Source organism: Gallinula chloropus (genome assembly GCF_964237585.1).
Source record: "Gallinula chloropus genome assembly, chromosome: 2".
In the NCBI taxonomy this organism is placed as follows: domain Eukaryota; kingdom Metazoa; phylum Chordata; class Aves; order Gruiformes; family Rallidae; genus Gallinula; species Gallinula chloropus.
Window position 1 is genome coordinate 53,740,153 of NC_140086.1, and position 144,179 is coordinate 53,884,331.

Consider the following 144,179-nt stretch of genomic DNA (forward strand, 5'->3'; position numbering starts at 1 on the left):
AATCACCCTGCGCCCAGCCAACACAGATTAACATTCGGGCTTTGAAGTAGTTTTGCTGTTTTCCTATCCGATGAGCCAGATACTGTGGAACTGTTGAGCTAACAGACTGTTTCCAGACTGTTTGCATTGCAGGGATATCTGTGGGGAAAAAGAAACCCTTTGTAGGGTGCTCTTGTTTGTTTAGAAAATTGTGTAACAGGAGCGAAGAATGACAAGTGTCACTTTCTGCAGCTGTACGTGAGGCGTGTGGGAAAGGCTGAAGGTTTGCATTGAGCATGTTCGAAGTGACAACTGGTTTTAAAGCCTGTAGTAAGTGTCAGTGGGTTTGTGTGTGTGTGTGTGTGCTGGAGGTAGGTTTGTAAGGTCATTAGGAGTTACAAGCAGTGATACGAACATTGCAATATTACGGCCAGTTTTCGTGTGCTCAGGTTGTGTCTTGGTCTTGCAGAGACTGTCATCAGACAAGGACACAGATCTTCCATGTTCACTTTTCATAGGTCAGATTTCTCATCAGGCCGAGCGGGCAAAAGAAAGCGGATATACAAATTGTCCAGTATTTATGAAAGGGAATTGCAGGGCGTGTTATCCCATTCCCACGTGCCAGCAAGGACAGTGTGTGTAAGCCTCCCGCGTGTGTAGGTGAGTGCACTAGGACAGAGGAGGACAGTCAGGGAGCAGATGCTCCTTGCAGTGTGTGTTTCCCATAGCAACCTGGCAAATCTCCCAGCAGAAATTTGCGTGAGAGTTAGTCATGTTTTTTTGCATCGCTCACTCCTGTATTTTCAAGCATCCCCATAAAGAGGGAATAATGGAGACAAATGAGGAGGAGCAGAGCACGGATGATGGAGGTTGGTGGCACAACCCCTGGCTATGCAGTACGAACAGGAGATGGTGAGAGGCCATCTCACCCCCCAAATGGACGAACAGCACTCAGTTTGTGCCTGTGCCAGAAGGGACATGAGTCCTTTCTAGAGAGCCTGATCTCTAAAATCTTATTTATTAGTATTGTAGTCTAAGAAGAGAATTTTGGTCATATACTTTTATTACCAATAAATTCTAGTATACCTTGTGATGTGTTTGTAATACATGATGACACACGTTTGTCAAAATTTGTGGGTGGTAAAAGATGTGTGCACGTGCACACAGCAGTTCATGCTCTGTGCATGCACAAAACAGTCCATATTGTTTGTCTTTCTAAGCAAATTAATCAGGTCTACCTGCGACTTACATAATTTTACACAACTTATCACTGTCCCTGTTGGATTGTCCCTGTGTCACTGTCTTCCGCCCCACCCCAACCCTGCCCCTTACTGCCCCACTTCCTTTTTTGGGGGGTATAATTCATTCTCTGGGATGCTTAATGCCACTTTTAATACAGCCAAAGGGTTTGTCAGTTGAGGGAAGAGAAGCAGAGACAGAAATTACTCATTCTTTCTCTGTACTTCCAATGTCTGGTTATGAAGGTTGCGTGGTTGTACATGGGACTGAGAAAGTTAAAAAGCCAAACTCTGTAATGTTGTTTGACATCAGGGCAACTCTTTTCACTTTCTAGGCCCATTTTTTCACTCCAAATGATTCAAACTCCCACTATCTAAATCTTTCTTATTCCCAAACAGGTTACAATCAGTGATATTTAACAGTTCTGACAGAACACTGAGCTTTTATTGCCTCTAACCTGAATCCTGCTTAGTTCAAATGTTTTTCTGTGGATATGTTTTTTTTCGGTGATGTGTCTTCCAGTGATCTTTAACGACTTTGCTGCTAGATGAGCTCTGAGTTCTACTTTCATTATCATAAAATTGTTTCCATGCTTTCTACAACTATTCAAGTTCAGTAGTGAGATCAAAAATTCAGGTGCTAATAGGCTAAAATGTTTCTGATCTCCCTGGGGGAAAGTGTGGCTGGAGACTTGAAACGTGAAAAAAGAACAGTTAGTGAAAGTGCTCTCTGTTGTAAAATGTGCACTTTTTAAAGTGTGAAAATTGATGGTTATTAGCAAATACACAGAAAAAAACCATTAACTTAAAAAAGAAGTCACGCAGGGTGGTGCACAACTGGTTTGTTTTATGAATCTCTCTGCCTCTCTTTAAGCATATGAATGCCAAAATGTGCTCAACTGCTTGGAAAACCATCCGCAGACAGACCTGCAAACATCTAGTGAAGAAGGCAGCTGTATCACCTAGAAGCAGGCAAGCTGTCTGCTGGGGGGTTGGATTCCTCTCTACTGATGACATCAATGCAGGAATCCTGGTAGAATCCTGGTCATTCACTCTCAGCTACAGAATTTCAAGAATTTTGTGAAGCATGGACAGGGCTCCATTTCCTTCTGCTGCTGTGCCCTGTGGAGCTGACTGATGTGAGAACATCGAATTAGATACTGCTTTCAGTTTATTTATAGAGCATCAAATAACCAAAGTAGCAGCGGCAAATGTAACAAGTTGTTCTTGCTGTAAACTATAAACATCTAACTGCTGTGATTCTGTGAACTTTCAGGAATAACAAAGTATGAGGTTGACAAAGACTAGAGGGCTGACGACAGCAGCTGTGAGCCAACTGATTTTTCGTTTATAGCCTACAGGTAAGGACAGGTTGGCCATGAGCCAGCAGTGTGCCCTGGTGGCTAAGAGAGCCAATGGGATCCTGGGGTACATCAAAGGGAGTGTTGCCAGCAGGTCACAGGAGGTGATCCTCTCCCTCTACTCTGCCCTGGTCAGGCCCCACCTGGAACATTGTGTCCAGTCCTGGGCTCCCTGCTATAAAAAAGACAGGGATCTCCTGGAGAGACTCCAGCGGAGGGCTACGAAGATCGTTAAGGGCCTGGAGCATCTCCCCTGTGAGGAAAGGCTGAGTGAGCTGGGACTGTTCAGCCTTGAGAAAAGAAAACTGAGGGGGGATCTTATTAATGTTTATAAATATCTTAAGTATGGGATGCAGGGAGAATTAGCCAGCCCCTTTTCAGTGGTCTGTGGGGACAGGACAAGGGGCAATGGCTGCAAGTTGGAGCACAGGAAGTTCCACACCAACATGGGGAAGAACTTTTTCACAGTGAGGGTGACAGAGCCCTGGGACAGGCTGCCCAGGGGTGTTGTGGAGTCTCCTTCTCTGGAGATGTTAAAGACCTGTCTGAATGTCTACCTGTGCGACCTGTCCTAGGAAACCTGCTTTGGCAGGGGGGTTGGACTCATGATCTCTGGAGGTCCCTTCCAACCCCTGAAATTTGGAGGGGGGGGGGAGGGGGGAGGTTTTTTTTTTGGTTTTTTTCTGTGTAATAATGAGGGACAGTTTCCAATAAACAAACACAAGGAAAAGGCTTTGGGACTTTTGGTTTTTTTTTTTCCAAAACAGATACATTGTAGTAAACAGTACTGGTTTACTTATGGCAAGGTTGGTTTCTTTCAGAAAATGCCATGTCCAAATTTTCACATGTGGATAAAAATTAATTTTGTTTAGCCATGACAAGATCTACAGTATCTTGGTAACCACAGCTCCACCTCAAAGAAGAGTTAAATCGCTCCACTCTGCCCGTTCTCACACCAGCAGATCATGCATCCAAAATAATTTGTTTGCCCTACTTGTACAAACTGGCCACCATCACATAAATAGTTTGCAGTCTCTTGTATTAACTGCATACTGAAAGGCTCTGCCTCGAACACGAAGCATGGCTGAAACTGAAATCGCTGTGCTAGTGTTACAGGACCAGATGGTCAACGTGCTCTGCAAATCAAAAATGCACCTGACCTGTGAATGACAGACCTGTTCTTTTTGATAGACCAGGCATGAGGAAACTGTTGTGCCTTCCCGGAGCAGTTGTTTCTTAGCAGCGTGTTCGTAGTGTCAGCAGGTCTGCAGTGCAACCTGGAATCGAGCACAGAAACAGCTCTTGCTTCCTGAGAGTTAATAATTCAGCAAAGTGCCTTCTGTTCCTCATATATTACACACCCAAAAGTCCAGAAACATCCAGGTTAAGATTGAATGTGTAACTTTAGACTTTTGATAATTTGATACCATCCTTACCTAGGATGAAAGACCCAAATACCTGTAGCATCTCCTCTGGGGCCCCTCACATCTGCTCTTTGCCCTCTTTCCATCGGGTGCTGTGGATGGCAGTATGCATTGCTGCTCTGTAAAGCCTCTACCTGGGCCACTTGCTAGCCTCAGCAGGAGCACAAAGATCACAGCTGAACAAAGCAGGAAGATGATGACACCAGAGTAAGGAAACAAGAAGTGAAAGTGAAGCTTCACATGATACTCCTCTGGCACTTGACATTGGAAAGTGGCATCCGTCTTTCTTCACTCACTGTCTAGATAGCTCCAGTCAAATAAGGATGTCAGGCAAAGTCAAGAATTGACTCTAGAGTAAGGTAATTGACAGTGAAAGAGGAAAGAAGAGGGAAAATGAGAGGATGGTGGGGGTATAGGGAAGAAATAGGGAAAATGAAATGGGGTGCAAATCCCAAAGCATATGGTGACAGGCATACAGAAAACACTAGCAAACACAGGAATAGAAATTTAAGTTCTTCTGGTGTTTGCTCTTGCTTACAACCTTGCCTTTTCAGAAGAGGAAGCCTCACACATTGCCATTAAACAACTCTGAGATGAGACTCATTTGCACTGACAATGACGCTGTTTGAGATACTGGTTTCTGCTGATGATTTTTGCCACATGGTTATAGGAATGCTGCAGAAGGTGGAGTCTCATCTGGCAGCACAAATGCTTCTCAAGCAGAGGAGAAACAGGGTGAGAAATGAAAAGGGAAAAACTAAGGTATGGCAGGGAAATAATATGTAAGTGAGAAGGTGAAATCTAAGATGGGACTGGCACAGGCCTGGTAAAGGCAGCAGTATCATCAGGGTGCCCCCTTGCCACCCTGTTCCTCCTGGCTTAGGCCGGTCAGAGCATCCTTGGAGCATGTTCTGAAAAAGATGCAAGGAAAAAAAAAAGCAGAAAAGAGCTTCAAAATCATTTAGAGGGCTGCACTGGTTTCACAGTGCAAGCCTTTAAAAGAACAAGCCATTTAGCTTCCTCAACAAGAATGCATTACGATGATTTGATTACAGCGACTAAGACACTTACTTAACTTAATGGAGAGAAAATACTGAGTGAATAAAGGGATCTTCAGTCCAAAGACAAAAGACCTGAATTGCCCATAGCTGGAAGCTGAGACCATGAAACCAGGCAGATAGGCAATGAAGCATACATTTTTTTAAACAGAGGGAGTGATAAACTGTTGGAACAAACCAGTAACAAGACTAATGGCTTCTCCATCACTTGAAATCCTCAAGGGAAAAAAATGAATGCCTTTGAAAGTTATGCCTAGTCACACGCTGGTTAATTGGCTCAAAGTAATATCAGCAAGTGACATTGTGTCCTGTTCTATATCGCAGTTCAAAGTAGATCATTTTAATAGTACTCTCTGACTTTTGAGCCTGTGAAATACTGCACCTGCCAAAGGCCTACATGGAAAGAAAAAATAATGCTTAGAAGTGAAGTATTCCAAGGGCAAAGAAGGCAGAATTAAGGTTACTTTGGTAATCTTTGCCATGATCCTTTCTGCATTTGCATTATGATGCACTCTTAACTGATCAGTCACTTAGATTTTCCTCTCCAAATGGACCATTACCAAAGTTACAATCCTAAATTCTTAGAAATCAGATTCTCTATTGCTTGATCTACAGAAATAACGCCTTTTGTTTTCTTTTCTTTATGTAAGGCAGCCCTTATTGAGGGGTGCAGTCAACAAGTACTTGTTTAAAGGTCTAGCAGAATCAAAGGCACTTTGTGTCAAGGTCGAGTTAACAGAAGTGCAGGACCTCTGGATCTTCAAGGAGAGGATCGAAGTTGTCCTGCCTATTCTGAAAGAGGGCATGGGTATGGAGAGTGATCCAGTTATATTAAAACCAAATATTCTGCTCATAAATGCAGATACAGGACATTGGTTGCAGCCCAGTTGCAGAAAATGATGTATTTTTGCAGGGAGGATTTTCTTTCTCGGGTTCATGTGTATTACGTGAGATGCAGACAAGCATCCTGAGACTACCATTTGCCTATTAGGAAAAGGAATGAGACTTGGAAAATTTGCTGCCCAGCAATTCTCCTTGCAGGCAGTGAGAATGTTGCCACTCATAAGGGAAGTAGATGTGAACCCATAATTTATACTCCAGTGTGTAGGAAAAACTGGCTTATCAGCTAACATGAATTTTTGAACACATCATATTTAGAAAACAATATCAGATTGTGATTGAGAAGAAGGTAGAAAGCTATGTAAGTATCTTTTAAACCCATTATAAAGAGAACCCTTTCTATGGCTCTGTATATAATAGAGTATTTAGGAACTAGATTTGCTAATTTAAGGTAAAGTAACAGTGTAAATACATTTTTAGGGGAGTAGGGATAAAAGGGTTTGAATTTATAATATCACCAGCCTTTGTCTCTGCAGCCTCAACATTATATTAAAAAGATGTATGTTAAAGTATGAAAGAAAAAACTAAACCTGCTATTTATTTATTTTTTATTTCTAGTGCACCCCTTTATTTTTTAGGCCCTTCCCAAATGTCATAATGTTCAGAGATCTCATCCCACAACCACTAAAGTAACTAGTATGGCTCCCACTGATTTCCGTGGGAGACAGCATCAAGCTGTGGGAAGGATAGGACTGAACATATCCTAGCTTCTTCGGATATAGTAGAGTTTTATTCTGATAAATCTGAAGCTAATGCTGTAAATTATCAATCTATTCTTACAAGATGAAAAAAACCCACACCACCCTATGTATTTGTCTTGTGTGGTGAGACTTTGGGAAAATACAAATCCTCTATTGGAATCAATATAACTATTGCCATCCTCTGCCTGCTTTCTCAGGACTGGATTTTGCAAACATTGTATTTAAGTGATTACTTCTATTAAATGTATTGCAGCTCGTTACATCCTCAACGTGAACAAAGTTTGTAGAATGATACAGTGACTACGCTGAATGCTATGACCTTTACTGTTTAAAACTGAAGCAGTCCCCTCTGAACTAATCTGGATCTCCTCCAGTGTTCAGTATTAGTATATGCTTCATCTCTGTGTTGTTTGGCTACTTCTCTTGCCAAAAAGAAACAATGCATTAATTGCTTGGTGGTTTTGGCTCCATCCTTCTATTAGAGTTTAGAGACCCCAGGAATTCCTAAATGCTTTTTTTTTTAAATCACTACCACATCAGAATACTGGAGCTTACTTTTAGTAGCATAGGATTACATAGTTAATACAAGCTAGTATTTCTTTGCTTTTCTAATGAGAAATAAAACCATAGTAAGACTATTAGCTTCTTACATGAAATTAAAATACTGAATTATTAAAAAACAAGAAAAAGTAACAGAGAAGAAAAAATATTTACTACAGTTATGGATTGGGATATTGGCTGGGAATCAGAAAGCTGCATTCTGTCCTTGATTCTTCTCTAAGAGGTCACTCACCTCTGTTTCTTTCTCTTTTCTTCCCTTAAGCTGTGCTCATTTTGATGCTTGAGTTGTAAGGGTTACCAGAAGAGGCACTGGCTCCACTTACATTGGTTTCTATATAGAAAAGAACAAAATAAAATAAACTCCTGTAGTAATTTTTAGACCTTGTTGTGATATTTCAATATGGAGAGAGACTAACTGTTGGTTATGGGATTTGATGGGTACAAAGGACCCCTTACTAACACATAAATATAGATATAAGAATGTGTGTGTGTGTATATATAAAAATGTATATTTGTGTAAAAATCATATATGTATAAAGAATGACTCTCAACATCTCAGAAACACCCAAAAAATCTTTACATAAGATCAAAATTTATTGTCATATTAAGTGAAATCTGATGGTAGGATAGCTGAAGGGAAATAGTTGCCAACCACTTTGTGTGTACCAGCCATTCCCCTATAAACACTTTGAATAATCTCCCTAGAGTATGTCCAAATTAATAGTTCTGACTTTTAATTCAAAAACATATCCAGAAGGAAGAGTGCTGTCTGATAAGAGATAATAGATTTGAACCATGATCAATATTTCTTTTGCTGTGCAATCTTCAACAAATTGCTTTGTCCTAGTTTTCTAAATTGTTAAGAGATCCAAAGATAAGTACATGAAAATGAGGATGTGCAGAAAATACTAACTTAAGGTGACACAACTTAAGCAGCTCTTCCCTTTGCTCCCCCTTCGGTTGTTTCTTGGCTGCTCAGCAACTTCCAGAGGCTTGTTAAAGAGTGGTCAGTATTTGCTGGGCTGCAAAAAACATGCAGTTACGAGCAAATAAGGTGTTGTGATCAACACAGGGGCAGGTGTGACAGGTGGCCACAAGTGATTTCAAGGGGTCATGCTATTCCACAGTTGAAATTCTCCTCACTTTGAGAGACCTGCTTATTTTGCCTTTATGCGACTGCATCATCTGTGTCAATTCACTCAAAGAATTACCAGAGTAGAATAGTCCTAGCAAAGTGACTAGGGCCTGGGGGGAGGATGGGGGAAGTGGTGCTGGGGTTTTTTGTTGATTGGTTTTCTAACTTGATCTTATCAGAGCTAGATCTGGAGCATACACCATCGACTCCTTTTTTCAACTAGCATCCTGTGAAGTCCAATGTCAAAAAACCTCTAATGCTGTGGTTTCTGAAGCTCAGGTCTGCCTGCGTCTTGCTGTTGACTTTAAACACAGCACTCTTCAGCAGTGTTTCAGGGCACCCTAACAGCTGTAGTTTGGCTTTACAGCCATTGGAGAAGCTTGAGAATATCCCAGTATATTGTAGCTGGTAGTGTTTAACCTATGGCAAAATAATCTGACTTTGACCTCTGAGAGAACCGTTTAGATGCATTCAGCTGATGTACAAGAATCCCCCGGGGATAACATATGTCCTGATGTATCCTGGTAAACACAGTTCCCAAAACAAGAACTGCAATGGCTGCAGCATAAATAAGGGTTGTCAAAATTCCCATCCAAACTGGCTTTCTTTTGCAGCCTGTCTGACCACAGCCCTTTCAGTGGTGTGTACCTCCAAGTCTATGTGGGTGTACTTTTTGAACTGATACAAAACCTCGATCGAGAGCATGTGGGCTTTGCAGTCACAATCGGACCATGTGCTTCTGCACTGGCTACTCAGGTTGCATGAAATACAGGGAACACAACTTGCAATAAGCCATAGATTAATGTGAATTACTAATCCTGTGGGAATAAGTGGAAGTTACCTTTCCTTGGCTTTAACAATTTACATTTTACAGCCACAGCCCATTAGAGGCTTTTCCACAGAACACAGACAAATATTTCCAGCTGCCATGACTGCCAAATTACTAGGAGCAAGTGAACATCCCTCAGTCTCTGTAAATACAGAGAGACTTAATAGCAATCATGCCTTATGGTCATCCCAAACATTATTCATTCTGCTCTACCCAGTGTGTACTTTGGATTTAAGTGCTCACCAACACCTCAGCCAGAGCCGTCGGTGATGTAACTACAGCCTGTGATGGCAATAAAACAAGCCGTTTTGCTCGATATGTGCATTGATTTCAAAACGAGGTAGGGTTATATTAATCATTTATGGTACATCTACTACAGGCTTTGAGAGCTTAAAGATGGATTATTTTATGCATTGGCAGCTAAACTAATCCAAATGCAGTGTTCGATCCTGACTTCTTATTCATGGAATTCAAGGTGGATGGCTAAGCATCCTTCTTTGCCTTCGAGCTTCTGCAGTTTTTCTTCCTGTTTTATTTTGACATGAATGCAGGGAGATGGTCTCAGAAATGTGGGAAGAGGAAGATGCTAAAAAAAGCTCTTTTTGGAAAAGACTAGAGGAGCTTCAGAACTAAGATACCCATCTGACACTGGAAAAGACAAAGCAGCTTCTCAAAGACCTTGCATGACTAGCACAATATACAGTTCAGTGATGAGCATTACAGCCCTTCTCGGTCACAGTGTCTGTATGGAACGTAAGTCCAAAGAGGAAGGGAGGAGGAGGATAAAGGAGAACAGTTTTCATTGAATCAGCATAATAGCTCTAGCTGCTGCCTGCCAAGTACTGCAATTTACAGAATGGGATACTTACGGTCTGGATCATCCTCAGGTGATGGGTCTCATGCAAGTGAAGTCAGTGGGAAATCTAGAAAGGTTCTGCCCCTTCACAGGCTTTTCCATCTCAGTACCATCTCTCCCTAAATCAAACGCGACTGTCCATTGCTGATGTTCGTACCCACTAGGTGGAGATGCACACAAACAAAGCAGGTGTGTGGCAGGCTGCTGTTGCACTGGAACTCTGGTTCTCTGAGCTTACCATCATCAAACCAGAATTTTCCATATGTCCATAATGGTGGTGTGCACTGAAACAATAGTCAGGGTTCTTTACGCACTTTTTTTTAGTTAGAGCTATTTTCCAACTAGATCAATTTCCAGATTTGCTCTTGTACTAATAAGGTATTTGGTTACTAATGGAAGTAAACAAAATTTCTTTGTGTCAGCCTTATGTGCATGCAACTACACACTGTAATAGCTGATGGAATGGTAAGAAGCAAATTTCCATACACATTTAGGCAAATAAAAGTGCTAGGATGATTCTGGCTTCAAATACGTTCATACGAGGGAACGTGGCTGTTTTTCTGTCAGGCCATCCAGTTAATTTCTCTCATCAGTGCCTTTGGGACTAGTCCTCACATGCACTGGAAGCAGCTTAGGCCATATGATTGGTACCCTACCATTAAAAGCCGTGATTGCAGACAATCATTCAGACAGACTGATGCTTGGCAGAAGCAACAGTGAAATGACAGCAGCTATAAACATCACCTCTTACATTGATATAGTTTCTGTAGAAATCATTAATTTCAGTAGCAGAAGCTCTGCTCTATGATGTCCACAAAGCATTTCAGTAACCACCATCATTTCATTTCTATCCTGAGTGGTACCTCACATCCTGTCACAGCCTTTGGCACTTAGGAGGGCAAGCGTTTGCGAGGTGATGTTCCAAATACAATCCACACTTGGTTTTGTTGTATCTCTTTTCCAAGCCCAAATTAGAGGAATTTAGCAGGTTTTCTTTCTTTCTTTCTTTTTTTTTGTTTTAAGATCACCAAATATAAGTGTGCATTCTCCAAGACTGTCATTTGTGTTTCTGGAGTATTTGAGACAGCCCTCATTAGCTGACTAGTTTTAAAAGCTCAGGTGCAGCTGAATTAACAAAAGTAAATCTACTGGCTTAAGACTATACAGCTTGGCAAGTTAATGCCACTTTTTAGGTTGGTTTTCTTTTTTTAAATTTAATTAGTGACTTTATGGTCACAATATTTACTCATTTCATGCACCACACCTGTTAGAGCTTTGGATCAATATCCTGTCTATTAGCCTACTACACTAAGTGTTAACGTTATTATATATGTTTGCATGGTTTGATGTAATAGTTACAAGACCAACAGGATTATGTATGATCAGCTCAGAGGCTAAATATATCTTAACAGCTTTAGGCATTGCAGGCTGCTTTGGTTAAGCAATATCCTCTTGCAGTCCTTTAACATGCTATTAAAACGTCTTGCTTGCTTGTTTTGCAGGAGCAATTTAACCATGAACTCTGCTCAGCCAGTTGCATTGCTTTTTGTGACACGTGCTCTATGTTGCTCACAGGAGTTCCACATAAGCAGTAGCTCAAGTAAGACTTGAGTGCTGTTTCGCCCTCATAAGATCACTTGTGCAGAAATGCCAGAACAAGGATGTGACAGCTTTCCCTCTCCATGCTTATTTTCAAATGCTCTTGTCTCCTCTGACTTTCAGAGCATTTGATCTCACCTGACTCTTCTCTTACTGTCTCCTGGGTACGTAGGCTCTGTAGGTCAGTGTCTCTAATTTAGACTTACAGTTCTCTGTTGAATGTCTCTCCTCTTGTTAAAGCCCCCTTATGCTCAGATGTCAGTGACTTCCTGGTTGATGATCCACCTTAGCTGCTCATTTCCTCATCCTCACTGCTATTCAAATTATAAGCTTAGCTCAAAACTCTCCACAAGGTTTATTACCCAATTTGGCTCTTCACCGAATCTGTGATTTTTGGCCCCATTTGACTTTGGAATGGTTCAATCTCTTGCATCATTGCTCTTGGACCCCATTATTACGTTCTGCACTAGTCTATCTTATCAAAATTTGTATTTTAGTTCCTCTTAGTTTACCTGGAACTTAAATTGAGATGATCTTTTGTTTATTAATTTTTAATTCATGTCTATGTTTGCAGAGAGGACTCCCCCTCCACTCTGAGGTCTGCCTGGCCTTGGCTGAAGTTTACTCTTCTTGTTGCTTCCTCTGCTCTTGCTCTTTTTCTACAGAATGTCTTTGGTGGGATGTGTTTCCTCTCTAAATTAATTTCTGTCTTTTGCTTTTGCCACCTTTCTGGCTAAAAAACCCCTCATGTTGTCAGTCTTGGCATTTTTTCTCTCCTTTGTGGAATTCTTCTGGGTTTGTTCTGGGAATTCTCTATAAACATGCATAAAGTATTTCTTGAGCACTGCTTAAAACTCCCCTTTCAACACCCTTGATAGGTAAGCCATGTGCACCAGGATCCTTTATCATTAATATCCCTTGATCTAGCAGAGAGTGTCCCTGCCCATGGCTGGGGGTTTGGAACAAGATGATCTTTGAGGTCCCTTTGCAACCCAAACCCTTCTGTGATCCTTTGTGTTCACCTGTGTGTCTTTATCCAGTCACCTCTTGTATTATTGCTTGACTGTAAGTTGTTTGGTGGAAGAATCCATATTGCTCTTCTGTATTTGTGTTGTATCTTGCACAATGAAGTCCTGGCCCTTGACTGCAGCTCCAAGACAGTATGGTACAACACACTAAAATAACAATGAACTTAATCCACTATTAGTTCCTCACTTTTTACTATGTTTCACTATTAAATGAGTTGGCAAACATCACGCTAGATGTACAACTTGTGTTCAATACACTGGCTTAAACCTATCAGCACGGCTAGGACGTTCTAGATTGTGTATCTCCACTGTTTCCCATGGGAGAAAATATTCACACAGGTCAAAGCGTGAGCCTTTTGAATCACCTTTTTATGATAAAATTCAGGCCCTCAAATTTCTATAGTCTTCAGACCATGCCCGGTTTTGTTTTCATTTGAAACCTCTACTGTAATTATGAGCCTGTTCTGGTGCAGTAGTTTTAGGGATTTGTTTTGGGTTACTGCCAGGTATTGGGTGGAAAAATCTCTTTTCAAGGAATATTGGTCTGCTGAAGTAAATTTCTGAGGCAAGCTCATATGTCAAAGAAATACTACACAAACAGTTTCACAAAACATTTGTAGAGCTATGGTTTCAAAGGGCAAGAAGGATTTAAGAGATATAATTGTAGTACCTGCTAACAGTGGACTGTATATATTCTATATAAAGTTTACCAAATACCCAAATACCCAAGAGTGTATATAGAAATGGGAAGATTTTATGGAATTAGGTTTTCTGCTCTCCCCTTCCCCCGCTTGCTACAGCTTCTTCTTTTCTCCTTTGGTTTCAAGTCATGCTCCAACTGTTTTTCAATAACACAAATAAGGTCTCCTGCAAGTTCTGTTCACAAGTTTGGTTCTTACAGTGCAAACACACAGTAAAACTTCAGTTCCAAATTACTTTTCCTGCTTTCAGTACAACTCAGTATATCTGCTATACATCTGCTATATATCTGCTATACATCTGCTATACACTTGCTGTGTGCTGCAGCCTTCTTTTATGGCTATGTTCTTCAGACCTGTTCATTTGGGCTAGTTCAAATCCCAGACCTCAAGGTCTGCAGACTGTCTTTCCCAAATTAAACCTGGTTTTAGAGACAAATATTTCTGTGTGATACAGGCAGATGCTGTATTTTCTTCTATACCTATCATAACTCCCTGCCTGGCATTTTGGAAAGGAATATGCATTCTTTAATACTCACATTGCACATTTCCATGTCTTGAAGCAACATCTCCCTAGTGAGATTTCGCCCCCCATATTTGAAGCTGTGACTCCCAACTCCCACTGTGTTGTCTAATCCATTTGTACTTGCAGTGGGACAAAGACAGAGAAAATAATACCAAGTCAGAATGACAGTTTCCCACTCAGCTGATACCTCTTTGTCACAGGGTACGTCTGTCTGCCTGTGATGAGACCATGGAGAACATATTGTACAGCCTGTAAAGCAAATATATCCACACTCTAATCTCCTATATTTCCCTGTCCCAGTCACAGATAACTTTCTCTGGGTGAAGCATGGCTTTTTAAAGCTGTATCCCCAGAATTTACCACTTCTTTTACAAACACCAAATCCATCCTCACTGCTGAACCCACTGTGTTTGTACAGGACAGTGACACAGTTGTCCTTCAAAGTGCAAATTTCATCAGCTAAGTTCTCACACTGATTTGCCTGCATACCAGATGAAAATGGTAATTAACCAAGAAAATTGTCATCTAAAGTTCACTGCTGAGCTTCCAGCAGTGCTGCACTGCTCTGTTATTAGCAGCCGTTTGAGTGCTGTAGAGCAATTAAGACAGAGTCACCAAAAGCAAGATCTAGAAAGAGAAATTACTGCAGAGGAAGTTGTCTGGAAGACCTGATGGCTGCTGTATTTTAAGTCTGGAATAAGGTTTTGGTAAGTTTGATTTGATAAGCTGGGATTTTATTTAAATTGTGATGTGTAACAGTAAAGACAAGGGAGAAGTAAAGGAGTTTCTCTTGATGTTCTGGTAGGATCTACAAAAGCAGAATCTTGCTGTTGAAGTCACCTATATGTAAATTTGAGAGGCCGCTGTTTCTGTACACCAAATCACAGAATCACAGAATGCTTTGGGTTGGAAGGGACTTTAAAGATCATCAAGTTCCAACCCCCTGTCATGGGCAGGGACACCTCTCACTAGACCAGGCTGCTCAAGGCCACATCCAACCCAGCCTTGAACACTGCCAGGGAGGGGGAAGCCACTGCCTCTCTAAGCCACCTGTTCCAGTGTCTCACCACCCTGACTGAGCTTAGTTTCAAACAAGTTCCTATTAAATGCATTGCAGGAAATACTAAACTTGTTCTCCATCAACCATGAGATTAATCATTTATACCTTAGTATTTGCAATGAGATATGTTTAATTCAGGCTGATGGCAGTTTTCTGATTGTCTCTAGCTGATGATGATAGCAAGGCACACTATGATTTGTGAGCTCCTGCTCATCAGCCATATCAGCAGGGTATGAATAACTACGAATGGTGGTTGAATAGTTGGGAATAGTTGTTGATCAGTGGATATAGATAGGGGTTTTTTTGGAAAAAAAAAAAAATTGTGGAGGAGGGTGTTACATTAGTTAGGTTTGAGTTTCTCTTTGGTGGCTCTCATATGCACTTCTGTTCATCTCCAAGGGGAGTGAGACTCAGTATGTGGGCATTTATAACATGTAGAGGCCGCAGCCCTGCTTGCCATTGCGGCAGGCCCTGAACAGGCCGCGGTATTGGCTGACAAGTAAGTAGGCGTGAGGAAAGCTTCTCTGTCACTTTGCATGGGTATGGATGCCTATGGAAGTTTCTGCCATCAGGGTTGAGTCCAGCAGACTAGTAAGGTCAGGCCTTCAGGTCTTGTGATTTGTGTCACTTTTTTCCTTTAGCAGGGAAACAATGGTAAAGCTCAGCTTAAGTGTGGCCATGGCTCCATTCCAGAGAGGAAAGACAGACGCAGGTGAAAGCTGTGTTAGGAGAAAGGTGATGGTGGGTGATGAATGCCAGGGGGCCTCTGAAGCATACAGAGAACCACTGAAGAATAGCTGGGGGGCATATAGAAAACAGAATAAGGACAGGCAGGTTTCTCCCCACTGCAGTTGTAGGTTAAAGCGTAACAGGAGGGAAAGCTGGTGAGGCAACTGCTGCAGACCACATCGAAAAGACATCAACATATTCAAGGCTCTCAAATACCACAGATACCTCTGAGAACAGAGGCTTGCCTTGTCAGATGCAAAGCCCGTATGGGGTTATGACTTCTACCCATCAGTATGTTCCCATGAGAATCCAGAGAGAAATCCTGCTGTCTTTGTTAATTGCTACTCTCCTAGGGGAGAAATAGATGCAGAGGATGAGACATCCAATTAGAAAGTCTTAGACATAACTGTTGTCTCAAAAGATCATTCGTTCTCTCTCCAGCAGCAAAACATTGCTGAGGGCAGGAAGGATATGGAAGAGTTTCAACTGTTGGTGCCAACACAGAGCATGTGAATCTTGACAAACAATGCTTACTTTACCAATTGACATGCCACACATCTACTTGCTAGCATAGCCAAGTGCATAGAGGTCTGCTTTGACCAAGCAGAGATTTTTAGATCGACATCATTAGCTAGAGATGTACAGCTGGGATCCAATCACTTTGGAGTTTCAGCAAGAGCTGCTTTGCATAATTTCATGTAGGTATGGAGATACTACTCGTTTAGTGTAGAAATACATATGAAGACAGGCTGAGAGACCTGGGCTTTCTCAGCCTGGAGAAGGCTCCAGGGAGACCTAATAGCAGCCTGCCTGTACCCAAGGGTACTGGAAAGCTAGACATACTTTTTAGTAGGCCACATAGCAATAGGACAAGTGGCTTTAAATTGAAGGGGGTAGATTTAGATTAGCATCTTTATTGTGAGAGTGGTGAGGCACTGGAATAGGTTGCCCAAACAGATTGTCAATGCCCCCTCCCTGGAAATGGTCAAGGCCAAGTTAGATGGGGCTTTGGGCAACCTGATCTAGTGGCAGACAGGTTAAAACTACATTGTCATAAAGGTCTCTTCAACCCAAACCATTCAGTGATTCTGTGTTTCATTACTCCTGCAGTACAACATTTTGGCTGATTTTGTATTTTACCAAGTGTCACTTAGACAAATAGTTTGTGTTTTGTTTACATAAATTCTCAGTTAGCGAAGTGTTCTGATTTCAGCCAGGATAGAGTTAATTTTCTTACTAACAACTGGTATAGCGCTGTGTTTTGGATTTAAGATGAGAATAGTCACCTAAGCAGTCAAGGACTTCTCAGCTTCTTATACTGGCCTGCCTATGAGAAAGCAGGGGATGCCCAAAGAGTTGGGTGAGGAGACAGCCAGGACAGCTGACGCAAACTGGCCAAAGGGATATTGCACATCATATGATGTCATACTTCACATATAACTGGGGGAACTGGCCATGAGACAGCATGGCTCAGGATCTAGCTGAGCATTGCTTCCAGGTGGTGAGCAATTCTGGATCTGTGCATCACTTGTTTTGTATATTCTTTTATCACTATTATTATCACCTTCACTTTCTGTCCTATTTGAAATGTCTTAATCTTAACCCATGAGTTTCAGCTGTTTATTTTTGATTCTCTCCCTCCCCTCCCACTGAGGTGAGGGAGTGAGCAAACAGCTGTATGGTTATTTTAGCTGCCTGCTGGGTTAAACCATGACATGCTGTACCCCTTAACTCATTGTCCTACCAAACCAACCCCCAAATGCAGGAAGTTTTATAACCCCACTTAGGTATTGATTGTTCTGTGCCACCTTGGAGTACCCAGTACCACAACATTACCCCTTATTTGAATTGCATATACCTGGAGGTTTTCTTGTTTCTACAATAGTTCTCTTATGAATAACCACAAGAATTTCCTAAGCCTCCACCATCATTTTTAATCTTAAAGAAGCACAACATTAATGCTGCAGATAAAGCACAAAATTTTGACTTCCTTTTACTGACACTTAGTGATAAGAAGCTGCTTCCTTGATCCTGAACTATTGCCACCTACCTTATCTGTCAGTGACATCATCTTCCCCGAGCTCACAAATAAATTCCACAATGAAGACAACTCTTTTTATTTCTTCTCTAAATTAATCTCATGTAGATCATTCTTCTTTTCTCTATCCTTGGAGGGAGAGCCAGCCATCAGCCTCAGGTGAAGCTGATGATCCTTTAGTAACTGCCTCAGGTGAGGGAGGACATCTGGTCAGCCCCAAGCAGACACAGGAATTGATTTTCCCACCACAACATGTGAAGAGTACTGCTACTATCAGAGGAATTTGGCTAATGCAGCTGGTAGGGTGTTTGTGTGGGGTTTTTTCCCCATCACCAGCATTTTTTAAAAAATGTTTTGTTTCAGCCAAAATAGGCTTCCTACAAGAAAAAAAAATTGTTCCAAATCAGTAGAGCAATGGGTTTTGGCCTGACATTGCACCAGGTGGCTCTTCTGAGGCTGCGGGGTTAATTGTCAATAGGAAATTAACCTACTTCTCTGGAGAAACTGGAATCAGCTCCCCACGATGTACTTACATTTCTGGCCAGACAAGGGCATGCGATGATACGATTTGGGTAGGGAGCCAACTTGTGCTACTGTTGTTCCAACATCCATTAGCTGTAATTGCTGGAGTGATTGATGTACTTGACAACACAGATGGAAGAAGCGGGGTGTCAGCCAAGGTTTCGGTCATCCACAAAGCTATGGCAGAACTTTTGCTCTGCCTGCCTCTCTTCTGCTGTGCTTTCCTCCTCCTAAAACCCACTCAGACATTTATGTGAGCCCAGCATTAAATGCACTGAAGGACAGCTGAGGAAGTAAAGCTGGTGCATCATTTCAGTACAAATACTCCAACACGTACAATCAGGGAGTGTTTCATTGGTAGAGGACTGTTGTTTAACATTGTTAGAGAAAAGAATGTCTGTTCTACTGAGGGAAACTGTCTACAACATTTCCATCCTGAATGGCAAGTGATGGGTCAGAAAGAGGAGCAGAAAAACTGGGGCTGGGGTTTGAAAGGTCTCAAAGCTGATGACAGCCCATCAAAACTAATGGATCAGAAAATACAAAAGGGCCAAATGTCATTGTGAGAGACAATGGGCCGATGCTGAAAGAGATCAGATGATGGCTGAAGAGGCAGAAAGTGGCTATTAAAAAAATAATCAGAGTACCGCTTGATAAACAGCATCATGGGGAAGTCACCAGTGGAAAGAAGAATGAGCCAGGGCTGAATTTGAAGAAAGGTATGGAAGTAAAGAAATAGGCACCTAAGGGTTGGATGTATAAATCATTGTAGGAGTTGAAGTTGTCGAGTGGGGAAGACATAGGACAGAGAGAATTAGTGAGACTGTGAAGAAGGTGGATAGGTAGGATAAGGTGAAGCAGAAGGAGAGAAGCAGCAGTTGCAGTCTGCTCAAAAGCCCAGAGGAAAGTTGGATGGGAGAGAAGCTGCAGAAGACAGGAGCCCTATAGATCAAACACAAATGGGTTAAGGTGGAGGACAGGAAAGAAATCAAGAAGGGACAAAGAGAATTTAAAATTACTGGTAAGTGGTAGGATAAGCTGCTATTGCAGGCTGTCTTCCCAGAGTTTGCAGAAGCTTCCTTGTCGTGGGACCATCTCACAGAGACTCAAGGCAGAGCTTTATTTCCGTGACAGCAGGCCACACGTTGCAGTGCCTTCATGCTACACAGTCGCTCTTATAGATGTGTTTGACAAAAAGTATTTGTACTGACATATTGCATCTGATTGCAGAGGAAAAAATGTTGTCACATGTCAATCCCAGATGGCATTTTGAATGGAAAAACAAAATGAAATAAATTCCATTGTTTAATGCATACTGAAGGATGATTTAATTGAAATACTGTTAGAACAAGTAATGTTCTGTGGGAACATGTGTGTGTGTGTATGGATATATGTGTATTTATCTGTCATGTATGTGTGTGTGTATTTATCTATCCAGTACCTTGGGATTTAGGAGCTCTAAGGATGAGTGGTGAAACTGTCAATGCTTTCGTGACAATATAAAAAGATTCCCATTCATCTAAGTTGTAGATGGATTGGAGATTAGTCTGAAGGAATATAAATGTCTTTAGAAGCTTTCATATGCCAAATCCATCAACTGAGTTTGGCCAGAAAACCAATACATCCGAGAAACCACCTCATAAATCCTTAGAGGAAGGGTATCTGTGCTAGTAGCACTTTTGATTTAAGGAAAGAGCGAGCATCATATTAGCTGGGCTCTTCCTACTTGAAGAGGCTTTGAAGGTTTCTTTTCTATTTCTTCTCTTTGAGATACATTGTTTTGCTTTTTCTCTGTTGTACACTCTATGATATGCCTTTCCCTGAGACATTTAATGTGTTTTGTCTAATATTCTACCTTGTACACTACAGTCACCCAGGTTTATCCACTAAAGAACGTGTGCCCAGTACTTAAAAACAACGTGTGCTGTAAGGTAGGACCAGCGTGAAGACATGTTGCTCTGGGTTGCCATTCAGGCAGCTCCAAAGCTCCACACCTTCTGGGATCTCTGTTTTGCAGTTCAGACAAGCTGACTTCATTGCCTGAGCTTTGGTTGTGTACAGATGTTAAGAGCTGTGGTACACCTCACCATGGATGCAGATAGCAAGGAGACTTCTAGAAAATTAAAAATAAATGTCCAGTAAACTCTGGACGATAAAGAAATAAGAATAAAAGGTGCTTATTTAAGTTCTGTACTGGAGAAAAGAATGCTGACAGACTGTACAGATAGAAGTCAAATGTGTTAAAATGAAAATAATCTCTAGTGTCAGTACTGCTTGGGGTTTTTTTCTTTCTCCCTCTATGTCATTCTCTGTAGTCATTCTCAAAGACAGGCAATTAATCCTATTTAAAGTGACTGATGGTCATTTCAGCTGCAAGAGTGAGGTCATTGATTTATGGAGGTTACAGCTCCATTTGGGAGCTTGTGATGAAGGAAGAGACTCGACTGAGATTTTAAAAATTCTGCTGCTAACAGGCTTCACAGCAGCCATTAGTTCTAGCCAAGAAGCAGGACTGCTACTGAATGGGAGACACAGAAGTAGAGTGGAGGGCATCAAATGTCAAAGCAGAGTGATTTAGGATATGAGCAAGGGCTAACTGTATTTCCAAGATAATAGAAGAATCTGGTTTCAGTTAATAAATGCAGTAATTTTTTATATCCAAGCGATCAGCAGTATGCCTCAATTTTTGTTTAAACCCCCATTTGACATGGAACTAAATAAAGCAGAACTGAGTCTTTCTAAGTGCATGGAAAGTTTTTATTAGGAAACCTGGCATTCTGTGTTGCCTCAAGGAAGGAACCCCGGCCAACCTCTGCGCTGATGTGGCATAACACTAATGACAAATGATACAGAAAACCATCATTTGCAGTGTAAGACTGACATCACCTTTGGAATCTACAGAGTTAAGAAAAATGCTTCATTTCCCCTTTCTTCAAAAAAAAAAAAAAGTGTGCAGTGAGTGTTTCTCATATTAATTCATTAAGTCCATCCATCATCATCTTGTTGTCCAGCCACAGTACCTCAAACCACCACTATACCGTGGAAACTATACAGGACTTCAGGAAATCAAGTTCATCTCCTGAAGTGTTTCTTCATGTTCACCAAGCCCCAGATCCTGTTTAAGAGGACTTTGGTCTTACCTCCACTCGATGGAGAGTTTGATTAGTGTCCTTTCATTAGCACATGGACATAGAAAACATCAACACTGGAGGCCTGTAACTAGAGACAGTGCTTCAGGAGCAGAAGAAATTGCAAAGGCATCTTGAGAGAGATGTTCAGTACCAACAGAAAATACTTGAAAACAAGTATCTGCTGCTTTGTGTAGTGGAGGGGAAGAGGAAGACAAGAATCCAGTAATTGTCTCCTGCTCTCATTAGCCAGGTGTACTTCAGAAGAAAGTGGATCTCAAATTTGGGAATGGCAACGTGTTCGGTTAAGGAATTTCCTTACAGTTAACAACACAGAAGAGACGAGTTCAATTTTCAAACCAGTGAGCTGTAGCCTGAGACACACGTACCTTGAAAAATGCCACTTTCATTCTTCATGTTTTGAAATAGCTACAGGTCCAATGAGATTTAAGTTTCCTTTGTTCATTGGGGGTAGATTTTCTGTGCACGGTCTCCAGCTGTATGGCAATTAATGACACAAAAATGGCAGCCAGTTTGACCAAATATGAGGCTGACCGGATTTTTTTGGGGGGGCAGTACAGTGAAGGGTATATATTATGTGTTGCTGATGTGACCAACAAATGGTAAAAAATAAATCATGCAATGAGTCTCAGCATTGCCTCAGGCACATCACAAACTCTTAGTAGACTGGACTAGGAAAAATTATTAAAAATTAAGGTTAAATACCTAGCTCTGCAGAACCTGGATCAGTATTGCTCCTGTGTAAAAAAGGGCAACGCTTTTCTTCACCTCACCTTTTTTCCTTGTGGGGAGGTAAGATGTAAGGTGAAGCTTGTAAAACAGGCCTTGTGATCTTAACTGACAGAGCTACTTTGGGTTAAGGCAAGAAATCTGCAGCCAGGTTTGCCAGGGTGTTTGCCAGGGTATTTGCCAAGCTAAAGCCTGGGCTCAATGTCCAGTTTATTTGCCATGAAGAACTATTTATAAGGGATTGCAATTTTAGCAGATGCTAATTGTTGTACAGATGAGCCACATCATCCTGCCAGCTGCCTAAATCTGCTCTGGGAAGAAATATGACTGATCTGTTGAGCCCTCGCTTTGACTCAGTATCTGGATTTAGAGGCCTATTCTCTTTTTTAAATACACTTGAGCACAGACTGCCGTTACCTGCCACCTGTGACAAGACAGCCTTAAAATGCTTCAGAGGGACAAGAGTTAAGTGATTCCGAACAGCCTTAAACATGCCAAGGCCACGTATTCGTACCTCCTGTACTGTAATGGTCACAACTGCTGCGATGACCTGCTGTGCCCCTTCTTGCCCAGTGTGCAAATCCCTGCCTGGCGTTCCTGGTCCCTCACCTGAGCAGTGCAAAGCAGACAGTTCTCAGGGGCCTGAGGGTGTGATGCCAGCTGTAGCAAGGAAGGCTGTCTCCTGTACTGGTGGTGCCTGTGTGGCTTAATGGTGCTTTCGAGTAACGCAGCATCTGTGACGTGTTGTTTTCTAAGCTGCTTTACATTGAGAAGCCGGACAAAGACCAACAATAAATGAGAAGAGACAGAGACAAAAGATGGTTGTAGAAACAGGCAGGTGTTCTTTATTTCATGTGGCACAGCATTAGGCAGACAACCCAAGAAACAATTTCTAACAAAAACCAAAACTATCACTCCCGGGAACCATCCCCCAAACAAGGGTCTACTGCCAACAGCGGCACTGAGATGCCCTTGCCTGTCCACTCTCATCTCCTCAGAGTCTGCATACTCTTAGGCTGTATCTGAGCTGTGAGTGTCCTTTCCAAGGAGACTAACTTCTCAAGATACAGTACCTTTAGACAGCATACATACTGCGTGGTATCACCAAAGTACAATCTCCTCAAGCCATGCTAAAATACAACGCTAACTCTGGAGAGAAGGCTGTGCAACCGCCTCGTGTCTCTCTGAGGTAATACAAATGCTGTTTCTGAGCTGACAACATAAGGGGCACCTGAGGGAAGATCAATATGGCTTCAGAGTCTATTTTTAAACTCCTGATGCAGTAGCGAGAACCTGGTATGTCGTCTGCTGAGACACAGGGCGAGTACCTCCTCCACCCCCAGCCGCCGCCGCGCGCTGGCAGCGCCAGCCAGGGAGCTGAGCCTACTGTCACCGAAAGGGCCGAGGACATAGATGCTCTTCTATACATCTGAGGGACTAGGAGGAGGAGAGGTCAATCAAAGATCACAACAGACCGTAATCTTTGGGTTGGTCGTTAGGCGAGGGGTAAGCGATGATGGTGGGGGTTACACAGTTAGCACTCTGCATTAAAGGCATGAAGAATGGCTGGTGGAAGGATGAGATTTTAGAGACTAAGGGCAAAGCCTTAAAAGCCTTGGGATATTACTTTTTATTATTATCTACAGGTTATTCTCTCTATATATACTATTTTTCTCTCTAACTTAAGAAAATAAACATTTATTAACAAGTCACTGGGTCAAATCCTGCTCTCCACTGAAGCCAAGTCCATTGACTTCAATGTGAGGGAGCCCTGTGTAAACAGCAATGGGCAAATTTGGCCCTTTATATGTCCTGAAAAGTCTGCTTGTAGCCATTTCTTTCAATCCTGTGAGGAAATACAGATTGGAGGGTGCATAAATTGTTACGAATTTCTCTTGATCTACCTACCAAGGGAACATCAACGAGATGTGGCAAAGGAGCAAGAAAAAGGAACATGTTAAGTACTGCTTTTAAGAGGGAATTTCATCTGTGTTTCAGAGCAAAAGTACAAAAAGAGAGTGGATCTGGATCAAGCGCTACTGGCCTTTCCTTTCAAAGCAACCACAAAATCCTCCACTTGGCCTGGGCCAAACAGTACAAAGCCAGACAAAAGCGAGGAGCCAAGTACTCCTGTTCCTTTGCAAACATCACCTGCCCAAAGGCAAACACTGTCACCCCTTCAGGTGCTCCGCTGTCTGCACAGCGCAGCGTCAGCGTCTGAAGACAAAACGTGTCTACTGTGCAGATGAGCAAAAGCCTGTGGTGTAACACAAGCGTTAACTTAACGTTTTGCATATTAAAGAAAAAAACAACACCAAACCCACTAGGTGCTTTTAGACACAGAACAATACGATATTGGATGCATTTACCACTTTTATTTCACTATGCAGAAACATACATTCACCATGTGTTGTGATGCAGCTGACAGTGTAATGGACGCTATCCCTTCAGTGGGTATTATAGCTGGACACTAACGAGTTTTCAGTGGACGTTCTGTACAGGTTAAGGCTTGACTCTGAACTAGATAGTAAATGCTGACCAGATTCTCAAATAGATTTTTTTTTTCCTTTTTTTTTTCTTTTTTTTTTCCTCTGAGAACAAAAGGGAAATCAATAGAAAACCATCACGGTTATTTCAGATTAATAATTTTCTAATGTTGCAAACTAAGTAAAATACAGATTTTTTTTTTTTCTTCTCTTCTCCTCCAAAATAACTACATATAATTTACAAGGTTAGGATCTGTGAAGGGTGACTGGAAGCTGACTCTGAACAATGTTGACAAAAATCGTTAAAGTTAATATACTAAAATCATTACTACCTCGTAAGGTATTCAGTCAGGTATACAAAGCACACTTTGTAAGCATTTAAATATTTCTGATGAGAGTAAAGATTCGGTCATCATTTCTCGGGCAGTAATAAAACCAGATGAAACAAACGTAAGATTCAAGTTGTTTACTGAATAAACTGTGTTATTGGCACATCTAATGTGTGGTAAAACATTACACACAGTACCTATACAGCTTCTAGCGTTTGGGGGGGTAATCTTCATTTACAGTATCCGTAAACAAAAGGCTTGCCACCTAACAAATTTTAATTTGTTTAGACTTTCAGAAACTGTGAAAGGCATGAACTGTTTATGTGTTACATGAGATCACTTGTTTATATTGTTGATGAACGTGCAGGTATAGCGGAAAACTTAGACATTTTAAGAAAATTAAAAATGCTGCTTTTCTGTAATTTTTATCGTTGCTTCATGCAATATTGTTTAACTGCTGCTGATTCGGATTGCTTTCTATGGGAAGGTGTCTCTGCCAGTTTCTTTATTAACGGTCAAGATCAATTCTTCTGTACTGAGTTTTTTTCCATAGACAGGTACAAGTCAGTCAGGGTGGAACTCAGACTCCGTATAGGCTCTCGTACTCCTATCCGTGTGCATGTCTGGATTCATATGCAACCTAGGTTATTCCTGCGGGAAAGAGAACCGAATTAGCTGTTTGAAGCAACTGCTCTCTTGCAAAAGAGATTTCATCGAGTTGTTCCTCAGGTAACAGAAGCTATTTGTAAACCACATCATCCCAGAACAAGCAACTTGGCCCACATCCAAAGTCCACTGACGCCAACGGGAAGAATTAATGACATCAACAGACTTTTAAGCAAGCCACACTGTGTTGTTTCTGAAACAGTTAGCAGAGTACTAGGTGAATCACAGCTACTCACTCCTCAGTGACTGGTTCCATCTTCCAAATAAATGACAGATTCTGAAATTTGTTTTTTTATTTTTTTTTCTTTAGGGTCTGCATATCCAACCTCAGGAGAGCAGAGCAGCTTCCAAAGGTGCTGCACATCGTGCTCCCTCACACAAAAGCACTAGAGAACATATAGGGTTTTTAAAGAATAAATTGCTGCTATCAACTTAAACCAATCAGACAAGCAGCTTCTTTTCCCCCCTTCTGCATAGAGCATTCAAAGCAGCTTGTGCAGTGGTGCTGGCATTAATGGCTTTTGCGTAGCGGGTTAGTATGCATGACGTGTTCTCTGCACACAGGATAGATAGGGTAATATGAAGGCGTTTGATGAGCCAGCCACGACTGGAGAGCATGCCTTCACCGGAGCAAAGCTCCACACCAGAAAAGCTGCATCATCATCTCATCCCGACAAACAATGCTGCTTCAAAACACGAAATGTTCCTTCAAATCCAGGAAAGCCAAGGCACCCAAATACTGACACACTAATTCACAGGGTTCCAAAGGGAAAAAAAAAAAAAAAAATCCCAAGCCAGTTGGACCACGTTTCTCTCCACGAGTTAGGGATTGAAGCTTGACTTGTAACACATCTGCATGGGACACTTAAACAGCAGCTGTCATTTTTTTCCTTGGCATTTTTTTTTAAAAAATGCATATCTTTAAGAACAAATTGCTTTTGTTCTTAAATGACATAAAAGCAGACAACAGGATTTTTATTTATTTTTTTACTTCATAATTAGAAAATCAGACTGTATCAAAGCATGGACAATGAGGACTTTCCAGAGAGCCAACAAAAGCAAATGAGCAGTTTCTCTTTCTCCAGCTGGCATCATGAAGTGAAAGACAGACATTCAGAGCTGAATTTGGTTACACTGGAATACCAGAAATGATAACCAGCTCAAGTTGCTCAAATGCAACTTGCAAATGCCAGTGAGAGAAAGCAAAGAGTTAGAGGTGAATTATGGTAGGAAAACAACCTTTGCAACATGCCAGCCCAGTAAATGCCTAGGAAAATCATCTAGTCCTCTTACCTGGGGTCAATCCTCTCCATCTTCTGGTGTGATTTCTGTCTCTTTATGTACCACTACTTTGGTCACTGACATGTCAGGGTGCTGCTCTTTGGCTTCTTTAATTGCCTGAGCCAGCGCCTATCCCAAGGAAACCACAGAAGGGCAAAAACAAAAAGGAGGTGGAACATGCATGGTCAGTAGCAAGGTGGAGAGAATCATGATATTACACAATTTACAAATGACAAAAATGATTATAATATGAACTATACCATCACTGACTTAACTACCAACCCAGCTTAATTTAAGGCATGCCAGTATGAGTACTATCTTTTAAGGCAGTGCTTAGAAACATTCTCTTTGGCAATCTTCAGGGCCACCTTTAGCAGTGTAGAGATTTTTTTACCTGATCGTGATCAATATCTGCGTCTCCTGTGATGACTATTCGCTTTTCAATTCTTGTCTCTGAGATGCCTCCTTTCACAGTCTAGATGGGAGGGACAGACGCACATCAATAACTTACTTTGGAGTGCTGCCACTCAACCAGAAAATGATCAGTGCAGGAGCTGAATTATCTTAAACTGTTACACACAGAGGGGACAACCCTGAACGGCAACCAGAGCAGCTCAGAAGTTGGCCTGCTCTGAGTAGACCAATGACCTACAGAGCTCCTTCCAACACAGGTAATTTTGGGATCCTGGCCAATCTGCACACTTGTCAGGAGAGAAATGGCAGTTATTCATGGTAAATTCACCCCATGAAGAACAGAATGTCCATACGGACAGTTCATATTAAGACCCAGGCAAGTCCAGCCGCAGGCTTCAGAGGGACTGGCATGGCCTTGGCACAGCTCATCTGCTGAAGGGGGCATTTCAGCACAGAGTAACGAAATCCTGCCCTCAGTGCGTATCGGTAGGAGAGCTGACACTGCCCCAAGAAGGTTTTTGCTTAGGGAGGAACCCTTATTTATGTGTTGGAACTTGGAGACCCAACATCATTTGCCTGGGGAGCCATGAGCTTTCGGTCTGGCTGAGGACAGGTTCCTCAGGGTACCAGCCAGCAATGCAAAGGTGGAGTCTGAACTTACTGTCATGACTACATGATACAGACTTACTATGACCTTTCAACACTGTGCAGGGATAACAGCTCAGGGCTCAAAGACAGAACAGTCATCTCAGTGGAATTTTATGCTTAGGAAAATTGTTCCTTCCTTCCTGGCTACCATATGATGTCAGCATGGCTACACTGGCTTCCAGTTCTAAGCTGGTATTTGCAGTTAACTGAAATGTCTGTGCAGCAAGGTTTTGTGCTTGCACAGACTTACCCCAAGGGTATATGACTCTCAGGACTCTTGTCAAGTTCTTGAAAGATGCTTTAATGAAGCCAGTATAGCCAAAGACAGGTGAGTGATGACAGGTCCCCTACATAGACAGGATTTTGTGCAGAGAGGATAAGCATGTGTCCTCGTTTTAAAATGAGTAAGAGAATTAAAGGAAACATTCACCCTTGTGGGGAGTAAAAAAACCAAAGCTCCCTGTTTTCTGAGGACTCACTTTGGTGATATGTGTAGTGGTTGTAGTGCTGGTGGTTTCAGATGTGATAGTCTGTGCACTCATCAATACGCCCGGTTCTGAGTCAGCACTGCAATCCACCTAAGGAACCAGAAGAGAAATCCAGTCACCAAAACCGGCAAGAACAGGATTGGCTGAACCTCCCTATTTCTACAACTCTTCATAAAGCGAGTAACCAACAGTAGGGGAAATAACTGCTATTAGGATGGTCATGTGTCAGTATTTCCCTCTGCATCTGGAGACTCCGTTTGCTTCTGGAAGGATGGATGAGAAGCTGGAGTTTTGAAATCTATAGTTTCATCAAAGATCTCAAAAGGCCCTACACCAGGACATGAGAGTCACCCTCAGGCAAGCTATTCTTAATGTCAGGACATGGGGGACGGATTGAAGCTAAAGGAGGGAAGGTTTAGATTAGATATGAGGAGAAAGTTCTTTACAGGGAGAGTGGTGAGATGCTGGAACAGGCTGCCCAGAGAGGTGGTGGATACCCTGTCCCTGGAGGTGTTCAAGGCCAGGTAGGATGGGGCCCTGGGCAACCTTGTGTAGATCCAGGCCTCGAGGTTGGTGACTCTGACTATGGCAGGGGGGTTGGAACTCTATGATCCTTGGGGTGCCTTCCAACCCAGACCATTCTGTGATTCTATGATTCTTATGTATACCCTCCTCGTGCTAATTTAATAGTTCAACAACTTAACACACACTTAAAAGTTGGGTGAAGAAATGTGGATTCCTTAAGGGCATGTGAAATCAGACCCTGTTTTTTTGCAAAATCTCTTACCTGAGAAGACTCATATGTAATGGTTTTTGTTTCTGTGTGGACTACTGGCACTTCCTTTGTTGAAATTTCAAGGTTTTCCCCACCAGCAGAAACACTACTGAAACTGATAGTCTCAGTCTTCACAACTGGCGACTGTGTGAACAAGAACCGAATTGGAACATTTAGCAAAGCTTATGGATTTCTCAGAGCATTTTTTTTCCTAGGGAAAAGGGGGATTTCTCAGAGCATTTTTTTTTCTAGGGAAGAACTAAAAGGTGCTCTGCATTTAACAAAAAAAAAAAAAAGAAAAAACAAAAAAAAAAGAAAAGAAGAGAAAATTCTCTTCATTACAGTGGTACATACACGTCTCTAATGCTGCCAATACTTAGCACCATCCTGGATTTTAGGAAAACAAACCAGAAAAGATCTCATCACTACAAGAGGCAATGGGCAGAACCTGAAACACAGGAGGTTCCCTCTGAACATCAGGAGACATTTTTTTCACCATGAGGGCGACTAAGCACTGGCATAGGTTGCCCAGGAAGGTTGTGGAGTCTCCATTCTTGGAGATACTCAACTGTTGTCTGGACACGATTCTGGGCAACTGGCTCTGGCTGGCCCTGCTTGAGCAGGGTAGTCGGATATGACCTCCGGACATCTCTTCTAGCCTCAGCTATGCTGTAATTCTACGTTTTCATAAAATGTCAAGAGAATGAATCTGGTTCGAGCTTTATCTTCCATTCAGCCCTCAGAAAAAAGAACAAGAACAAATGGGGGTTTTTTTAACCTCTCTGCAAAATGGTTCTTGAAATTCTGCTAGTGGGGCTAAGATAAGGGACAAACATATTTTCTGTCTTTGAGGACACATGAACATATTGCCAATCTTGATGGACTTTCCAAAAAAAAAAAAAGAGAATGCCAGCCCAATTCTTCTTGCCCACTGCAAAAATGCCACCAAATCTGGTATTTCTCTGTAGCATGAAAAGCACTTTTAGGTAAAACATGCCATGCATTTTGCCAGGGATGGAAACTAGCAACAAGCCTTGCAGGTGCCGTCAAGGAGGACGTAAGAGGAGAAACAAAACTGCCTGCTGTAAAGAGGCAATGGTACAAACTTGGTACACTTCCCTTTCCATGACAGGAATTAACTTAATCCTACATTCACAACTGACGACAGACATGTCTGATTTACTAACGAGTTACCTCAAAATGAGATTTTCTTTCCAAAGACTCTGACAGGTGGGCTGTTGTACTGTGTTCCTCCGCTTGCTCACACGAGGCAGCAGCACCGGCGACTCCTTGTTTGGTGAGGGCTTTCCCAGCCTCTTCCCTTTTTTCCTCCTTCACCCCCTCAGTCCCAGCAGAACCCTCCTTCCCTTTCACGCCAGCAGCCACCGCGGCCTCAGCCTGGGCATCCACTGCCAGTCCAGCCACTTTGGCAGGATCCCCACTCGCATGCGCATCCATCCCGTGTCTCTCCTCGATTACTACAGTCTCCTGTACAACCTTCGTCACAGTTTCCTGATGTGGCTGAACCGCTTGCTTCATTTCACTGGAAGTTATCTCCTGAGATGTTGTCGTGTCTATTCTCTGTAAGGAAGGGGGGGGGGGGGGGAAACAAGGCCACAGAACCTCAGCGTCAGAAGCCGGCACCACTACTTGCAACCCCTCCTCAGATTAACGTACTGCCAACGTAAATCCAAAAACGGGTATTAGATTTTGCCAGTTTATTTCTCTCACGTTGCATGGGTTTTTTTGCTCTCAGGACATTATCAGAACAGGAGAAGGAGAAAACAAAGTAAGAGCCACATTTCTTAAAACAAAAGTGCCAGCGCTGTTCTCATCGGTATTTTTACGTGAGTTTTATAAAGGCAAAATACAGCACCCTGCAAACTGAACAAAAGAAAGTGAAATGAGAGAAAAACCATGAGGCTTTGTTTGGGTTCTGTGGGTTGGTTTTTTTTTTCCCTTTTCGATGCAGTGCCAAGTGTGGTCTTATCATAAGAAAAGAAAAGTCACAGAGAAACATGCATCAGTGCTACAGGTGCTGGGTAGGGAAACGAAAGCAAAACGGGAAGTAATTGGCGTGCAGTTATCAGGCTGATGGAGGGAATCAAACAGCCACCTGCGCCCAGCTATGTGATGTAGAGGTGACCCCTCCTATGAACTCGGTCGGTTTCCTGGCGGACTCTATTAAACTGAAGATATCGGAACCGTCCAAGGTTTTTTCGCTGCCGGACTGCTTAGTCTAAACAGACAGAGAAATGCAGAGTCACACACAGGAGAAAGGCCAGGCCCACACGCATGGACATATTAATTGCCAAAACTGGAGGCAGAGACAGAGGAAAGGGAGAGAAGGTTGCAGGGGTTGGGGGGGTGGGGGGGGCACGGAGAGGTTGGAAACAGGGAAAGAATGGGAAAATAAACCAGAGCAAATTCACAAAGGCTGTAGTAAGCAACAGTTAGGAAGCATAGTTGTTAGCGCTGGCGTTTTGCTGGTTCGAGCAAACCTCTTTTTATCTCCTTTTATGAACAAGCTGCAGCAGCAGTACTACGTGTCAGTAACACGGGGCTTTAAAACAAACTGGAGAGGCTGGAAGCCTTATGTAACGCCCGCTTCGGACCGTGGGACGGATTCAAAGTATGAAGGGGAGGGTGGAAAAAATAAAAGTAAGCTGGGTTTGGCTGCTGTCAACATAAAGCCAGGCAGCAAGAGAACCGAAAGGTAGGGCGGCGTGAAGGGATCGCCTACAAGAAGTCATGCTTTAATCTTTCAAACCGTGGCCCAAAGTGGAAGCCACTTGTTACCACTACTTGTGATGCAGACGACTCGGTAACATAGTGAGCAGTAGCAATGGTAAATGGCTGTTCTCTGGAATATCTCCACTCAGACAGGGTCTTATCTCTCCGGGCAAATGCCCCTGCTTTTACAGCTTCACTGCCAAGGTGTTTCTCTGCTTTGCCAAGCTGCAAGCTTCCCAGTGTACCATGTAACTGCAAATCCTGGTCCATCTTTAGTGTCTTTTTCAAACTCTCTTCTTCAGGACTTTGCAACTGAGATTCTGCTTCTTTTATAGGTGTCAGAGAGTCGGACAGCTTTCTTTTCGTGCTCTGCACGTCGGATCCCCGCCTGGCTTTCTCATCAGTGAGAGGCTCGAGGATTTCATACTCGGCCGCTACCGGAATGACTTTCACAGATTCTTGCACTTCCCTTGCCATTTTTTGCAAGGCTTCTACTGAAGGCTGTACTGCTTTCTCGCCCTCTTTAGCTTTACTTGTCATGGTTACAATTTTCCCAGATACGGTATCATAGGACTTTCCTAGGGTGAACATTTTCTGCTTATTCTCCTCTTTGGATTGTATTTCACTTTCCAAGTCCTCAAAGCTCTGCGTTAGAACGGTACTGGATTTTAATATCTCGGGTGGAAAGGCAGTTTTACTGCTCACAGTCACTACTTTGTACGTCACATTTCGATTTTTTTCGAATTCACCATCAACTACCTCAGAAGGTATTTTGTCTATAATAACCCAATCCTCAGTGCCCTATATTTGAGATATAAAAGCTAAATTAGAATGGCTGAAGGTTTCTCTGTACTTCAGGAACACTAAAGCATCAAGACTTTTAAGAAATCAATGCTGCCTCTTCTGAAAGCATGTAACAACTTGGACCATTGCACCTCTTAGAGCAGTTAGCAAACATGACACAACAGAATCACCTTAGGCAAAGTTTGATTTCTTTGCATATTCCCTCCCCTTTACAGACCCTTAGAACGTGGACACAGTAAGTTACTCTTGCCACACCACCTCTGTGTTTGAAGTGAAACAGCGTTTCAGTGCACCGTTTGAAGTGACGATTGGAGGTTAAAAATCATGTATTACAACGATTTGTAATGCTAGCAGTCAAAAGTTAATTATAAAAACAGGGCAAAAGGGCTCATTCAGCTGTTCCCCCATTGCCACAGACACCGCATGCATGAGGTTTCAGCGCAGTACAGTACGCACTGGCACACAGCTGCATTTCCTCATTTCCATTACAGTAACATCGACCCCCTTCAGGGACTGTTTAAAACTGAGCCATACAACGCAGTATATGCCACAGTACTAAAGATTCTGGAAGGGACCTAATGCGGCATCTTTTTCCCCCTCCTTACAGCAAACAAGCGACGTGATTGCTTTGGCTACGCAATCAGCATCCGGTTATTTGTCTTTAAGACAGCACCTTCTGCATTTAACCTTAGCAAGTGTGGTAGGTTTAAAATCAAATGAATTAAAAATAACCTCTAGGGACGATGGGATACTTTTCTGGATAATGATTTGATGAGAAGTAACCAAAGTGCCAGCGGACTCTCCTTCCTGCAGCTTCTTCTCTATCACACTTGGCTAATAGAAAAACCAATAAGAATACAGAGTTCACCATCACTCAGCATTATCTAAATTCACTTGACAGTATAAAGGAAATTAATTCTAATGACAAAAGTGCCCAATCACTGTAACGTTCTCAGTGAGGCTTATGCTGGAAATGCATGCACAACTGCAAACAGCATCCACAAACAGCACATTGCAAGTAGATTTCTAACTAGCAGAGAAACCAGTCTCTATTAGGAAAGCTGTAAGCTCTGGAGGGGGGCTCCTTCCTCAGAATTTGCAGCCCCAGATTACATCTCTCTCTAGAACTTGGGAAATAATAATTAAAAAGAAAGTTGGGGCCTCAAAAGGAAAAAAAAAAAGAAAAAGATTGCCAGCCTATCTGACTGCATTGCAAGAAAGTATTATTTGTTTTTACCTGCAATTCAAGGAATGTTGTACCTCCCTTCTGCAAAATTATGAGTTTTTCTGATTTTTCTGTTTCTTCTTTGGTCTAATGTCAGGGGAATAAATGGTTTTAGTAAATGGAGGGAATAAAGTCCACTATACAACAGCTCATCATATTTCTCTACTCACCAAATTATTAATTGCACGGTAAATTAGGAAACAGAATTACACAGAATTTTTACAGCAAAGAGGTTTCCAATAATAAGTGTTGCTCTGTGATGAGTGCAAACTGCACTCTAGTGTATCCTTTGCATAGCAGGAAAACCAGCAAACTAACAGTGGGTGCAGAGGCACTACGCTCATTTCATCTTCCATTATTCATTCAACTGCATCCGTTGCCAACTTCTATGGCTTCCACCAACAGCCTGGAGCAGGCACCTCCACCTTCACCCTGGGCTCGGCTCTTTCTGGACTTTGCAGCCTCCCCTGTTGAAGCAGGCAGCAGGCATTCCCTGTAAGGATTTTGGCTCTCCTTTTCTCCTTACAGGTATAAGAACTCTCAAAATCTTGTCCCCAAACAGGAAAGTGACCGCTGCTGTGCCGTCCTCTACAGCATGACACTAAAATCCTCCTGTATCCCACCTGGTACTCTCCAATGCTGGTTAAGCTCGATTTCCTAAGGTACCCTTCCCAGGATACCACTTCAAATATGTGTATTCCACGTACTCAACAAGAAAGGTACGTGTTTAACGATACAAAACTTCTACAAGCTCAAGAAAGGAAGAAACAGCTCGTCTGCCTGCCTGTGGTGAGATGTGTAACACCTCTATTTCTTAAGTGCCATTTTAACCCAACCCGGGTCAGAGTAAACATTATCAAGGAGTCTGTTAATGAGATAGCTGCAGAACATGAATGCTCTCTGGCCACCCCTGTGGTTGATACTTAAAACTTTTTATTTTTCATAACTAGAAGTGTTGCCCATATTATCACAGAAAACCAGCGGGTGACTAGACAGGCCCAAAGTCAGACTGACCCACCACACACAGGTGCCACATGCTCAGAGTGTGCGGTTTGAAAGGGTGTGTCTTTCCTTCTGTTCTTGTTTTATGACAGAGCTACAAATGACAGCACTGAAAATACTTCTAAAGGGGACATGCGAAGTTAAACCTGTAACTTCTTTGACTAGGAGAAACCACTGCATGACCTAGTTCTAGGTGCTCTCTATTCTGACTACCTCCACATTTCTTAGTAGATATTGAGGTGCTGATTTTCACAAGGGTGTGTTACCATCCACAGCAGGGGTCCTCTAGTGCCAGAAGACACCTCAGAGTTAGGCTCTGATAGCACAAACAACTTGTGTTTTTCCACAGGAACACCTTCATTTGGGTGAGACGCTGTGGAACCGCTGCACTTAACTTACCTGTGTGTAAGATATAGTAACTGGCCATTGCTTTTGGGCAAGTCTTTTTCTACAAGCTAGGTAAGGGTATCTCTTGCCCTTTTCCTTTCCAAAGGGATGGTAAATTCAGATGTGTTTCCTCAGTGTGATGCCTGTGTAGCTGCGTGATGCTTTGCTACCACTTGTATGTTTTAATAAGAAAGTGTTATAAATTTTCTGAAGTAATAAAGACATGAAATTAAGAGGGGGAGGGTTATGAATTTGCTTCACCTGCATTTTTCTGATTCAGGCTCAGCTAGACAACCACTCCCTTTTCAACAATTCCTTACACTTTTTATATGTCAAATGCCTGCAGTTTATTACACTATTTTAAGAAAGAAAACCTGTATTTTTCAGCTACAACCAAACACGGCTGTAGGATCAATCACGATTCCTGAACAAGGCAGTAGAACCTACAGTAAGACTCCTCAGCACCCTTTCCAAAAGGTAAGCTTTAGGCACTGAATCTGCTTGTTATTTTAGGTATTTTAATCCAATTTAGGTCTAACGTGGAGGAGCTGGGGCCTTTTTCTTGGCAATACCCCTTTTCCCTAAGAGGGGAAGTTGTGCACCTGCGTGCCTCCAGTGATTTCCTTCCCTAGAGAGCTGCAGGTCTGCAATGCCAACCTCTAAGGTGGGAAAGCAGAAGACCCATTCAAGTTAGTTATACTTTCTGGCCAATTTTTGCTGACTTCCTTTCAACATTACATCAGTGCTGGGGAGAGGGGGGACACGACAACACAGAAGCAAATTTTATGACCATTTATTGGTCTGCAATGCTAAGAATAAGTGGTAACTGTAAAGATGGTTCCTGTGAGACAGAAACCAGGTACTCATCCACTGTAGAATAGGAAGATTAATCTTCCTGCAGACCACACGAGTGTATTCCTTTTTGCTCCACTGGATTTATAGCAAGATTCTCTGCTTTTTTTGAAAATCTTTGTATTTCAAGGCAACACTAACGTTACACTGTTACCTCTACATCTCACTGTTTACCCACAAACTAAATAAAAGGCAGCTTTTTAATGGCAGGTTTCTGGCATAAAAAACTTCAAGGCTGCACAGTGAGTAAGATTTTTCTCAGGCGTGCCCAGCGCATGAAGAAGCACACGCTCAGCAATCTGCGTTGGGTCTTCGACAGAACGGTACTCAGCAGACTGCAGCAGCTATCAGCTCCCTTATGGAACTGGTCAAGCAGGTCTAATTATCATCACTATTTTTTCCCCACCTTCAAAGAGAGAGAGAGTGTTCTGCCCTTTGCTCTGTATTTTCTTGTCAAACTTTGTACCCCTGTCTGTCCTCCTACACCGGCTGCTCCCAACCAGTCACCATTACTTAAATTCTCTCTCCATCACCTTCGTGGTTTCTTTCACGCACGGCTGGGCTTCCTCAAGCTCACTGAACCTGTGAAGGAAGCCTGTGTTTTGCACTCTTAGAGAGACCCAATTCTGCCATGCGGCTTACAGCGAATTTCATATTCTAACTATATATAGTTGGATATATTCTAACTATGTACATATATATGTGCACGGGGTATTTGCTCTTCCTTGCGTGTTTGCTGGTAGAGCCCGAGCCCTGAGAAAAAGGGAGCACCTGCAAGCAGGGGATGGCCTCTAGCTACCCCTTTCTAAATCTACTGAGAGCTATTATAAGTAAAAAGGAATAGACAAATACATAATGGAAGCCTTTCAGCTCACGCTGACCTCTTCAGGCACTAGCGGTTCAATCATAGGAGCTTCCTCCTGCCTTGCGGCAAGCCGAACGGGAGATGTGGAAAGCCTCTTCTCCCACTCGTTAGACACAGCCGTTTCTGTGGAGGTTTCCAAGAAGGTGCGTTTCAGCTCACTTATATTGGTCTGATGTTTCATCAGATCTTCCTGGGTTTTGTCTAGGTCCTGGACAGTTTTAAAAGAACAGAGCAGTTTGTAATACATCCTCAGCCAACCAGATTTCAGAGCCAAAACACACAACTTGGGTTAGTAAAGAGGGAAGTAACATCTCAGGGAGCCGGGGAGCACAGCACTAACACAAGACTCTGTGAAAATGTGGCATTTTGAAAGATAACAGCATAGCATCTCTCGTACAAGTGAGTATAAGTATACTCTTAATACAGCTTCAACTGCGCCGCTATAATTTACACCTGATAGAGAGGCTTCTTAACAAACATCCATATGCGCGTGGACGCACACACACATAGGCGCACGCATATATATATATATGTTTATAGCACAAGTTAGAGGAGTCATCATAATCTGAGAAAAAAATATCCATTGAATTATTAGCAGGTGGGAATACACAGTTCATGCATCATAGTGCAGATCCACAGTTTGTCACTAAAACTAACACACATGTACGTACATGCACTGGTATATACCAATACCAACCTCTAACATAAGATTACTATGTTTGACATACACATTTTCACCCTGTATTCGCTTAATCAGACTATTCTGAAAGAAGTGAAAAAGAAAGGGAAAGGTAAGGGACACAGTATTGAAAGGATACAAAATGCTGTTTCTACACATTTCTTCACAGAGAACCAACAATAGCATGCTGAGAGAGGTGAACACCTCCAACTTGAGCAACACCTGGGCCTTTCGTTTCTGTACCTGTGCCTTTAGATCTCCGTCCTCCTCTTGATCCGACTGCCAGCATGAGAAAGATTGGAAAACAACACTTTACCCGCCGGTACGAGTGAAGGCTTTACAAACATTGCGGAGAGCAACACACTGGGTTAAGGTCCCATTTTCTCTATGTTAAGGGCTTAAGGAGAGCGAGTAGACACACCGGTTGACTTTGGACGGTTCTCCTAACTCAGAACAAGCCCCTGCTCTTCAAACTTGTTTTGTGAATGAGGAAACAGTCAACATTTCCCTTCTATAAATATCATTGGTGCGCTCCATCTTCACACATCTCCACTTAGGGAGCCGCAACTGGGCCTCCTCACTGAGACTGCAACTGGTTTAGGACTGAACTGCAACAGCAAGTTCTTTGGAAGTCTGTAATCCCAGAGTTTAAACATCTCCTGGGCCACAGGCAAAGCTTTGTATTAACTCACCGGGGGTAAGCAACCTGCAACACTTCCCATTTTATTTGCTAAAAATGCTATTTCCCTAACTTCAGTCCCTTTCTGTATCTATACAATCGTATTTCATGCTCAGTCTGTATATATATTCTTTCAGGATCTCTCTGCAGTGGTGATCTTCTGCACTCACACACATTTCAGCTCAAATTGACTCCAGCTCCCATTTTCAAAAGCAATGGCAGTACGGACTGCCAAAGCAGCCCCGATTCCGAGGGCTCAATCCTCTGGTGGTGAGGACATCCCACTTTTTGCAAAGCGGGTATCCGTAAGGGAAACTGAAGTTCAAGTTATCTTCTCCCCTAAAGTGAAGATGGCGACTAGGGAGATTACTGTGCATTTCTGATGAATAAACTGAACATTTTAAACATCATGGTTTCAGCATCGTGTTGTAGTGTTTTAATTTCTACATGGCTCAAGGCCTGCAGCCATACAGGGCAAGAGGCACTTCAGAGCACTCTGTGTTCTCTGTTCAACAGACAAAATGTTGTTGCTCCGTTTTGATTCTGTTAATGGTGGTGCCACTATTTTATCGTTAATTTTTCATACAGTCCCAATTAGTCAAATGGCCCATGGGAAAATCTTTATCTGTCGACTGCTTGATAACTCAGCTCAAATCTATTCTACATACAGCTGAGCCGAATTGCCCCGACACGTCATACACAGGATTCTTCCACGATGATAATTTTAACGGTCTGAAATATTAATGAGATCCTACTGAAAACCTTCAGTAGTGTTCGGGGGTAAGACTCTGCCTTCTACCAGATGTCAGACCAAATTCAGCTCATGTTTGCAGCTGCAGCTGTATTAATTATGAAAGCATTATCTGCACTTCACTGGAGTCACGGAGCACCAAATTTGTCTGCGCAGCCTGTACACCGAGTTGTGGATGTGAGGCTGCTCAGCACAGAGATAATAACAGTGCCTCCTCTGAAGACAATGCCCAGACTACTGGTGTCAATACGTGACAGTGACACATGGAATTACATCCAAGGGAAACCTCAGATGTTTATAACCTGGAAATACCTTCATTCAGAAAATTTGGAAATGGCTTTTTACCATCTCTCCCCACCCCTCCCACCTCCCTCTTTCTCACACAGGCTGCAGGTTCTAAGAGCAAACAAGCAAACCGGACATCCCAGGGCACAGCCTGGCCAGCAAGACCGTCCCAGGTTGACGCCTCCACCACCCCGCTTGTCTGCGCGTTTCCAAACCAAACCCCAGAAAGGAGAGGAACCCGTCAGGGAGCCCTGAAAACTCAACTCCCCCAAGCAAAGCCCTCGCACCCCCGCGCATGCACACGCGGGCGTGGAGGGGGATGCTCAGCTGCCGGAGGAAGACATGCACGGTGGCACTCGGGGTTTGGAAGAGACGAAGCGAAACGCTCTCCCCTCCCCATTAACTGGGTGCCGGCAACTGTACAAACCTCGGTGGCAGTGGTCTCACCATCAGCTGCAGTATCCGTCTGCTCACTGTCAGTCTATTTGGTTAGACAAGTAACCGGGTCCCGAGAGGAAGGCAGGAATAAAGAATAAACCCAGCTCATCAGTACACGCAGCTCACACGGGCAACTGTTAAATTCAACATCCCTGCGAACTGCATTAGCATTGCTTTCCAAACCACGCACAAGTCAAAGAAGCAAAATAAAAGTGCTATATTAGTAAACAGAACAGACTCAGAGGAAGACTCGAGGCGTACTGTACACAGTATATGGCTTTACTGGAACAAATTTATAAGCCAAACAAAACATTACTGGAAAAGTATTATTATTAGAATAGCAAATTTCTTTCCTTAAGAAAGCCAGGTGGCTTTAAAAAAAACTGGAGGTAAAAAAAAATAGGTGCTAATATTTTCTAAAACTTTTTCTCCCATAATTTTTCTTTTTTAAAGAAAATTATTCTTTTTTTTTTCTTCTAGCCAATAGAGATTGATGTAGTCTTTGACTTTTTTCTCTCAAGAGGGAAAAAAAAAAAAAGGAAGAAGGCTACTTAAACAGTCACCTGACTTTCAGCCCCTCATTTGTACAGAAGTTGTTCTTGTCTCCACATTTATACACCATGAGGCTGTCTGCATTACCAAGGAGTTCAAATAACCATACCCCCAGCCCATCTACTGTCTGTCTGTGGAGTAATGAATGGTAAGGCTCAGATCCCGCTCGGTTCCAATAAAGAGTAGCTGATGTTGTTAACAACAGTAAAAAGAAGGAAAACTGCCATTAAAAGAACCAAAAATACTTGTCATTCCATTTAAGGATATGGATGAAAGCAGGAGAAAAATGAAAATAACTCCCCCCCCAACCCCAGAAACACTTACTAGGTACAAGTGGTAAAAATGAAACAAAGCACAGCATTGCACAGGCTGATCTATCCCTGTTTCGCTCGACACCGCGAAGAACATTTTAGCGGTGCCTGGAAGTGTCGAGATTGAATAAACAGTTGAGCATAGCGTGCCACGGGCTGTGAAGAGAGTTCAAACGCCTACTTTTCACGTTATGCAAGCTCATGGAAAAGTAGTAAGCTAGGAAAGTGCTCCCTACTGCCCCAGACTGGCACATCCGAGTTGTCTGCACATCAGTGAAAGCTCTGGTTTTTGATTAATGACCTTCTGTGCTCCTTAGATAATCTAAAGTAACCCCGGCAGGTAATTTAAAGCTGGGACAATACATCTCATCCTCACGTCACATCGCCATGAAACAAGAGGAAAAAGAAAGCAACCTACTGGCGGATGGAGTATCAGTCTTAACTTTGAATTTCCTATCTTCTTTTTTCTGACAACTGCAATGTTTCATAAAGCTGCTTTTTGGGTATTTTTTTTTTTCATTGCTTTCTCTGCTATCGTTCCTTTCCTTTGAATAATTTGTACTGCTTGCACGACAGGTGGAATAACAAGGGGGCATTCTGGACTGCTAGCTAAGTGCATGAATGCAAGTTACATGTGACTTTTCAAGCGATAACCACTCACTAGACAGACTGCTTTTTATTGTTAAATGTAACTGTAATGCCAAAAAAGGTTTGCTTGGCTGGTCAAATTGCTTTCACTGAAGTGTTAGGAAATCGTTTCCTCGCATCTTTATGACATTATAAGCACTTGAAAAGGTATGGCAATATAAAAAGTTATAATCTATGTATTGTCACTCCTATTTACCAAAAGAAAAAAAAAAGAGAGAAAAAAGAGAGAAAAAAGAGGAATTAATGAATCTAGGCATTTAGTCAGTAGAAACACTGGCTGGTAATGTATGAGCACAGAAGCTGGGCTGAGAGAGTTGGGCTTGTTCAGCCTGGAGAACAGAAGGCTCCAGGGGGACCTTATACTGGCCTTCCAGTACCTGAAAGGTGCCTATAAGGAAGCTGGGGAAGAACTGTTCATGGGGGCACGTAGCAATAGGACTGGGGGTAATGGTTTTAAACTAGAAAAGGGGAGATTTAGGTTGGGTATTAGGAAAAAAATCTTCACTATGAGGGTGGTAGGTCACTGGAACAGGCTGCCTGGAGAGCTAGTGGAGGCCCCATCCCTGGAGATATTCAAGATCAGACTGGATGGGGCTCTGAGTGTCCTGATCTAGTGAAGATGTCGCTGCTTACTGCAGAGGGATTGGACTAGATGGCCTCTAAAGGTCCCTTCTAACCTTACACATTCTATGATTCTATAAAATCTAAGGGGTGAAATTGTGTCTCTGACTGCACTGACTGCCTCCAGATGTACTGCTCAAAGGAGAATGGAGCTCAGCAAGGTATGCCGTTGGTTTGCAGACTGGTCACACACTTCTGCATCACTGTGTGCAGGTTTTTATGAAGTGGAGGGGGAAAAAAAGGTTTCCATGTCTATTACCAGTACAGCAATGAGATCTTAAATAAGGCACAAAATTTGCTTTGTTGCAACATACATGTCTGCTAATAAAGCCGATCAACAGCCAAGGAGTCAAAGTCAGCATTGCTGAGTTACTTGAAATAAAGATCTGGGGTTACTGCAGAGCAGGGAATGGCAAATTAAAGCTCAGCGAGGCGGGTTTCCTCTGGAGTGGAGCGAAAGAAAAGTTGGGCTCAACTCTGAGATGGGCAGTAGTGCACTGGATGATAGGCAGCTGCTGGTGGGGCTCGTAGACGGGCAAGGAATGGAGCAGAAAAGGCAGGCAGCTATCTCCTGAGATGCTGCAGCTGCACCTCCTCTAATTTGAGATCATAATTGCTGTGATTTGTTTTGCCAATGTAATGCAGACATGCCCAAGTTTAAAACATAGTCACTTTCATGCAATATTTTGAACAAGAAATACCCCCTGGATTAGGCACAAGTCTGTGTTGTCTGCCAGGAAGCACTGCCAGAGTAATCACCCTCATAAAAGAGTGACACTAAAAAGCCTATTTTATGTGGTTTTATGCTCAACACTTCCTAACTTCACTAACAAAAAGAAGTGCTCATTTCTGAGAGAGGAACAGAGCAATGTATTACATAAACACTGCCTCGTTATTGCCTCTGGAGCTGGCACTGTATTAATGCTGTTATTGCTATTAGATTAATCCAAGTGCAGAGCTAATGCAAATTGAGACCTAAATGCTATCTCAAAATGAGGACACGAAATGAGACAGCAACATTCTGGATGCCTTTTATCAGAAATTGCACATTATTATTTAGTTGTTAGGCATCACAGAGCCAAAAGCGTCCAAAGACAATGTTTTTACAAGATAAATTGACGAGACTTTTGGTTTTCCATAGAAAGGAAATTAAATCCTGTACCAAGTCTTACAAAACCCACAGTAGCAGTTTGCACAAATGTTTAGATGCACAAGCTGGTTCATTGAGGACAACCACTGCAACGGCATCGACAAGTGGCCAAGGCAGCTTTTTACAGACAGCCAACTGGCCTGCGATTCTCTCATCTGGGTCTGCTGGGGAAGGGGGCGGGGGGTGTTCATACAAAGCAAAACTGTATTTTTGCATCTAAAGATGAAGGGTGAAAAGGAAAAACAAGGGAAAAATTAACTCATCATTTTATTCTGTCAACAGAGAGTAACCAGGCACCGGCCAAAACTTAGGACGCCGGTTACTCAGTTACTTAAACAAGTGGATTTCTTCCTTGCTTCTAGATATATCACCGCACGTCCACAGGTCCCAGAACCACTGTGGACTCCTCTTCTCCTGCAGCTGGTTTACCTGTCTGTGAAATGCTGGGTGGCTCAAGGCATCAGTTTTGGCAGTGCTAACTGAACGCTGTAAATGGCAAGGTGGCCCACATGGCATGCTCCCCCAACAGCTGCGCAACAGCTGTCCCAGGCTGACCTCTCAATGATACACTGGATTTAAGTACAGGAAAGTGACCTCATCTGCAGCAGAGATGGGATCAAGGCTGAAAATCCAGATCCAGGTTTCACTGGAGCAGAAAGCCTCTTTCTGCTTTATAGCTGACAGGCTCTTGCAAAAAAAAGTTGAGTTCACCTGAATTTTGAACATGCTGAAGTTGGTAAGGGTGCCCATTATTCTTAGGTAGCTAGTTATACAAATATAATGTATATGCTTATGCATATATATCCATGCATACGTAACTATGCAGGACATTGTACTTATTACCCAATATTTAGATAACTATTCTAACCCCTAGCATAAACTGATAAAGGGAAGAAAAAAAACTCTTGGCCAGTTGAGACACGATATTTGAGAGCTGATCAGCGGCAATTTGTTTAGTGTGAGTCGCTTTGCATATCAGCTGATACAGTTCAAACCAAGCCACTTCCACACAGTGTTGTGCCTAACCCTGGGCCCAAAGCTGCACTCCCAACACAAAAAAAAAAAAAAAATTAAAAAAAGGGAAAAAAAAAACCCAACCCCAAACAAACCCCAGCCCCCAAACCAAAAACCCCCAAAACACCCCTTCTAACATATCAGCACAGACAGAAATGAGGCTCTGAAAGTAGGACCACTATTGCAGCAATCTAACACTGGTTAGGACTGAAGCACTGAACACGAAAAAAGAGTGTGTTCGATGCCGAGGTACACACCTCTTCCTCTGAACTGTCACTCAGGTCATTGGCAAGTGAGGCACTCAAGGAGGCCGCCTTGGGCTCCAGGTAGCAGAGGCACATAGCCAGAGGAAAGGAGAGAGTGAGGGCGTATGGCACTGAGAAAGAGGCAGAGAGCAGAAAGAAAAAAATGAAGAGGAAGCAAGGCACCAGGGAGGGGGAGCGGATGGGAAGGTAGTGCTGCACGCTGGCAGGCAGGAGGTTGGTTTCGGAGAGGTTAGGGAGCGACAGGTAGCCGTCATCATCCAGGAGGGAAGGAAATGACTCTGGAAGTTGCAAGGAGAAGGAAAACAGCGTTCCACCTGTGCGAGCTTTTTGCTTATAGCCAAAAGCCACGTCTTGCTCAGGGGAGCAAACTCGCCCCTTTCTGTCAGGGTCCGGCTCGGACTCGCTGTGCTTTAGAGGGCTCTCTTTGGGCCCCTCACAACCTAAGGACTTTGCTCGAGCGCTCTCCTTGCATCTCCTCCGAAGCTTTGCTGAAGATGCATGGGGGCCAGGCTGCGAGGATGGTGAGGGATGGTGGGAGTCAGTGCCAAGCAAAGGTGGCTGGTGACAGAGAAAGAGCAGCAAACAAGGCGCAAAAGCAAAAGGACAAAAAGAAAACTGTAATTAGTTAATTTTCTTCCGTGATGATAAATTTTATATATATATATATATAAAAATTATAAACAGTATTTCAACACCATAGGTTTCCACTGAGTTAAACAGTGTGTGTCCCCATGCTGCACACCATGAGTATTAGTGAGTCAGGGTTACAGCTTACAAAAGGCAACTTCTTGGTTCAGCATTTCTCTGGTAATCGGCAGCATGGGATTTACATAAAAACCTTCAGGGCCATGTCTGGGGATTCAGGTGCTGCCGATTTCCACTTACTGTTAAGACTGGCTTCAGATCTTAGGGAGCTTTCAAATATGAAGCACGCACAGAGCAACAAAGTAGTGAGGGAATATAACAAAAAATTAGGTCCCAAACCTAAATAAAACACATTCTGGTTTGGGGGGGGACATGAACATTAGTCTCTATGTCAGCTGTTACCAACTAGCTCGACACCTACCCCAGCAGCCTGCTCCTCAACGTGGCTCCCATCACCTCCCGGGCTGATCTCTGCTGGGCATCCCCACAGCCCTGCCCTCACCTCTGTCTGCTGGGAGTCGCAGCAGGCAGCGCAGGAGAGCTGGGCCCTCCCAGCCTTGTGCCTTGCCGCCGCCCATCTACGCTGCACCCCTCCAATTTGTCAGCATATGGAAAGAAGGGAATGGATGGTTTTGGCTAGGGCAGACCTTGTGCTCTCTCACTAAGAATCTGAAGGGGGGTTGACCAGAAAAAGGTCCATGCCCCAGACAGCCACATCTTATCATAATGAAAAAGTGACTCTTTACCTATAGTGATGAGGTAAAAATGCACCTTTACACTTTTGCTATAAATTTTACCACAATGCGAAGAATACTGCCTCCTCACAAGCAGCATTTGTTTTGATAAACTGCTTGTAGGGCCTTCCGCCAGCCTTTAAGGTTATTCATGGACAAGAAATTGGCAGGAGGAGGGAGGTGATTCAGCAGAAGCAGTGACTATCACCTAACATGCTCCCTGCAGGCAGGCACAACTGCTCTTTAGAAGGACAACCACCAAAATACCCCAGAACAACAGAGCTGCCATGATGCTAATGGATCAGAGGCATTTTGGCCAAAGTCAATGAGGTGCACTTAGCTGAAGTGGCACGCTGGCTCCATGACCAAATCCTAAGTGCCTGAGCTGCTCTATGCACCCCACATCTCCCTGGGGAGCTATAAAAGGTATTTCAACCCCACTGCCACTCCCAGCTCCCAAGAGCAAAATGACTTCAAAACCAGAACAGGATTTGCCTGTAAAAGCTGGTGCCAAATCTGAGGCAACCAACAGGATCCAGGTTTTAGACACCAGCTGCATCAATGCGAGCACCTAAGCCTAATCTTTACCAGGTATATTAATGCTAAGAATGGGATTTAAGCCAAATATTTACAAAGAAGAGCTCCTTCCCCTCTTGTTAACATTTTCTTCTCTCTACTCAGAATAGTTAAAAACCCCATCTATCTGTTCAGGCAATCACTATTCCTGAATTAAGCAATCAAAACTAAGCCTGACTTCAAATCACTTTGAAGTATCTTCTTTATGGGCTAAACTCTGCAAGCTCAAGCCAAAATTTAATGCTGATGGACTCACAAGACTTTATGTGAGCTAAATACACAGAGCTTCTCTTTACATTGCCAAGGCAAAAAGGCCAAAGTAAATATATTCTTTGCTAATACAGACTATTCACTTAGTGACATCTTTGCAGTGTTAATATTTAGAGTAACTTCTGGTGCTTAGACAGATACAGGTACAACAAAGGAAAAATGTCCTTGAGGAGAAGTTGAAAAGCTATAGATAAAATTTATATACAATTTAATAGGAATTTGATTTCAAATTTGCCCAGTGTTTCTGAGATCCTATTCTCTTTATGATGAAAGACAAAGCTGTCAGCAGTTCTGGTGAAACTCTCAGGACTGAGATCTCTACAGGCTTCATAGAACCTGAAGCTCTTTTAACGGATGGTTTAAGCAGAACTCATCTCTTCAGTGGGGGCTAAAATTCATTTGTGTATGCCTAAGTGTCATTGAAATACTCTCCTAAAAATAACTTTGACTGTTTCTAGCCATATATAACGAACAGATGATCTTCAAAATGCAGCTGATCTCTTCATTGACCTAAATTAACAAACACTTGGAACAGAATTAGTTTCCATTGGATGTTTTCTGCATATTTGATTTGCATCCATGTTTCTCCATGCAGAAACCAAAGGAGTTCCAAGAAGACCCCCGTTAAATTTTTCAGAGAGCATTTTTAACACTACAATTACAGAGCACACTTTGAAATGAAAATCATCTCTCATCTGCAAGTTTTTTGGTATCTTGATGGCAACTCTTTTGGAGGACTTGACCATTTGGCTATTGTGGCCTTACACGTATAAGGCTAGAAGTTCAGGTTCCAACAATTGCATGTGTGAAGGGTTTTTTGCATGTAAAGATATACATCAAGGTTTGTCATGGTAAATGAAGAAGGTAAGTCTTACTTGTTTAGCAAGTGCACTCCATAGTATGCTTTTTGACCTCTATCAATATCTCATATTCTGTTTTCTTCTCCTCAATGTTTTCTGATTCTACCTTCTCAAAAACCTTCTCTGTCCCCCATTTGATTTACCCCATCCTAACACCTCAGTAGATAAAATGCACAAGATGAGTGTACATGTATGTGGAGATGGTGAGGGATGAATCAAATTTAACAACTGAGCAGAGAATCATCATTAAAACTATTTTTCTTCAATGCAAAGACTCAAACAAGGGAAGCATACGGTTTTGTAAGCCGGAAAAATAAAAAGCTTATAATAGTGTATTAATCCCCAAAAGTTATTAGAGGAAAATGCTCAGTGGAATACATCTCAGAAAACAGAGCCTTATGAGAAGGAAATGAGAAAAATACAAGTATTTGGAGCACAAAGCTACACACAAGAACCCAGAACTATTTCGCTGCCTTGTCAGAAAATAAGAAACACAATCCCTTTACTAAAGTCAAAATACAACCAAAGGCCAAAGGAGAAAAATGTGCACTGCCAGGCTACTTTGTTTAGGTTATTTCCTAAAGAGCTCTATACCAAAACCACCCCCTGTGCTGACTGCTGAATGGATTTTGAATAACAAACAGTCTGAGGCAGGACCTAACTGTCACGTTGTCATATGAAATGGGAGAGGGCTATATATAAATATTCAATAGAAACACGTATATATACATACATACCACTGTGTATATTCTAGTTTCTTTTCATGGAGCTGGGTATCTCCTCCCTCCCTCTCTCCCTTCCTCCCTCCCCAATGATTCTGCATTTCTCTGAGCGCTCTCCAGGCAGGTCAGTTTAATACAAAACCCCTCAAAACTGTACCTTGGTGTCATGGCGTATTGCCGAGACCGGGGTGACTTCCTCTGCTCTTTTCTTTTTGCCCTCTTCATCATCTTTCTCTTCTTCTGCCTTTTTCTCTGGAGTCACAGTGGTTATCAAGTTGGTCTGAGAGATGCCCTTTGTTGTGGCGTACTGGCCAGTACCAACCTCTGCAGCAGACACAGAATCCTTCATGTACATTTCATGGTTTTCATTCACTGATGCTAAAAGCAAATATTTAAAGAGGGAAAGTCTGAAATAGCTTTTGCTGAGAAGCTGCGTAAAATTAAAAAGCTGGGTTAGTAAAACATTTGAGATATCACTGAAAACACAACTATATCACGTTCCAGGAAACCAGAAGCATGTGCATACATTTAAATAAACTGTTTACTTGAAACAAAGCTTGAGGCTTTTATATGCATAAACATACATTACGGATGTGTATGCACACATTACTGTAGCTAATGTGTGCATTACACAGTTGTTGGATGTTAGCAAGCCATTAGAAGTGCTACTGCAGTAAAACAAAAAAAATCAACGCATTGCCACAGTTATCAGGCAGGAAACATAAGGAAAAAACAGCTATGACATCAGCTGTGGGGGTGGAAGAGAGGTTTGGTTTGGTTTTTTTTTTTGGAAAGCTGGCAGAATACAACAATGCAGATCAACTGCACGTGAAGTAATGTGCTCCACTGCAGGGAACGACAATATTGATGTAGCACAGCCATAATATCTGGGAAGCAAGAAATAGGATCTTTGTATTATTGAGTATTACAGTCTGCCAGATAAGTCAGCTCATCATCCTAAAAGACTCTGGGATGTGACGGCATTCAATTCAGTGGACCAACACAGAATATTTTAGGATGCAAATGTTTGATAATTCAGCAAACTTTAACACATATATATGTATATGACTTTGAAATAAATAGTAATTTTATAGGTAGAATTCAATCAAAACATGAACATATACCCAGACCCTGCTCTTGACTGTTGTGGAACTAATTTCTAATTCACCAGGACTATTCAAATTTATAAAAGTTACTTGCAGCTGTAACAAATCACAGGGCCGGGATCACTGCGTGATCATGATGCAGAACATTGAGAGCCACATTTTGTGTTACAGTACCAACATTAGGGAAGAAATCCTGCACATTGATTAATAAAAACCTCTTTGCCCCACTTGCACTTATGCAAATCAACATCATAGAAATCTTGCAGAGTCTATAACAAATGCTGGGCAAAAGCGTTTCAGGTATCTTGTCTCTTGGGAGAGGGAGGCAGGAGAAAGCAGAGGGAGCAGAGGGAGTCATCTTGCTTAGATGTCACAAACAAAATAATGCAGAGGGATAATTTCTGCTTTGAGACACATGCACAGCAATCAGGTCACCAGTTGCTTGGTAACGAGCAAGAAGCACACCAGAATTAGAAGATTCCAAAATAATTAATGACAAGCAGCACCTTTAGGGGAAGAAAAGGCGGCTTGTCACTGGGACTCTTAAACCAAAGCTTCTCCTCCCCCTCCCCACCATCAGCTATACTCATGGCAATTTGATTGTGATGTTCTGTGGGAGAATTCACCTTTTTTTAAAAAAAATCCCAAACAACCCAACCTGTAGCAATTCTGAATTCAGGCTCAGTCTTTTTTTCTAGAACAATAAACTACAACCTCTTTTTCTTTACTCAACAGCTGACAACAGCAACAGTTGAGGAAGTAGCTGAGGCTCTGAATCACACACTGGTTCAACCTAACAGAGCAGAAACACCGTGACCCCCACAAACCATGTAGAAAGAGAGGGGGAGGAAGGACATACTATAAGCCTGCGTATGTTACTCTCCGTCTCACACCTTCAAAAGTAATGTATGGAAAACTCCTGTTAGCGCTTATCCAACTAAGATGTGAGGTAACTGCAATCAAGTGTTAATAGAAATCATTCATTTATGAATTGTAATATGTACTTAAATGAAAAACCTACATAAGGAAAAAAAAGCCAAGTTAAACCCAAACCCAAACACTCACTCATGCAAACCCTGAGAAAGCACTGAAGTCTGACTTGTTCAGGCAGGCACAGGCGCCCCTGTCCTTCCCCAAAGTGGGGAAGTGCTTTGCAGGTGTGAGGCCAAGGAGGGGGGTTCCACAAAGAGCGGGCTCCCAGGGACCTCCTCCAGGCCAACATTTTGCCAGGACCGCAGCAGAACATTTAGCACAGTATTTCTCTGCACCCTCCCCTAGCCCTGCAGTGAACTCAGGTATACTCACAGCCTCCACGCGGCCGAAGCTCAAGGAGATGAGGTGACAGGAGGCTTTTATACCTAAATCTAAAGCAGTGACGATAACTTTTGACAGAGCCGATTAAGAGGACCTTACCCCCATCTAAGCTGCGAGACATAGTGTAACGTTTACTAGAAGACCGCTCAAAATAAGGTGCGGGACGGTCTATGAGGGCGCTGGCTCTTCTCGTCTGGGCCTGCGTCCGGCCGCTGTAGCGAAACTTGGAGCCCAGCGTGAGGAACTTCTTTGGAGGTGCTTCTGGCAGCAGGAGCCTAAAACACACCAAGCAGTGCACCTGTTACTCCCCCTCCTCCAGAAATCCACCCACTATTTCTGCAGAAGAACGAAGACAACCGTTGGGCATCCCTCTCCATCGTAACCTGTGGCTCACGGGTCTGTGACCAGAAGGCAAACAGAGGATGACCTGCACACAGCATGACAAAACTGCTGAGCTAAGGCATTTGAAGAGCTGAACTGGGCAAGAATCACTCAGTACCTTCCTGTTTGAAAACCAGATCTATAATTTTCTAATTACCCAAGCTGAAAGTAAGGTGCTTCTTGTATCAGGGACTTAAATATGGATATATCTCTAATGCTTTCAATTTACCATGGTGCTGTTGTGCTGAGGACAGGGACAGAACAGATTTCCAGTGAATGCAGGGCAGCTTTCATTCACTGGGATGCAGACATTTTTCAGGTTAGAGCCTTCCCACCCTTTGTATTTTGGCTATGGGAGTTTGCTGAAGAAACTATTCTCTGCTACATAGAGTTAAATGCTTTAGACATTTATTTTCCATTAGAAAAATCAGAGAAAGCCCCCAAAAAGGCACACTCAATTTCTTTCCTGCACAGACTACATTCATATGAACATGCAGCCAGCCCAAATCAATAGTTTTAAGAATGGAGAGAAATTCCTTCAGTCCTCCCAAATATCTTGAGAGGGTTTTTTTAGGCACTGGATGCCCTTTTGCACCACTGAGAACCTCAGTGTTTTGGGTTCCCGTTGTTAAGTATCTCCTTGCAGACTTATTTCAGCACAAGCTAATGTCAGTTGCACTATTCCAAACTTGTCTCAGGTCTTCTTAGATGTCAAAACCACAGCTGCAAAATTCCCCAGGAATATTAAAAACACGGCTATGGATTGAGCATTCTCTGACTAGCATCTCTGTTTTCATATGTAATTAAATAAAAATCTTCCCTTTTTTTTATCCCCCAAAACTCTTACCAACATCTCCCAGTAATTCCCATACAAGTTGTTCTCCCTATGTGCAGCAGTGCAGCAGAGTCCTTTGTCTCTTCAATTATAGCAGCTGATAATATCATGGCACAGATAAAGCAAAACAATTAATTGGGACCATATGGTGATTTTAAACATTTGGTATCTGTCTGGATTAGTATGAGTAATTTGGATGAGAACTTTCCCATTTTAAAGAAGCAATAACCTTCCCTCGTCTGCTCAGAGATACCTCATGATCAAAAAGACAGTTTGATTGGAAGGGTTTTGTCTCTGCTGACAGAATTGTTCTTTTCTGTGGCATTTTATAGCACACCTTTAGGAAAAGAAATCCACATACCTGAAAAATGTATGGTGCTCAACACACACTTTCCATAAGCGCTTTGCAGCACGATGATTTGGCAACTTAAACCCAATAGTGCTTTCAAACTGCTCAAACTAGGCAGGAAAAAAGAAAAAGGATGCATTTGATGCTGTGCATCTATTTTTTAGACAGTGTACACAGGTTCATCTTCACTTCCTCCATCTATATCATCTCATTGCAAGGCTGAATGTATATTACCACATCTCTAAATATTCTACAGTCTGCTGCCTGGGAAGGAAGCTGTGAGAGATAATCAAAGGAGACCTCTGAGGATCATTTTTTGGGGGGGAACCCAGATAACGAGCAAGGGGTTTTTGATGGTGACAGTGATGTTTTATGCCCTATAGTAGCAAAGAGATCAGTTAAGACTTGGGGGGCTTCTGAGAAAAAACATCATTTAAGCGTTTTAACCCTGTTGTTTTAACTTCGTTCATTTAAACAACAGTGGGAAGCCTGATAACAGCCTGGAGGGATGCAACAGTCCCCAGGGACTGATCACACAGCCTTAGATTAAGGAGATTTACAGTGAAAGAACTAGAGTTAGTAAATCACAGTGTTTTTAGCTAATTTATCTCCTGGGGAGGATGAGGGGAAGACAGGTAATTGAACGAGTCAGCTGGGGATAACAGAGAGACCTCTTCTAGGTTGTGCTGCAGGATCACGTGTTCCAGATGCAAAAGCTGTGCCAGCTACAACCGCTCTAAGGTGTTGATGGCTACATACAGATAGAGCTGGGTAGGTGAAATAGTGTTGCTGTGACTGGGGAAAAGGTAGGCAGAAGGGCACTGGTAAGGAAGCCTGGATCCCTATGGGGCCCTCACAGAGAGAAACAAGGCAGGAAACAGCAAAACAAAAAAGATGACAAGTGACATGTGGGATGATAAATCACATCACCATCAAATGTGATTTGGTATGAGGCTGCATTGATTATTTTGTGTGAAGAGTTATGACCTGGTCACGGGATGCTATGTATCAAGACCAGCAGAGCTCAACAGGACTTTGGTGGTGTAGAGCTTGCGTGCAGGCATTGGACACATCAGGGGCTAGTTGTTTGTTTGGATCTTTTTTAAAATCCAACTGAAGACTGGGAGGTTGGTGAATTAAAGCTGTCTGGTGAGAGGCAGGAGATGTACGCTTGTGGATTTTGGTTTAGGATTCTCAAAAAGGCTCAGGACCTGGGGGCGGTGGGGGACCCTAGCAGGCTTCCCAGGTCACTTATGTACTTGGAGACATTGGCTTGGGACTCTCAACCACTGTGCTGCATTAAGAAGGAAATCCCAGTCCTCATCCAGGTGACTGCTGTCCTGTCACACAGCTCCACCCTGTAAAATGGACATGGTTTTTTTATCTATCACAGCCTGGTTGTTGTACTGGCACTTAAAATGGAGATGCTCCTTCGCCACTGATGACATAGAGGTTTTTTCCCTCAGATTTACCACTTGATTTCTGGGTGAGTGCGCGCTCAACCCATGAGGTAAGTGTCTGCGATACAGCTGGCTGAGCCACGAGAGGGCACTCACTGTACGAGAGATTTCACATCACCTTCTCCAGAGTCAGAACATGAGCTCCTGTGGGTCTGGGAGGGCTAATGCATGCATGTAGCCACCAACTCCGAACATACCAGTCCGACATGCGTGTAAAATTGGGTACAGCCTGTCTATGTCTCTTAGCGGGGAGGATGAAGAGACACTAATTTAGTACAGAACATGATGGTGGATGATGGGCACTCCATGAATAAGCAGTATGTTACTTAAATTCCTCCAGTATTCATGGTATGGATGAGCTTTTTATATGCAGATGGCCATAACTGTTCTTTACATTAGTTCATGGATGTAAACGTAAAAACACCAAAAGTAGCTTTCACCTGTATTTTAAATATAGTATTTACCTAATCTTCCCTAAGAAAATCAGCACAAATTAAAAAAAAATAATAAATGGAGAGGAATGTTAAAGGTTTTCAAGACATGACAAATCAACAAATCAAATGAGAACACAGGGGTTTTTTTGAAATGGTTCATTCACTAAGGAGTCTTGGGATGCCCTTACCTCCCCTGGTCGGATTTTGATGTAGAAGTTGTTCCTCTTGTAGGAAATTTTCAGAACCTTTGGCCAGGCGAATCTATTTATTCTAAGCCTGTCTCGATATATTAAGAGACCACTTGCACAAACCCCCAGCATGATTTCCACTCCTTCCGAATCCTGGAAAAGCAAGCAAGGCACTTGGTTGAACATTTCTCTCCTTCCATCCCATAGTACTACTGATTCCTGTATACCACCAGCCTTTCTATCAGAGCTACGTCTTTTTAATGCATCAGCTGTAGTGACCTGGTTTCTGAGCGCTACCCGACTCACTGACTGCATTCATGCAAGTAATAGTAAGGTTGGGCAGGGTGTGAGAAACCCAGTCTTGTGAATGCTTCCTCGTATTTTAGAAAGACTCCAAAAGGAGAGGGGAACTTTTATACGTTGTTAAAAGAACATAAGCTGTATAGCAAAATTTTATTAGCATAATAAAAAAAAAGAAGTATTATTAGCACGAATTCTAGCTTGAAAGCAGGCAGACAAACGTCACTTCTCCATCACTCAGCTCCATGACTAAGCCTTGTGAATCAATCCTCAGACAGATTTTTCTTCTGTAGTTTGTCTGTCTTGGTGCTAGTTTGTTTAATGCTGGTCTGCCTATGCTCAGTACTTTGACTTCGAAGTGGCCAGCAGGCAGAAAGCTGGGCATTTGGACTAGAAAGATGTGCAACTGTGCCTGTGCCATAACCCATTCTTGACAGAGAAGATGTAGGTCAGGCATATTAGCACTCTGAAATATTTGACCACAAGCTTATCAGAATATACCCATAAACCCATATTTTTTAAGGAAGAAGTATACCCTTTCTTTCCTTTCAAAACTTTCAAACAGACTAAAACCAGTCTTCAGCGGTGCTACCACCATTAGCTTGTATTTTCATTTAACTAAGTATTAATACTGCCGGAGAAAATAAGGATCTACCTTAAAGCACAGAGTTCTTTGGTAATTATTTTAAAATAACAGGTTAAAATAACAAAAGTTTGTTAAGACAGACCATGAAGTGGTCATCCTATGATAACCATGAACCAAATTCCTTGTTCTCCTCTGGTTTTCCCAACATGACATCTTTTATATTTTAAGGTGAACACAAAGGCAGGCATGGTCATTGTTAAGGGAAAGGCTATAGCACAGCTTGAAATTAAAAAAAAACAAACCCAAACTTTTGAAATCAGAGACATGACACAGAATTAGTGTCACAAGTCACTTCAGTGTTAGAAAACAGAGTAATAGAGGGTGTATGTTCCAGCAACAATGGTATCACCCCTTAAAGGTAGTGTTTTTCCCTAAATAAAGCTGTCAGGTGGTATCATTGGCAAGTACTACAGAAGACAGAAATGTGATTTTTTTCAGTGAACTTCAATTTCACCATTTTCTAAGCAAGGAACAACATCTAAATACAGCGAATACATCCTAAAAAAAGGAAAATTCATTGCTGGTAATACCCCGGCCTGGCAAACGCCTGAAACACACATGTGCTCAGGTACAGCACACAGCTGCAGGTGCAAGGGGCTCCTTCTTTTGATATATCTTCTCAAAAACCTGTTGGGAAATGCCTTCTCCCCCCACATCTCCACCTTTGCAGCAGATCTAAGTCCATTCACAGCTTCTGTTACTTGTCAGTGCCAGGCTCTGCTTTCCAATGGGATGCTACTGGCATAAAACGAAACCTGAATAAAAGGATTTGGCTTTCTTTCAGGAGCAACGTAGCTGCACGCAACGGAAAGCCGTTAGCTGTAACATCCAAGGCACAAGGCGCTGAGCTGCACATCCCTGCAGCTCTGCATACGAATGGGGAGCTTCATCAAGGCAGTGAGAGCCCAGAGGACAGATCTGCCTATCTGAAGACATTTTTTTTATCACAGCCTTGTGTGGATAATTGAAAACTAGTTTTAACAGCAGCTGGTGAATCCAGCATCTGTTGAATACCTAAGATACTGGCACAGCCTTAATGAATTGACATTTACATAGAGACATCTGCCACAGGCGTGACTTCAAAAAGGCATCCATGGAGATACTTATGCCCTACCTAGCCCTGATACCATCAGATCTCACTCTAATTACACCTAAACGTTACTTCTCAAGCAGAGGCTGCTTTTCCCACCTTCAGCTCAGTTTCCAAGATTACTGTTGGGCTTGTTAACCGACAGACAGACCCAATTCAGCTTGTGCTGCAGCTCTTTTAATTAAGAGCATCGCTTTAGAGATAAATTGGCTTGCCTACCAACTTCTCTTGCTCTGAGTCTTTCCATATGAAAAACGAAACAGTAAAACTGGATACTAGCATTTTTTAGGGAAAAAAAATAAAGGTTATCTCAGGATACTCTATCTTAAATTCACAGCCTCTCTCCAATATTCTGAAAAAAACCCCTTACACCACAACCCTATGCAATGTTAAACTTTCAGCAATGAGGCCTGTAAGGTATTCAGAAGAAGGAACTCGCTTCATTGCTGCTTTGCTGATTTCTTTGCACTGGACAAAGGATGTAGAAAAAAAAGCTACTAGGTGACACCAGCCAGTCCGTTTCTGTCTTTGCTCCAAACGAGCCTCAAGATTTTGTGCCTATCTGCAAGGCACAGGGAAGGCAGTGACATGCCTCCTGGTAGAGTGCTGCCCACTGAGCCATACCCAGATTTTTTCATTTTCAGTGAAGGCAATTAACAGGACACAAAAGGTTGCCTTGAATTCTGTAGCACACATGTACAGCTCCTACGAAATGCTCCAGGGACACAGTTGCAGGCCCCTTCAAGATTCAAGCTGCAAATTTATCTCGGTTCTTGAAAGGATCTGCTGCAGCAGAAAAACAGGCTCACAATAATTTGACCTTTACAGAAAACGCAGCACTCTCTGCAGCTCAGGATTCTTTGTTCAGCATTCATTTGCAGTGGATACTTGCTAACCTCAAAGATGTTAAAATCCATTAGCCCTACTTTGAAGAGTGAAGGAAGAAAAAAGGAAAAAGAAAAAAAGAGTAATTATTTATTTGGAAAAAATCCTACCAAAAAACAGACAACCAACACGAGGCTGGTGGGTGGCTCTCCCAAGCTGCAATAAGAATGACCATGTTTTATTCATAACCGAACCTGCTGATGATTACAGAAACTACTTCATCGAGGGAGAATGTTTCCAGCAGAATTACTGCCCTTCCAGTCAACTGCAACGACCATGCTTGGGAAGACAGACAAGCCGCCGTCTCCCCCTAACTATCAATTTGATTAGGATTTCAGCACGGCTACATAATTGCTTGGAAGTTCTCTGCGGTGTTAGAAATTATCTGCTTATCTAGTTAAGATACCATAGTTGGCCTTATTAAATCTGAAAATGTAGCTGAATGAAATGACGATCACTCTCTGGACAGCTTCTAATATCCTTCCTCATTACTCCATCCATTCAGTATTTTCCCAAAGGATTTGGTCGTTTAATACACACTAAAGGTTGATGTGTAACATCTGCAAATCTATAAGCTAAGGTCTGTTACAAGATATATTTATCCTGTAACAGGCTTCCCAGGGAAGTGCTTGAGGTATTTAAGAGACACATCCCTGGAGGTACTTAAAAGACACAGAGAGGTGTTGCTTGGGGACATGGCTTGGTGGTGGAGTTGCCAGTGCTAGGTTAACAGTTGGACTTGACGGTCTTAAAGATCTTTTCCAACCAACACGGTTCTATGGTTCTATCCCATGAGACACTTTTCCACATGTTGACAGATGATTTATCCCACAAAATGCCTGCCTCAAACCAAGAAAAAAATAAACTGGGGAGTCCAAGCAGCTTCAAGTTCTATGCTACAGGGGACAGACATTCAACCGATGAAAGAACTAGAGTCTATACCTTGGCATGATGGAGGTCTACTCCATACATAGATAGTTTTTTGGCATTCTCCAGGAAATGCATCTCAGCCTCTGCAGGTGTCATTCCCCTGAGGAAAAGCAACCAAATGTAACATCAGTGTTAAGGAAACAGAATCTGAGTAAAATCCAGCAGCTGGAAAACATTTTCAACCTGTCAGAACTACAGCCATACCAATTAGGTAGCTGGGTACTTGCCAGACCCAAGACTCTGGCACAGACCCTGTTACCTTTCATGCTGCAAAAACTCTTCTCAAACCAGAGACACAGAGAGGAGTCTTGTTCCAAAAATGATCTTATTGCATATACTGCAGCAGATTTTAACATTTCCTGATGCACCTGAGGTCAGGCTACAGCCCACAGCCAAAGTGTGATGGATGCTCTCTGCCTACCTGTGGCTCTTGTGCAGCTCGATCACTTTGTCCTCCAGCTCCTTAGTGTGATTTGGTGCAAAGCGAAATTCGCTGACGTAGTCGCTGCCGTACTCGTCGGGGTCGTAGTCTCCAAGCTCCGACTGCACGGTGTAGGAGCCCAGCAGGGCCAGGGTGACGAACGAGCAAGGCAGCCGACCCGACACGATGTCATCTCTCAGCTGCAAGCAGAGGTAGTACCTGCAACGGAGCACCGAGGCAGCTCAGGAAGTGCTCCTCCACTGCTGCCCCAAAGGACTGCCGCCCAAGGATGGGGAAAAGCCGCAGCTCCTCTACTAATTTGCAGACAACTCTCCAGCCCAAGGTTTATCAGCAGTTAACAAGGATTAAACAAGTTTAAAAACTGCAACCCTTGCCTAACTTACAGGTAGCGATGCTTAATTTATCTTTATAAAGCAGCATCAAAATTTCTTAATAAAGCAGGTTATGACTTCGTTTAGTGACCTAGATGGAGAAGTACCCAATAAACATAACAGGTTTCTGTCATAAGGCAAGACACATAACGAGCTGATAATTCTTTTTTTTAAGGAGAAAATAGTTCACTAGTGGGTAGGTGAACTCCAAGACATTCAAAAAACTTGTCTCTTCAGCAAGCTGTCAAGCTTTCTCAAAAGTACATTTAAACAGTAAATGCTGTTAAAAACACACTCATGAGCAGTGCAAGGCATCACTGGATAGAAGAAATGAGAAAAAAAATGTGTGGAGCGCTGCCTTTGTGGTGAAGGCATGGAGTTCCCAGGGGAGATTTGAGGACGACGAGGAAAAAAGCAATCCTTTCTTTTGGGAGACCTCTCTTTGTGAGCTCTTGGCACACTGCCTTTCTGCACAGTGGCTAGCACAGGGGATGTCTGACCTAAGCCAAAGGCTTCGTGTTACCTTAAAAGCAAAGAAGGAGGTTAAAAATACCCACAGGTTGCAAAACGCTAGAACAGGGTAGGGAACAGCTTGCTGACAGCGTAAAACACTCCACGGTTCCAAAGTTTTCCTGCCTTCTACCAGAGAGCAGAGGTGCAGGCTGCAGAGCCAAGTGGCTTGGATAGCAAAGGACAGCCATGAGTTGCCAGCATATTCCCTGTACCATGCACATCACCTGCTTACTTTGTCAAATGCAATACAAAATTTACAAGCATGGTTATTCTCATCCCAGTTCTTTCATGGTCATGATTTTAATGACAACAATAAATTGTCACTGCTGGCAAAACCGGGCATCTGGCACCTTTGTGAAACTTAAAATCAACTCTAAGGAGTTGGAAAAGCTTGGGTTTATGCTTACATTATAGAAAAGAAAAAGACACCTTAGCTCAGAGGAGAGGCAATGTTCACAGAGCCTTTTCTGCCAAAGCATCACATATTTTCCATAAGCTCATGAGAGAAAGGAAGCCAACAGGAATACAAAGCATTGCTTTTCTTGAGTAATTATAGCGTAAGCGCTATCAAAACAAGCTTTTAAGCCCCTTCTAGAAAGGTATTTAATGTTTTAAACACCTGGTAATATCTTCAGATAGCTGGGCAGGGTCTGGAGGGTAGAATTTCACATTAAATGCAAACTGCCAAGCACCACCTGGAAAAGAACACAGGTTGGCTGAAAGTACATTGTAAGTGCAAACGGAGATGTTAGTGCTGTTCAACTACCAGCAGACGTAAAAATACCACAGCCAAGCAATTCATAAGAACAGGATATTGTTACCTTTTCCCCATACATCATTCTGAAGGTAGTACTTCTCCCTCTCACAAATACAGTATTAGATCAGATTTTGCAACTCTTCCTGTATTCGTAAGATTTCCACTGAAGCGAGGACACAAAGGGATCAGTAATTTATTGCTAACACTAAAAAATCCCCCTCAGTCCAAAACCAATGTTTACTGGAATTAACCATCTGAAAAAGACAGACTACACAGGCTTTAAAAAACAAGAACCCAAAACACAGAGGCACTGGAAGCACCACAGGGTATGAATGGGCTCCAGAGCGGGGTGATGTGCAAGTTCTGGCTGCCCAAACCAGCTCACAGCATCCTCTCAGAGTGCTGCTGCCTCAGCACATAGCTCCTGTCTCCAGCAGTCGTAAATTATTCTGCAGACAAAACTGCAAGGACAAACACAAGAGAGCATGACTGAAAAGCAGTACATAGCACTGGGGAATTCTTATTTAGTTATTTCACTAAGTTTAGGTGGCCCATGGGATGTATACTAGCTAGCACCACCCTTTTTTTTTTTTCAGAGCATTAGCTTAAAACATCGTAAAGAGAGTATCAAGATTGAAAAAGAGTTGAACATTATATGTAAATATAGAAGCTATTCTGAAAACAGGGCCAGGTTATGCCAGTGCATGTCTCAGATGCAAACAGAAAGCAGTAACAAATTCCCAAACCACAGCGTGCTAACAAAAGCAGCATGGTGGTTCTTCAGTAACAGAACTTTTCACTGAAGCCTCTGTGATGGGATAAACCCCTTACAAGTATTTCTACCACATAAATTACAGCATTTTTCTAGTCAAGTAACCAAAGCAATGGAATTGCCATTTTCCGAAAGCACTGATGTCAAACTACAAATAAATAAATAAATTCCTCTTGAAAAGTTGGTATTTTCTGTGTAATGACAAAGTTCTCATGAACACTGTGAAACACAGGGCTCTTCCTTATAAACCCTCTGGGATACAGCTTTCCTATGATTTTCAATGTAGGGGCACCTTCAGCCTATATACCTGCTAAAGGGTACACGATTTGAAGGTTTATCTGGTACAGCCTCTGGTAAGAAAGCTAATATACTGGACAGAGTGAACGTCTACTTGCCTGGAAATACAGCATGGTTGTCTTAATTAAGTGTTTGGGAGTATTTATTTAGAGACAACAAAGAAATGCCACGCCATGCAAAGCCCCATCCACTTTGGTCACCATACACTCCAGAAAACAGGCTCAATGAATGAGAAGACTTTGACATTTACTATCAGGGCTCTGGCTCTTGGCAACACATTTGGGTTCCTCATTTCAGGAACTTTTCCACTCTCTTGTGCTAGAAAGGCCAGTGGAAAGAAGATTTAGTTGGCAATGAGGATGGAGCATGGTCCCACCGGGCGGCAGGTGGGACCCCGCATGATACGTAGACTCATGATGGAAATCTGTGCCTCCGGCACACACAATACATATCAAACCGATCATAAACCTCCTGGGAGCATGGCTGGTGAAGATGCCAGGGTAAGAGGCCTTCTCCTCTCACTTACAGGGGCTTAAATAAAATGTAATGCAAGTTAGCAGGTTATAACTGATGGGGTATGAACCGGAGACCGCACACATGGCAACAGCTGGGATGAAATCGGAATCATGTATATCTGACCTTTGCACAGCTCGACCAGCACTTAGGAGGATTTTGTATACATGTATTTACTTTTTTTATTAATTCAAGGAAAGTGTCATGGGTAAAAGCTCTACTTTTCCACTGTTGCCCTATTTCAAATTTCTAGAGTGAATTGTACAGAGGCAAATTATCGTTGTCATCTCCTGCAAACACAACGGTACCCCGTGTCAAGGGGGGTAATGAGACTCTTCTGCACCCACTGCTTTCTCTGTGCCACACCCTCACATTGTCAATCTCATGGCTTGGTCAGCTTGGGCACGTATCAAATGCCTTTCAAATCAGCAGTTGGCGCTGAGCTGCTTCACTTGCATTGAATATCAGCATAATCTGACTTACTGAGGTCTACAGCACCATCCTCTCCAGATCCATCTTCTCAAGAGATAAAAAAAATAGGTGGGTTTTCATTCATTTTTTTATTGCAGATCACTTACTTTCAATGAAAACACAACTGGTGGAAAAGGTGTGGCTGCTCGCGGTGAGTGAGGAAGTTTTCCAGCCAGAGTAAATTAACCCTTTGAATCTTGGAGAGGGAAGTGATTCATCTGCCAGGCATGAGCCACCAAATGTGAACTACCAGATGTATTTGCTTGTGAAAGTTCAACTGCTAGAAGAGGTTATTTACAAAACATTCAGAGAGAAGAAACTACTGAGGTTTTCCTGCCAAGAAGTCACACACACAAACATTTGATCACTTCTAAAAAGTGAAAGGGAAAAAAAAGGCAGGTCAAATTTTGAGCCTAGCAGCCTTGACACGGTTTTCCTTTGAGAGGCTTTTTGAATTTCTAATGTAGCAGACAGCTAAATTTAACGACCAAGCTTTAAGTATTCATGTGAAGCAGAAAATTGACTGGTTCTCTGTGAATTGAATGGTCATTTTAGGAGCAAAGTTCAAGCTTTTGAAATGCAGGAAAGAAAGGTATTTCAGATAGAGCGAAGTATTTCAGTATGGGGCATGTGCACTCCTGGATATGATATAAATATCAGTAACACAAGGAAATAATTTATATACATGGCCTAGTCCCTAAGGTTATGTTGCTTAATGTCAAACTTCAGCTTTTTGCATTTCTGCAAATGTCAAGTTGTTTTCAGCGATGCAAGTTCACGTGTTACCAGCCTCAGTAACCGCCTGCACTCATTATGGGGTAAAATACCTAAAAGATGAAGGTAATTCCTGTGCCGGAGACTCAGGACAGGATGCGAAAGTAGACTGTGAAATAGGTTTTGTCGCCCCGGGGTGAGTGTGCTCTCCTGGGGAAAAGTGGCAAGAAGGGGGCTGTGCCCCAGTCCTGCCTGTCCCCTTCCCACTTGCAGACAGCAGGGATGGGGAGAGGGGTTAGGGAGAGGGGGGTGCTGAGCCCCTGGTGCTGGGGGCACCCCCCTGGCAAGACAGACCATTCGAGACAAAAGCAGTGAGTGGCTTAGCAACAAGCAGAGGACCAGAGGGGGTGGGTGGCGGTGGGCAGAGACAGGGACCAGAATGAAAGTTTTCCAAACCCCCTGAAGCAAACACGTGATGATAGCAAACTTACTTCGGATCTGCTTCTTGATTTCCTTGGCAGGGTCCAACCAATTCTGCAAAGAAAATGTTTCCTTTTTCAATTTGAATCAGAAAACACAATAAACATTTTTGTTTTAAACCAGTGCCATGAGCCAGAGCTAGAACACGTGAAGGTCTGCCAGCCCCCTCTCCTTGGAGCAACATTAGGCAGGAATAACACTGACTTCCAAGATGTGGCCCTGGGTAGAAGCAGGACTTTTATTAACCTACCCAAATGTTGAAGGGCTGAATGGTTTGAATTAAAAAGAGAAAATAGAAATTAGTAAAATAAATCCACAGAAACCTTCTTACAGACTATCTTCTGGGAAAATTAAATGCCAGCAAGCTTGTTAAGAAGGCACTTGGCTTGTTTGGCCCTATGGTTGCTATTATGCTCTAATTGTGGAAGAGCTAAAAAGCCTTGCTACAGGATAAGCAGTCACAGAGTAGGGCACTGTCCTATTTCAACCCAACATAAACACCAGGGGTTCCCCAGGGTAGAGGGACCCAGAGGCAGAACTGCAGAGTTTGGGCTGCCCCCATCCATGCCACGCAGAGCCCTGTGACTACACAAGACACACTCCCTGACAAGGAAGTGGGGAATTATCAGGGTGACGTGTCACTTCTCCATGCATGCCAAGAAGCAAGGACATTCCTCTGGAGGAGCTGTGCAGCAGTTTGGGGTCTCTTGGTGCCACTGCAGCAAACAGGGTGTACAATTAATAGAGCAGAGGGCTCTGTACCTGCCTCTTGGGCATTGGGAGGCAAAGGCTTGTCCTCCAGTGGAGTCAAATTAATATTTAAAATGCGTCACACAGCCCAGAACACAAAGTTCATTTCCCCTAGGAAAGTTCCACTTTCTCCAAAGAAAGATAAACAAATGTATCAGAGAAAAAAACAATAGTAAAGAAACATCAAACATGGAGAACACAACAATCCTTCCCCAACAAAAACAACCTGTTCACAGCTGTCCAAACCCTGTCTGTGGTGCAAAACATGAGCCTGAAGACCTCTGGCTATTACTAGGCATAACAGCATGCTATGCACCAAGGAATTAAAGATGCAGCAGGATTTGTTTTTGAAGGTGACATGTGATGTGGGCACACATATTGCCTGGCTGGAAGTCACCTGGCAGAGGATGGAGGGGAATTGCTCAATACTCTGACATTAAAAATATGGATGTTGTTGATCAACAAATGAGGTGGCAGGTAGGCAGTATTCTTTTAGCTGCTCAGCTCTGTAAAGTAAAAGTGGATCTCTAAATCTTTAGTGCTTCAAAACCACCTGTTAGTAATAAAAAACATTCTTCTCTTTCCAGTACAAGAATGCACACCTAACTATAAATGCACTTAAACATCCGCCTAACTTTTACTATAACTCAAAACTAAGCATATGCTGAAGTGTTATCTTGCACTGGCACAGACCAAATGTCTGCTTAAGTGATTTTCTGAATCAGAAAAAAAAAAATGGTCACATTTAGAAGTCTTTAAAGAAAGGGGAGGGGGAAAAGAGGCAAAAATACTGATTTATTCTGTACTTTATATGACTGAAACAAAAGGAAGCCTAGAAAATAAAACTGTTGTTCTCAAAAAACAGCTAAAACAACAGTAACAGCTCCAGCTTCATCAGGGAAGACCTTTCAGGCCACACAAAGCACGAAGTACCTTCACCCGATGAGCTGTGGGGCTATTGCAGGTATTGCTAAAAGTCTTTGTTATTGGTTTCTTTCAAAATATTTATCTCAAAATGTAAAAGAAAAAAAAAATCACATGGCACATTTTAAGTTATCCTTTGATACTCTCATTGTAGCGTGTCGAGAATAAGCTATCTATCTACCTATCTATGTATCTCACCTGAACATTACATCATCTTGGGCTCTAGTAATACACAGCTTATTTAATCCTGAAGCTGAGGTGCAGACAAGCAGAACATGATTCACTGCCCACTGCCTCTGAGGACTTCTGTCTTCAGCCAAACCAGCAGTAACGCTAAGATAAGGCAGGTCAGGACTTAAAGCCTTACTTTATCTCAGCAGCCAGCAGGAGCAGTGAATCAGTTCCTGCTTACCTATGTCCCAACCATTTTATTAAATAAGCGATATTTTAGTATTATATCTTTAGTAGTGTATCTGTGAGTGTAGAGCTGACTTTCATCTGTGGTGGTAATGAAATAAATCATACTAGAAAGAGAACCAGCTACATGATTAACTTTTTTCATGTCATAAACAGCTGACACAGAGCAAAGCCAGGGAAGCACAGGGGATGTTGTCAAGAGGGACAGAGTTATGAAAAAATAATAGCTTAAGCTGCATCTATGGAATTTGGCAAGGAAGATAAAAACAGCTTCTGGACTGTTTACAACTGTATGGAGGGTGTCTCTAGGAGCTCTGAGATCTACATGTCAAAGGCAAGCTTGCAGCTCTGTGGGTTACCTTTTGGTTTTCCGTGTCTCTGTACGTTAGCCCGAAGTAGTCTTTTTCCAAAAGGTTCAGATGCTCACACACTTTGTCAAAGAGCACTTGGCCTCTGGAACGCTTCTGAGGGAAATGAACAGAGCAAAAAATAAGTCATGTTTGTAAAATAAAGTAACATCAGTAATAAAGAAACACCTTTTCCATTTAATCCTCAAAACAATAACCCCAAAATGCTTTAATTCAAACTCATCCATCTTTCAAACCTATTGACCTGAAGCTTCATCAGAATCTGTTGAATGGGGCAAATCCGCCCCACAGGAGTCCAGGTCTTCTTGCGGAGTCAGTACACACCATGTTTCAAGTTTCAATTAGAATCTCTCTCCTGTCTTTCAAAACTGCAACTTCAAACACATGTTGAGGCCATCTCTCTGCAGAGCACAGCATTCTTTGTGTGCAGCAGTAGCAGCAAACAAAGGTACAAGATATTCCAAGCCATGGACTATCAGATTTGTGACCCAGGGATGATCTGGAGGAAAAATCAAATGTGGAGATATTTCTTGTTTCGGCAACAATGTGGACCAATTCCAGAATCCCTTTTTTGGTCTAAACCACAAGGAAATGTGCTAACATCATTTACTGAGATCACTGAAAGAGCCTATCATCTCATTGAGAAGGCAGATGGGTGAGAAGTCTGCTTTCCAGTGTTCCACTAACCTTCTTTAATGCTAACACGAGAAGATGTCTCACTGTCAACAGCCAGAGCCCTTAGCAGAAGCTTTGTAGTACATCTTGTATCGGACAGTATAAACTCAGGTCACCCTAGCTCTCACAGCACTGTACGTGACATTGAGAAGAACTCTCAAAAAACCCCAGAAACATCCTCTTTATAAGCTACCTGTGCCAACTTTGATATGCATTAATAACAATAACCAATTAAAAATTATTCAGGCCACTGTTTCAGGCCTGCCTGCTTGCTGAAGTGCTGCTTGGCTAAAGTCTCCCCACTTTCTATCAAACACGCTCATACATAAATATTGTAACTGATGCCAGCACCACAGTCCCTTTCTCTGCAGCATACAGGACTTGCAGCAGACTGGAGATACGCTACTTGCTCCAAACGCAGCGCAGGAGGCTGACACAAGAGAGAAGGGAACGCCCCCACCCCCCCAGGTTTACGTGCCTCCGCTGATAGAGCTGTGCCCGGACCACGCTGCCAGCCCAGCAGCCTTGGCCGTGGGATGGATGCTTCACAATCCAAGCTGACACAGCTATGCCAACAAACCCTTGGAGCCCAGTGCTGGCCTCCAACTATTTTGGAAGCAGTAAGCAAGCCAAGAGACAAAGAAAAGAGAACTGGGGGTTGGTGCCGTACACCCTACGCAAAAAATTACTAGCGATGGTGGGGGGTGGGTGGGGGGGAGTCGTGCAGCTTAACCTCATTAATGTCGAATTTGGTATTTCTACTGAGGCTCCGGTGGCACATTAGACAGGCAGCAGGGGAATATCCTCTATATTTTTTGTTGATGGGGAAGCTGAAGAGTGTGGGTGATAGAGCCAAACAAGTGTCCTACAGCTGAGGAAACAAGCAGGCACAGAAGCGCATTGCAACCGTATTGCTCTAACTCTGTCTTCCAGCACCACTCGAGTAAACAGCTGTAGAACCTTGTTCGGCTTGTCACACGCTTTCCACCCTGTAGTAGGAAGCACAACTACTTCCCCAGCTTCTCTGTAATTTTAAACAGATGTCTTTAATCCTTCACACCCCTAACTCGGAAGTGGGTAAGAGGTTGGTGGCTTTATACTTGATGCTCCATGGAGATGACCAGACAAATAAAATGATTTGACTACTGGTGTGCAGAAGGGAACCATGTCAGAGCCTTCCAGCCAAAACAGCCACATTTCTACTGTGAGCCAGCAATGCCACATTTTGCCACATTTCTGGCCTGTCAACACGATAACAAACCAAGCGGCTACACCGGATGGGGAGAAGTTGGTTCACTCTATGGGATTCCCCCTCTGAGAAACGCTCCATCTGCAGCATTTACGTGTGTAAATAGTGACACTTCAACGTCCTCTTAATTTTACGAGTCACACAAGGCCAACGCAGGCCCTGGTTTATGTAGCCGATCCACGCAGCTCGCAGACGTCAGCTTTGAGAAACAGCAGCTGCAACGTATGGTGCTGTGACAGGTGACTGCAGGCAACAGTTGTGTGGGGATTTGCTGTCATAAAAAGCAACTGACCACAAAAGCCCCAAAGCTCAGGATTTCTTGTTTGGCTACACACCGCAGGCAAGTGAGAATAAGCATGGCAAGCCTGGGAGAACCTGCACAGAGCAGTTTTTGTCCATGAAACAATGAATCATCCTCCTCATCCTTCCGTACAAAGATGCCCAAGTTTTAACTCAGCCACTTTCCACAAAACTCCTGCATTGTCAGGATACAGGAAAGCCTTGCTGGTGCTGCAAGAGGACATCAGAGACAACATCTATAACTGACAGCCCATCCTGGATGGGGTCATCTCTTCACCAGACACCAGATGTGAACTGGTGAGCATTGAAGGGATGCCTTACCAGTACCGCTTTCCTTCTCACTCTCTGCAGAAAACACCCCACCAGCACCCAGATAAACGAACCTCATGTTGCAGCCTCGCTGCTCCCAGCGTGCCTCTGCCTAGGTCAAAGCTCATTGGTGGGAGCAGGATTTAGAGGATTCAATTGTCATCCGGGGAGTGGGGGCTGCTTGGCAATGTAGCCATCACTGGTGCCCCCCAAATCCTCAAGTACCTGCATAAATGCAGCCCTGATGATGCATACCCATGTAGCATTAGCGTACATGCTCTCAAAACAATGGTAGACAAAAACACAGTGCAGGGAGGCCACTGGATTCATCCATGGAAAATTAAGAGGTTCAGTTAGGAATATATGTAACTGAACAGACCTCCCACGCTCTTGTTAATTGTTTCTGTTTTACTGTGTGCCCAGAAAAGCATGCCAGAAAAGGCACGGGTATCATAGAATCACAGAATGCTTTGGGTTGGAAGGGACCTCAAAGACCACCTAGTTCCATCCCGCTGCCATGGGCAGGGGCAGCCTCCACTAGACCATGTTGCCCCATCGTAAGCCTTTGCTTTCTACCATTTTGGGGTGACAGACAATGAAAAACTGACAGTCTGCCAGTTACTGGGGACCACAGCTTAATGCCAAAATGCCAACCAGCTCTCAGCAGTCCAAAAATATGGATTACAAAATTTGAAAAAAAAAAATAATTACTGTCAGATGATGCTATAAATAACTGGCCCTGTAAATGAAGAGTTTTTCTGAAACATAAATACAGCAAGATTCTCCCCCAGAAATACCCCTCACTCTTCAGGCACGAAATAGGATGAAATTAAAGGTGCAGATAAGGAAAAGGAGACACTTTGCTTCAACTTTCAGAAATCAAGACAACAGAAATGCTGCAAAACAAAGACTGAATGCTAGAAATGAGTACAAAAGTCTGGGAACAAAAGCTTTACACTTTCCACAGCCTGCTCCCTGCAGCTCTGTAAAGGCCAGGGCTCTCGCTTGAAGCTGGAATGGGAATAAACAGCCTCCTGGTCAAGCTCCCAGTGACAGGAGCCAGCAGCAGTGAACCTGGCAAGCCTGCGGCCACCAGCAATTCCCACACACGATGGAGAGGAGAAGCAGCCTCTCTCCTCACCATCTCCTCGTTTTGGAGCTGAGCCTCTCCCACCTCAGGGGGGCTGAGGGCTACAAAAGGCTCTCCCATCCCCTAAGTGGCTTTCCCATACACAGTCCATGCTCAAGCCCCTGCTTCTTCAGCCCACAGCTTCCATCCCACCCTCCTCCACTTATAAGACCCCCAGACCAAGAGAAAATGTTGTTCATCACAGGGTGAGGAGCTGAAAAGTTAAGTACTTCCTTTTTAGCTCTGGATGGATAACAAGATTATTATAAAGTCAATTATTTTCATTGGTGGCCATTTGGGTACAACGTCTGGCATTTCTTAATGCATAAAAATAATGAGAAAGTTTATTATGATTAAGCCCATAAGCTGTAATGTTCTTATAAACATTATTAAAGCAAAAAACACACAAGCCTTCATTATAGGTCATGTCCTCTCAGTCACAAAGTATCTGCACGCTAATGTAATCACAGAACCACAGATGGGATGAGGTTGGTGGGCACCTCTGGAGATTGCCTAGTCCAACCCCCTGCTCAAGCAGGGTCACCTAGAGCAGCCTGCTCAGGATCGTGCCCACCTGAGTTGTGAGTATCTCCAAGGATGGAGACTCCAATAGCTTGCCTGGGCAACCTGTGCCAGTGTTTGACCACACTCACAGTAATATTTTTTTTTCATATTTTTAAATGGAATTTCTTGTATTTCTCTTTGATCACGTCACCTCTTGTCCTGGCACCAGGTACTGCTGAACTCAGTCTGGCTCAGACTTCTTTACAACTTTCATCAGGTATTTGCATGCATTGATTGGATCCTCCTGAGCCTTCTCTACTCCAGGCTGAGCAGCCCCAGCTCTCCCAGCCTTTCCTCACAGGAGAGATGATCCTGCATCATCCTTGTGGCCCTTTATTGTACTCTCTCCAGTATGCCTGTCTCTCTGGTACTAGGAAGCCCAGAAATGGGCCCAGAACTGCAGGAGTGTCTCCCCAGTACTGAGCAGAGGGGAAGGATCACCTCCTTTGACCTGGAAACATTGTCTAACGATGGCCCAGGATGCCCTAGGCCTTCATTGCTGCTAGGGCACATCATTACCTCCTGTTCACCTTGACATCCATCAGGACCCTCAGGTAATAAGCAGCCCCATGTTGCAGTGATCAATCTACCAAAACTGTGTATTACTGTAATGTGATAAGCAATGAGGCAAATTATATGGGAAATGAGCAACCAAAACTTCATACAAAGACATGACACCAACTTCCTTGTCATGCAAGTGCTAATAAGACCCCAAGAACCCTTTTCATAGGGAAGAGATTAGGAAGCTTCAAATGCTGTGTGCCAGATGGTGCTTCCCAGACTGGAAACTAGTTGTGTCAGAGGAAAATTATCAGGATCCAAAACTGACACCTCCATGAGGCAAATTTTGCTTCTTTGCAAGGGCACAAGCTTGGCTAATCCACACCAGGAGGCACCATCTCTCAGACACACATCTTTCAAGCTGCTGTGGCTGCTGGTTTGGCAGTCCCATGCCGTCCCTGAAATACAACCACTTACAACTGTTCGAAGGGCATTTTGGCACACACCCTAATGATGCAGCCTGAACCTTTCTTCTGATGAAGTCTCTCCTTGTAAAAAACATCTTTGCTTGCCAGGTAACCTCCAACCTACCAGACCAGCCATCTTTCCTAGCTTTATGCTACAGGAGAGTTGTCCATGCTGAGGACCTGTCACCACTCGGGCTTCTTCCTGAATCCAACTCTCTGACTAATTTCTCAGTGCAGTGCTGCACTAGGACTGATACCTCAACGAGGCCAAAGAACCTCCAGTTCTCAGAGGGTTTCAAAGCATTTGCCAGGCAATGACACAGATGGCCTGATCCAGTGCTGCCCATGGCCCTGCTCAAACCAGGGGCATCCCCAGTTCCTTCCAACCAGTACAGGGCTCCCTGTACACCACGATAGGTGCTATAGGGTAAACTGTCACATACCAGCTTACAGTAGAGCATTAGTCTACTCTCACATTCTATTTTTACCTACAAGCAGATTACCTTCCTCTCGCTGATAGGGAAATTGGATGAGGAGGTGAAGGGCAGAAAACAGCCCTCTCAGCTTCCTAGAAATGAAAGCTATTGCAACCTCCGAGGTGTCGCATTTTGGAGAGGTTCTATTTTTGCATCTGATGCTGCAGTCTCATGTGGATGCAAAACGCTGAGCAAGGGCTGGGGGAGGAAGCTGTCTGCAGCATGCAGGTATGCCCCTCCCGTCTGAAAGCAATTACAAGGCACCACAGCCGGACTGAGTTTTACAGAGAAGGGAAAACCCAAGGACAGGAGGAGTTCCCACAGCCGAACGGCTGTAAAAGGGGTTCATTTTTTTTCCTACCAATAACCCTCGTTTCCACTGCATGGTACCTAGACGGTCAGGGCACCCCAATGAACTTGAAATTCACCCCCCCCACCCCCCTTTCTGTTCAGTGAAGGAGCAAGTATCACAGCTGTGGACCTGGATTTTAAACTGCTAGAGTCTGCACGTATCTTTCAGCACGAATACATATGCCAACGTGACATCGCCACTCTCCTGCCCAGCAGCCAGCGAACAAGGCAGCGCTAGCACCAGCCTGGCGCTGAACTCCCTACAACGACTGTAATAACTCCAGTCGGGCACCATCGCTGGAAGAAGGACAAACAGATTAGTATCATGAAATCCCGGTAGGAATAATTGGGCTTTAACTGACGTGGAGGTTATCTGGTTCACGTCCCTAATTAGCATTTGCATTTTCCAGTGGATCGGAACAACACACAGCATAAAACGTGTGGGCTGGCTCTAGCCTTGCATGCTGTGATGTATTTTGGCATGTGGCTGTACTAACTTCTTCCTTTCCCCCCACCCCGTTCTTCTTTCTTGTGGGGAAGTATTACCAAATTTTTTCATTTACAATGTGCAGGATGAAAAAAAGATTCTGATTGTGTCCAGACCACGGGTTAGATTTCTTTTTACTGTTTCAATTTAACTTGCATTTTACAAGTTATTGTGACTGACACTTTGGTTTCTACACCACAGACCTCCTCTAGGAGATTTTCTGCTAAGGAAAAGTTAAAAGGGATATGGCAACAACTAACTAGCATAGGCATGGAGAAGTTCCTTCCTCCCTCCCTCTGTCTCAGCTTCTGCAATTATTCTGGCAACACAAACAAGTGCAAGTGGTTATCTGGTTGTCAGGAATACTTTGTACTTGCCGCAGTAAGCACTCTCTTCCCACAAATGCCCCCAGCTGAGTTCCCGAGTCACCAAATTCCAGCCTCCTGACAACATACTTTCTCATTCCTTCTTCGTGAATTACCCAATTTACACAAAAATATGCCCAATCCCAGAAAAAAACCCCAAAAAACAGCCCACAGTACTTGCGCAAAGAGCCATTACTCACAAGCTCAAGCACATGCAAGCTTCCAAAATCACTTCTGCACTGAGGACCCCATTTCTCAGGGAGGAATTTGACCATCAGAAATACATCATAAATTAATATGCATTGGCAAATATGTGCCCTATTTAATGCACATAATACTTACATACCGAAACAAACACAAATATATGAGTAAATGCACATTCCAAATGCAGAGGACCTGGTAACCACATCAGCGCTTCTCCATCCACAGAGAATCAATCAGAGGCCCTAAACTCACACAGTCATTCTGGTAAGGAGCGCATTTTTTCAATCTGCAAATGAAATTTTAAAACCTAAATGCTATGTGATGCTCAGATTTTTTCTGGAAGAGTTTCAGCTGGCCAGGATACCGAACAATTCTATAAGCTAATCACTGCACATTAGGCCAGAAAACTTCCAAACAGGAAGAACACATTTTTTTGAACATATCTTGATTAGAAGATGAAAAAAATAGCAGAAAGTTTATTTTACCTAAGGAAGATAAATGGAAGAAGCAATTAAAAAAAAGTTTAACTTCACTTGTGCACATTTGTATCTTGCATTTCACAAAACAACCTTTTGTGTTGATTACACTTCTCCACATTTTCTCTCCATGGGGAAAAGAAGATGAAGGAGAAAAGTGATAGAGAAGAAAAGAAACCTTAAATTTCTGGAGTATCTATCTTCTCTCCATGAAGTCCCTAGCAGGAAGCAAATTGGGGAACATCCAGGAAGAAAAATAGGATGTAGAATCTATTTTGAGGTATCAGCTAGCAGAAAATCAGCAAGTTTTCCTCTGGTTTACTGAAGTACATCTTACAGATGACACGTAGAACTTGAAAGATGAGAGCTTTTAAACGTGTAACATGACTGAGCCACTGGAATTCAGGCCCCCACATCTGCTGCTGTGCCTGCTGAACATGGCACTGACAGTTCCAGAAAAATCAAGGTTTATCTGAAAAGTTCAGTGCAAGCCATGTTCTGGGGGTTACATGAAGTATTTAAGTCACTCCTGCTACTGAACAAAAACTTCGCTGAAGTTGGAAACTTTGTACACCAAAGACTGCAGAAAGATCTACAAAGTGACAAAGGAAACAACAAATTCCCTAGAGAGACAGAAAAGCTTAAAGTAATTAACTCATCCCGTCTTCTTATGCCAACTGTTTTATGTTTCTTAAGGAAAAATGGGGGGTTTGACATATACAGAGTGTTATAAATGAATGTCTGTGAGGATACACATATCCCTTAAATGGACATAATACTCTGGACCAGTTTGTAAGCAGTTCACCAGCATGTGTAGGAGATACTGAACAAGACCTTTCTGCCAGCCCTTCAGGTGGGTTCAGTTGGAAAAGAAAATAAAGGCAATAAGATAGAAGTTTCAAAGCAAAATACGTTTGTTTTTCAGTTGTCAAAAGGAAATACCATTCAATCTTTTATGTATGTGATTATAGCTACTAATGAAAAGGCATTTGGAAAAGTCGCAGGTCACACTCCAAAATACAGTCTACTGAAGAAACAATTTAGGCAGATGTGAGAAGAAATAAGAGCTAGGCACTATCAGTAAGATATAGTTGAATAAAAGCTGTGTTAAAAAGCCTTTTTCTTTTTTTTTCCCCAATATGAATATTCAGGACACCAAAAAAAAGCCTGTCCTGAAAGCTGCATACCGATACAAGCTCTACAAATGCAAAATGTTATTTCACTGACCATTTTATGTGTCTATATGCACCCCAGTAGGTGATCAACATATTCTAATACTCTGAAATAAAAACTGCAGTATTGTTTTGCCTATCTCTGCTTCTTAATTTAGAGCTCTGTCCCATACTGCCCTCCAAGTGAGGAGTTATCACTGAGTTATCACCTACGAAAACTTAGGGTACACTAGAAGGCATTTTGTCAGAGTGACAACTGAGCATTGCCCCTCCCCACCTCCCCAAGTAAGAGTAGCACTATAATTTATCAGCTTATTGATACTTATTGCAGTATAGCACAGTGAAATGCATTACTATTCCTCAAAATAAACGTCTCTGATGCCTATTTTCCCAAGTATTTAATACAAGCGTTTAGTTGCATGTGTAATGCTGCCTATGCTACAGTTACATACCTGCACCGAGTGTCAATGACATTGTATAACATGACATAGTTTTTATCAGAGGCAACCTTTGCTAATGCTGTTTTGAGCCTGCAATCCTACACAGCCAGCACTAATCTAAAAAAAAAAAAAATAAAATAAAATAACAAAACCAAACACAGGGGACTGCTAAATCCCAGTAAGAAGATTGGTGACCTAGTCCTGATTCTGGCACCAAACCAAATTAGGGCTTTTTAGCCTTCCAGATCAGCAGCAGAGATCACACCAGCACTGGCATCACAGGAGCTCTCAGCGTACTGACTGAGGGATAAAACAGGCACTCGGTTTATGGGAGCACAGAGTGGTAAAAGAGGGCACCTGAGACATAATAAATACTCCGGAGCAAACCTTCATACATGGAGGTGCTAACAGCTATGGCTATAGAACAGCGGCTACAGAAATACCCATCAAGTGTGATGATTATCAAATGCTTGGGCATCCCCAGTGCATCAAGAGAATTCACACTGTAAAGATTGAGACCTGTTAACAGCTCATAAGCACTGCTCTTCAGTCAAACCTAAAACCCAGTGGAGGCTCCTCCTCAAACATCCTCAGTTCCTTTCTCAGCACACAGATTAGTCTCGGACATTGTTAAATCTCTAACACAAAACAATAAACTGTGTTCCATGATTTTGGAGGCTTTTCAACAGAGGAAAGTCTTCATGTCGCTGTTGCATCGTGTGTCCCCATCCACCCCCCGCTCAGTTTTTCTTAAGAACACAGATTGTTTGGGCTTGGATTTTAACCAGACATGCAGCTGATCCACTGGCTTAATGCCTCCTGACTGCCTTTCTACCTCCCCCAAGACACCCCATGGAAATGCAAGCTGGTCCCTCAGGATTCCACACAGCAGTTGAAGCTTTCCAGTGGGGGTTATAAATATAAATATTTTCCTTATTTTACCTACACTTGGATGAGCTCAGCAAACACTCAGCTCTCCTGTGTAACTGCTGGAAATACACAAGCAGCCTAGCAGCGACATGGCAAAGGGAACCGACCACTATCCATACTGTAAATAGTTACTGGCATCTATCAGTACAAAAATCATCTGTAAACATTCTGTTTATTTTCAGCAGAGGAAAAAAAAAAGCTCTACCATCAACATAGTCCGATTTACAGAGAGTAATCTTGCCATCTGAATTTAAAAGCCACAGAGCTCTCCCTGACCTACATTGCCAGGCTGGAGTAGAAAAAAAACAACAAACCACCAACCAAACAACATCACACAGAAACCACAGCACAGAAAGATGCTCTTGAGAAAGAAGAGGTAGCATGATGATAGGGCTTTTAGGTTTGGGGTACAGTATCACACCATCAATGCTGGGGTTGTCTAGAAAAACATTATAGCCTATTCTCATGCTATACCCAAGCTTCATCCACTTCAGATGAAAGCGTTTGTGTCAGAGCAAGATAAACTGTGAGAGACAGACCTCGCTGCCTATCAAAGCTTTGCTTTACAAGCAGGTTATTTCCTTACCACCTAGACCCATCTCTGGCATTTTGCTCACCCTGTCAACACACAGGGATAAGAAAACACAAGAGCAGCCCAGCAAACACCACGTGGGGCTCAGCTGGAAAAAAAAATCACCCATGCAAAGTGTTAGGATCTTGTATGACAACTAATATTTTTAGGAGATTATCATAAAGTGAACATTTATTTAGTTTTGGTCTGGAAATCAGGCACCCCAGTAAGAAGCAGCAGGCTCTCTGGGGTGAGGACCACCCTGGGCAATATACCTGGAGAAGACATGGAGGGACTGCCACAGTCTTGCCCCGATGAGGCCATCAGCAAGGACAGAGATAAGGACAGGACCCTTGGAGCCAACGGAGCTCTATCTGTCTGGGTTAGAAAGTGGGTAAAAGATCATCCTCTCCTGGGCTCTTGCAAACAGGTTAACCAGCCATGAGCCCCACAGTACCTGGGTGGGAGTGTGCACGACCCAAACATTGTTATAAACTTCTCCAGATGGAGAACAAGCTCCTGCTGCCTGGCTTGTGTCCAACTGGTACACCAAGTTGGGGGAACCAGAGGCAACATGTCACTGGGAAGTTTTCAGCTAATCATTTATTCCCAAGAAAACGCCAGTTCAGGGCATCTGAAAGTATTTGTTGATGTAGGTCAACCTCTCTCAATAGCTTCCACCAATATGAAAAATGGCTGGTGCCTCCAAAGTATCAAAATGAAGACTTTTGTCTGCTAAACTCATCATTTCACTGCCCACACTTTCAGAAACTATTTACTAAGTATGAAATATAAGACTAGATGCAGAAAACAGGTGCAAATCATTATTTTTCCTGTTTTGAACTTCTGGCATTTCTTTTGGTTGTGACCATGTCCTCTGCTGGGCCAAAAGGTGGAATGTTAAGCCCAACCTGCTGTTTACTTGGTGTGACATTCAGAAGAGTGACTCAGGTTTAATTCTTGGTTCTCTTTCGGTCTCTGTAAGATACGTCGTGTATATCAACTGGAAGGAATGCAAGAGACCCCAGCTGTCTAACTGCTTAGATGTGCTTTCTTATCAAGGTTATGAGAGACCTTTTCCTTGAACACCACATAGCCCAGATGTTCCCAGCTGCAAGGAGCTGTGGGGAAGCTGAGGCTCTCCTGGCTAGGTTGAAATGCTCCAGCCCCAGAAATGCTACACTGGCATCCTCCCTCCGCCTTGGGGCATTTCCAAAAATTACTTTTATTTTTCATTTAGATTTCTTCAGGTTCCGTGAAAAACCTTAACAATTTAGAATAATAATAAAAAACACTGAAAATGTAGCCCTATCATGTTTATTTTTGTTTCAATTACCAAACTGAAGCAAAAAGCCTTTTCCTGCTCAGCCTCTCAGTTGATTATTATGAGCTGGACAACATCAGTATCGATTTCCAGAACATTATGCTTCCTGAATTGAGAAGTACCTTAACTCCTAAAAAGCTGCACACAGTCTTTGGAAGAAGCAAGGCAGGAAGCGCTATGTATTAACTCTATTCAGCTGGAACACATGCAGGCAACACCGAGACTCCTACTGACATGTGTCAGGTAACATAGATCTTAACTGAATCCCCTGGCTAATCTAAGTCAGCCCTAATTAGCGGGTCTGGGGACAGAAAACATTCTGTATAACGACGATGATGCATCTCAGCCCAGTCACATTGACTGAAACACGTCCTGGGGAAGGAACAAAAACCTAACCAAAAGCTCTTCATATTAAATTAACTGAAATGTAAGCAACGGGTAGGTCAAAAGGAAAAGACTTATTAAAAACAAAAAACCAGATAAATTCCCTCTTGCGCTCAGTAATCAGTTTCACATGTAAAGCCATTTGCAAGAGACTGTGTGGAATTCATTAAACAATTAAAATGTGCAGGGGGTAACTGAAACTGTACCCTTCAGAAAGCAGAGAGCATCTTATTACAGAGGCTTCCTTCCTGACCTTAAAGCCTACCTCAAAATGGATGAGAAATTCAGTGTTATTAAACTTCCTGTGCGAAAGCCGCACGCAGGTCTGTGCCGAGGCAGCTCCTGGGGATGGGTTCGCCCTGACACTGCGCGGGGAGGGGGGCAACGGGGCTGTGCAATCCCCCACTGCCACACAGAAAGACAGAATGGTTTCTCCTCTGGAGGTAATCTCACAAGCCAGATTTGGAAAGCCAGGAAAAGAAACACATCCAGCTTTGAAGTCAGCCAGCACTGCCTTTTGTTTCTGGCAGTGCTGGCTGAGCAGAAGTCAGCCTGATTGCTCTTCAGACCTCTCCTAAGGTCATCTTTAACAACTTATTTTTTAAGGAAGCATCCATGCACTCTCACTTTTTAACAGGAAAAAGAAACATTAATGTGAAACACAACACTCCATCCTATTTGAGGATAATCCATTTATTTCATGTCTGCTTTGTTTCCAGAAAGGGGTTTTGGCACATTCTTATGCAGGGCAGAGAGGGAGCTGCTCACTCCAGCCTGCCTCTGTCCACGTTACAAACCCTGCTTTCAGATGTATGGAAATGAAACTTCTTACTGTATCTCCTCAAGGATGCTATTGCAAAGTCACTCCAGGATGCAGGAAACCCATTAAGAAACTGGGGCCTCCATCAGGGAGGAAGCCACCAGAGGTTCTTTACCAAGGTGTAGCAGCAGTCACAGCACGGGACACCCAACTACTGCCCAAGTCCCAGCAGCAGCACAACTGAGAAAACTAGATGACAAAGCTAAAACCCAAACTGTGTATTTTTACTAGTCCCATCCTACCTCCTCTGACCCTCACCCACCAGTAAAGCCTTGCTGAGATGTCAGCTTTCTCTTGATGCTACGGCATCTCTGTTCAATGTGGGGCTGCAGAGATGCCACAGACAGGCTGCGACGGAAACATTTGTTTTCATTTACTGGTGTTCTGCACAATAAGAAAGTCAGAGCGGCAGAGGAATGAAGAAAGAGCATAAATTACCAATGGGCTCAGACAGCTGAGCCTTTGAAAACTAAATCTAATTATTTTACCACTTATATAGATTACGTGATAGTTTTCTGATCTCACTTTGCAATTAATAACATGTATATGTTTAGAGCAGAAACGATGAAGGCAAATTCCAGCTTGTTTTAGGAAGATACTTCCAATTAGGCTGCATGTAAAGGAGAGGATGACAGCTGGTTCCGCTTGCAGCTTCTAATTAAAACACAGTAGTCTAGATGACAGAAAATTGAGATGGGGCAGAGAGGGAAGAGGAGGCAAATAAATCCTAGAAATAGCGTAATCGTACCACAGCACTTGAAAACCCCTACTTAAAGTGCGAGGAACTCGGAAAGGTGTTATTTCTCCTTGCTTTCTTGTATCCTAGGAAAAGCCTGAACTAGTGTATTTACTGTCTTTAAGATTATCTGAGATATTTCCAGTCTTTCATCTTGGTTTCTCTACCTTTGGATCTTCAAAACAAGAAATGCAAAGTACAAGTCTGTCTTCCTTCAGCACCCTCACTGCTGCACAGGTTTGGCCCCAGCTGTGGATGTGGCTGAGTTTGACAAAAAGTGCTTCTGATCCTCACGCTGGCTGGGAGAGCGCAGTGAAGAGCCCAAGGAGAACCACTTCCAGCATGGTGGAAACCACCACTCAGCATCCCCCTGAACAAACTGTTGACTCCTGTGACTGAGAGCCCATTAGAAACCTCCAACGTCTTCATCATGTGAAAGAACCACTTACAAACCATCAGGCTGTTTTCCTTTGATAGAGAATCAGGGACAATGTCAACATACAGCCAACACTTCTGCTTCAAAAGCCAACATGGACAGGAAAGGCACTGTTATAGGTGGCCATCCTACCCCTGAAAGGAAACACCCCTCCTAAATAAAGCTCCCAGACAACAGCGACAGTTGGGGAGTACAGACGGTAACACTCCTGGCTTACGTTATTGGAGGGAGATGAATGAACAGGTTGGGTTACCTACTTAACCTGGTCTGGGCTTGTAATGTCTTACTGCATGAATGACTTTCTGGGTCAGGACAGATGCAGCACACTGGCAGTAACACCGTGGGGCCTCAAGAGAAAGCTTTTCCCTGGCATTTGCTTAAGATCCTTTCACCAAAAGGGTACCACATTAGATAAACCACTGCTAACCTCAGCTTTGAGGTTACCTTTGAGGTTACTTTCCCCTGTAGATGCATCTCATACAATATGAAAATTCCTGGCGTCACAAACACGAAGTACTGAACAGGAGAGAGACTGCAAGGCACCGCAGAAGGCAGTGAAGACACTCAGCATTAAATATGGAGGAAGAAAGAGGGGCTCCTGAAACAAAGGACACTGAGGGGATAATGGATTAACCTAACATGTCTCAGAAGCATCTCAATCTGTGAGTACGTGCAATTTCGTCTGTCAGGTCATTAACTCTATGAACACATAATTGATAAGCTGTAGGTTGTGCTCTACTTGAGAGCAATGAGCTCCTTTAAATGATATTAATATTTAACATACATAAAAGCATTTGCCATTTGCAAAGCATTCTATAGAGTAACTGATGGATTCTATAATGATCTTCAACTCCCAGACTAGGGAATGCAATTCCGGAGGGATAAATATCTGGCCCACGTCCAAATCAAGATTCCCTGACAGAGCTATTATTGTAGCTCAAAATCAGGTTTCTAAGTTTCTGGTACTTCCAGATTACATTGCTTTGTAGCCTTCAGTGGGTAGAGGCATGATACAGAGACAGAGCTAGAAGACAGGCACTGACAACATGGGATGACATTTCTGACTCACATCCACCGATCATCTCATCCCCACCCTGGGCTACCAAAAGATACAGTGAAGTGGGTGAAACACAAGGAAGGAAAATACCAAGTATCTGATTGCAATGTAGTGTCCACTCCTCTTCCCTTTATTTAAGGGATTAACCTTGGGGAACTTACTTTAATCTTGGGGAATTTACCAACCTCTCTAATTTGTTAGGTCTTTCAGCACACTTTCAGATATTTTATTTTTTTAGTTTCCTGCCCCCCAGTTCAAAGGGGTACAGTAAGTCTGTCTGTAGGGGATCCTTAAAACACACATATAGAGCATTTTTCCTGAAACGTGACAGATTGTTTCTCACCCTGCAGCAATGAGCTTCTGTGAAGCAGCTACAGAACTCTGTTATTACACAAAATCACTGTAGGAGAACTTCACCTTCAGCCACCTACATGGTTTCCTGAGGTGTCTCCTGAGACAGAGCCTCAGCCTCCCTGCCCTACCAACTCCCTTTGTGTATACTTTTTCTCCCTGGAAGAAAAAGCAGAGGGAATGTCACATCATTTCCCTTGGCTGGACACAGCATCCTTTTGCTGTAGCTGAACTTTATGCACATGGAGCATGGATTCCCATGGGGATCTACGAAGTGTTCCCATGGGCCAGCCAGGGTTGTGCCAGAGAAGATACCTGCAGTTGCATCCTCAATACCCACAGCATGCTGACACCACCACCTAGGAAGGATGCCAAGTCTGGATCATCCATTTAAGGTATATAAATGTACGTGCCACTCCAGTTGCACTTGTTCCCTGAAATATTTATGCCTTCTAAACTGCTCCCTGAAACATTTCTGCCTCCTAACTAACTTCTTCACGCCCTTCCAGGCACCCAATGGTCTCTTCATCACCACACCTCTGTCATTTGAGGATTCATCCTTCTAAGTGCTCTGTTCTCATCAATATTACATTCTACCTAGGAGGTCCAACCATTTTAGAAGGACATGAAGTGATTATTGATGATGGTCAATACAACTTCAAAATATTTCAGCAGTACAAGTAGAAAAAATGCATTAAAAATTTATATTGGACATTATTCAAGAGCTATTGAGAACTTGCAAAGCAGAAAAATCTGACAAGAGCTAAAGCATGATGACTTCTATATGCTAGCACTTTGACACTTCAACAGAGTCCAAGATTTAGTGAAGAAGTGAAATGTCCTAAAATGAAGTATTATTCACGGGATTTTTTTTGGAAGTCCAACATAACAAATCTTCCTTTCTGCTCCATCTTATATTCCCATAAAGCTCAGCCTGCTAGACAAGATTTCCACAGAAATCCTATTTGGTAAAATTTGCTTGACTGTATTCCAAAAAAGTGACTCACGTTTTAAAACTAAGTGGCAAAAGCTTAAACGAGTTTGAGTCTTTCCATCAAAGCCAGTATTAGTCATTATTCCAGCTTAATGGTTCACACACTATTCCTGACAGACAAAACTGGGACTGCAGGGGAAGAAATGACAATTTTAAAGTCACAAAGTACGTGGCCAGATAGCTATTGCTAGCCTGAAGAAAACAACATGGGACTTGGCCAGCGAAACTAAAAGATACTCGACAGTGTGAGTGCTAAGTTGCTCTAAGAGTAATAAAATCACAGGTCTTACATTAGCATAGAAAAAATTTGGCCCAAACTGTAAAGCCCCAGTTAAATAAAACCCATGAAGTTCTTCCTCCTCTGCTGCTCTTAAAACAAGCGCGGCTGGAGGATGTGAGGGCTGAGTGCAATCTGACTGTAAAGACATCGGGAACTGGCTCCCAGTCAGATGCTCCTTTCCTCCACCCTCTCTCCTTCATGTTCCTGAGGGTTCCCCCTTCCAGCCTGCAGACTACCCTCTCTCTGCTTTTATACTGTTCTGTTCTCCCCAGGTGCCTTTTCTTCCCTGCCACACCCTGGGGTTGCCCAAAGGCGGATGGCTTGGCCGAGCTCTCCAACACACATCGTTCCCCTCCTGGCTGCTGCTGCCTGTGGCCTCCTGACCTAAAAAACAGGCTCAGGACAGGCTGGTCCACTGCCCAAAGACAACCTAGGTGTCATGGTTGGAAAGACTAAATGGAGAAATGGGTCCTTTTTGAGATGCTGGTGCTCTGCTTCTCTGGTCTTCAGGAGTCACAGGCAAGGCATCCTCTTTAACACAGGTTTGCACAGACCACTTCTTAAGCGACAGTGCGGCAAAGACCATCCCTCCTCCCAAAAGTAGTCTTCTGGCAAAGTCCCAGCAGAGAAGGCGAGTTTCCTTACAGGAAACCACCAGCAACTTTCTGACAGTAACATTCAGACACAGTTATGATTTGCAGACATCGTGGAGAAGCCCATAAAACTCACCACTCTCACTATTTGCTACTGACACCTCCCCTGCCTCCCCTGGGTGCCTCTTGTGCCCCCGCTAACCTCATGATGGTCAGAATTGCTGTTTGGACCAGTGGCTCAATGTGAGACTGGACTCAGCAGAGTACTGAGGGAAAATGAAGCCCTATGGGATCAAATCCTGCTCTGTTCATGGGCTTTGCTGCCCATAATTCACTCTCTGCATTCTGTTGCAGCATGTGCTGACAGAAAATTAATGCAAAGTCTCTGGCTGTTCCAGGGACTGCTCATGATCCCTCGTCCATCTCGGATCTGTGCAACGTCTTCAGTCTCCAGAGAAAACAGCGGATGTATCTCTGTGCCTGGCACTGGCGAAATACCAGGCTACTCATTCTTTGGCTTAAATGAGGAATCTAATTTCAACCGTTTTCCTCCAGACAGGATGAAAGTAAGACGACAAAGAGCAATGTACCTCTACTTCGCATGCATATTCTGATCCATCCAGGAGCGTCACTTTGCACTGCATATTTTTCGGTTTCTTGACGATCTTTAGAGGAGACTTGGAAAGTTTGCTAGATGATGATTTTTGAGAGAGCTTGTCGTCTTCCAGCTGCTGGTATTCCAGCTGTTTTGCACTTGCAGCAGCGAACTCCTGTTCTTTGTCTGTGGCCTACAAAGAGAGAGAAAAATACTTTTTGAAGTGAGGTAAACAAATCATGCCACGCACTACCCTCTGCACCCTGCATCCAAGCATTTAAATAAGTCTTGCATGAGACTTGGACGAGAAAGCCCTGATACAGGACAGAGCTGTCTTTACCTATTGAAATGATCTCCAGAGTTGCTCATATTACTCCCAGCCCTCTCTCCTCACTTCAAAAGATACAGAATACCCACAGAGGAGGGTCACGCATGAAAATACTTCAGGCTTCTCCTGTTCCTATAGGTCAACATCCCTCTTGGACCTGGGTGGTTTTTTTTGTCTGTTGGAAATGCTGACTAATGGGTAAAAGTTGTGATGAACAGACATTCCCACAGTTTGTTGATAACACTTTTAAGTATTGCATGTATTAAATTATATGATGCTTCTGCAGTGTCACATGGAACAGGAAAAGACCATCGGGCTTGCAGTGATTTCACTGTCGGTAAGAAAAGAGTCCTCTGAACGAGGGCACTGGACCCTGTGAGGGTGTGAATGCACGGGGCAATGCTGAAGTGCCTGGTAGAGTGGAAGGCTGCCCAAGCAAAGGGTTAAACAAACAGCACAGAGGGGGCCAAACAGCTTTTATGTGCAGCCGGCTGGCTAATGGATGATAAGCAGGAGATGAGAGGTTGAATTTTGCTCTCTGCAGATGCCCACTAAGTCACTCAAACTGGTGAGAAGTAGTTGCTATCTGAAAGACAAACATACTGCAGGGGAAAGGGGCAAGAAGAAACAACAGCAGTTACTTTTGCCTGGGTTTATCTGAGGGTCAGAGCATTTGAAGAGTTACCGCCATGCAGCACAGACCATGGTCCTCACCAGGGCACTAGATGAAAGCCAGAACAGCTCTACAGCATTTCACCCTTCCTAGCAACAGCACTGTGCTGCAGTCATTACCTTTCTCATCAGTTCTGCCCCTGATAGTCTCCAAACAAAACCTCAACAGCAGTGTAGTAATGCCTAAGCTAAAGCTGAAATAAAACTAAAATAACCTCTTTCTGTTATCTCACTAAAAGGGAAAAAAAATATAACTGTTTTGGCTCCGAGTGATTAATAAACAACAAGCATTGCTGGAAATATATTGTAAATTAATCCTTCAAGTCTGTTTCCATTCACTGCATATAATAAAACTTCCTGAGAACGGAGCAAATCCGTCCAAAGGCTTTAATCTGCTTTGAGACCAGAAGAACCCAGCATCACATAACCACCGCCAGCGTACCGCTAAATCGCAGGGAACTCTGCCCGAGAGACTTGGTACAAACAAGCCGTAAGCTTCCCCTCTGCCTTTGGGTGAATGGTGGAAAGCTGATCTGCTGCCTCCTGCACTACTGACAGCACCAGTCCAACCAAAGCCCCCACCAAACTGCAAGGAGGTGTAGGAAGACCCCACACTTTCCTTTTCCCTGCAAGAGAGGGCTTAACAGTGGTGTCCTACGCTTGCCTGGGTGAGGACAATAGAAGTGGGACTAGAAAAAAAAAACACAAAACAAGAGCCACTTTACAGATGCACATCATCCCCTGAGCTGTGGATGTTCTTCCTGAGGAACAGCCCACTGCTAGCCATCTCTTCTCCTACCTAGCTCCAGCACTGAAAGGACTTTCCCCTTCCAGCACTTGGAGACCAGCTCTGTGGCTGAACATTAACCTCCTTGCATCCACTGAAGGCTGGTGGGAGATGAAGGGCAGTCAGTGAACTAGCTGTTGGCAGAGCATTTCACCCTCACAGAAGCTGTGATGAAGGGGAAGAAACCCCTCCTAACCCAGGGCTCAGAGAAAGGCTTGAGGCCAGATACCCTATACCTTTCTACCACAACCATGGCCAACTGGCAAGCGGTGGACCTACTGCACCAAGAGAAAAACAAGACCAAAGATATCTCCTCCCAGGGCCTCTGTGAACAGCCACACTGCTGCTGATGGGAAGAAGGGCTCTTTGGTGATTTCTGTACATTTTGTTGAAGAAACCTGTCATGGAATGTGCACATGCGTAGGTACAAATGGGGTAGACATATACTGTCATTGCCAGTGGGTAATTAGTTTCATATGTGAGAGTTAACACTCTGCCCCAACAAAAAAACCCAAAAAGCACAGGAATAATATTTTTAAAGAAAACAAGAGAGCTGCTTGAGAGAAAAGCTCATGAACACCCACCCATCAGCCATTTATGTTTTAGAAGCATCCTCAGCCTACAAATCAAATTCTATGAATTCCTGTGGATTGGTGATTATTTTCCTTCTGACAAAGGCACTTGGTAACTCAACAGTACAGCAGAAATTTGTTTATTTATAAGCAGTGATAGTATCGAGGTTATTTTGCTTTTTAAGGTTCCTGTCTACATTAGGATCAAGGGAACGTGTCTAGGTTAAAATCATACAAAGGATTTTCTCTCATTTGTCTAGAGAACAAAACATGCCAAGAACTATTAGAGAAGATCCCCCAAACTATGCTGACATGTTCAGGCACTGAGGTACCTTCAGACTGTATTAAGCATCTTCTTCCTAAAGAAACCTGACATCCTGGTATCTAGGAAAAAAAAATGAAGTGGCCGGTGAATAACCCATGTAGTCAGTGAATTTTTTTGAACTCTGCAAGCATAGCTGCATTTTCCCCTAAGTTCTTCCCCAAGACACCCCTGTGCTGTATTTCTGCAGTATTTTCGGTGTCAGGGACTAAATTCTAGTGCAGCACAAGCTGCTTCATGGTTTTGTATTTTTTGACCATAAGCTGTCTCATTACTGTATTACTTCTGTACCTTACTCTGACACTATGTTCGACCCCTTCTGAAGCTGGACAACCCCCTCGAAGCAAGCCTTTGGAGTCAGGGGACTCAGCAGTAATGATCTTTGATGCTTCACAGCGTCTCACTAGGGTAGGAAGTGGTATTACCAAGCTTGCACAACGTGTGAATCCCATCTACTCATGACAGTTGCTCTGAAATGTCAGTGCCCAACCTATGCAATGCTTTCTAGTTCATTTTCAACAAGAGAGGAAGGCAGGAAGATGGTAAGATTACATTATTATTCCTGATGGAAAGGATGCATTTCTGTAGTAACTGCTAATCTCGACATGAAGATGCCTTTTTGTCTTCATAAAAACGTTCTTTCTTATGTGTATAGAATGGCAACAAAAAGTCACTGTCATGGATCAGTAACTTCAATCTTTCTCCCCAGTGTTCTCTCGTACGAGTAACAGCAAAAAACCATCAACTTCCTCACTGCAATCGCAGATGGGGAGAGAATGACACCCATTAGTCCTTGAATTTTGGGCTTTTTAACGACACCATTGCCAGTAGCTCAGTCTCTTAGTGCTGTGTTTAAGTGGTTCTTTCCTGCGAGACAGATGCTTAAGCCACTACGAAATATACTGGGCAGATCACTGCAACTGGATTTGATAATTTGGTAATCTCAATGGGAGGAGATTCAATCTCACATATCTCTTCACTAAGCCAGTTCCTTGATCTACCAAGGCTTCTGCAAACACTGGCTCACAGGTGATCTTCTCTGGGAACAGAAGGGATCATGCAGCACACAAGCCTGTCTAGGGTCTCCACGGTCACACAGCTCCACACACAGAGATGGACAGGTTTGGTGCCCAAGGGTGGCAGGTTTTTTTGTGGTTATTTTGGGCTTTGGTTTGGGTGTTTTTAAGATGAAAATAAACTTTGGGCAGAAAGATTACACTATCAATTAATGACCAGTTTGCACAGCACCCTTCTCTTCCGGACAAGCAGTCCTGCCTCTCTTCCCCAAACTAACTGCACAGTTTCTGATCTGTTTCAGAGACTGATACCATCCCAACACATAATCGTGGATGTTGGAACAAGAGCAGAGAGGTCTTTGTTGAGGATGGAGTGAGATTGATCAAAGGTTATTGATGGTAAAAATGGTTATCCATTAAAAAAAAAAAGCACAGTTCTTCCACTGGTTGATCTTCGAGAGCAACAGACACAAGAAATCCTGCCCTGCCATGTCTACTTCTTGACATATTAGCAGTCAGATGTAAGACATGTCTTTTAATTTGATTCCAAAAACATTTGTTTTCCCAGGCATTTAGGTAATGCACATCCAGATTAGGGAGATATAAAAATACTTTGCATCTGAAACCACTTACAGCCCCCAACTTTTTCCCACCACCAGCAAGTCTGGGCTGTAGCTCTGTGGTAAAACCTTAAAACCCAAGGCCACAGCCAGTCCCAAAGTGCTGCCACAGGAGCACCTGCACTGATTTTAGGTAGCAACTTACATATGCTTGCTTCACCAGCACTGTCTCCCAGCTAGGTAAAATAACTAGGACCCTGCCTCAAACGATCTGAGTTTTTTTGAAGGGTGGAGGAAAGGAGGATTTAGACTGAGTTATCCCATTCTTCAAAGGTGAGTGCGATCAGATGGGGGCCACAACCTTACGGAGAGAAGGGATGCGATTTGCAGGTACCTCATTAATCGTGTGTCACTTACCCATGGAGAACAATGCCTGTTAATCCTATTGACTGGAAATTATTAACGGGGAAAAAGAAAGCAGCTTCTGCAAATTTAATAAGTGCAACAATGAACCGAATGGAAAAGTGTGTGATAGCTCTTCTGAAACCCATTACATGAAAAGTTCAAGTAATTATAATGCAGTCGTTTCAGACCTACGAGAAGCTTAAGGGAGCACAGATTCTTCATGGCTCACACATCAGACAAGCAAGCGTGAAATCAGTTTTCGGCAGGTGCCAAAGAACTTGACTCTGAAAACATTTTCAGCGTCTTAAAAACTGGCCCTGTTTGCTACCGAATGCAAGTGCAACACTGAAGATGTCTCCTGCTTAGTTAATACGATTGCCCTTCTACTCAAGCACTGGACGCAGAAACGAACTGGAAGCACCTGGTTTTAAGAAAGGCTTTTCTGTAAAACGCTGCTACTGTGCTTTGCATCAGATCTGGCTGGTGGCTGAATAGCAACTGACATCAAAAGAGGAGAGCAGGCCACGAATTAAAAAAATATTCTATGTGAGAACTAGTATATTTTAAGTACAAAGGACCGACTAGTCAAGGTCCACAGCATCACACTGAGCAGCCTTCCATGCATACCTGAATATACATTTCCACGACTCGTTATTTCCCAGGAGCAATGAGCAGGCAGGTAGCTACCTGCACGCAGCGAACACGGGCTCCCTTACCTGCTCCTTCTTCACCGGCGTGCTGTGGGCTGCCACTGCCGAGAACTGCTCGAGCGCGTTTTGATGCTCGTCGCTCGGCGGCGGCTGCTGCTGGTCCTGAGGCTGGGTCTCCGCCGCCCCTTGCTGCGCAGGGGTCTCCTGCTGATCCTGCTCTTTATCCTTGGACTCGGAGTCCGATCCTGATTCTGTAGTCATGGTTGGTTATTCTGGAAAACAAGGTGAGTGGGTCTACTGAGCACGATCTTGCAGCTGTGAATTTGTAGGCTAGGCTTGCAAACAGGAGAAACACCACTCGCAAAGTTTCAGTGTTGCTGTGCCCAGCTTTTAAAACTGAGGTGGCTATTACTGGCCCAATGAGGAGCCCCAGGAAAGCTCCGCTGATGCAGAAAGCCATGTCTAAATGCATCTGTACCATTAAGAGCAGCACGCTGCCACCAAATTGCATTCTATGTGATAATACACAGACATCATAGGAATTATGCTGAAGTTACATATCATTCATAATTCATAAAAGGAGAACAACACACCAAGAAAAGCTTGTGTGATTGAGGGCCCTAAATCCAACAAACTTCACTGCAGTCTGAGTTTCTAAACCACATGGAAACTTGTGAAAACATCAAAGCTTTTGTTCTTTACATTGAAGTCAACAGGGCTTGAACTCCTCAACACCTGCACTCCCTCATGGAAACAGACTCAAGTACTTTTGACGCTTCCAGGCAACAGATACACTAAAAACATGTGAAGTGGGCCCACCAACATCACTGCAAATGTACAATGTCCTTAGGCACAGTTCTGTCCTTCCTGCTGGAACTAACTCATACTTCTGTCATTTCTTTCTAAGTACTGGAGCATCCAAAAGAAAAGATAAAATGACTTAATGGAAGTATTTAAATGCTGAAGTAAAGGGCATATGACTTCTCTTGAACAAGAAGTCTGTTTGAGCTTAACTTTGTCCGGTACTAAAAAAAAAATAATTAGAATATCTGCAACGCGTGTTCAAAATTTTAACTATTTTGATTAAACAGTTTCAATACAAATACATTGTTGGCATACAACTCTCAAATTACACAGACCCAGCTTTAAAAAAAATACTGTGATTTTGTACTAAAACAAGGGTTTGAAAGAGCAGAGTCTGTGCCAGTTCAACAAACAGAGTCTGCTCCTACGTTTGTTACTCGTATGCTCTCAGTCCTCATGGTCTTATCCTTCAGCATTTTGCTTTTAAGCAACTCAACACACACTCACTCCCCCCGTCTGCTGCAAAAATCTATTTCTATTCATCATTGGGCAGTGATTTCTTCAACCTGGTAACCATAGCTACGATGTAATTAGAAGCAGTTCCACAGAATATACATCTGCTAATTCATCTGCTAGGAAGTCACTGTGGACTGGTAACATACGACAATATTTACTAGCAGAAACAAGTTTAGTAAAGATCACAAAAAAGTGCAGGCCCCCTTTTTTTTCATTATTGCTTACATGTTTAATAAGCTACACTGCTTGATAGAAAATGTTTCATATCAGGTTAATTACTACTTTTAAACTCTCTTTTCTTTTGTATTCTTCACTTTCTGGGCTATGTTCTCCAGCACACGTGTGTCTGTGTACAGCGACCAAGTGCCCAGCATTCAGCATGCGCCCTGTTTTTTGTGTGGATGGGGGTGCACATCCCTACCTCCTGCATGCCAAAACAGCACAAGAGACAAGCAGAACTAGAAAGTACTTATGGCAGATTGAAAACATGACCTGAAGCATTGAAGTACTAACCTGTGATACACTTGTTTAGGAACACACCGTAAATTTCTACGCTCAAACTGGCACCGTTAAATCAAAAATTCCTTTTCATAACAAAGTGCATTTAGCAGCTACAAAAAGCAATAATAAAGTCATGCCTTTTAAAACGTGGCAGTCAAAAAGGTGTTCATCTAACCAAACTTCAGTTGTCCACATCTGAAATGGTCACTTTAAACGCAGAGGAGAAAAGCAGATGGTTCAGAGAGCGATTTATCTGACCTATTTTAGGTGCCTGCTTTAAGCTTACATAAATCACATACTAGCACGACTTGGTCTGAGACTCTATGAAGGAAGCCTAAACAAAGTTCCTCCGATGTGAATCAAACCAACCCATCCTCCTTTTTCAATTCTATTAAGCCACTTGTTTTTTGTACGCTTTAAAAATTAAACTGTGGAACAATATTAATCTCTCAGAGGGTTTTATTTTTGTCCATCTGTCAGATCAACATCATGGAACCAACTACTCTTCATCTGATGCCTTGCTTTAAAATCACCCAGGTCTCCACAAACTTCACAAGTTTCTCCCCCCACACTCAAACCATGTTTTGTACAAGTGTATACAAAAGATACTGACTTCAAATTAATTAAATCACAGAATCATACAATGGCCTAGGTTTGAAAGGACCCCAAGGATCATAGAGTTCCAACCCCCTAGCCACAGGCAGGGCCACCAACCTGCAGCATGGACCTACACAAGGTTGCCCAGGGCCCCATCCAACCTGACCTTGAACACCTCCAGGGACGGGGCATCCACCACCTCTCTGGGCAGCCTGTTCCAGCACCTCACCACTCTCTCTGTAAAAAAACTTCCCCCTAATATCTAATCTTCACCTTCCCTCCTTTAGCTTTAGTCCATTAAATAATTCGACACAAATCAAAACATGTTATTTGATTTTTCTTCCCCCTTCCTAAAGAAACTATGAATTAGAAAGTAAATTAAACCTAGCTATCACTGATCAAACACCACCAAACACCACAGGTGACCAATACAAAGTGGAAACTGCAGTAGGAAGACTTTTGTGTGTGTGTGTGCCTGTTCCCTCTTGATAGGGGTTAGGGCAAAGAAACTACCATACTTGCATGCATAGAAGGGCAACTATCATACTTTCTGTTTGGGAACAGTCACCCCAAGTATCCTGAGACATTAATCTACATAGGATCAGATTTCCAGTCCATATGAATAAAAAAAATAAAGTCTGTCTTCCTTCAGCTACCCTCACCGCGTCTCTGGAAGGTCGTCTTTACAGCCTAGATAGCTTCTTTCCTAGTGAACATTTGTATCCTGGCTGCTCATGAGCACAGAAACACAACCCCATTCAAATGACCCCCATAAAACACAACTTTGTGCAGCATGAGAGGTACAAAAAAAAAAAAAAAAAAAAAAGGTTTCTTTTTCTTGCCAGTTATAATTCTGCATCTCAGGGAACAAGAAATGTGGTTCTTCACCTCCTCTGGGACACTCCTGCCTGAAGCAGAGCCTTATGATGCTGTGAGTTCCTGGTTTTCTCTCCAGTTACACATGAGCCATCACTTGCTCTAAGAGTGCTTTGTTAGAAAACTTTTTGTGTGCCATCAAATCTTTTAGCATAAGCGATTCCCTGGATACAATATTCCTGTCATTAGTCAGACAGCAGATGGATTTAATTAACCCAAGGTTACCCATTTCCAAATGTCTTCTTTATTTCCCTACGCATACTAATATGTTTAATAACAAATACTGAGAACAAAATGCTATTGATTTCACGCTGTTATCTCACAGATGCAAATAGAAGCAAAGCAAACACATTTCGAATCCAATTTCTTACAAACTCCTCAGATGATTGTATTGCTAAGATTTATCTCACTCCAACCAGGGCAGGTTGAAAATACCTAAAATACAAGACAGAAAAAAGCCCATTCTCCTCTCAGTGCAAACCAATAGGTTGGTTTGCCCTCCTCAGCAAAGACCTGCTTAACCCAAATGAACCCTGAAAGCACGGCATAGCACAACAATCCTCCTAGGAAGCCGTAATTTCACTCACTGGGAGAGCTAACAGTACTCTTAAGAAATTTAACAACATAAATATTACTCTACCTTTGTTTGCATGCAGCAAACCTGAGAGAACAGCTAGCAGTGTCTACACATTTGTTTTACTTCGTTATAGTTTATTTACTATACCTGGCAACCTACCAAAATCATGACTCCTAATGGGAATCGCAGTACAGGAAGAAAGAAATCACTGAAGTTACTTCAACATTTTCTGTTGCCAGCACACCCCCCATATCAAATCCCCCTTTCCAGCAAACAGAAAACAAACTAATGAAAAGGAACTAAGAGCACTACCTTATACAAATGAGGTAATACCATGCAAGCCAGATGTGCTCTTGGATAGCTAAGTTTTGGCTTGCGAGGCATTATTCAAAGATTCCAGCAGATTAGCTGAGTCCAAACTTAACACAGATGCTGCTAATGCCTCATGGGCTAAGGCTAAAGTAAATTTGGCTACAGAATTCAGTCAGAATGAAAATCAAGTCTTTTAATTAAAAGAAAGAAAAAAAAAAAGTACTAGCTAATTTTCATCTGGTTTGCTGACTTGAAAATTGTTTAAAAATGTATGTAATTTCAGTAGTGTAACAGTTAAAAATGCAAGTGTTGAGTGCCACAAAAGAATAAACAAGGGAACACTAATATACTAAGAAGGTATGAAAACACAACTTCAGGAAACTACATGACATACTTAAAAATAATTTATATTGGAGCAAATCACAGAAAAGAAACCTTCTCACACTCTTACACTACACAAAGGCAGTACATACAGACTGCCAAACCTGCAAAGCAGATATCCTAAAACCTCCCAACACTCCTTGTTTACCTACAGCTACCACCAGTTTGGCACATCATCATTTCTATTACCAGACTTCTTATCTCTTTTCATATTTATTAATTAGCATTGGACACGTTTATTAATATTTCAATTAGTAGCATTTTGTTCTTTTGTTTAGATCTTGTTTATTCTTGCTACGGGCTTAAAGAAGATAATTTCCTTTTCTCCATATGGGAACCAAAATCCCCCTGTCCTCTATGAACAAGTCCCTGAGCAGGCAAAGCCCAGGCTATGTCACCTAGTCCCAACTCCAGCAAGTGCCACTCACAATCCACTCTCTGTATGGGTATATTCATCAAGTTATTTGATGCTCTGCCTCCTGTTCTAGGAGCACAGACATTCTGGGTTTTGTCTACTGAGCAGCAAAATTCACAGTTAATTGACAGCAGAGTCCACAGTTTAATTAACCCAGCAGTCCCTAATAAACCTTTATTTATATATAAATAGATGCGAGTCAAAGTATCTGCTGTATTAAGCAAACGGAAATCACATTACAGAAGAAATTGCAAATTAATTCCCAATAAATTGTGATGTAATGACAAAACAAAATTGAACCAAGTATAATTAGATGAACTATACATAGCCACTATTTCCTGTAATGAACAGGCTAATGATTTACATTTAAATGCTGCTTTGATCTAATTGTTTCTCTTTCTGTAAAGTTCTCCTTTAATTACAACTTCTGAAGATTATTACAAATCATTGCAAAGGTCCAAATTTGGAAGTTATGTAACAAAGTAATGATTCCATACTTCAAAAATAATGTTGCACATAACAAGAGACATATTTATCCAATAACGACGCGATGCTGATGAGAAGAGCATATGGAGAGCAATATTGCCGCTATGAGCAGCAACAGAAATGTCAATATAAATCTCAAGAAAAGAATACATGCCAGAACACCAACTTCTAAGCTTGAAATATAAACTGTTTTCATCAAACTGCTTGAAGTCTCAGCTCGCTTCATTCCAGTTGGATGCCTTAATAGGAAAACAACCATTTTTCTGCTGATGCTCTTCAGTTTGGGCGAATTTGACCTCAGGTGCAGGAGGCATCTAAGCCACGAATTGCTGGAACAGGGTCTCCAGGAGAGGGGAGAGACAGAACCTCTGCTGCACTTTGCCAGGACTTGACCAGCTCTTTCTTTAACCATCACCATCCACTGGCACCAGCAGCAACTGAAGTCCCTGGTGTCACAGTTTCTCTGGTGGAAACCAACAAGCTAAAGAGACCACAGAGATGTGGTCTGAACGGACATGGGGGGGGAAACAGGCCCAAAAAGAACAACTCCATGTCCCCTGCCAACCTCACACTACTGTCCCCTCTCTTGTTCCAGTACCAGTATAATTTTGGGGGTGGATGTCTCAGTTGGGAGAGCTGAAGCTCCCTAGCAAGTGCAGGGGGAAGCAGCACTCCACCTTTGGGCATCAGTGGGCACCCTAACACAGCTCTGAGCTTACCACTGCACCTTAAACACACAGACATGTAACATACATAAACACATCAGAGTCTGCACAAGGAAAAAAAACCAAAACAAAATGTGAAAAGAAAGTCCTAAGAGACAAGAGGAACACCGATGGAGAAAGGTGCTGTGATCATGCCCACAGAGCATGCTCCGCGTTGTGAAGCTTGGCTTCACAAGCCATGGGCCCAACCATCGGTGCAGGAGGAGAGACTTCAGGGAGGTTTCAGTAAGCAATAATAAAAAAGGGCTGGTTGGAGGTGTTGCAACACATGGCATGAGTCAAAATATTCGTTTGGCCTTCTAGCAAGGTGCACAATTACAAGAAGGACATCGAGGTCCTCAAGTGAGTCCAGAGAAGGGCAACCAGGACGGTGAAGGGACTAGAGGGCAAATCGTATGAGGAGTGGCTGAGGGAGATGGGGTTGTTTAACCTTGAGAAGAGCAGGCTGAGGGGAGACCTTATCACTGCCTACAATTACCTGAAAGGTGGTTGTAGAGAGGTGGGCGATGGTGTCTTCAGCCAGGTGACAAGGGGAAATGGCACAAAGCTGCACCAGGGCAGGTTTAGATTAGATGTTAGGAAAAAATTTTCACTGAAAGAGTTGTCGGGGCCTGGAATAGGCTGCCCAGGGAGGTGGTTGAGTCACCTTCCCTGGATGTGTTTAAATAAAGGGTAGATGAGGTACTTAGGGATATGGTTTAGCACAGGACAGGAATGGTTGGACTCAATCTTAAAGGTCTTTTCCAGCCTTGTGATTCTGTGATTTTTTTAAAGCTTCTTCATGAAGATGAAAGAAGGAAAAATGGAGTCAATGCCTGAGGAAGGATTCATGTAATCCATAGGAGATACCTTAAAACAAACAAACCCACTCCTTAGAGGGAACAAAAAGGCAATGGCAGACTCGAATCATCCATAGGGACCCCAACCTCCCCAGGCATGTGTGCGCCCCTCTGGCACCACCACGGAAAGGAAAGCAGCTGAGTGTTTCTGGAGAGATTATCCTCTGCCTAGCAAGGGTGAGGAAGGGGAGTGTCAGGAGCTTTTATATCACAGTGGGTGGAATATATCAAAAAGGGATTGTATGCCAAAGCCGAACCAAGGACACGTGACTCCGGGGTGAACATAAAAGACCAACATCAACATAAAAGGAGACATGGAGACTAGGATGCAAAGTGACTTACAATCAGCAAGAGACACAGCAAACAATATGAAGAGAGTCTATAAATACATTTGAAGGAAAAGCAGGCCTGTTACTGAACACAGGAAAGGCTGAATTATTCAGTGCTTCACAGCAGCTAGCTGGGACCAGATACTCGGGGCATCTTTCACTTCATTTGCAGGATGTGCAAGTGGAGGCTGGATGGAGTGAGGAAGAAACAGAGTGAATGTATCAGTAAAGCAGGTGGGTTCAAGTGGAAATGTCCCTACAGTGCCTGGGGATCTACCAGCCACTATCTCTAAACCATTAGCCACTGCCTTGCAGATGCCAGAGAGGTCAGGTTAAGGTCAAAGCACCTGACCTTACAGAGGAAAGTGGAGACAAAAAAGGCAGAAATTACAGTGTACTTTTAATAGCAGAGAAGTTACTGGAGCACACTGCTGAAGGGTTCCTAATCTTCTAAGAATAATGAGATTAGAAGGGGAAAAAAACCCAACCCAAACACACAGAGTCAACATGAATGTATCAAAAAGTCATGTCAAATTAGCGTAATGTCTCCCTCACTCCCTCTGAGAAGGCATCTGTCCCAGCTGATAAAAAGAAAGTGGTACAGACGACAGAGTCTATCTTTAGAAAGGCTTTTAAAACAGTCCCACATGACTTTTTCATGAGCAAACATGAGAAATAGTTTAAATGGTTAAGAGAAAAAAAAAAGGGGGGGGGGGGGGGGCAGGATGTAGAAGTGTTTTTCCCTATGGGTAGGCATCAATTTACCAGAGGAAGAAGAGAACTGCATCCTCCCACCAAACCCTATGCACAGGGCTCCAGGCCCTCCCTGCACCCAGAGTAGGGGCTGGATCTGCTCCCCTCATCCCCCAGTGCCAGGACTCGTCCACCAGCTCCAAAAGCAGGATGGTGGCCACTGGTCACACCACAGCTCCTGCAGACAGCTCCCCAGCTGGGAGAGGTCACACACCTTCCCTTCCTGGGAGCACTGGGTTTAACTACAGAAGTGCACAGTGATTAAATCCAAACTTGACAGCTATTTCATTTGTTAAAAAAAAAATCTAATTAAAAAATACCATCACCAGCACAAAATAAAAAAATTGAAATAAAATGATAAAAGGACTCCTAAGGAACACGAGAAACTGCTGCTGCTAAGACTTCAGCAAAGCATCCATGCACTGAAAAGCTTCAACCTGCATCGACTTCCACTGCAGGGAAGTAAGGGGGAGCAGAAACAATACACAAATACCTCAATAACTAAGTATGCTGAGAAACAACTGGGAATTACAGGGTGGAGGCAGACACAAGGAAGAGAAGGAAATGAAGAAACCAGTAAGGGTGACTACAGCAGCATCCCACAGATGCTGGTTATGATCAAATTGAACACCCCCAACTTCACCCTTTCCTCGTTTCAGTTTCTAAAATAAATAAATAAATAAATTCAGGCAAAAGAAAACAGCAAAACTGCTCGTAGTGCTGTGATTACAACTGATTGATAAATATTTAATTCACCAACTAGAAAGGCAAGAAAGAGCCCTCAATGGCACACCCTGATTTTCTGCAGACAAGTGACTTTGATTACTTGGGTTACATTTATGTGAGGCTTTGACCTTTCTCCATCACTCTGGAGCCAAAAGCTCAAATGGGCTCCCCTCCACCCTCTCTGCCCCACATCATTCACTATTTAAATAATTGTATTTAATGCTGATGAATGTGCTTCAGGCACCAGATCATTAAAGTTCATCTTCTCTTACACTGGGCAGAAAACAAAACCAATTTGAAACTAAGACTCACAGGAGCTGCTGACACAAGTCAGGTGTGCTACATTGCCCCACTACCCTCAGGCCCAAATGCCCTAACACATGTGAACAATATTTTCTGTTTCATACCCTACCTAAACAGGCTGTGCTCCAGTGCTCCCAAACTGGTGACCTGCCCAACCTTACAGAAACAAGGGAAGCAGATAGGCAAGGTACAGATTGGAGTATCGAGCCCATCTATCTCCTCCAAGGGCTTCTTGCTCTCTCCTGCCAGACATTTTTCACCTTTCCAGATCAAGTACACAAGCCCACAAAGTTTAAAAAAAAAAGAAAAAAAGAACTATAATTTAAAATATCAATGCTGTTTTGCTTTTTTTCTGATCTTCTGGACATCTTACTAAGTAGAATTCAGCAAAGAAACCACTTGCTTTTTACTTTATTTTACCACCTGGAGCTTGAAAAAGGACCACTCACTGATGAATTAAACCCTGTCCAGCTGATTACTTGCAAAAGAAAGCAAGGTAGTATTACAGTGTTTTGCTTTTCCAGTGAATGGATGTTTTCCCACATTTTTACAGCCTTAGGAGAATTCTTTTTCACATTTTTGTAGTCTTTTCTCGAACTCAAGTGGGTTTCAGAGATGGCAAAAGGAAGAGTTTGGGGCAGAGAAGACAGACAAATTGCAGTCAGCTGGCCAAAGCCTCTTCCAGCCAGCCACTGCCCTTCCCATCCTCCATGGCTGCTTCGTCCCACCAAGACACCCGGCTGTCACTGCAGCCAAGAGCTCTGGTCCTACTCTGGGCACAGGCCCACATGTACTGTTGCCCTGAAGCATGCTCAGCTTCAGAAGGCCGCACAGTTTTCCCAAAACCTGCCCAGAACAGAGTCTTATAATTTTATTTTATTTTTTCTTAAGGGAGTCAATAATCATTTGTTCTTGGAGACAGCCATGCAACGTGCATCACGTAAGATTTCAGTGATGACTTCCCCCATGTCCGCTCTCCGCTGCTGGGGATTAACGCTGGATTAAAATAAAGGGAAAACATTCAAACTTGGACAGACACAAAAGGAAAGAAGGAAGGAAGAAGTCACAGGCAATGAAAAAGAGAGGAACCACCTCTGAATCCAGAGTGGGTCATAGTTCAATAAAGGCAGCTCTGTGCAAGGAGAGCCATTGGTGCTGAGGCCTGGGGCTGAAAGCACTCCTAGTTCATCTTCCTATTTACTTCTTTCTCCCTTCCCCTCCTCCCCCCAGCCATCATGCTAATTTTACATCCCCTTTTTCAACTTTTGAAGGCATTAAACAGGTCTGATGCAGTAAGGCTACACGATGAGGCACCACAGCGTGTTTAGTCGTAACAGCTTTTGTTTTTCTCTAAAGGATTATTCACTTTGTATTTAGATTTTAATCTCCTCCGCATTCATGTCAGTTTTGTACATCAAACACACCCTGCAATATCAAGTAACAGACTTCCCAGTTTGGAGCACTGCATCAGGAAGCCACTGGCTCCCCAAACAGATTAAAACATCGCGAGTCTAAACAACCAAACCCACGGCATCAAGCAGCCAGCTTTTTGTAACTAAACTCTCCTGGGATCCCCACACTTTAGCAACCTGCTACAGATTAAAACAGTACCGTTCCTTTGGCACCAGCAGCTAGGCCGCAACACCCATGGCTCCAGGTTACACCGCCACTCCAAAACCACCCTCCCAACCCTATGCTGACGACAGCGTGCCAGACCATCAACCAGGAGAAACTGCCAGCTCCAAAAATGCAGCTCCATGTGCTACACCCCTGCCCTGTCCCCATAAAAACCGAATTCAAGTGCATATACAAGCAGTCGGCCCTGACGCCTCAAAGCCACCAGCTGTTAAATAGCATGCTGGATGCAAACCAAGACCTACAGATGGTGTGGGAGTGGGGACTTCCAGGAACGGATTGGTCAGTGGAAACGCACGAGTAACAAGAATATTCACAGTGGATCCAAAGATCTGCAGAGCAAAGCGATCTCACTTCAAATCACCCGATAAGCAGGATTCTCTCCCAGCTTCATTTATGCTTCAGTTACACGTTTTAGGACCATTTTAGCTGTGTGTTTTCAAAGCAGAGGAAGCTTGTGCACATGCTGTCCCAATGCATACGGGTTAAGTCCTGAGGGTCCTTTGCATGATGAGCTCTACAAGGAATTAAGAGCAAGATTTCTCTATCTGTACGTAACATCCCAATAAAGCCAAAACCTTTCACCATCTGCGCAGCTACACTCAACTACAAGGATTTGAAGACCAGCATCCAGTACAGCCTGACAAGGAAAATAAGTACCTTTAAAGAAAGTCTAACCCTTTTAACCTATTAAACCCTGAAACGCTATCCATAGAGCTATGTCATGATTACATTATACACTCCTGACCCAGTATTTTACTGGATTACTCTGTCTCTGAAGATGGTATCACCGGATCTGGCAAAGCCTCCTTGATGTGTACGACTGTCTTGGACTTAAAGACACACAGAAGTCCTCTCTGAGCAGACCAAAGGGGTTGAGGCAATGGGGGCAGCCAGGTGGCTTGAAGTGCCCCTGCAAGGCAGCGGTCACAAAAAGATAGGGGAGGGAGGAAGGAAGGATGCAAGGAACAAGAAACAAGAAAGTAGCAGCGATGCATTTTCATCATAGAAGTGAGAGTGAGTGGTCAGTCTCTTAGAGCAGAAAGAGAGGGGGGGAAAAAAAGCACTTTGCAGCTTTTAAGTCTCTGGGGATTCACATAAGAAAGCAATTCACATAAATCATTCCAGGTTATTCAACAGGAATCAAGAATTAAAAAAAAATAAAATTCTGTATCAAGTTGATAACTTGAGAGCAGGAGTGAAGGTAATTAAGCTAGACCCTGCTATTTCCTAACTTAGGAGCTTTAAAATCTGAAATATTTCCTTCCCCATGTACTTTTCCTAGTACATAGCTCTACTAAATGTCCGATGATGTGTTATTAAGGCTACAAACCACTAATTTGCTAGCTACTAAATAATTCAAGTGATCCACCTTAATTCAACAGAGAAGAATCCCACAATTCAGAAGGAAAACAGAAAGCTTCAACACCAGACTCTGTTTGGTGTGCTGAGTTTCAAACTTGTCTTGCCCACTAACCAGGAAAGCATGTGTGATTTAGTCTAGGTGATCCTGCTCTGACACATGGGGTTGGACCAGATGATCTCTTGAGGTACCTTCCAACTCCTAATGTTCCGTGATTCTGTGAAAGTGCCCACATCAGTGAAACGAGTCCCTAAATGGTGACTTTTTCCGTCCTTCCCACTGAAACTGTGCAGGACCTGATGCAAGACTCTCTGGGCATGTGACAAAGGACCGCTGTTCGCTGTACCTGATTTTTTAAATGCAAATCCATTTCCTTCAGAACCCTTCAAATCACAGCACGAAAAATCAACTTATTTATATGCTACATTACATGGCAGTGCGAGGGGAAATGAAAAAAAAAGTCAACTATCTCACTCCTTACCAGATTTGCCCAAGAAAGCATTTATAATTTCAGTTTAACTTATAAAACATTTTAGTGAACAACTCAACCTTCCCAAGAGCTAATAAATATGCAGAAAATACAGAGAATTATTCCCTACTTCCATTTTTTTTTCTAGTAGCTACAGCTGATGCTAGATAAATGGCAGAGTCGCATTTCATCTCTCCCTCCCCACTTCTGTTCTCTCTGCAGTCTGTTTTTCTGTGGGGACAGAAATCTCCATGCCAATATTCACGAGACCATTACATCCAAACTAAAAAATGAATGAAGTAATCCTTCCCCTCCTTGGATGTCACAAATGCCCTGGGGAAGCGGTACCCTGCAGCTGGGGTCCAACACATTCATCTCTCCTTCGCTATACACACATATTTTGACACAGAAACCTTAAGAGATGGGGCGGGGGTAGAGTTTTAAAGGTTTGCAAAGAAGCAAAAACCAAATAATTCTTCCCCCAGCTTCAGAACAGTATTAATTAGTCCTTCAACAGCAGCCACCAAACTTTTTTTGAGAGATACAGCAGCACGCCAACAAGGCAAGCACATCAGATACGTGCCAGATTTTAATTAGGAGTATCATTGCTTCCAAGTGTCTTGCACAGTGACATTGTCCTTCACTGTCCCCTTCCCTGCCCCCCTTGTCTAAACCTGACCTGGTACACACTCATGTCGCCTGCTACTAAAATCCCACGATGCTGAAGTTTCCACGTTCACCACAGACCATTTATTCCATCAATTCCCTAGCCTTACTCTTCAGGAAAATTTTCCCAAATGTCTGACCTAATTCTTCCCACTTGAAATGTAGGCACGCTCCTCCTCGCCCTGGAGGACGTGTAACATGGCTCTGCAGCTTGCGGATGGCTGTCATCCACCCCTCAGACAACTCCCTCCTCTAGCAAGTCTAGCAAGCCTCTTCTAGCAAGTCCTGGGTTGGTTTTTTAGTACTTTCTGAGGCTCTTCTCGCTCTCTCTCCTCTGTCCCATCAGTCCACCTCTTTCCTGAGCAATAGCATCCAAACCCTACTGCCAGCTGAAGATGAACGTTTCTTATGGATGCTGAAGAGATTGCATAAAATGCCTGAAAACAATGCCCCTCTTTATACATCCTGGTAGTAGAGAGCTCAGTATTTTCACCATATTATGACACTTACCAACTTAGTTTTAACCTTTAATATATTCATAATCCCATACTGTCTTCTCCAAACTCCTACCTAAAGATGTCTCAAGTGGAGGAAAACTGTCCTAACTATATTATATTCAATAAAAAGTACAAGGGGAAAACAATCAACTAGGTAGATGTGGGTTTGGGGTGGTTTTTAAATTATGTTTAAGAAGTCCTGTCTCCTGTGCTCAGTGTCATTAAATCAAGTATTTACTAACATATGAGATCTAGTTTCAGTGACAGAGCACACATGATTTATATTAGAACAACTGTGGCTCCCTGTATCCAAAGTGTATTCGAGCTGTAATACTCTCTGATATATATTAAAGTATTAGGGAGTACCATTTTGAAACAGTTGCACAATTTCACTTCTGTAGCTTTCATCCACTGCTGAAATACCTGCTCCAGAAACAGCCACCTCAGTCCCTGGCAGATGCGAGGTGTGTTCTCAATTTGGCTGGAGAGACCCCCTCAGCATGTTTCCTGTAGCAGTTTCATAGGAGCTGAGAACATCTTCCAAAAAACACAGGAACCCGATGTTCTCATCTGCTTTCAAGACCTTCGGGGCCATTAAGGTGACTCAAGTGGCAGTGCTGGCAGTGTCGTAACTCATTAATAAATTGGGAGCAAGCTCACATCTGGTAGGAAAGGCAAGTCTAGTCTACCCCATTTTATGGTCTCTAGTCGAGGCAAGCACATTAAAATATGTATTACCACTGTCTACCTGTCACTTCTTGTAATATGCTTAGGTGAACCCATGGCTGCAAGCCAGAACCCATACTGCTTCAACACAAGAAGTGCTTTTGGGGGAAAAGTTATTCGCAACAGAACTGTCAGGTCCCTTTCGGTAAGCTGGCAAATGCTTGCCTCAACCCTTTCTGTACCAAAAGTTAAATGGGGAGGAAAGACTGCAATTTCAGGTTCATCTGGGCATCTTAATATACCCATGAGATGAGCTACATGCTATGCCTCACCACTGAAAAAAAATGGAGAAATCAAAAGACCGATTCCTTTAACCTGTTATTTTAAGAACAGTTTTGATACTGGTTCCTTAAGAGGAACCTAACCTGTGCTACACACCACTGAGGAGAACATCTCCTCTTCCTATCCCTGGTACCGACAGTAAACGTGCCATGGGGACACAACGGGCTGACAGGTCAATATAGGATACCATTTCATTCAAACCAGTTACTAGACAATGGCTGGCACTGAGAGGACCTAAAACTTGTGGAGAAGTCAGTTCAAGCTGGGTTAAGTAGATGTAAGCATAAACTTGAATATTTCAGAGTTCTTAAGAAGAAAAGCAGCTTGCAATATTTCAGGGTGGGGTTCTGAGACTTTTTTTTAACTGACCCATTAGTACTAAGTAAGACCAGAAACGCGGCAGGGTCCTTTGTGCCCACAACTGTGTCTCAGTCTCAGACTTACAGCTGTAATCAACGGGTTTTCCAAGCTGGGAAAGGGGGGAAGAATCAACTGGGGAAAGAAACCTAAACCAAACCCACCCCTAAATCCCAGCAGCCTGCAGCCTGAGGAAGTTAAAGATGACTTGCCTTGCTCGCACAGCCGCTCACACGCAAGCATACAATGAAGGGCACAGCTCCCAACACATACTCGAGGCTCTCCCCCCGTTTCACCCCAGTTGTAATCTTTTATGGTCTCGTAAAAGCGTGCTGCCTTCAGGAAGACGAGGGTTCCTTTTATTTCTTATTATTTCATCCACAGTTCAGTAGTGCTTTGCTTGACCTACACTGACATAACCTGAAGTAAAAGGGGTTCAAGTATGCAGTTTCACCATCCCTAAAGTGAGCTGTATTTTATTAGGGTTTGGGGTTTTTTTTTTCTCCTTTCTTCTCTCCCTCCGCTCACACTTCAGAGTAGAGGAAATGCCTGCTGTGAATTCTTGTCCAGCATTTTAAATACCTCATGAAGTGCTTTCTTTCCCGTTGTCGGAGAGCTTCCCAAGGGCTGTAAGCCCTCCAAGAAAGAGAGGTGTAAATACCTTTGTCCGTCCCCAGAGAGCGGGAAGAACGTGGGATGGAGACGTAGCCAGCAGCTCCTACATGCCACAGCACCCACTCAGCATAGGGTGCTGCTCGAACCCCCACCACCCACGTTTCACAGAAAATACCATCAGTGGGATAGCCACTTCACCACCAACCAGTTCCGAAATTGGCTAATACCCAAAAGCTACCCATTTTTGGTATGAAGAGAGCCCACAGTTACTTTTCAAGCAGCTGGCTGTATGAACCTGTATCCTGCAGCCATAGGTTCTTTGTGGCTGGTCATAACAAACTATGTGTGGAGAGGGTGAATTATTCCCTTTTCTCAACAGCCTCAGCGCTGTAGCATCCAAAAGCCTCATATAGGGCAGTTCTGTAACTTTTTGAATTACACATGTTTCTGTACTCTACAAGCTGTTGATTGTCAAGGAAGATGGTGTGCAGCTATAAATCTATGAAACGTATTATAAGTAAAGCCACACGTTCAAATTGATTTGATTTCATGAGGAAGATTATTGCCTTAGTTTATTCCTTGAACGCTCATGCCACAGCCTTCTGTAATTGCACATGTACTGCTGCAGCTGAATATAAGGCAGTCTTAAAACTCACATCCAACAGGGATAAACCCAAACTTCTCCTCAAATGCTATTACCCTTCAACATAAGAATAGAAACCCCACCAAGTTGCTATTGCACGGCTGGTTTAAACACTCTTTAAAAAAAATAACCAAAAAAGGATGGATTTGAGGTTTGGTTTTTTGTGGTTGGGTTGGGTTTTTTGGTTCCTTATGGGAGGTTTGATGGTGGGGTTTTGTTTTGGTTGGTTGGGGTTTGTTTCATTATTTTTTTTTCTTTTTCAAAAGATGGCTCATGTTCTCATTCTTTGTCCTGTCAGAGGATCACCTCTGGTTACTGTAGTGTGCAAGAAAGCAGATTCGTTAAGTCATGTATGCACCTAGCAAGCTTATGTCTGGCACACATCCCTTCCAACTCCTCCTCCTCAACTTCCAACAAAATTTATATAGTGGAAAAAAACAGTGCCATAGAAGAAAAAAGGCACTATTTTCAGACCAGACTGAATGTACTTGAATGAAAAAAACTTAAAACTGAGAAAAATGACAGAAAGATAAAGCTGATTCAGCCTTAGCACCGTGTGGGCTAGGATGATCCCTGTAATTTGCACCACTACTAATCTCAGCAGTGGTACCCGATCTGTACTACAAGATTTATAGGTACTCTAAGCTGATGCAGAACTTTTTCCTAACCTGCACACTTTTAAAGACAAAAAGGATCTGGAATTTTCCCTCAAAACTACTGGTGTAGGTTTGTAAAAAGAGCTACACTGTGCTTACGAACCCCACAGTCGGTGGTGTGGGTTTTCTAATTCGTTTTAACTTGCTGGCAGGCACAGGCATCGTGCTGTCCGGGACTAGAGTAAAGCCAGCACAAAGCACATGGACATCAGGTCCTCATCCCCCAACATTTCATTGTGTGGATCTCTTTCCCTCAGGCTGATACCCCTCGCCTAATGCGGGTGCATGTTTTTCTCGAGGTTTGTATTTAGATCCCTGGCCCAGGTGCCATTTTCCAAAAGCTCACCCATGCTGGAGGCTCTGAAATAAAGGCAGGAATTTTTGCACACACACACCCTCTCTCCGTTATCCGTGAGCTGCTACGATGATTTCATACAAACCAGGGTCACGTGTCATGCAACAAGTGACCTGGAGATTCTGAATGTTCGATGACAGCATGTGTTCGGCCCTACACTTTATTTATGTTCTATATGTACTTTGCCTCACAGAAGCCTACAGCAAACAGCTGTCATCAGCATTCACCCCTTCTGCTAACACTTCCCTTAATCCCTAACTGACTTCCCAGCCTATAATTAAACTTTCCAGCTGCCGTACTCAGAGATGGCGCCAATATCCATCATTTGCCTCTAAGTAGTCCCTAAAAAGCTCTTTTTCCAATTTCCAAGATCATGGGCTAGGACCAAAGCCTCTTACACTTACAGGTTTTAGGCTAAAACCCTTCCACTCACAACTTGTCCCATCTTTTACTAGAGAAATTAAATGTCCAAGTAACATTACCTTAATAACTAAACTAATGCATTTTTATAGTGCCAATAGGTAGAGTGCAAAGGCTTGAAAACTGATGGATAAAAGCTGCATGTACTTCCCACATTTTGCACAGAAAACACACTGGAAAGAACTGTATAACCACTGTCACTTATAAAAAGCTCGAAGTTAAATTTAACAGCATCTCCACAGTGAAAGACTTAGGATTTGGAAAGACCTTCCAAATAAATGTAATGAAAAACCCAACGTCTTACTTCAGATCGCAAGAGTAAATTGGGGTTAGCACTTCAATCCTGAAAATCTGTTTTTCACATTCACCTACATCATCATGTGAAGGATAGACAAGGCTAGCAACATGTTCACCTGATGCTGCTGCTACAGCGTTCAAGAGGACTTAATGCTCTCTTAGAGAACTGCTGGCTTCAGGTTGAGAAAGGAAGGGAGAAGATGTCTGAATTTTTGGGTTTACTTGACATAACACAACACTGGGGCACAGCTGAATAAAGCAGGATGGGGAAGCCTAACACCTCATTTGTGCTTACCACCAGGAAAAAAACCTCACCAGATAATCACAAACTCATTACCTTTGTGAGCCACAAAAGCCTGGGACATCTGCTGAGCCTCAGAGTCCACAAAGCTCACCCACCCCAAACCCGAAGGCTGGATGACCATGCAACACGTCCTCAATCCTCAGTCCCAGGTCCCTGAAACTTTGAATGCTGCACAACAGGAGCCAACATCTGTTGCAGAGCAGGGCAGTGTTTGCTCAACTGCTGGAGCACTCTCATTGCAAACAGCACATGGGCTCCATTCCTAACACAACAGCCGAGCATCCACTGGCAAGCCCGGCAGAGCACCCGCCTGCAGCGATCAGGTCGCCTGCTGATGGAGGTGCAGGGATGTTTGGGGTCAGCCACCCCCACATCTCCTCTTAACGTGTTTAGGAGTTGCAGTGTACTTGGGCTTTGCCTTTTGATTCACATGGCAGAGATGAGCAGAGTGCTGAGATCCAACCTTCACATTCCTGAAACCATGGGCTGGTTTCACGGAAGATAAAGGCTGCAGCCTTGCTGAAAGTTATCTGCTGTTTATACAAAGCAGGGGCACCTTCAGGAAAGGAAGGCATTCATTTTTAAGTTTATCCCACTGTTAGAGGAATGGTTTAATTTTGCAAAATACCCCTAGAAGTGCGCAGGATTTCTCAGGTACCGTAAGGCTATATTGGTAGGCTACCAGAAGATTAATGATTCTGGATTTGTCAAGTCCAAGGTTTGGCAAAGAGCTCATACCAGACAGGTGTAAAAATTCAAAGCTTGGACAGGTATAGTTTATCCATAGCAGCAGGGAAAGAAAGGTCATCATCGGAAGTAGAAATTAATATGCTTTCAGTTCTATGTAAACCATAGGCGAAACTTTCCTCCCCCCTCACATTAAACAAATCATTTTAAAGGTGAATTTTGAGGAGTACACGTGACATGCTTAAGATTCAAATATGAATGCTTTGAGAGGTTAGGAGAACGTGAAAACAGTGTTTCACCGAAAACAGTTTGTCAGTTTTAATCACAGGATAACTCTACAAGGGGTGTGACTGATGCAATTTAAATTTTCACCTGACAAACCGAATTATTAATCTGTGGTGCCTACAACAAAGGATCAAGTGGAGCAGTCAGTCAGTTACCAGCCTCAGGAGCTACTAGAGAACATCCTTGAGATAGGGAAGCAGCAGGGTTGGGCTTGGTTCAGCCTGGAGAAAAGAAGGCTCCAGGGGGATCTTACAGGAGTCTGACAGTACCTGGAGGAGCCTACAGGAAAGTGCAGAAAGATTTTGTCCTAGTGATAGGACAAAAGAAGTAATGGGTTTAAACTGAAAGAGCACAGATGTAGATTAGATACTAGGAAGAAATTCTTCCCTGTGAGGGTGGTGAGGCCCTGGCACAGGTTGTCCAGAAAAGCTGTGGCTGCTCCCCTTCTTGGCAGTGTTCAAGGCCGGGTTGGATTAGGCTTTGGGCAACCTGGTCCAGTGGAGAGTGTCCCTGCCCACCGCAGGGGGTCAGAACTAGGTCACTCCAACCCAAGCTATTCTGCGATTCTACAACTTCAGAATTCTTGGTTGGAGTAGGTTAAAACTTAGGGAAATACCACCAGAACGAGAAGTCCTTTAGTTCAGAATCTTAAGATATTGGACTTAAACACGCCACCAGTCAGAGTGGCTTCTGCCCAGCCAGCTCTGCTACCATGTTTTTAAGTAGCAAATAGCCCTATTCATCATGTAGGCACTTATTCAGACTTTTGTTAACATGTGTGCTATCCCTTCTGAAATTCTTGACAATTTCTTTCAGGCTCAGCAACCAACATTTAATTAAGAAACATTTTACCACTACTATTTTTTAAACAACGGCACATAAACAGAAACAATTGCTTATCACATCTACATTACGAAATCCAAATACAGCCAGTGGAAACCAGATAGAAAACACTCGCCTTCAGTTGAACTAGTTTTGCTTAGAAAACGAACAGATAAAGCATTTCCTTGGCTGAGACCTTGATTTGTTTGCCAAGTCCCATCCTGCAGCAATTTTTCTTCTTACAAAATCCCAGGCGCAGAGGACATTATCAAGGAAGCAGCCTCACAGTTAGGAACAATGATAGCCCTGGCATGCCTTAAAAAAAAAAAAAGGCAGCAAAGCATTTTTAGCAAACTATGTAATGTATTATGTAGTTAATGCATCTGTTTTATCCCTATATAACTGCTTGAAAGCTAGAGAATGACAGGTATCTTCTCAGTGTAATTTGTATCATTATAACATGACGGTTTGTTGCCGCATCACCTATTGCACACCAGCATTATTGCACTGGGGAAAGAAAGGAAAAGAAAAAAGCACAGCAAGATTTCCTACAAACTGTGGAGATATTAAACACTCATATTGATTTCCACACCCGGGTTAGAAGAAGAAAGCATAACTACACTGATTGTGTTCTTCAAAGCAACATCATAGGGTCAGAAGGTCACATGTGTGTCTGTGTGTGTGTGCATCTTCTTTCACACCAGCTCCCTCACTTTTAGATGGAAGAAACACAAGCAATAGTGGTGCCTTAGATGGCAGAAAACACAGGACACAGGCAGATGAAAATTAAGTGCAATAACCAAGCTCCTACTGGGGTGAGACGGTTTGGAACCACAAGGGACGGGGGAAAATGCAATGATCATGTTTACACAGCAGATTAAGTAAACTGAACAGGGAGGGAATCCACAACCAAGCAGAGAGTTTACTTTTGAACAGATGCTCCTCTTACAGAAGCTGCTGGTACCCTTCTATCCAGTTTAACAGAGAAACTACAACCGCTTGACTCCGAGGGTATCCCCAAAGCCACGCCATTCACCAGATGCTGGCAAGAGACACTTCATGTCTGTTCTGACAGCAAGGCACTGGAAAGGTGGTCAAAATTTAAAAAGGAGCAGCTTGTTTTTATTCTTCAGTTCTGCATCCTTAATTCGATCATTGTCCCCTCGGGCTGAGAAAAGGACTGTCTTCACTGCTCCGCTGTAACATCCTGGTAGAAAAGCTACAAAGCACAGTATTCCTGATTCACACATGAAACGAACCTAAGAAATATAGTCTGGGGTTCTCACAATGAAGAACAAGACAAGAAATCTGTGCCACATCACTAGCAAATGAGGGTAAACCCCTCCTGAGCTTTAGAAATTAACTTCTGGATGGGTATGACCCCTTTTGAATTTCAGACACAAATTTCTAGAGGGTTGGATTTGGCTTTGCAGGAACTGTGGTCAGCAGACATAGAACAGAAATAACATCCTGTGCACCAGTATTCTGAGGAGAAAGGCAAGCTTTTCAGGTACCTTCAGAGATAGCAGTTATTTCACCATCACCATAATGAATTCTGTGGCATATTTACTTCCGTGCAAATGCAAGCAGACGCATGGTTTACGCAGACAGAGAGCCTAGTTGCATATATTTAAACACACTGATGAAGGTGGTGGGTGCCATCTTTTCTCCCTGCCTTGGACAACTGGTGGGGGCAGAAGCATTGTCTGCTGGCTCTTCTCCTCCCACCCACTGCAGGGCGGAAAGGGACTCCCAAAGTCAGAATAAACTAAGATGAATCAAGCATTCTGTAGTTCTTGAGGGTGCCGTTAAAGAGGATGGCATGAGGAGTGGCTGGGGGGTGGTGTCGGTCTTTTGTACTTTTTCCAAGATATCTACTACAGCACGTTAATATATCATGTGTTGCCATTATATACACCCACATAACCTACGTATCAGACTAGTGGCACTGAGGGCAGGACAGAGCACAGAACCAGATCTGACATGGAGCCAGGCCTGTCTGCAGGCTCCATTTGCTGTGGCACGTTACTCACCCTTAGCTCTCCACCCTTGCAAGTAAGTTATCAAACCTTGACAGCATGCTGGCACGGTATTAAAGGACGCTCCTAATTGCCATGCCTCAAATTCCAGCTCTAAGCCTGTTAAGAGAAAGCCTGCAAAACTCTTTAATAAATCATAGAAATCAGAGATGGAAATTAGGTCATCTTGCCCGCTCCTCCTACCCGCACCGTGAGTTTGTTACCCGTACGGGGCTGCTGAGCACTCCGTCTCAGCAGCTCCTAAATGATTCAACTGTGGAGCCTTTTTCCAATTCCCCGGGCAGGCTGTGACACAGCCCAGTGAACCTTGCTGCCCGTATGCTTCACACCCACCAGCCTCATCCTCTCCACCCCAGTTCTGCCTCCATCCCGTTTCGTTCTGTCCCTTATTTATATCCCCAACTTCCCCAAAATCTGCTCTTGATGCTGCCACAACCACCATCCGGCAAAAATTGTTGCTCAGGAAACGTTCTTCTGCCTCTCCTGTAATCCCACTGTAGCATGCTGCTATTTTTAGGAGTAAAAGGAGGTGGTAAGGGAATGAAAGGCTGCCAGCTCCAGCTGTACAAGAATAATGCTCCAGTAAGTGGAAACTACATTACAGTGTTTCCCTTTAAGCACACGCAATTAACCAAAACTTTCAGTCTTCTGGAATGATCCAAAAGAGAGAGGCAGAAGAAACAGAAAAGATGATTTCCAGGATAAAAAAGCCTGCCACCTCACTTCACCTTTCAACCCTGCAGCTGGACTTCTCTCACTCTGTGGTTGCTCTCATGATTTCATGTCGGCGCTTGCCTAGTGAGCCCCATGGTTCACCAGCCACATACCACCATCATGGAGTGATCAGTTAGGAAACCTGCTCACAAGAAGAGGCAACCACTCAGCGCCAGCCCCTCAAGCTTTGGAACAAGGCAACGTGCTTGTGTCCAGCTGCCTGTCACCCTCCCCAACCAAAATCAGTGCCAAATGCCCCATGCAAAGTCCTCTGTGTAATCAGTGCCTGGACTACCAAGGCCACCTGGTGACAGCAGAACCACCCTGTTTTCCTCAGAGCACACTATTATACCTCACTCACCACCTTTACTTTTATCAAAACTCTTATTTACGGATGCATGAGGTTCAGACCACTAGTAGGTACTAGGTTTCTGGCTGCAAAAGCTTCCCAGAGGCAAGCAGCAATGTTTCTGTCTGTGCACCAACTCCAGGGCAGCTGTGGGACAACCTCAACCATTACACAGAATCATAGAAGCTCCTGAGTTGGAAGGGACCTGTAAGGATGATCGAGTCCTGCCCTGGGGAGCCTGTGGCAGTGCCTGAGTGTACTCTCAGTACAGAACCACTTCCTAACACCCAACCTAAACTTCCCCTGACGCAGCTTCATGACACTGCCACAGGTTCTATCGCTCGTCGCCAAAGAGAGATCAACACCTGTCCCTTCGCTCCCCTCCCATCAGGAAGCCATAGACTGTGATGAGGTCTCTCCCCAGCCTGCTTTTTTCCAGGCTGAACAAACCAAAGGACTTCAGCCTCTCCTCATAAATCTTCCCCTCCAGACCCTTCACCATACTTGTTGCCCTCCTCTGGAGACTCCCCAATTTTTCTGTGTCCTTCTTGTACTACGGTGCCCAAAACTGCATCGTGCTGGGGAGCAGAGGGGCTGAGTGCTGCCTGCCCCAACCCTTCTTCTGTAACAGCGGTCATTTAATTGAAAGAAAACAGCAATGAATTCAGCAGACCTGGTGAAGTAATCATCTCCAGGGTCCTCAGAGAGATTACAGCTTCCTGACCAAAGCTACGATTTGGTAGGGTCAGATTTAGATACCTCTATCTAAACTGAATTGAGCCTTGTTTCACAGGCAGGCGTACCAATTTCCGTGGGAAGACTGGCAGATAAAGATACTGACTCGAGCCAGGGTGCAAGAAGAGGTCTCTCAGCATAAGCATATGTTTCCTAGGTCTGGAAGAGCTTCTTTTTTTTTTGCCTTCCCCCCCTTCCCTCCCCCTCCTCACAGTCTGTTTGTGTTTGCTGGTTTATTAAACAAGATTTTATTTGCAGCCAGCCTGTCCTAGGGAACCAGGAGGTGTTACACATAATTTTCCTCAGATTCATAAGGAGTAAACAAGGTAACCTCCATCACCAGGGACTCCTCCTGCTCTGCTGCCGCCAGAGAAAGGCTGCCAGTGCACCCCTGTGTGTGGCTGCCTCCTGGGATTTACCCACCTCCTCCCGGGAGATGGAGAGCACTGAGGCTGAGCCCCTGCAGGGTGAAGCTTCAAGGATGAGGATTGCAGAGGGATAATCCCAAACCAAAAGGTGGGAAGGGGACTGGGGTGTTTGCCCTTCCTCTCTCCCATGAACTGACTCATCATCCGGGATCCAACCAAGAGTCCGCTGGGCTCAGCTGTTCCCATCTCAAATACTACAGCTGCCCCTCACTACTGCTCACCTGGGATCAAACCCCAGCCCCCCCACCCCCCACCTCCCCCCCACCCCCCACCCCCCCCCCACCCCCCCGTTTTTGGAAGAAGGCTGCAATAAAAGCCAAGCCACCAACGCGTGCTATGCCTTGGTAGCTCAGACTTTCATGCAGCCTGAAAACAGAAACATCAACATTCTCCATTCAACACAGGAGCTTTCTTCTCCTGCCTCTAACCCATTACAGCAGTGCCATGACTTAGTCCTCCCACCACACTGATCAGCAAAAGCACAATTCCTACGAATATACATGCATGTACACATGTATCCAAAACTGCATCCTGCTTTTTTTCTCTTCACACCCTCCCCTCCTTCCCAGAACTTGTCTTTATGTTCACATATGCTTTACATTTATTGTAGCCCTTTAACCCCCACACACGCCCTGAGTCCTCGGTTTCCACAACCTTCTTTAACCCTCTCAACTATAGACTTTTACTCAGTGGGACCAAACATCTGGCGGGCAATCCTCACACAGATTTCAGTACTTCTTTTGTTTCTCAGCTTGCCAACAGATCAGTTTTGATAGGTAGTGAAGCCACTGAGAGGGATTCTCCCTCTGTGGCACACACAGTATTTCCAAAATCTAGAAAGGAAAGGGTAAAAACATTGAAGAGGTCACTGTAAAAAAAAAAAAAAAGGGAGGGGGAGCGGGACTATGTACCTTTTAAACTTTTAAGTATTACACTTTCATATACTGCATTCCACAGGATGCAAATAGATTCACGACTTCAATTATTATCACTTCCTTTCCGCTTTTACCTGCTTTGTTCAAGAACAAGCAGCTCTGCTGATATAAAGACCGAGTAAGAAGTAAAGATTTCATTTTCCTCCAGAGAAAAAGCTGACAATTACTCAAATTGCATTATATCAATTACTCAGGAAGGGTGTAGGAGATACTGAGTTTGCTGCCTATACAGTACGTTGTCTCAGATTAACTCAGTTGTCCCAAATACTGACCCATTTCTGCTTTTCCACAGATATTTAGTCCTCAGCAATCCTCCCGAGTTTCCTCTGCATGGATGCTCGCCGTGACAGTCATCAAGACTGGCAGGGGCAGGCGCAAAGGGCTGGTAGGACTTCTCCTACTGAAGCCAAGGTAAGTGCTTAACACTCTTCTCCCCTACCTGCTGTGTTTATAGTAAGAAGCTGAGACCTTTCCGAAGAAAACAAGCAAATTTTTGGGGTGTTTCTAGGCAGCTAATGCAAGAGGAAGTGCCGTGTGTCCATACACACATTTTGACTTGGACCATTCCCCAAGCATTTCCCCATTTGAAATACCTGATACTGGAGATGAAGAATGAAGAGAAACATGTGATAAAACCTAGCTAGTGCATCTTCCTCTCCTCCCCTCCCCCCCCCCCCCCCAGTAGTTAATCTCCTTTGAAGGCTTCTTTTAGGGTATTGATTCCAACTGCTTAGCTATGATTGTCTTAGTTCTGGGTAACAATCTTCTACATACTCTATTAACTTCCATACCAAATAAAACCAATCCACTGTGAACCTTCAGAATAAGTATGATTTCAGCTTAATTTTCAGCTTAGTTGACAGCAATCCCATTTTTCAGTTATACGAGCACATCTATTTTCACTTGATTAGAGAGGAATTCGGTCTGAACACAACGCTTTGAAAATCCAAACTCTGCCGTCATGACACATTTCCAGTTAAAAATGCAATGAACAAGGCGCTAAACCACGGTATCCCAGGGCCATGCTATACACACTGGAAAAAGCACAATCCTGCAGACTCACGAAACATCCCTCCCCACACAGACCCGCCCTTTGTTTCTGAAGCCGAACATGCAGTGAGCGTGCACTGGACATACACTGGTTCTCACCCCAGCATGTACTTCGGCGTGATAAAAAGTCACATGGCTGTTAACATTTTCACGTTGAAAACGCTGTAGCTCGAGAAATAAAGCTGATGCTTCATCTCATGAGAAACAAGTATTCTTTTCTAACAGCTTACAAATAGCTTGATGTCTTCTCTGAGACAACAAGCAGTCGTTTACTGGTACACGAGATTTCCATGAAGCAAGTCTGAGTGTCACCCACCCTGAATAACACATTTAACACGTTTCAAGAACTTTCCGTTAGCTCAAGATCATGCCTGAAATACAGAGAAGTGGCATTACATGTATTTCAAAAAAATAATACCCACACACAGCCCCCCCGGAATACACAACCATCGTGCCAAACAACAAATCTTACAAATATAGGTGCGAGCACGCTGCTGTTGGTCAAGCCTACAACCAGTGCCCATATTATCTACATGGGTATGAGCACGCTGCTGTTGGTCAAACCTAAAACCTGCGTCCATATTAAGCACAAAACCTCCCCAGCCTTCAGAAGAAAATCTGTGAACAGTAATTCTTTTTCATCAGAGAGTAAATATTCAGCAGGTTTCCACTTAAGAAAAAAAAATAAGCCAAAACAACTCACCCTGTTTAATTCAAGAATTGCGCAATGTGCAGCTTCACCTTCACTTGCTTCTTTCTCAGAGAGAGACAGAATAAATAAAACCCCAACTAAAATTAACCCCCTGCCAGTTTTGCTGCAGTCCCCCAGAAGACAGGCACAGCCCTACCCTGCAAGGAGCCACCAAGGCGGAGGCGCGGTGTGTGTGTGGGGAGCTGGGGATGGTGCCACACCCTGCAGCCCCCCCCCAACTCCTCCTCCTTCTCCCAAAGGCTAAGCCTACCCACCGCAGAATCAGGCTCCCATCGGATGAACTCCCGACATGCATCCGACCAGCTCCTCGGTCATAGGGGGCAGGCTTTGGGGAGAAAGGGTCATCAGCCGCATCGTTAACAGAGAGATGCGACTGTGGGCGATTAGTTCAGGGAGACAACCGGGCTGTACCGGTTCCGATTATAGAGAGCCCATGTATCTTTAAACCCTTCCTGATGCGTTTCATGTTCTCTACTGCAGCAAGGAGGTCTGCAGCGCGCCAGCAGCCTTGCTGCTCGAGCTGTGCCGTAAGGAATAAACTTCCAGTGACTCTCACCGTAATGCAGTGCTCCCCAGCTCTCTTCTCCCCTTATTGCCATGCAGGTCTCATCCTCCCCTCAGAGCTGAAACTTTGCAACCCAAGGAGACCCAGTGTAGCAATATTTGCCTATGCTACATTATGCATGTACACACACAGGTGCAGTGAGACCTGTGAATTCTGCCACGACGGCCAATGCAGGAGGATGATCTCCAGCTTTTATCGCTCTGCAAAAGGACCATTCCCCACAGACGCAGAGGGAAAGCACATACTCCATCCCATCCGACCAAGATTTACTGATTGAAATCTTACATGTATTTTCCTCATTTCCTACCAGATTTAGTTGTATTTGTTTTCTTTGTGCAAATCTTTCAGCTTCCTACGGGTGCAGGTAAAAGCTGACACTATTAAAAGCAGGATGAAAAACGATGTCGTTCATATTGCCATACTGCAGAAGGACAGACACACGTGGGACACACCTAGCCCAAGAGCTTTCCCTCTGGCAAGCAGGCCTCAGGCTTGCAACGACCCTGACAGAAGAAGACTTGAGAGCTGCTTTCCCTTTGACTTCCCACCACTGCACAACTTGAGAAACGACTTTCCACCCCTGCCCCAAACACAGGCACGTGCCGGCAAACGGCACTCGGAGCGGGTGTCACCTCGGCTCCAACGCTGCCCTCACCAAGCACAGCCACAGCAGGAACAAGCCTATTAAGAATAAGTAAGAAAGGGCAAGGCCAGAACACTGTGCGGCTTGCGGCACTCGCAGGAGTGCAAGTTCCCAAGCTTCTCAACGTATATGATAAAGTTTCAGCTCGGAACGCAAACTGAAGGAACATAAAACCACAGTTGCCCTCCTACCCCCCCCCCCCTCCACCAAACCCCTCCGCGGACACCCGAGCGCGAGGGGCCGCAGCCGGGATGCAGCCGGACGGGACCCCCACAACCCTCCGGCCGGCCGCCGCCCTCGGGATCGCCGTTCCCCTCTCCCCACAGACCTGGCCGAGCCCCGCAACTTCCACGACGCGTTCCGGTGCGGGGGTAGCGGGGGGGAGGTGGGGAAGACGCGACGCGACACGACAGCACACGCGTGGGGGTGGGATGTGCGTGTGCGGCGCCCGGACCACCGCTCCAGCGCAACGGGAAGCCCGCGCCCGCCTCCCGCCCCCCAGCCCGGGCGGCCCCGGCACCGCGGGGCGGAGCAGCCCCGGGCCGGCGGCTCTGACACCCGCGGGCGGCGGGGCCTCTCGCTGCCGGCCGGGGCCGTGGGGGCGGCGCGGCGCTGCCACTGCAGCGGTCCGGGGCTACGATGTGCTCCGTGCATAACCACACCCACCGCATTGCAGAAGCCACGGCCCTTGGGGCGGGGGGGGGGGGGGGAGGAGGGGGGGAAAAACGGGGGGGAGACAGAGGGAGGGAAACGGCCCCCTTCCCCCCCCTCCTACCACCCCCGACACCGCAAGGCGCGCAGCCCCAAGCGGGTAGTAAGGGAGAGGAGAGGCCGGGGAGGGACGGCTCCCCCTGCACCGCCCGGGCGCTGTGCCCCCCAGGTGAGCAGGACAGCGGGCACCCAAGGGGTGCGGGCTCGTGGTGCGCCCTGCCAAGCCAGACACCCCGCACCCCCTCCCGCCTCTGCCGCTTACGCCACTTTCCCACAGAAACGCGTATCGCCCTAAAAACGTTAAAATCGCAACACCGCTGCCCCCCCTCCCCCTGCCCCCAGCTGCCCCTCTCTGGCACAGCTGCGGCAGGAGCAGCCGTGTCCCGTCCCCGTGTCCCGTCCCCGCCGGGCCGCAGCGAACGCCCCCCGCAGAGCCCCCGCCGCCCTCCCCGCTCTGCGGGAGGCATCGCTCGCTGCCCCCCCCCCCCGCCCAGGGCATCCCGGCCTGACGCACACACCACCCTCCGACCCTCTCCAACTTAAAAATGGCTCCTGGAAATCAGGTTTGTATCTATGTATAAGAAATAACGTATATATTATTAAAAATGAAGCGGGGGGGGGGGAGAATTTAAGCTACCCGCGCCCCCCCACACCCCTCCCAGCATATCCTTGCGGGGGGGGGGGACACCGCACGCACCGGGGGCGGGAGGGGCGGGAAGGTACCTCGGCGGCGGCGGCGGCTGCTCCCGGCGGCGGCGGCGGTACCGGGGCTGCTCCCGGCGGCGGCGGCGGCCACGCGTCAGCAGCGGCAGCGCAGCCCGGCTCTGCCCAGAGCGAGCCTCCGCCGCTTCCCAGCAAATCAGGGCTGCGGAGGCTCCTCCGGAGAGAGGGAGGGAAAAAGGAAAGGGGGGGGGCGGGGGGGGGGGGGGAATACACGGGGGGTGGGAAAGGGCGGGGGGGGGGGGGGAGAAGAGAAGTGAAGAAAAAAAATAAAGCCCACGCCGCAGAGAACGGCAAAAGCTGGATCGCCGGCAGGTCTCTGGAGCCGGTCCCCCGCCGGCTGCCGCGGTGCGAGAGAGCCGGGGGCGCCGGGGGCTGCTCCCCGGGCACAGGGCGGAGAGACACCCCCCACCCCCTTCCCGCTTTCCTGCCCGGCCCCGGGATCCCCACCTGCGTCCGGGGCGGGGGGGGCGGGATCCGGCCGTTTTTTGGCTCAGATAAATGAATTCTTCTGTTTCGAGGGAGGGATGAGTTTAGCTGCTGCGGTTGCAGCCGAACCCTCGCGATGGAGAGGCTCGCTGTGAACTTCAAACCAGCGAGCTGGGTGCTGGCAAGGTCTGGCTTTGATTTACCCGTGGGGTTTCTGCCGGGAGGGCAGAGCGTACCAGCCTTTTCAATTTTAATTTCCAGTGACAAACCACATGCTCTGTAAATCCAAGCTCTATTTCACTCAACCGCATCACAAAACCAGAAATAAATGCAGGTCCTGCCATACATCAGCCCCCAATCCAGAAAGGGTAACTTAAAACTGAAAATCACTTTTGAGTGACTGCTACAATACAGACCACAACATGCCACAGTCTGCCAGCATCAAAATTTCCTAACGCTCACAGTAGCTGTCTGGGAAGGAATAATCCCACTCTGACCATTTCATTTTGGTAAGTACAGAGCTACTCTGAGGAGTACATACCTGAGCCCTCTGCTAACTGCACACGATTCGAGCAGTTATCAGACTTGACACTGCTGCACCACAGTGCTCAGAGGAACTGCCAGTCTGCTTCTCAGAGGACAGAGGCCAGGGGGGAGAAGTGTCTGGCCTTGCTCTTTTGTGGGGGAGGTATTGGCCAAGGGAAGGGTAGCGATGGCTGCCTGTGGGAGAGCCATGGACCGACACGCTCTCATGCTGCACATGCAGTCCTGTTGCAACACAGTGGGTAAATTAACCTTACTCTTTCTTTGGACTGTGTATTTTGAGAGGTCCCCAAAATTATAAGGTCTAAATTATATTCATGCCTCTGATGTCAACTGGGGGGCGGGGAACAACTCCTTTAATTACCAGCATCTGTCTGGGATTTAAGGGAAAGAGGTTTTGACAGTAGGCAGCAGATCTGTAACCCTGCACTGCTCTATATTTAAGGTAGAATCGTAAGAAGACATATACCCTCCCCTTCTCCCCCCCACCCCCCTACACAGGAGTGCCATGTAGCACACCTGGCACACTGTAACACATGTAAAGAGGAGAGTGACTTCAAAAGGAGAACGTGTGCCATCAACTACGAGAGGCCATACCTCTAGCCATGCGGCTGAAATAAGGAGGCTTGTATACTCCTCTCCACCAGGAGCTCTGGAAGTCATCATGAACCACAAAGGAATGGACTTGACAGCTAAGACACACATTAGAGTTAACAAGGTTTGACTTGGGGGGGGGCTGGGGGGGAAATAATAAAGAGAAGTAAGAAAAGGACTGAGTTGGTTTGAATCAAATCAAGTCTCAAAACCATGCTAGAAGACTTAAAAAATACTATTTTAAAACCAATGCAGGATTTGCCTGCTCAACCTTTTGCAGCTCTCATACTGCCCATTACAGAGCAAGGCGCGGACACTGCTGTTAAGCAGAGATACGCCGCTGGACTAGAATCATAGAATCATTAAGTTGGAAAAGACCTCCAAGATCATCTAGTCCAACTGCCCCCCTACCACTTACTTACATTACTGACTACACCATGTCCCTGAGTACCTCATCCAACCTTACCAGCGCTTCCCAGCAACACGAGTTGTCCCTGAGCAGCACTGCACAGAGATGTGCTCGACCATTACAACAAACTCTGTGATCCCTTCTGCGGATATCCTGCATATAACACAGCATCTTTCATCCAAGGATCAAGAGGGCTTTCAGAAAGCACAGTGATTTCACCTCAAAACACCTTTACAACAGATATGAGGTAGCTGATACCTGTGGGTTACCAGTATGGGCCTAAGTTCCAGAGTCCTCAGCACTCAACAGGATTTTATTTTTTATGTTACTTTCTAATTCTGAAACAGGTCAGTTGGCCAACCAGCTCGCCCTGACTTCCGTTAGACAGAAGCTCCATGGCAGTTCAGGTTTCCATGAATCAGCAGATTTTAATTATTATGTAAACCCCCCCCCCCCCAACTCTTCCAGTAACTTTCACCAAGCCTAAATCCTTACTCTGCTCACACAGGGGGGAAAATGAAAACGATCCCCCCACGCTTCACTGGAGTTACCCCAGCACTCATTGATACAAAAACGCTTGAATGACAAGTCTAGGCAGCACCAGAAGGGACTCTGATCTCCTGCCATGCTACAGGCAATGGTTTTACTTCTGCTACTTTCTCGCCTTTCTAGGGGTGGTGCTTCAGACCTGGACATCATGAGAAACTGAGTTTAACAATTTCATTTGAGTTTCAGTTCATCTCAACTCCCAACACATCTGGCTTGGTGCAGCGCAAGACAGTCACTTCTCCCCCTTCCTCCATTACCACCAGACCTCTTGGACAGGGGCCCCCAACTCCCCTACTCTACCTTTAAGAAGATGTATTTCTCCATTTTACTTTCCCTTGTGCCATGTACCTTCCTTGCTTTCACCCCCCCACCCCCCTTACGCCCCGGTGCAAGATCCTCCATTTCCTACCCACACAAGATGCTGGATGCTTATCCAAACTGCTTTTGTGTTGGTCTGGAAGCCAGGTTGCCCTCAGCACCCCATCCTTCAGGGAGAAATGCATGCTGACACCAACTGTACAAGCAATAGCCAGTTGCACAGGAAATGGACATTAGGCTGGGGAAATGGGTAGCACATGCAGCAAGCTCTGCCTTCCATACCTTTATCCATCCATCCATCTATCCATCCCTCCCTCTCTTTTGGTTTTCCAGTTCCTCCCCCCTTCAGTGAACACATGCAATTTTTGTGGGAAATCCCTGCAAAAGGAGGGAGGAAAGGAGGAACTCCTGGTCTGAAAAGCCAGGGAAGAATAAAGGCAAAGACAGCCTCTGACATGAAGCAGGTAAATTAGAAATGGGGAAGGAAAAGGTGCCCACATAAACACCCTCCTTCCCCATGAGGTACCAGTTAGATGAGGGCAGTCATAAGGAAAATGGGCCTGCACAGAATATTTGACCACAATAAGGGCTTTTTTTTTTTTCTTCTCTCTCTAGAAGAGAAGGGGAATGGGGAGACACATGGGCTCTGCCAGGAAAGGATGAATAGGCAACCCTGGAAGAGCAGGGACAAGGATTATTGCCCAGCCCTGGGAACTGCTGCCTAAAACATTCTTGTGATTCCTTAATTGATTGGACATGGCATTCAAAATAGCACATTACAGAAAAGCGAGAGACAAAAATGCTATCAAACTCAGCAAAAGGCCGTCTCAAGCCCGGCCAACGACGAATTAGCTGGGTACAGAACTTCAAAAAATGGCAAGTACTGTAAAAGTAGCAGCATTATTACAGCATTATTAGGAAGATATTTCTTCACAGACACAAGCTTGGCACTATCTGTCTAGACGGGCAAGATGGGTTTGGAGTCAAACTGATATTTTTATTTTTTATTACCGTATCCACTTCAATTTATTAAAAGCAAACTGTTCTGCCCATGACTCATGCAGCTGAGCTTTCTGCATGGCAATGAAACAAAATTCTCATAATTAAGAGCGATCACTGTGAGACAGCAGATGAAGGTAAGAGGAATCAGGATGAATCTTCTGTCTACTCGTGCTGCAAACATAATGCCCACAGCCCTCTAATTGGCAAATATTACCACTGCCTTCAGATATCTAAGTAGTAAACCTTCAGGTGAGCTTTCCCTTAGTGCAACTCTGGTGACACAGCAGGTTACTCATGACACAGGTTTAAGTGACCCCAGTACGGGGATTTAGTTGGTCTGCTGTTTGAAGTATGTCTCAACTCTGCCAGTCAGTGCCAAATCCACCCCATTTTAAGACTAGTGAAGGAACAATTAGTAAATTTGGTCCCGGTGCTTCTGTAACTGTAATCCTGCCTCTACAAGATTTACTCCAATTAATTCAGCTCTGCCCTTTGCCACTTTCATATCTGTACTCTGACTCAGAACATTAACTGGATTATCAAGCGATTACCTTCTGCTGCGGTTCTGCAGGCCCCCATCATGAACGGAATGTAACCAAGTTTTATGCTTTTGGATTTCCCTGAGGTTGCACCCAAGATAGTAAAAAATTAGTTTTCAAGTTTTTTATCTGTGTGGTTTCCATTTTTAATTTGTCTAAGCATAAGCATTAGTACGGTTTTACTGTCCTCTGATTTCATACACACTGATTATAGGGAACAGAAAATACAGCAAATAGGGCTTATGCAGCAAGCACACATTTATTTTAAGTAGGCAAGGACAACTCTCATTCTCTATTACAGCTCTAGGACCGAGAGCTTCCTAGATAGTGAACACCTCTCCCATGGTCACCACAGACTATTCTCCTTCACTGGGTCCCTCCATTTTGGTCTATGAAGCTCTGTTTTTTTGTCCTCCTTCCCACAGTGCATGCTGTTTACTGGTGGGGTGGCAAACAAGGAAGCAGATTCCTACCTTCCCCCTTTTCTGTGCCACTAAACTCAGTCTTGCATTTTAGTAACAAAACGATTGTTACCCCTTCTATGTCGTCTTTCCATGAAGCATCTAATTCAGAGGAGGATTTAAACAGGAGTTTACCTTGAACATAAGCTAAAGTCTCACTGACTCAAAGAAGAATTGATGCACATATTTATTAAGTGCCATCAGAAACAGAAATGCCATCCTGAATCATAACTGCCTTCTACAAATCTCTTTAAGATACCTCTTCCTCATGACACCTGTAATAAAATGCCTCTCGGTGCCCAGGTTAACAGGCACAGCCCCCGACTGCTTTTGTGTCATTTGTCTTTGTAAGCTGCAAGATTTACCCGGGAGGGAAGGCATTTTAACGACTGTTTGCATAGCACCCAACACAGTTCACCTCTCATCTTAATGAAGGTTAACAGCAATTAAGGGAAGCGCTATTATTTAAAGTACAATGAATAACTCTGCTGTCGTGGTTTTGCCCCAGATGACAGCTCAGCCCCACACAGCTGCTCAGTTGCTCCCCAGCAGCAGGACGGGTAAGAGCATCAGAAGAGTAAAAGTGAGAAAACTCATGGGTTGAGATTCAAGTCAATAGGCAGAGCAAAAGCTGTGTGCACAAACAAAGCAAAACCAGGCAGTTGCTCCACGCTTCCCATGGGCGTGCAGGAGTTCAGCCATCCCTGTGAAAGCAGGGCTCCATCACATGGAATGGTGACTTGGGAAGACAAATACCATCATTCTGAACATTCACTCTTCCTTTTTCTCCTGCCAGCTTTATAAGCTGAGCATGAGGTCATATGGTATGGAGTATCCCTTTGCTCAGTTGGGGTCAGCGGTCCTGGCTGTGTCCCACCCCAACTCCTCGTTCACCCGCTTGCTGGTGGGGTGAGAAGCAGCAAAGGCCTTGGCTCTGTGTAAGCAGTGCTCAGCAGTAACAAAAATATCTCTGTATTATCAACAGTGTTTCCAGCACAAATCCAAAACACTGCCCCATCCATACTGGTTACTCTAAAGAAAATTCACTCCATCCCACCCAAATCCAGCACCTATCCTTGCCATTAAAGTGTTATCACCAAAGTTCTGCTTAAGGATTAATACTTTTCCCCTCTGTCTATATTGCCTTACAAGTACACATGCCAAGATGTCACAGGTTGTTTTGTTTAATGGTTAAAAGATTACTTCCAGGCATTCTATACAATTAAACATTTCTCACCCGGCATGTCTGAAGCAGAATTTTAGGTACCTTGGCTGTCCTTCCTGTCAAAGTATTGCTTTTCATTTTTCTTCTCGGATGGTGCCAGAGGAGTAGAAAACCCAAAACTGACCTTTGACAATAAAAAAAACTTTGCTCCAAGCCCATCCAGCCAGACATAGTCCTTGTCCCTCACAGCCTGTTCCACAGTCTCCCATGCTTTCCTAGCCAGTTAAAGGTCCACATTACCAACAGGAGAAAAGTCTCCATCTCTCCCTGTTACCTTGCTGCCCCCTCCCACTTCTGTCTTGCCCCCTTCACCAAGCCACTACAAGCATTTATTAAGGCCATGGGAAGAAGTAGGCAAACCCATCTGACCTAAAACTGGAGACAATGGATCTGACCAATTCCTCACCACAATTCACCATGAGATCTCACCATACAAGACTGAAAAGGGGGCATGTGATGTGAGTAGTGGGGATGAAGGCAGTCACACCACTGCCTCTTTTGGCAGCCACGCCAGCCTGTGCTGGCACCAGACTGTGGTGTTGGCCACAAGCCTTTATTTATGTGAGCAACTGCTCAAAATGATACCCCTAACCTCCAGCTCCTGCCCAACCCCGCTCCCAGGGACCAGTCCACCTCCAGCGACAAGTGGGCTTCTGCGCAGAGCCAGCAGCTCCTCCGCCTTACAGCTGCTTTCAAAACGCATTACCTCTTCAAAAACATTCTCTAATTCAGTTTACAGTTTAAATCTCACATCCAGTTAATGGGACACTGCCAGTAAAACTGAGCTAAAGGTAGCGAGGAGAAGCCCATCTCTTTCCCCTCTGCTTCAGCAGTTTCCTCTCCCTTGCAGCTCCCCCCCTCACTGTCAGCGCTCATGGAGGAAAAATACCCCAGAGGTCAGGGACACAGGCTCTTCACATCTTTCCCTTGCTAAAACACACCAGCACACCCCAAATGCAGGTGCCCTGCGCACACCCTGCATCTTGTACCCTGGGGCAGAGTGGTTCCCCACTGGCTTCTCTCTAACCAAAGGGAAGATGATTGCTACCTGCACACAGGCCTGCACAACAGCCCATGGGGATCTGGGTTTGTCTCTCTGATGAGTAATCCTTTTAACAGCACGGAACTGTTACTGTCACATTAAAGGGGGGGGGGGGGGGGGAAGAGGGAGAAAACCAATATCATCTTCAACTCACAGCTTTAAACTAAACAAATTTTGCTCACTCAAATGCCAAGTGATATATATTTGTTCCCTAGGCCCTGAAAACTACCCAATAAAGGCATCCCAACCTCTCACCCTTTCAAAAAGCTTTTCACACTCCGCAAACAACGAGTACCATGAACAGCCTCTCACAGTGCAAATGTTTAATTTACCACACATCCCTTGAACCAGCAAATTTAGGCTAGGGTTTACTCAGTCAGCACTGGGTTTGCTCCTGGTCAGCCTGTGTGCAAACATCTGTCCCTGCTGCTCTCGGAGAGATGGATGCACAGCCCAAAGTTGCCAAGCAACATCCTCGATGCCTGAAGCATCGGGCCAACTCGCCTGCTTTAAAAAAAAAAAGTTACCATGAAAAAAAAAAAAAGGAAAAAAAAAAAAAGGCCAATAGGAAAACACAAACTTACATAAGGACCCCGCATTTAGAAGAGGCGCCCTGCCTCTTTCCCAGAAAATTTCTGGGTGTACAATTTGTTCTTGGTAGTAAAATAAATGTAGCAATTCCTGTCCAAAAAAAAAAAAACCAAAAAAAAGAAAGGAAACAATTTGAGTGCTGGAGTTTCTAGGGTTGAAATTAAAATCTAAACAAGGATTCAGGTTGAAAAACTCATTCTCTGGATGAGAAGGCTTACCACCTTCCCATCCCTTACCCAAACCAAGGGACAAACAAACATTGGTGCCATGTACCTGGGGGCTAAGGCAGTGGCAACAGTTAAAGGTAAGCACATTGTGGTGGTGACAAGCAAAACTGAGGAATAATGTGTTTACAAAAAGCCAGAGAAGCACAGAGGTCCAGGCTGCTTTCTCCTCCACAATTTAACTCACTCTGCTCAAACATCAGATAAATTATTTCCACGGTCCTCTTCAATATACCAACTGGAGCAGCCAATAACTCACACTTCTCAAGATTTTTTTGATACTAGCTCCTCTCCCAACACAAAGAAACACACAGTAAAAACCATGACCAGAATAAAATCATGTTAATAGTGCTTATAAACAGCTCTGGTCCTCCAGTTTCCCAGCCTGCCTGCAGGATTCTGATGAGACCACAGTGACCGATTGCATCAGTTTGCACTTGGGTATCTCAACCCGTGAAGCTGCTCAGGAAAAATTGCTGTGGCACATATTAACACGTACCATAAATTATCATCAGTGTTCTTAACAAAACTAACCAGCGCTCATGAGGATTTGTAATTTCACTGATGCTCAAGGTACTAGACAAGTGCAATAAGGCTGTAAAGGGGTATTTTCACTTTAAGACGGTCTCTTTTCCTGACAAGACACCTAACTGCAGAAATAATGAAAGCCACAAATGTTTTCTCCAAAGAGAAACATTGTAGCACTGATACCAAGCTTTTCATTTACACAGTGCCCACACTCGTCTCCTTTGAAATTTTAAGGAAATTCTATTTTTCAGTTAGTTTGGAATAAAACGTATGCAAATTCTCCAACTCTGACTGTGGTATGTACTGAATCCATCCCTGGTGGGTAGGTAGACCAGCTTATCTATTGTCTGAGAGTCATTTTAAGTGTAAGAAAGAAATTTAAAAGGAATGTAGGCAAGCCAGATAAGTGAACTGATAAACCAGCCTTCAGAGGGCTCACATGACTCCAACGAGTTGCTCTTTCCTATCACAGGGAGGAAATTCAGAAAGATGAATGTTAAGCCTGGGAAAGATGTTGTTCCTAAGGTTTTATTATTGCTCCTTTCCTCTACCACTTCATGCTTACCACCACCAAGCCCAGCACTCCAAATATGCCTTCCAGTATTTCTGTCAGGCAAGCGGGAGCATATGCAGTAGCTATAGGCATGCTGACAGGCAGCGCTGCACATGCTGATCATCTATCAAAACACACGCTTTGATTAGTCAAACGGGCTACCTGCCCGGGACAGCCATGCAGGGCATTTAACAGCTGAGCTCATGCCAAAGCAGAACATCTCTTTTAGGGAAGCATGGTTTGCCTTCAGGCTCTTCTAGACCACCATGGCTATGCCACCACTACCCCTCTCTTATTTCTCTTACCGTTACGCGGAGCGGATTGGAAGGCGTAATGTAAAAGATGCTGTAGTGGTGTCTCATGGTATATAGAGCCACCATATCTTTCCCCCTGCCACCTACCCTCTGTGTTGCATTAAACATACAAAGTCCCGCTTTATACTTTTGGGGGGAGTCTGGCACTCTTTGGAAGAGCCTGAAAGTGATTATGCAGGTGAATGATGAAACCTGAACTCTCATTGTCGCGTTCCACCCAGTCGAAAAGGCAGAAGATGAGTGCATTGTTCTTGGACAACTTAGCCTTGAGTTTCCACCACAAGCGTGGCTACATGTTTCCTGAAGTGCAAGAGTGCCAAAGCCCTTCAGACAGCAGGAACATTTTTGTGTGGTACTCTGAAACTGAAGCTTCAAAGAAAAAAAAAATTTCACATCACCAGTAAATTGCTAGCTGGCAGGCTTTTGGGTTTTCCCCGGTTGTAATCATCAAATAAATAATAACAACTTAAAATAAACATTTCTTCAAACAGCACAATAAAAAACCTACCCTTTGGGAGAACAACATTTTCTCTACTCCACAATTCCCATGACATCAAATAATCTGACATAGGTCCACTACCATGTTTAACACAAGTACTTCTGATGTTGAACTCCCCAGTGACTAATTTGTATAGCACAGCAAAATTTTGTTTTTCTGTAATTGGGATCATGAAATGCATGGGAATTGTGAGGTCTCTTGCAAAGGCTGCATCAGCAACGCAGGTATTTTATTCACTGACCTTCTTCAAAGCCTCTCTAAAGGAAAACTTACGTTCCACTTTGTCATTTATCAATTTTTATTGAGAGTAATCAAATAAAATTTTCACTTTGCAACTTCCCAGACATTACATTATGTGGTGTGTCTAAAGTTTGTATAGAATTCATCAGTCAATGGACTTCACAAAGCAACGGTCAGCAGGCAATTACGACGTCTGGAAAACTTGCCACAAAGCAGCAGTTATCATACATCACATACATGCAAACTGAGCTGCTATAGCAAGATTACATAGAACGTTACATCTTTTCCTATCTTTTAAGTCTTTAGTGCTCTCAGCTTCTTTGCTGGGAATACAGCAACTGCTCTGAACTACTTCTTGATACCCTTTCTAGTACCTGAAACCTACAGAACACCTCAATTTTATAAGGGTGGTGGAGAAAAAGCAGTATCAACATGATAGCTGACTTGAAAGCAAAAGCAGAGTGATAGCTATTTGAAGAAGCTAGTGTCTGAAGTGGTGAGGCAAAAATACCCTGTTCAAGTTTCACTAATTCACAGTGCAAGCATTTTTGATGTAAAATATGAAGTAATTCACTCTAAAAGAAATAAATGTTTATATCGCTTTGTTTAGTTAAATGAAAACTTCAAAGTTCATTGACCTGCACTGCATCAGCTAAAAGAAGAAAACCCCTACTGAAGACACCCTGCCCCCATTTGCCTTGGGAATCACCCACACTTTAGTTCGCAAAAAGTTTAGTTGTATAAACTATCTCAAAACAAAATTAAAATTCTCCAGAAAGGAGGAGGAGAAAGAAAAAAAAAAAAAAAAAAAGAGAGTTGATTGGTTTTCCTTGTTTACAGAAGAAGTAGTGATGAAAAATAAGGGAATTTCTGAAACATCTACAGCAGTTGTTCACCAAGTGTAAGACTTACCATGGTAAGGATAAGGAATATTTTGGGTATGGTTTCCTGAGTCCACAGAAATTATACATAGTTACATTTAGACAGTCCCAATATTGGGGAACAAATGATTGCTGTGCACACCGAGGTCACACCTTTTATGTGGAAGGTGAGAAACAACAGCTGCTCACAACTACGTGTCTGACACTGAGCTTGGACAAGTGCACAGAGCACCTCCACCTTCTGGGCCACCAAGCTAGAGACCTGCAGTGGGAACACATCTTCATAACAGCAACATCCAACAGCAAGAGGGCTGGGGAGATGATGAACACAGAGGGAGTCTTGGGGACCTGAGCTAACACATGCCTGCACACAACTCCCAGTGACACCGGAAGAGAGGTCACATTGCATGAAGTCTGTATTTTCAGTACCGGGACATGGTCAACCTGGCTTGTTATGAAGGACCAATAACAAATTTGCCCTGAGAAAACATGGTTCTGTGGAATACCTATTTAGGAAGGTGAAACTAAAACCAGCCTGAAATTCTCATCAGAGAAAACATTTTGCAAGCATTGCAATGCGGCAGTAATATACTTCTCAACTTTCTCAATATTCTCTTCTAACAATATCCCACGTTCCTATACCTGGTTCTCTTTACATGTATACATTTTGGCAAATAAAAAACTATCAGGTCTTTCTATGAGTTTCAATTCCTCCTTCTTCCTCCCACCCACACCTATGCAGACCCTGGTTTTGCTCAAGCCTCCTGTCTCCGAAGAGCAGTAAAGTAATTTGTGGAAGGGAAGCAGAGGGTCATTAAAAGTCTGCTACTAGAATAAGAAAATTAAACATGGAAAGGAGAGGTGGTATGAATCATGTGGAGTTGTGTGACATTTAACTCAAAAAAAAAGATTTAATTTTTTTTTTAAAAGAGTTTTTAGTTACTAACAGCAACCCAGCATTGTGTAACTTGGACTCCCCAGTGAACAACCAGTTTAAAATATTTGGACCTGCTCTTATTCAGGCTGCTTCTTATAGTTTTCGTTACTTTCTATAGCCTTCATTGTATTGCAGTAAAAGTTTATTTTCTAGCATAAAAGAAACTCAAACTAACCACATGCATAGAATGAGGGGGAAAATAGTAAGACATTCTGTCCAAGTGTTCATCATTGCATTGCTGAGATTATGTCAACCTATTTGAACATCTATTATGTTTTCTAGTCAGTGATTTTAGGAGGTGCTATCCCCAAGTTAATATAAGCAGTAGAAGGATTCCAATGACAAGCAAGACCAAGCAGTTTGCTTAAATGAACAGGTCTGAAATCCGATTTGAAAGCTGCAGTGAACCTGAGCGTGTTGGTGAGAGGAAAGAAAGGGGCAGGCAGGAGCAGCCCTCCCTCTTCCATACCCATTTCCTAATGCATATTCTGCTCCCAGGCAGCATTCAATAATTATACTAGATTTTGCAGGACAGCTTCTCTGCCTGAACAGTTGTGGTGTTTATAAAACTAGGAATTGAAGCGGCATTATGAGACATGCAAATAAGCAGCCTCCCTCCACACAGGCTATTCTCAGTAGTGCCGATGCTACTGAAACGTCTTATCTTGACACATTCTTTCTCCACTTAAGAAAACCAAACCTCTGAGAAACAACAGAGACTTTTTAAACGTCTGTTCAAAAAAAAAAAAAAATCTTATCGCTCACTCCACAAGAGCCTGAAACAATCAGGCTACAAGGAATCCCAGAGAATATAGCAGAGGTGAAAAAGAATTAAAAAAATTAAATCAGTTACGTCTGTAATATCTGCTCCAGCAAATATGATACTCCCACCTGCAACAGGGCCAGTCTAATCTTGGCAACTCAGTGTGTGAAATCCCAGAGCACTGAAAGGGATGGGAAAACTCATTAGTTTAATGATGCAAGGGTGTTATACTCCTGTGTGGTGGGATAGTCCCGGTGTGCAAGTGGTTAGCCCAACAAATCCAGCAAAAATGCAGTGCATTGGCAGGCTGCTCTGATTTACGAACTCTACAAAGATAATTTTAACAGCTGTACAGTTACATAAATATTTACTATGGGAAATTAAATTCTAACTCCCATCCCCTTATTTGTGTTTTACCCAATAGCAGTAATGGCACATTCATTGATGAATTTTTAAAAATGTCTCTATTTTTCTTTTTTTCCTCCGAAATAAATGAAAAAAGCAGATTCAAGAGAAACAGCTACGTTATGCCTGGCAATGAAGTAATCATTACAAAATACATACTCATCCCAAATGTGTTCTAGCATATGATTACAGCCCATTTGATAATGAAATTCCAAACGCAGTCGATATTTGGAAGTTACACACCCGCCTGCACAGAAAAAGAGACAGCAACTGTGTTTAAGATGGGTAGTTAGTGCAACTACAACAACTTCTCACCCAAGTTACGCATGCAAGTTGATTGCATATGGTTCTCAGCATTGGACTTGTCAGATTCCCTTCCCTTCTCCCCCCCCTCCACCCCCCCGCCCAATACAGCACATGAAGGTCAGCTGCTTTTAGCACCGGAAATTTAGTGAAACAGCTCGGTTTGTTATTGCATTGGAACTGGTTTTAGTCAGGGCAGCTCGCAGCTAAATGGCAGGCAAGGCAGGCAAATTCAATTAAAATAGCTCTGAGGCAAAAAGGAGACGAGTGTATTAGGAAAGCATAAATGGTAGGGTAAATGGCGGCTGCAGGAGCGCAGGCAGGCCGGGACACGGCCCTGCCTTTCCCGCTCTCATACCCACGTCTTTCTCTTTAACCATGCAGGGTATTTTTAAGCAGCCTGCGCCGCTTCACACCTATATCTTATCTTACTGCCACGCAGGGAGCAGGCATGGAATAGCCGGAGTTTTCACCGGTCCTGCCACACCAACTCTTTCCTGCAGAGGAAAAGCTTGCAAAGGCACCATCTGGACTATTTCCCATCCCCAGGCTTAGCCATTGCTCCCCGAGCAGGCACAAAGAGCACCCTTTCTGCAGGGCACCAGGCTCAGAGCTTCCCCCAGCCCCGAAGTGAGGGAGAGGAGAAAGCAGGGTGCAGTCCCCCACACACACTCACCCCCCGGTTCTGGGGCTGCTCTGCCAGGAGCTTCAGCAAGGAGTCTGCAAGTCCTTCAGGCCAGCAAAACCACTGCCAATACTCATGGATTCACACATTTTGTTGTTGTTGTTGGTTTTGTTTAAATAGCTACAAGACACTGCTCCACACGTTATGAAGGACAACAACACTTTCTTGAGCTCAGCCTCTCAGGATCAGAGCGTTTGGGACCTCTTCTCTAGAGCTTGCTTTGTTCTAATGAGCCCCAGAGAAGAATATCACCCATGAACTGTGCAACTCTATGTCTCCCCCAAGAGCCACTGTCCTTTAGGCTAGTGCTTAGCTGTGCTTTGCTTTGCAATTAATTAATTAAATTCCTTCCCTTCATCATTGCTTGCGGCTTCGCATTTACCTCCTAGCTGCAGAACATTATCTAGCTAAGGGAGAGTCAAATCCATTTTGGTCCCACCAGATACCCAGCAGCCCTATACAACACAGAAGAAAAGCAGGAATAAAATTTGCAGTTTCATTACATTTAACTACTTCTGTGTCTCTCAATGAAAGAGTTGTGGATTTTGGTTGTTTGTTTTTTTTTTAACTCACTGTTTTCATAACAGCCTTAATAAAGGTTGGCTTCCAATGGGTCTCTGTTACCCTAATAGCTGTGATGTGCAGCTACAGCCTTCTCTGCAAGCCAGGACCCAACCAAATCACTGATTCAGTTCTGTTTCTGTGACTCTTCCACAAATTAAAAAAAAAAAGTATCATCAAAGCAATGTTCAAATAACACATTATTGAAGTTCAGCCTCAAAGTATTTATTCTTCAGAACTAACTGAAAACAGGCATTTTCTGAGCTTAACACTAGCCAGTTGTTTAGGTTTTCTCTCTTTTTTCTTTTCTTAGCATCAAAGTTTTGCATCCTCAAGAGCAAGTAGTTTACTTTCTCAGTACACGCCTAAATTTTCCTTGTGGTTTGCATGATAGTTTTAATAATCTGAGAACTAATGGATTTGGGATGAGGCAGACCTTAGAGGACGCTTAAAATCTTTTCTGTCCTTAGTACCATCTCCTATTTGGGACACCTTTTTTCAAAAAGAGAGAGAATTTTTCTCCTTTTTCTTTTTTTAACCTCCCATTTATTTAACAGCTGTAGTGCCCGTTTTCAGGTGTCAATATGAAAATGAGAAAGCGTTTTAGAATCATAGAATGCTTTGGGTTGGAAGGGACCTCAAAAGATCATCTAGTTCCAAACCCCTGCCATGGGCAGGGATAACAAAGTTGCCCAAAGCCTTACACAACCTGGCCTTAAACATCTCCAGGGATGGGGTTTCCACAACCTCTCTGGGTTCAGCCAGTGCTTCACCAGCATATAGTAAATTTTCTATTGATACATATGAGTAACATTATTAATTCTCCCCCCTGCAACACCTCAGAACTCCAGGCAATGATAGGAGCCAAAGCACACTACACCCCGCACCCATCAACGACTGCTAACCCTTGCTTTAGAAAGCCAGGATTAAGATTAACAGCAGGGGTAAAGTGAAATTATTTGGAAACTAGAACCACTTTTCACAGCGAATCCAAGCGACTCCACATCTCTTCTATCTAATTTTGTTTATGTTGTGTCTAGAGCAAGCCGAACTTGGCAGGAGCGCAATACTCCGCAGACAGATATGGCAGCGGGAGAAAAGATAGCAACTCTAAAAATAAAGGCTCTAACAGTATCATAAACTGGAGCCAAGAAGCAGGAGAAACATGTATTTGCTATCAGCGGGGTGAAAGGGCTGGTGGAAGGCCACGCAGCAGAACGGCCCGCAAGGACTCAGAAAGACCATCTTGATTTTACTACTAGTGAACGGGACAGAACAAACTGGCCCCTCTCCTGCCACAGAGATAACGCTGAGGGTGGAAATGGACTGACAGGCTTCAGAGGAATGTGTCACCAGGGCCAACTTTTACAATAGAAGATTGATAAAACTGAAATAGGTATTTTTTAAATAGGCAAAACAGACAAAACTACCTACCAGAATATATTAACATTATTATTACAGAAGTCAGTACTTAATAAATGCCAGACTTAAGCTGCCTTCTATGATGTGCTATGTCCAACCTCACCTTCTTTTTTTCTTTTGTTGACCAGGAAGGAACTGCTGCCTTATCCAGTGTGAAGAGTATTTAAGGAATTGAGCTACGAAGACAGATTTATCAATTTCCCCACATGCTTTCCTGTAGTGCTTAACACTGATAAACGAGCGCAGCAAGAATAGCCATCAATACCCATAATCACCATCTTCCCAGCCACCATTTTACACAGGAGAACGAGCCACACACAAAGTCAAAAGCATCCATCAATTTGGGATGCCCAACTTGTGCCACCCAGGGAAGCGTGCTTACGCCATTCAGTATCCTCTAGCACAATCCCAATAGTTTCCAGCTACAGCTCATTATCTTTGCACCGCAATTCTCAAATCCCTGCTCAAACCTCAGAAAAGGTAAAATTCAGATAAAGTGACAAAGCATCACCAGGGAGCTCTGGGGCAATGAATAGGACTGAATGATCAGTCAAGTCCAGTCTACTGTTTTCTACTGCTTCTTCTGACTTGTTTCTGTTCTGCTCCCTTCTTTTCCCCCACATTTTGATCCTTGTCATACATTCCACCCAGAGACTTGCCTTCCCTCTAGCCTTAGCCTTCCCAACTTGGTCAAATCCTCACTGAACACAAAGTTTTCATGAAGCATGGCTTTGACAAAAAGCTATGCATACTGTCAGGCTATCAGGCATTGCCTGAAAGCACAAGAAAACCAGAAATTTTGGGAACGGACTGTAAAAATATTTGAATACAAGTAAAACAATATATCATCCTTTCATTCTTGGAAACAAGGTCAAGATAACTTTGTTTTGGGGGAAAAAACCCCACATCCATTCTCTTCCACTCCAGGTGAGGCACACTGTTCTCTTGGGTAAACAGATTAGCCTGGGAACAATTCTCATAGAAGTTGTATTCCTACCTGTAAACACCAGACTAGCAGTCATTCCTGCTAAAAATCAAAGTTTATAAAGCATAGGATTTTATTTGAATTATTGAACAATTCAGGATTGTAATCATCTCAAAGTCATCAAGTCCTATCTCTTGCTGAAAGAGTTAACTTCAAAGCTAGATCGGGTTACCTGAGCATCTGTCCTGTCAAGTTATGAGTTTCTTCAAGAATGAAAACTCTGTGTACTCTTTGGACAACCTGTTGTTGATATCTGATCATCCCTATTGTGAAATTCATTTAGACCTGTCAGGAATCCCCCTTGCTGCAATGCACTTTCAGGATGAGTCTCACATATCTTATCTATTAACCATTCAAAAGGTTGCCATATGATTTTTTTTTTCTTCCCCTTCTTTTCAACAACAAATAAAGCTACGTTTCCTCCCTCTCTTGGTCCATCATTCTCTCCTTTAAGCCTTCTTGCTACCTTGATGGTCCTCTTTCTGAGACTGAAAGTCTTTCTTCCATGGGAGCAGGACCCAAAACTGGTCACAGGACCCCAGATGCAGCCTGTCCACAGCTGAGTAGAAGGGACTTTGCTTGACACGACATGTATGCTCTTTTAAAATCACCTCTGTCTTGAAGTTTACCTTCACTGTCAACTTAGGTTCCACCAAAAGGACTTGAAGGTCCTTTCCTGCAGCTCTTACCCAGCCTGTGCTGCTGCTTAGGCTTAGTCCCTCCTTTTCTGCTAAATTTCACAAGGGTCCCTCCTCCTAGACCACTGCAGAAACTTTTTGAGGGTCCTCCTTGCTAACTCTTCAAAAACTCAAACCTTTGCATGGCACTGTACCAGTGAACCAGAGTCACTTAATGGGAGAAAGAATTAGTTGGAGCATAATGCCACCTGGCAGGTCCACCCATCCAGACATGAATCCTGGCACACCTCTTAAAAGCTCATGTCCAAGCCCAGGATGGAGCCGTCTGCTGCTCAGTCAGGGAGCTGATAAAACATCCACTGCTTTCAAAGACAGCCCAAGGAACACAGTGCACAATGCTCCTTAACCCTTCATTAGGAAAGGTTTCCAAACCACCTTCCTGCAGAAGGAACAGGACATATTTCTTCCAGTGTTGCTTCTGGGAGCATTCACTGCACATTAAAAAAAAGAGAAAAAAGATCAGTGCAGGCTAGTAAGTAAGAACCAGATGTGCAATGGTGAAAAATGATTGATCTTTTGGGGAGTGAGGGGAAGGACACAGAATTGGTAAGTATTCTTTTTTCCCCATCCTCTTAAAAGAGCATGAAGCTGATGGATGACTCTGTGAAGGAACATTTTGTTAAAAACATTGGCAACACCTCACCAACATTTCAGGTCCACTTAATCAATTCAAATGGCTGTCTCTGAAAGGAAAAATTAGTAAGAGGCATGAAAAATGAAGAAAAAGCAGGAAGCTGGCAAAAGGAACAGAATTAGCCAACTCATCTCTTAGAGATTCCTGTTTAATGACACTTTGCCCACAACAGAGAGAATTGTTTCTCCGATAGAAAGTTCATGGAAGGTAAACCACTTCATCCATCACCACTGAAGCAAAGAAGTGATGCTAGGATGTTAATTGCCACCTAAAATTCCTACAACATTAACTGAACCTGTAAGCAACTTGGCTGGCTTCTCCTTCAGAAAAGTTAGCATGTGCCCCCACCCGCCAAAAAAGAACCCTACCCAAAACAACAGTTGCTTGTGATCTCTACTGAGATGTAATCATCTGCCCGCTCCAAGGGCACCGTAATGCCCTCAGACAAAATACTTTAACCCCAGATACCCACTCTGGCCAGCTTTGCTTCCTCCTCATCCTCTGTCCCTCCACAAAGCATTAAAGCTCCATGTACTACTGTCTGGGAGGGGGCGGGGGGGGGGGGGGGGGGGGGGTGGTATGATGGCATGGATATGTAGCCCTCTGCTAGAGCAGTATGAGGAAGGCTGCCCAGCCCCCCAGAACATACTAGTAGCAGCACATGGACCTCAACATCTATGCTCAACAGATGTTACTACTGTGCAAAGAAAAAAAAAACCAAAAAGAGAATTAAAATTGCTGTTTGCTACCAATTCAGCTACAGTTGTGGTTCCTGGATTGGATGTCAGGGTCAAAAGCCACTTGTGCAAAACACACATCTCGTGCTCCCTGTGTGGAGCCAGATTTTCATCTGGCCCAAGCTGGCAGGGCTCCACATCGACAGTCTGGCTCCCAGTGTAAATGGGCTATAAACAACAGTCTTTGCTTCATCTGTGAGTCTTGGGGTATCTTAAATTCGACAGCCACTGAATGAAACTTTTCTCTGGGGTTTAGAAGCAAATTATTGAACTGACTTGTTAAATTACATTTCATTAGCAGCAGGAACATCACAATCACACCCTTTGTTATTTGAGTCTTCAATTTGATTTTGTCAAGACTGTTTCATCGTTCAATTTCCTAACGCAGATGATTCTGAAAGGTTGTGCAAAGGGCATAAAGAGCAACAGTAAAGTCAGTTAGGGGTGGTGGTGGTAGGGTAAGTTTCCTAAGGCTTCTCAGATCAACCATCCTCAGGGACTTCATATTCAACTGGCACATTCTTAACCCAAAATGTGTAAAAAAACCCCTGAGTAACATCACAACACGGGAGCTTTGCACACCTAAATCTACGGCACCATGGTGAGTCATGATTTGAGATGCACCACAGCGAAAGAATTGCCCACTGCCAGCAGGAGAGGAAAAGAACCGGACAACAAAGTTTGAATTACTTTTGTAATTCATCAGCTAGGTATTAAGGGGGAAAAAAAGGAAGGAAGAATGGCTGATTCAAAGCCTGTAAGGAATCTCTAGGTTTGAATTTACTTCTGCAGAGAATGAAATCACATCTGGAGCTTATATTAATTTTTTCCACAGAACAGCAGCGTATTCACTTGTGAAATGTTACACAGCATGAAACAAAAGACATAAAACGTAAAAAAGAGACTCATAAAAGATTTTGAAAATAACATCTTTAGGCAACATAAAGAGCATGTATCTATGAAACTTATTAAAAGCATTTAAGACCCTCCATATTCACTTCCCAAAATTATGCTGCATATTCTCATACACGATAGTTTGATGTGTTCAGCTGTGTTGAAAAGAGCAGCCCCACAACAGTTTTTTGCTGTAGGTGCCCAGAGCTGCAGCTGAACTTCAGGACTTGGGAAGTTGTCAGGAACAAGAAGAAATGCAGCTGCTCCATTATCATGTGCAATTTCGGACCATACCACTTACCAACACAGATATAAGAGATTCCTGTTAGCAGTTGGGTAGCTTCTCATAATAACTCAAGCTAATAGGTTTAGCTTCCAAAAAACAATGCTTAGGGGGCATCTTCCCCAAGAGCTCTATTCCCACACCATCATAGACCCCAGAGAAGGTACTGAGGCTTCAGCCCTGCAAGAGCTGCTCAGAGGACATGCTACACAAAATCCCTTTGTTGTCTCAAGTCCTTCCACCTTCTAGTGCTGTGCTTGGGTCCTATCTGAGCATACTTCTGAGGGCATGAGGGCTGCGCTGGCATGCCGATTCTCATTTACTACACAGCTCATGCAGAACTTGGAACAAGCTCTTCTGTTTGTGTACTTGCAAAGCAAACGAATGAGGTTTGTGTTGAGGTGAAGCATACTCTAAAAATAATAATAAACAACAAATGCCAGGGTTTATTTGTCAGGCTGAGAGGGTTGGGCTCATTCAGACTGGAGAAGAGAAGGGTCTGGGAAGACCTTATAGCAGCCTTCCAGTACCTGAAGGGCCCCACAGGAAACCTAGAGAGGGGCTGTTTGCAAAGGTGTCTAGTGATAGGACAAGGGGTAATGATTTTAAACTAGAGTAAGGTAGGTTTAGATTAGATATTAGGAAGAAGTTCTTTCCTCTGAGGGTGGTGAAACACTGGACCAGGTTGCCCAGAGGGGTGGTGGAGCCCTCATCTTAAGAGGCATTCAAGGTCAGGCTTTATGAAGCTCTGAGCAACCTGAGCTAGTTAAAGGAGTCCCTGCTTACTGCAGGGGGGTTGGACTAGAGGGCCTTTAAAGGTCCCTTCCAACCTAACACATTCTATACTTTACTGATCTGCATTACTGATCTGCCCCATCACTGCCAGCAGTAAAAAGAAGCACTCAAGTAAAACAAAAAAAGAAAAAGAAAGAAAAAAAAGAAAAAGGGCTGCTTATTGCAACTCCCATAGAAACAAACAAAAAAAGGGTCTGAAAAGTTTTGTTGCCACCTCCAAATGGAATATTGCCTTTGCCTTAGAGAAAAAAAAACAAACCCAAACAAACCAACCCAAGTCTTCATTTGCCAGCTTAGCTTGCAAACAGTACAGTGTGGAACAAAATAAGGCCTTGCTCAATGACTGAAATTCATGGGGTTACTGAAAAACCTCTGCAGGTGTCACAAAGCCTGGGAGGCTCCCAGCTAGGGGGGGAAGCCCTGGGGCATAACCCACATGTGGAGCTGACCCCACACTGGTGGTCATATGAGAAGGACCTCTGCCAGATTTCCCAGAAGCATTGTGGCCAACACATCTGAGGACGGTTTTTGGTGTCAGCAGACAAGGGGCATATTCCACATCTGAGGAAGCCACACAAAATACAGCACATTTTCAAGTAAGTTAATGTTTCTGATTTACACAGACATCACCCTCAGGTTTGAATCATAGAATGGTCTGGGTTGGAAGGGACCCCAAGGATCATGCAGTTCCAACTCCCCTGTCACAGGCAGAGCCACCAACCTCCAGGCCTGGATCTACACATGGTTGCCCAGGGCCCCATCCAACCTGGCCTTGAACACCTCCAGGGATGGGGCATCCACCACCTCTCTGGGCAGCCTATTCCAGCACCTCACCACTCTCTCTGTAAAAAACTTCCTCCTAATATGCCATTTAAACCTTCCTTCCTTTAGCTTTAATCCATTCCGCCTTGTCCTGTCATTACATACCCTTTTAAATAGTTGTTTCCCCTCCTGTTTGTAAGCTCCCTTCAGGTACTGGAAGGCTGCAATGAGGTCCCCCTGCAGCCTTCTCTTCTCCAGGCTGAACAAGCCCAGTTCCCTCAGCCTCTCTTTGTAGGGGAGGTGCTCCAGCCCTCTAATCATCTTTGTGGCCTCCTCTGAACCCTCTCCAACAGCTCCACACCTTTCTTGTATTGGGAGCCCCAGATCTGGACACAGTACTCCAGGTGGTGCCTCACGAGGACAGAGTAGAGAGGGAAAGCAGCACATTTGTACATCATCTCTCCAACAGACCAGACACCCACTCTGTAGCGCAGACTCCGGTGCTGTTACGACCCATTTCAAAGCAGCTGGTGGATAAACACATGAAGCATCCACAGCGTGTGGCCCTGGGCACTGGGGGACTGCTGTGCTGCCACAGATATTTCATCCGCGGTTACTGCCACCAGTGAACACGTCTGCAATTCATGGGCAGGGAGGCCTCACCGAGCAGCCAAAATACTCTGGTCAGGTCATCAGCACTAATTGAGGGAGGAAAAGGGTTATTTTGAAGTAGGATAGGCTAGAAATTAAACCCAAACCTCCTGAGTAGGAGCTGGAGGATTATTCCACCTCACCAAAGCCATTTTTGTTTTCTTGAGTGCTTTCTAACCCACAAAATGTATAAAAAAATATTGCCTTCTAGTACTGCAATTATAATTCAGGACTTCTTGCCTGTCCTGCCTGCCATTTAGCTGTGAGCTGCCCTGTATAAAACAAAAAAAAACCCCACCAAAAAAAAACCCAGAAAAAGACAAAGACTTCTGCCAGTACTAAGAACAGAGAAAACCCAACCCTACTCATCAGTGGCATCTACAGAATGAAAAAAATCAAAGCACTCAAATTTTTGCACTGTAAGGATGAAATTTATAGGCTCAAGGTGATCCCCTTCACAGAATCACAGAATCCTTCGACATTTTCTGCCCATTCCTCTTACCACGTTTGGTAAAAACTTCACACGTATTGTACAGAGCAAGAAGTCAGTCCAGAAAAGTTTACATGCAAATAAACCAGAAGTATATAATCATCTAACTCATTATTGTGTTACGCAAAAGGGGAAAATATACTTCTATATAAGAAATGAAAGTATTTTTGAAAGTATTTGGAAAAGAATATGCAGTAATCATGTCCAGCAACAGATTTCTTTCATATTTGCTTTTCTATCAAAAGCTTAATAGCACCCTTTCAGCAAAATTCACTTTGGTATATTAATTCATGACTAATTTCATATACGTATAAATTTTAGCATCAAAAAATAATTTAAAACTTAAAACACACCACAGAAGACAACCTCCACATAACCTATGTTACTACTTCTAAAACACACTCATCTCACCAGTTTGATCTTATTCTCCCACTTCCTTTTCAAGAACCCACCAGGGATGGGTCACATATAATTTATCAGTACCACAGAAAATAACAATTGCAACATAATTATTTGTTTCCAAAGCAAGTAAGAAAGCACTTTTAACTTGTGGTTCTTTTCCCCACAGGATCAACAGTGCCAGGCAGCACAAGCCAGTTGCCAGAGCTGTCACAGCGGTGGAGGTTTTGAGTATCTGCACTGAAACTGCAGGAATGTGAAGCCTTTGCCTGTGGCCAGCTGCCTGTGAAAGGGTGATTGATTACTTACTCCAGCAAATTGCAGGAACAACCAATTTTGAGGTGATTTGGTTTATTTTAAATCCCAATTACGGTTGTGAACACCCATCCTTAACATCAGCCTGGTAGTGCTTTAAGAGACTCATTAGGACATGTGCCTCCGTTAGACAAAAAGCATCAGTTATGCCTTCGTAAAGAGCAGCTGCACTTTGCCCAGACATGGGCTAACCCCAAGATTAAACCCGAGCCTCCTGGCACCTGGACTGATAAAGCCGAGTTTAGCACAGCAGAAGCAGGAAGAAGAGAAAAGCCTCCGTCTCGGAGCTGACTCACAGACGCTTTCGCTCGGCTGGTATGTAATGACATATCCCTGTATAGGGGCACGGTGGTGGAGGATATGACATTTTTTTATTAGCCCTTAATGTTTGTTTTACTACCCGTCCGTGCAAAGACAGCCTCCCAGATCATATCTCATCGCATGCATAATGAGCCAAATTATTCTCTACCACCATAAATCAGTGAAGGTCCATTGATCTCATTACAGAAGAGCAATTTACACTTGCAAAGAGGGTGGGTGACTATTTATAAATGAGGAAAGAGAGCAAAAACCCTAATCCTGGGGAGCACAGTTCAGGAACACAATGCATACAGATTGCTGTCCTTTCTTTATCTGAACAGCTATAGCTATACTAAATATTCACCATACACAGTGAAATAGTTCTCAGAACAACTTGTGGAGCTTGAGAGATTATGACAACTCTCCACAGCATTTGCAGAGCTGACTAAGGGCAGCTTCCTTCCCCTGCAAGGCCAACAGCATCTGGGACTTGCTTGGCATTTCTAAAACGTTCCTTCCTCCCTCCCTTTGTGATGACAGCTGGGGACACTGACCACCAACCTATTTCACCATCGCCTTAGCAGCCACCACAGGCAACATTAGTCACACACAGTGCAGAAACCTGAGTAACACCCCAGCTAACCTAATTGCCAAAACGTCTGGAGGACTCTGTGCATGTGTTTTAGAAAGCTAGGGGTGGAGGGGAGAAATCAGGAGGGAATAAGAGAATCCAAATTCCTGCCATGTGTTGTTGCCTTATGTAAACTTTAAAAAACAATAAAAAAGGGAGGAGCAGCACTTTAAAAACCAAACATCAGTGGACCTTCCCTATGAACTGATAATTTGTTTACATTTCCTCTTGTTATAG

General features: G+C 43.7%; 1 protein-coding gene across 1 annotated transcript; it reads right to left on the minus strand.

The window, feature by feature from the left end:
* Positions 1-25,421: 25,421 nt before the first annotated feature.
* On the minus strand, positions 25,422-84,283 carry EPB41L3 (erythrocyte membrane protein band 4.1 like 3). Its single transcript, XM_084280270.1, has 25 exons — positions 84,215-84,283; positions 65,975-66,079; positions 63,536-63,578; positions 60,140-60,215; positions 58,616-58,834; positions 58,207-58,294; positions 54,344-54,496; positions 52,274-52,371; positions 50,796-50,971; positions 48,434-48,654; positions 44,461-45,027; positions 39,897-39,950; positions 37,998-38,033; positions 37,773-37,838; positions 37,092-37,283; positions 33,982-34,056; positions 33,477-33,578; positions 32,007-32,741; positions 31,324-31,446; positions 30,402-30,788; positions 29,220-29,351; positions 28,424-28,522; positions 27,277-27,357; positions 26,895-27,011; positions 25,422-25,586 (listed from the first exon to the last, which is right to left on the minus strand). The coding sequence occupies exons 1-24, from the start codon at positions 84,266-84,268 to the stop codon at positions 26,901-26,903; spliced, it is 3,993 nt and encodes a 1,330-aa protein (XP_084136396.1). The 5' UTR covers positions 84,269-84,283; the 3' UTR covers positions 25,422-25,586; positions 26,895-26,900.
* Between the last annotated feature and the right edge of the window lie 59,896 nt (positions 84,284-144,179).

Excerpts from the sequence above, each read along its gene's own strand:
- EPB41L3 (XM_084280270.1), bottom strand. The coding sequence starts at position 84,268 with ATGCAGTGCAAAGTGACGCTCCTGGATGGATCAGAATATGCATGCGAA. Across the intron at positions 58,835-60,139 it reads CTATCTGAAGATATTACCAG|GTACTACCTCTGCTTGCAGC; the intron begins GTGTTTAAAACA and ends GCTCCGTTGCAG. Across the intron at positions 45,028-48,433 it reads CAATACGCCATGACACCAAG|CCACCTTTGCTTGGCACTGA; the intron begins GTACAGTTTTGA and ends CTCTGTCACCAG.